General features: G+C 40.3%; 3 protein-coding genes across 4 annotated transcripts; all 3 read right to left on the reverse strand.

Moving 5' to 3' along the window:
- Window positions 1-22,687: 22,687 nt before the first annotated feature.
- SLC35E3 (solute carrier family 35 member E3) lies at window positions 22,688-29,063 on the reverse strand. Its single transcript, XM_065854871.2, has 5 exons — window positions 28,597-29,063; window positions 28,375-28,485; window positions 26,683-26,841; window positions 25,671-25,753; window positions 22,688-25,199 (listed from the first exon to the last, which is right to left on the reverse strand). Exons 1-5 carry the CDS (start codon window positions 28,984-28,986, stop codon window positions 25,013-25,015), a joined length of 930 nt encoding a protein of 309 aa, XP_065710943.1. The 5' UTR covers window positions 28,987-29,063; the 3' UTR covers window positions 22,688-25,012.
- A 1,309-nt stretch (window positions 29,064-30,372) lies between these two features.
- On the reverse strand, window positions 30,373-61,432 carry NUP107 (nucleoporin 107). Of its 2 annotated transcripts, XM_065859751.2 has the most exons (29): window positions 61,322-61,432; window positions 60,595-60,680; window positions 58,771-58,860; window positions 54,306-54,421; window positions 52,267-52,402; window positions 51,661-51,764; window positions 49,587-49,714; window positions 49,214-49,262; window positions 47,968-48,039; window positions 47,370-47,458; window positions 46,394-46,472; window positions 45,346-45,459; window positions 43,123-43,213; window positions 42,736-42,768; window positions 41,965-42,041; window positions 41,384-41,443; window positions 39,852-39,997; window positions 39,697-39,745; window positions 38,507-38,576; window positions 37,951-38,069; window positions 36,168-36,206; window positions 35,646-35,796; window positions 34,632-34,738; window positions 33,543-33,645; window positions 33,204-33,364; window positions 32,885-33,010; window positions 32,035-32,148; window positions 31,570-31,737; window positions 30,373-30,705 (listed from the first exon to the last, which is right to left on the reverse strand). In XM_065859751.2, exons 1-29 carry the CDS (start codon window positions 61,327-61,329, stop codon window positions 30,598-30,600), a joined length of 2,793 nt encoding a protein of 930 aa, XP_065715823.1. In that variant the 5' UTR covers window positions 61,330-61,432; the 3' UTR covers window positions 30,373-30,597. The 2 variants fall into 2 exon arrangements, with proteins under 2 accessions (XP_065715823.1, XP_065715831.1); XM_065859759.2 differs by lacking the exon at window positions 42,736-42,768.
- Window positions 61,433-67,837: 6,405 nt separating this feature from the next.
- Window positions 67,838-98,504, reverse strand: RAP1B (RAP1B, member of RAS oncogene family). The gene is made up of 8 exons (XM_065836675.2): window positions 98,358-98,504; window positions 79,936-80,020; window positions 78,467-78,535; window positions 75,593-75,649; window positions 74,256-74,396; window positions 72,348-72,491; window positions 70,463-70,578; window positions 67,838-69,082 (listed from the first exon to the last, which is right to left on the reverse strand). Exons 2-7 carry the CDS (start codon window positions 79,990-79,992, stop codon window positions 70,492-70,494), a joined length of 555 nt encoding a protein of 184 aa, XP_065692747.1. The 5' UTR covers window positions 79,993-80,020; window positions 98,358-98,504; the 3' UTR covers window positions 67,838-69,082; window positions 70,463-70,491.
- Window positions 98,505-144,179: the final 45,675 nt, after the last annotated feature.

The raw sequence follows: 144,179 nt of genomic DNA on the forward strand, positions 1-144,179 counted from the left end.
TGGGTACATGGCTTGAGCTCCTGCCAAGGAGCATAGAAATCCCTGCTCCCCTTTGGGCTTCCCAATGCTCCTTCTACAGTCTCTCCAAATTAGGTCACTCCCACCCAGCCTACAAGTAACAGCGGCCAACACCGGACCACCCAGGACAATGGGGAGGAAGCTAGCAAAGATGAAGTGAAACCACAGATGATATGATGCAAGGGGGGATTGGGCAATAGAAACATACACTCCAGTGGACAAGGGAAAACAAAAGGTCTTCATAGATGATGCTGAAATGTGATCTCCGAGCTGTGGTGCAGCCCAGGGTGGGAAGTCCTCCCAGCATGGTGCTCTGTGCAGGTACCCACCTCAGGCTGGTACATGGGGGTCCACCACCGGTCTCGCTGCACTTGCAGCGCAGTTAGTCCTCAGCAAGGGTGTTTTTCTGCTACCAGAGGGGGATTCACTTTGCCAAAGGCATTGCTTGGTTCTGCCCAGCTGAGAGAGCTGTCCCTGTGCTCAGCTCTCAGCAAGGATTCACCAGCAAGGAATGAAACATGGTATCACGGCCCCAGATTATTTCTTAGTTAAATACAGATAATCCCCCCAAACCTGTGAGCCATTTGGGATTTCACCTTCTCAGGACTGAACCAAGTTGATGTTCTGCTTCTCCACATCAGGAGAGCCACACAGCTTTTACCAGGGGGCTGGCTGCCTGAAACAGTGAAGAATAACAACAGGTCACTGAAATCCAGTTTCCCTCTTTCTTTCTGCTCTTTCCAGCTTCCCAGGCCACAGGGAAACTTACCAAGTATGTGCCAAATGAGAACCAGGCCTTTCGAGGGCGAAGAGTGATGCACTGGATGGTCTTACAGTTTCTCACAGGAATTCAGTTCACCTTTGAGTTTGCAAAGAGAGTCCATCCAACAGGCACAAGAATACCCTCAGGCTGGTTATTTCTCTTCCTCACTATAATTAGGAGAAGGCACCTACTTGATGGAGAAAAATCACTTTTGGTTCAGCTCGCAGAACTGAATGAAGCAGACTGTGCCCCCTCAAAGCCACTTACGCACCTCATGGCTCTAAGGAAAGGCACAGATTATTGTCGGACTCAGAAGAGGATCTATGTTTTTGAACAAATCACCTGCTGTTTTTAGCCCAGACACCATGGCATAAAAGTCCACTAAACGAAATAACAGATAAAACACACATGTGGAAACCAAGACAACCAAGAACTGATAGACTTCAAATTACAGAAATAACCCCAACAGATCAATACCAGACCAGGCAACCCAGAAAAACCTGCAGTCTCAAATAGTCTTCTGTTGCATTAAGAGCAGAAGCTACTTCAATTTCAGAAGTGATAGAGTCATTCACATGCCAGGTATAAAATATGAACACCAGACACTTGGCATTGTACAGCTACCTGACAAAGGCATTAAGTTGGTTGGACTGACTTGAAGCAGAGCCTTTTTATATTTTCAAAACACCAAGTTCCGTGCAAGTATTCAGGCTGCCATGGCAACATGGTACATTTGTTCCTGAGTGTCATTTTCCATCACAATTGGTTTGTTTTTTTTTTTTTTTTCAGAACTTTGCCTGACTTCAAAACTTTGGTTGCTGAGGCAACATGTCCCTTTAAAGGGAAGCAATTGGCTGTGCCCATCTGTGCCAAGGCAAGGGCTCTTCTCTGAAGACTGACATGCTACGGCAAAGGGGGAGGTGTTAGGGAGGCTAAAAAGATAGCCGGGGAAGCAGGGGGAGAGGAAGGAACTGTGCCGAGAAGAGGCTGTGGAGGGGCAACACACGCCTTCGCCTGAGGCAGGTGGGACCGACTCCGAGTGGGAGGCTCCAGGCTTAGAAGCGGTGAGCTAATGTGCCACATCACATCACTAGGGATATTAAAAGTGGTCTCAGCAAAAAAAAATTAAAAAATTAAAGCTTTGTATTCAATGCATCCTGTGAGGTTCTCGTGGAGGTGTGTGGGTCCTCATAAGACCTCTACAGGAAAGGAATTTGTCACTGGGCTTGTTTGATACAAGAAGCAACCAAAGCAGAGAGAGCTTGAATGAACTACCGAAGGTCACACAGTAAATTAGTGGCTGATATGGGAATAATTCCCCGGAGGTGTTGTGTTTCATTCGTAAGATCATCATTCCTCTGATATTTAACTTAGGCTTAAACAGAAACCCATTTACTTTCTGCAGAGAAGCACTGCAATCACTTTTTCTCTCACTAACATATTACAGTCCTCACCTCTGTTATTTGTCAATGTATTTTGGCTGAAATGCCCTGAAGCAGGGACTCCTTTCCTTCTGAGGTCCGGAGCCACGTTCTTCTTGAAATCCTGCTGCAATAAACATGTTAGTCACCAACAATCACAACAGCTCTGAGCAGCTCTTTAACTGGGGTCATTCCTCCTCCCTCTTGACTGGAAACACAGAAGGGGACACAGCACCACTTGGTTGCCTGCGGGCTCCAGCCAACTCAAAACCACAGCGAGCGGCTTTGGGAGGAGGACCCAGCAGGGTGGCTGAGTGAGTGTTGAACAGAAGCTGGTGGCTCTGAGGAAATGCACAATATGAGGCCATGTACACACCACAGGAATGGGCACAGGGCTAGGAGCACACAAGGCAGGATGAGAACAGGCAAGGGATGGAGAGGACAATACCATGGAGGTGAGCATGGCTCATCGCTGCTGCTAATGCAGGGACTGAGTGTGAAACCTGGGAAATCAGTACTGGGAAGACTATCCTGCCACAAATCAGCATGAGAGTGAAAATTAGCCTTCATTTCATTAAAGTCACTGAGGAGACATAATTGAAGCAACAGCAAATATAGATCAGCCAGGCAAAACGCTTCAGAGGGGATTTATTCACCATGTCACTGGCCTCTTGTGGAACAGAGGTGTTCCACATGGGGCTGTGATTCAGCCCAGGAGGAGAGGAAGGCTTGAGATGGAAGAAAGGTGGGAAAACAAGAGCTAATAACGGAAGGAGGGGGATATTACAGAGGTGAAAAGTCAGGGCTCACATTTCTCTGCCTCTTAAAGACCAGGGCAGAGTTCAGGAGGATCAAAAAATGCTGTGGATGTGGCATCTATAGGATGAAGGAAATTCCCATGAGCAGAGCCTGCGATTAAAGAAGCTGTATTTTATTTGTCCTCCTTTGCTGTTAAGTCTTGTGCACCTTGGGCTAAGACATGCTGTTTTCCTGTGTTCCAACTCTGCTCTCTGCAGGAAGGATGACCAGTTTTGTCTGCCACCAAAGGGTTTGAAATGATAGATGTGTTCCTGATTGCAAGGTGCCAACGCACTGCTGGGACTAGGAACGAGTTTAGGGCTGAGGAGTGAGGTTGCACAGGCATGTTTTACACAACATCTCCCCTCCTGCCTCTCAGCAGCCCTGTTAGCCTTGTATTTCCCTTGTCTCCACCAGCACCCATTGATATTCTAACATACACTGTCCAGGTAGGCTTCAACTGCACCAATAGCCCTTTGCTTTGTTGTCACCTTCACTTGAGGGAGCCCACAAAAGTGGCCAGAAAAATCAGAGAAGCTAGCTCATTTAGAGCAATTTGAGCTCTAAATTTGGGGCTGCACAGATTTCGCCTACCCCTTACTGCTCACTGAGTGATGCAGAACAGAGCCATTTACATGCTTTCTTATGTAATAAGCAGGTGGTTTACATGCTTAAAACAAATTACCACTTCAACAGGGGTTCTCCAAAGCCCTTCGGATATTGCAGTGCCTGTAAGCCAGCATCTTTCACAGCCTGGAGATGTGCACAATAGGTGCTACTGAAAAGCAAAGCCAATAAGCAGATACAGGGTTGGTACCAGCTATCACTTGACCAGAGGGCATGGCTGATTCATTAGGCTAGCTCCACATCTCCACTTTGCAGCCTGTGTTTCAGCGTCCCAGTTCCAGACTGATGGTGAGTCTGATGCCCATGTACAGGTCACTGGAGATAAGGCTTTGATTTCTTTCCATTTCAGCAATTTGTAGCTGACTGCATAAGCAGAAACAGACACAAACCCACTGCCTGGATCACCACCTGCCTGTTCCAAATCTGGGTCACTGTGGCATTTAAAAGCATGAACAGCCGATACAACCCTGCCAGGCAGAAGCAAAGAAGGAAACCAAACATAAGAAGTGCTCTTGATATCAAAAGAGAAAAATACAGACACAGGAGGCAACTGGATTTGTCTTTCTCCTGTATTTAATTGTCTTTGATAGTTCCTTCCCAAGGGCGTTAAATTTCAACTGCCTCTTCCCTGTTGACAGAGGAGTCTAAAAATGGCCTATGGTGATTGCACATCTGGCAGGGAACCCCTCAGGGGCTGCATCCTCTGCATCCTGGAACACTTTCTTCTGTCCGAGTGATCACAAAAGCAGCCCAAGGAGTGGTTCCCATGTTGAAAATACTTCCCTGGTGACTTCCAGGGATTGCCCATGTCGCCAGACTTCTCTTGCCTGGGCACTGACTACAGGGAGTTTTCCTCACTGGTCCTGGACGCCTCAGAGCTTTGGCAATGCCACTTGATGTCTGGCAGCATTTGCTGAGGTTATGAGACTGCAAGGCAGTGCGTTGCCTCCGCTCTCCCATGGGTGATGCAGAACATCCCTGGGGCACAGATGAACCAGGTGGAAAAGCTGAAGGAGGCCCTACAGCTCCTTGTATATTCCAGCACATGGCAGAGTTTGAAGAAGCCCTCAGGACCTCTTTCCTGTCTGCTGATTCTAGTGTGGGGGAAGTGAGTCCTCTCCCATGCTCAAGCATCTGAGAATTGCCTGGGAGTCTCTGACTCCCAAGGGCAGCTGCTGGATGGTTCAGCAAACAAATGAGCAACTGCAAACTATATCTGGACATCAGCCATATTAACCATGAGTGCTGCTCTCCCCTGTGGATACAACAGCTGCCCATTGGAATAAACAGGAAACCATTTTATCCTCGGAGGAGCAAGAAAGGTGAAGGGGTCATGACTGTAAATTGTGTGTCTCTGAGTTTGGGGCATGCAGCATGAGCCACAAACAAATAGGTCTTCTGTTTTTTCTCATAGAGCAGGGACTCAGATGCTGGGCTTTTCCTTCTGAGCTGGTTCTCTGACCTAATGTTACCCTTTTCTTCAGTACAAGAGACAAAACAGCAGAAGTCCTAGTTTCTCCCCTGAGGTTTCGGAAAACAGCCATATAGCATGGCAAGGGGAGGCACTGCGGCAATAAGCCTGCCAGGTTATATGAAATACAGACATGGATCTCTCTTGTCTGATTCTTTGTGATCACACTTGTCTGTTTTGTGTAGTCCTGGCTATGAATATGTGTGCTTCTGCACTTTGCCTTCCTACTAGTTGTTAGTGTCTGTCGGGGAAAACTTCAGGATCGACATTTCATGGCTATTTGAGAGTCCTTACTTTTCCAGCCTCTTGGAAAGCAAACCAATTTTACATCTTTGAGAATTTGCTTTTGCCCATGGAGTGCTTTGATTGCTGGGCTCCTTGGCCAGACCTCTAGGGCTTGTGTCATGCAGGAGGTCAGGTGAGCTGCGCTAAAACAGGCATTCTGGCCTCAACAACTCAAGCTTCTGCTCAACTCAAGACTGGGGAAGCTTCACCCTCTTTCCACCTGATGTGTCTATTACTGTAAGTTGCACCTGCTTGTTAATAGGATATAGTAGAGTGATGTTGGTGCAGCATGCCAGTAGTGATGTTACTGTGGAAACCAGGATATCTTAATTGCCTGGCTCAGAAGAAGTCAGGTAAATCAGACATTGTAGTTCCCCCATTGCAGCAACTGTGATGTCAAAAGATCTGGACTAAGCATCAGGTACACAAGGCTCTGCCACTGACCAGTTTGTGAGCACCATGTGGTACTGGGAAAGCTGTTCCCCTCTTTATGTCCTTTGGTTCTTCCCAACCCAGGCCCTCACCTTTCGCTTGCTGGACCCACATGGCCGACAAACTTCACAGACTGGTGACAGTCTCTGCACTCCTGGTCAGACCACCAAACACCTCCTCATTACAATACGCAAACTGAAGATAACTGATAATATTGAATGTGCACCATATTCTGGTGTGAGGGTCTAGGATAGTGATATTACCTGTAAGACAGATGACCTGTCAGCTGTCTCTCTAAAAACCTTATAAATATCTTGAGCACTGTGTGTTTAACTCTGTAGTCCTAGTGATATACCAACATTAATCTTCATGATCACTTGTGACAGAGTCTACAAAGTACCAGGTGCAGGCTGACACCTGACAGATCCCATCAGGTGAAGGCTTTCCAGAAAGAAAAGATGCCTACGTATCTATTTATAGGTGCCTATTTATACCACCAAGGTGCTGGATGCTGATGAGCACACAGCATGTGGCCAGCTGTGGATAGACCTGCTTTCCACTCAGCAAGCAGTTCATGGGTCCTTTGATCAAGGCAGGCAGGATAATGTTCCTGCTTTCTTTCTAAGGGTCCAAAAGTGTGTGGTGCAAAGAGCATATAAACCAGTGTTGCCTGGCTTTTCTGGCCAGATGTCTTGTGTGCTTTCTGGCCAAATTGCCCACAGAGGAGTCCACGAAAAGGGAAAAAAAGTATTAGGAACAAAAGAGGTAGTGAGATGAGGTAAAGATCAAGAACAGGGAGGAGAGGTGGGCCATCTTGGCTGGATGAAAGCTGAAGGGCAGGGAGAAGAGGAAGCAGTAGATGGTCCAGGGCATGTTCTCTGATGCATGTCCTTTGGTGTCCTATTCCTAATGAGCAGCCCTGAGAGCAGATCCAGCATGTTATACCCCTATGTCCTTCCTGCCCATGAAGCCAGCAGGCTTGAAAACAGAAGTGGGAGGCTTGTGCTGGGCACTCTGCAAGGTGGCCAAGAACTGACTGTGATGGCCAGGCAGGTGACTAAGAGGGGATGACCATGCATAGGAGGAGAGAGAGTAGGCATGGAGCATGCAGTGGAGTGGAGGAGGAGAAAATGGACTGGCTGGCATTGCTGGAAGAGACCTGGAGCAGGAGTGTGCAGGAAGGAGAGAAGGATGTTGCAAAAGGATGGGCAAAATAAGACAAAGAGCAGTAGCAGGCATTTGTACATTTCAGCTGTAGGAGAACGAGTGGTTTGGGATTTTGAAGGAACTTATCCCAGAATTAGGGAATACAGGCCATTAGTCAAACTTCCTGAAGGAACTGAAACTCAGCATGAGACATCCCCCCAGCAAACCAGGTCACAGGCACCCAGACTTGTGACACGTGTGCCATTCTGCAGGGTAATGTCATGGCAGCATGGCATTGCTGCACCACAGTCTCCCTCCCAGAGACTTCTACTTTTGTCTCCTAGTGTTTGCTGGCACCATCCAGAGCAAAGCACAGGAATTTCAGATCTTGGCCTGGGGAGGACTGGATAGTAACTAGAATGTGTTAATGTTATTTATGCCAGCAGGTAGACTCTGCCACTGAGAATGGTAAGAGGCGGTCTGTGCTTCAAAAAGGTTAATATTGAGGACAGGCAAGGAGATGAAGTCACTTGCTTAACTGGCCCAGTAAGTCAGTAGCAGAAAGGTGAAAGGAGCCCCAGTTTTCTTCATTTGAGGTCGGTGCTTGGTGGATCAGCTCAGATTGTTTCTCACATCGCCTATATTGGCATATTCCACTTGCCAGTGTTTGTCTCACATCCTTGAGCAATAGCCCTCAGGACTTTGTAGTTCAGTTTTGTTTTATTTTATGGAGGAAGTGACACTCTCAACACGCTCAGAGGTTATGTTGCTGCATTGCAACAGCTCTCATCCTACATGGAGATGGAAGAGATCTGAGCGGTGCAGATGTGATGACTCAGCTTTGCTGGATTTTACAGTAGTGAAGCTCCACTGACATTTCCACAGAGATATTCTTATCAGCTTGGTGTAAGAGGAAAGAGAATCAAACCTAGTGAAGCTGCCCCAAAATTAGCCACCCAAGGCAAGCCTTCACAAAAGCCCTTCTCCAATACAGCAGTGCAGCATATAGAGAGGAAGGACGTGCACATCTCCCCACTTTGAGATGCCTATGATGCAAACATACCTACCTGATCTAGTTGCCCTGACCTCCTTTTGTAGTCAACAGAGAGAAAACAAATGCAATTAGGGCACAGCTTCTCTGGTTTCTTTTAAACATTTATTTTGGATAAAAGAGCGTGCTGTCTAGATGTGCTCGCTGCCTTGCACTGACACAGAGAGTTCTTGCTCAGACACAGCTCTTGATGCCTGGCCAGATGAATCCCAACACGGCCCTCCCGTGGAGAACCAAAAAGGCTGGCAAGAGCCCAGTGTGATGGATCTGTTTGGAGTGAGAAACTCTCCTCCGCTCACACAGATTGAGACATCTCATGCAGAATGACATGTAATCTGCCAGTTCCTCATGGCTCTGACAGCAGCCCAAGCTTTAAATCAACAGCACCTGGGCATCCCTGGTGGCTGCTTGGTTTGGGGTGGTTACACGCATCCAACTGTACTTCCCAAGGAGACAAGCCAAAAGTGGGGAAGAAGCCTCCTGTGTCAGTGACATAGCAATGAGATAAGGAAGGGACAAGGTCAGGTCTTTAGGTCAGGTAAGAGAACTCTATGCTGCTCAGCTGTGAAGTGGCTAAGTCTGCCTGGTTTTACTCTCTCCCTTAGCATTGGACTCAACAGTATTTTTGATCATCTAAGGACACCTAGACAGGGACTCAGTCCCATGTCTCAACATGCCAGAACCTCAAGGATATCCAAAAAGACATCTTCACCAGGAAGTTGATCAAGTAGGTATCATTTGAGGGAAAATCTGGTCATCTTCACCAGGAGGACCCACTAATCCCTTATCAAGTAGATATCGCCTAGCTGAGAACTGCCATTCCTTACAAAATTTCCATCTGCAGTGCGATGTTCAAAATAAGCCATTACTAATCAGTGATCTCGAGTTCCAAGATAATATCAGAGTTATGCACATCCCAGCTTTGCTTCTTGTGAGAGAGCTGCATACATTAGTTGCTAAACAATGTTGTTTCAAGCCGTACGTACATTTACATAACCTCATACCATATAATCAACACATTTCACAGCACGAAGAGATCAATCATTCTGATCCTCTTCACAGAAATATACCTCTGCTCCCTATCATGTCATGGAAATAACAACAAAAAAATTAACAAAGAGAACTTCCAACCTCCGTACCTGCTAACGCCCAGCCTAGCTTGATGTACCTCGAGATGCTGACTCTTTTAAAACCTGTGAGCATCACATCACCACCACTGGCAGTCGGCAGCTGAAATCCACCCATGTGCTACTGCGCCAGCACAGAACAAGGATCACAGGCAAAGGCTGGGGGCAAGGTCTGCGGATGGAAGAAAAGAAGGAAAGGAGAAAAACAAGATGTATGATAGAAACAAAGCCCTTTGCACTGTGTTCCCCTCCCCAGTCCCCTTCCCAGGACACTCTCTCCCTACTCTGGCTTTCTCCATCACTGGGTCCTCTTTCCAAGCCTGGGAACAGAGGCTCACAGCCTCTTCCAGAGGTGGTACTAACAGCAAACTGTGGGTACCAATCCCATACTCATCTCTCCGTTTATCTTGCTCTTGCTGCACCTCTGGAAGAAGGACCATAGACTGTCAGCATCTCCAAAGCAAAGACAGAGGTACCATGGAAAGGTGGCAGGGACTGAGCGACCTGTAGGACCCATTACTACAGCACTAAGTGGGCCACAGCATGTGGAAGGAAAACAGCCATGACAACGTGTTGCAGCTTCAGGGCCATGTTGACCCTGTGCGCTGGTTTGACTAAAAGTGAATTAATTTTCTTCATGCAGTTAGAAACTTTTCTTCTTCACAGCTAGCACAGTCATTGCTTGGATTCAGTTTGAGAACAAGAAGATAACACCCAGGACAGAATTAATGTTTTTCTCCAAGTGACTTTCCAGTGGTTTTGAGTTGGAACAAAGAGAATGCAAGAACTTAGTGTTATCTTAGTTGCTGTCTGGGAGTCAAGGTCTTTCTGGGCTCTCTATCCACAGGTGTGAGGCAGGTGAGAAGGGCAGCAAGGACGGGGCAGACCCTGACTGTCATCTGGGCTGATCAGTGAGAGTATTCCATGTCATTAGCATCATGCTTCGTCTTTAAGGAGAGTCGGGTTTTACTGACTAGGGACCAGAGCCCATTCTGGTTCTGCTCCTTCCCAGTTGAGTTCCATTTGGGAGTTCCTTTAGTTCAGCCTTTTGCCATCCTACCATTTGCAGTGGCCTCTGGGCCTTTCTGTCCTTTTCCCTCTTCCTCTGGGATCGGCTGTTCGGGATCAGGCTGCTCTCTTCCTGGGACTGGCTGATCAGCACAGAGAGAGTTCATGAGGAATTGCATTGAGTATCTTATTTTCTATTCTGTTTTCGATTTAATATATAGCACTACTACTAGTACTGTATTAGTATTATTGTTATTTTATTAAACTGGTTTTATCTCAGTCCATGAGCTTCTCCCTTCCCTTTCAATTCTCTCCCGTTTGGGGTTGGGGAGTGGGGTGTGAGTGAGTGGTTATTGTGGCTTTGAATTGCTAGCTCGGGTTAAACCATGACAGCAAAACGGTGCCCAATGTGGGGTGAAAGGGGCTAAAATTCAGCACCAGAGAAGGGCTAAAAATTTCGAATTTTTAGTGGGTTTACTGCCATGATTCGAATTCAGTTTTCTTGGAAAGGTGCCAGATCATAGGTTTGAGATAACCGCAGATTTGTGTGTTTTGGACGTCATCTAGCGGTGTTAAAGCAGATTGCACCTATTATATGGGTTTAAAAATGCTGTGGCAAAAGTTGGATCCTCTGCTCTCTAAATTGTGTTCGGCGGTACCTTATTAGATCTGGGCATATTTTACCAATACTTTTGTGTGATCTGTCACCTCTGAAAATTGGTCTACAGTGATGGCTTTGCTGTGGCTTAGTACTGATTTACTTTAGCATATTTCATTTGACAGTGAATTTATATTCCTTATTGTTGTACCTTGAGAGAGGAAATTGCACCTATGTTTTTTTTTCAACTGGATGAGCCAACCTATAGAAAATCTATCTAACAACACCTTTCCTTTTCCATTAGGACAGATTTGATACAGGGAATTGACAATTAACACTTAAAAACTAACACTTGACACTTAAAGAACTAACCCTACCCCACATCACTAAAGCCATTTAGAGAGCTGACCCTTTAACCCACATCACTATTGCCCAGCCTTGCTTAAGTCTGTGTAACATTGTACGAAAAACAGGACTTCACTGACGCCTTGCAAAAATAATAATCCTTGGGTGCATCCTTGGGTGAACTAGATTATAGAAACTTGGGCACAGGACAGGAGATACGCCAGTTTTAACCAACTCAGCGGTCTGAGACCTAACCAACTCATCACACTGGACCAAAAGTGATTGTGCACAGAGAAAGAGGACCCGGGTTCACGATCACTGCGCAGCTGCAACCAGGAGGAGCCGGAGGTGGAGACTCTGGAAATGGCCTCCCGGAACTCATTGTAATAAGAACTGCCTTCTCGGGGACAGGTTATGAATATGTATAGGCATTCCTAAAACTTTCATGAATATGTAACACTTTACTGCATTTAACCAAGTTCACAGCTACTGTAATTTTACACACGCATTAGGTGAAATGATTCCCCGTGTGTCCGGTGTTGTAAATAAATGCATACCTTCCTTATAACTTCAAGGGTTGTAAGGTCATTCCGCACCTCAGATTAAATATGTTTTTTAGAATTTTTAATATCCTTAGGGAGTTGATTGTACCCTGTTGGTATTGTCAGATCTGCTGCATTGGTGTCATTTCTTGCTAGTGATAGGATTATTTAGGGAGATAAGGTTAATTAGGAGGACTGCAGCTACTCCAGCTCCTGCGACAGATGTTGCATCTGCTGGAGCCTCAGTAACACGCACAGCAGCTGCTGCAGCTCCCAAGGCAGCCACTGCAGCCACTCCAGACCTGGCAACAGGCACAGCAGCTACGCCAATTTCAGTGACAGTCACTTCAGCCACTCAAAGCCCTGCGATGCACTGTGACCACCCGGACTATGGCCATAAGTCAAGCAGATGACAATCCCATGTCAGAGTCGGTTGCCCCTGTAAAACAGTCACAAGAAAAACTCGTGCAACAGACAAGGACAAGGGGGCATTATCATCATCACAAGGTGGAGAGCAAGAGATAATCACTCGATCCTTCTCCCAAGGTGAGCTGCAAGATGTGTGAAAATACTTCAGTTGTCATGAAGGTTGAGAACATTGTAACATGGCTGCTCTGCTGCTGGAACAGTGGAGACAGTGGTCTGGAACTAGAGGGTAAGGAAGCCAGGCAGCTGGGATCTCTGTCGAGGATGTGGCCATCGACAGGGCAATTTCAAAAAGAATCCTGCAACCTCTGGAGGTGACCTCCGACAGTCATGAAGGCAAGGTATCCCTCCAACAACAATGTCTGTATCATCCAGGGAAGTGGAACGCTGTGGAGAGAGGTAACCAGTATCTGAGAGAATTAGCTGTGCAGAAGATCATTTATTTTGGCCCAAATAATCGGGAGGGGACAGGCCCGGAAGGAATCAATTGTAAACAACCTGTGTGGTGGAAGTTCGTACAAAGTGCACCACCAGAATAAGCTGGGTTGTTGGCAGGAATAAGCCGGACAAGTAAAGGTGTACAAAAAGTGAATGATGTGGCTGACCAGTTTCGTGACTTCAAGGACAATCTTGCTACCCCTCTACGGGCCTGTGTCTCAACTGTGGAGAAACTGTCTGAAAAATCCAAAGACCAGTCTGGAAAGCTGTTACTGGAAATCCAAGCACTCAGAGAGGACAGGTTTCAGTCATCATGTGTACAAAACCATATTTCAGATACTAGGAGTAGGTGTTCTCGATCTCATGAGAGAGGAGATTAAAAAGTATATGAAGTGAAGCACACCATGTTTTTTCCTGCGTTTTGTTGGCACTTGCGCCATCTGCTGGAGAAAAGGGTTTTTCTACAGCATGAAAGAGAAGCTCTTGGAAATTAAATAGAGAAAACTTGCATAAACCAATCAATGCCACTGGAAAAGCAGGACACAAACTAAACTCTGATTGCAGATGAAGAAGCTATGAAAAATATTGTTCTGTGCTTCGGTTGGTTCCATTGAAGTATTAATATCTTGTTTTTCTGTTGCTGTCAGAGAAAGCAAGCGCATGGACTTTTTGGCATTCCTTCATTCAGCTGATTTCACAAGACCTATCTTAGCACTCAATTTATATCACTTCTGTCATTTAAAAATAATATTTTTAGCTGTGGTAGTTCGATTTTGTGCATTTTTCTTGGCAGATTCTTCTGCCTTTCTTTTTCCATGGAGCAACATGTAGGCACTGGGCTTTGTCTTCCGATCTACATCACTTATCTCAACACCATGTTGCTCAGATATGAGCCAAGACCAGAGGGGACACAGAACGGTAGGACACTTCGAGAGAAATACAACATGATGGTGTTATTCACAAGGGAAGAATCCCAAATCCACGGCTGTGGGTCTGTAAGATATTGCTGCATCTTGGTTTGGCTGTCAGGAGACAGGCTGCAGTCTCCTCATACAAGCAAAACAAGCCTCACAAACACATATGCTGAAATGCTCTGCAGTGAGATATTTGGAAGCACAGGTCTTCTGGCTTTCCTCACCAAAACACAGATTTTCAAGAAGATTCATGAGAACACTTGTTTTCCCCAATATCTGCTGAAGAAGGTCTGGTAGAATCCAAACCCATCCCCTTTGGGAGATAATTGCCGATCCTGATCTTTAACTCATTTGATGCAGGAGATGCCACAAGATCTACTTTATTCTTTCTCACCAGGTGAGATGTAGGTAAAGCCACAGAGAATCATTAACTTGGGCCTGTCTTACCCTCTTCTTGTTCCCTAATCAGCCACATTACCTATTATATATGCTTTGTTCACAGAAACCTACCAGTTGTGGGGTTTCCCTAGCTGCGCAGCCACAATAAGACGGTTGGTTTTAACGGTGAGATAGTGAAGATTGAGCATGCACTTCTCTGGTCGACATGCTGCTTCACAGAGATCTGTTCCCATCCACCTCTTCCATCCTCTTGCTGCCTCTTCTGTTATACTGGCACATATATTTGTGCATCTGCAGCAGAAAGCGTACAAAGTGATGTGGCACACATGAGAAATATAGCATTTTTTCTTCTGAAGGCTTCTTTTCAGACAGATCTGTTCCCTGAGCTAATCCTGAGTAGCTGCATAGGAATGGTGGAATGGTGGTAGTGGGTAGGCAGGAGAAAAGGCAGGATCTGTCTCGGCTAGCTTCAAAAGGTGTCCCATTCCCCTCCTCATCTTGTCACTGCTGGCTCTAAGCTCTAATGGTGAGACTTTTTCTGGAAGCAGTGTGGTGTTGGAGTGACCCAGCCACCTTGCACGGTTAGGTGATGCAGCTGAGCCCATCAAATATCTAACTGAAAGAATGTCCTGAGCCCATCTAACGTCCTATTGAAACAGCAGCCTTCTCAGGAGCGGTGCATTCCCAGCCAAGTATTTCTTTGAGCTGGCTTTGGCTCATTTGACAACAGATTTAGCTGATTCAACAGCAGATACTTTTATCTGCTGCTAGTATGACAGCTTGCTTTATCATGCATTCACATAACACGAGACATCACAAGGAAAGCAGGAAGAATACACAGCTGGAAGCAGAGAACTGGCGATGGAAAAGGGGAAATAACCCCTTCTGAAGGCAAGGAACCATTCAGTGGTCTTTTATCATCTAACTGCACCTTGAATGTCCTACTGTTACCTGAGGTATCAGTCACTTGGGTGGCTAAACCCCTGCAGTATGTTCTGTGATAGAACTGGGATCCAAATTCACAGAAGTTTCTCTCAGGTGTCACTTGGGGAGAAGTAAACAGGACATGTTACCACTGATAATTACTTTAGCTAGTCCTAGCCAGCTTTTCCTGTTTGCAGATGAGTTGGGTTGATTGTACTATTGAAGACATTTCTGATGGTAATTTGCAAGCTGTTCTGTTTTATAGCTCATTTGCTGTGTTCTTTAAGCTGAACCTGTTCTCTTCTGTGAAAGCTTCTTTGGAAATGCACATCTTGATGTCTGCAGAGAGCATGTCTCAGCTGTGTATTTTGCATTCCACTTGTGCAGATAATCAAGGGAATTTCCTTCGTGACAGCAAATACTTTTTTTACTGTGGCAACTTTTTATTTTTGATAAACAACTGAGAAGTGAGACACTCTTTCATCTTATGGCTAATCTTTCCATCACTTTCAAAGCTTTTTCCCCACACAGTTCCAAAATTATGATCTTGATATTTCTTTGCCTACTAGCAGGCATAATTTGTTGTTGTTATGACAGCTTTGATCAATCAGCTCTAGCACATAAAGTTGCTGCAGCTCAAGACATCACTTCCCTCTGCTGTTGATGGTACTTTCTTTGCAAAAGTTACTGCCCTTGCAACACAATAAATTGGAGGGATTACAACCCACATCTTGGCAGTTTCAGTTCACAGTCCGGAATGTTAAACTGTTACTCTTATGATTGTATCCAGGGGAGATCACAGCATGGGCACACATTCCTCTTTGCAGACAAAGACGGGAAAGGACAATCATGTCTGGAGGATGAGAAGCTGCAAGTAGCTGGGGAGCAGTACTGTCCCACATCACTGTCAGTGTGTGCACATAGAATATGAGTCAAGAGTCAAGGAATCATAGAATCATTTTGGTAGGAAGAGACCTTCAACATCACCGAGTCCAACTGCTAACCTGGCACTGGCACTAAACAGTGTCCTGAAGAACCTCATCTACACATCTTGTAAACACCTCCAGGGATGGTGACTCAACCACTTCCCCAGGCAGCCTGTTCCAGTGCCTGGCAACCATTTCCATGAAGAATTTTTCCCTAATATCCAATCTAAACCTCCCCTGGCACAACTTGAGGCCATTTCCTCTCGTCCTATCACTTGCTACTTGGGAGAAAAAACTGATCCCCTCCATGCTACAATCTCCTTTCGGGTAGTTGTAGACAGCAATAAGGTCTCCCCTCAGCCTCCTTTTCTCCAGGCTGAACAGCCCCAGTTCCCTCAGCCACTCCTCATCAGACTTGTGCTCCAGACCCCTCACCAACTTCATTGCCCTTCTCTGAACTCTCCCCAGTACCTCAATGTCTTTCTTGTAGTGAGGGGTCCAAAACTGAACACAGGATTTGAGGTGCAGCCTCACCAACACCAAATACAGGGGGACGATCACTTCTCTAGTCCCGCTGGCCACACTATTCCTGATAGAAGAGTGTCTTTTTGGTCCATTCAGGGAGAGAATTGTTTTATGCAAGACAAAAGAGACGACTGTAGTAAAACTAAAGAATCTTTATGGTTTTATCTACGCTTTATATATGCATATCAGCTCTCCATTTTCAGTAAGTTTTGGTTCCAGGTTTCAATGCAAGAAATGCCCCTTTAGAGCCCAATGTCTCTGGCTTCTTCTGCTACAACACAACCCTGTCAAGCCATCTTCGCAGAAAATTCTTTCCAGGAGTTTGTTTCAGTCATTCCTAGTCCCAAAATGTTAAATCCCATTAGTCAAAAAGGATGTTATAACCTGAAATAATTTATTTAGATATCTCTGTATGCATTAATTTACATCAAATTTAAAAGGAAACTCAGGAGATCAGGGGACTGTTTATTTTTTATCCTCAATGAAAATACTAAGAATACTTAAATACAAGATATTTAAATCCTAGCTTGCTTAGGGACAAGTAACTGATTAGATAATTAACCACCCTTTAAACATAATATCCCAATGATTTCTGATTTGTATTGCACCCTGTGAATTATTATAGGCTCTCAAATGGGAAAAGCTGCTTTCATGGCAGCAGAAACAGCTGAGGCAGCAGAGAGTGGTTCATCTAAATGGGGCACACTGAAAAACACGACCAACATACAAACCTTCCAAAGATCTTCCCTTTATAGAGTGGACGAGGAGAATAGAGAATTGCCAGTCCACAGGAGGCTGCAGAGGTGGGCAACAAGCCACTGAGGCTCAGAGCCAACCAGTCTCCCAGAGGCTTCAAGACCACCAATAGGCACATACATACCTCGTGGAGCGCTTGAGAAGATCTGTGAGAGCTTCTGCCTGAGGGATTGGTAGCTGTGCATGAAAACAGGACCTTCTTACTGGTTTGTTTAGGTGTGAAGCCTTCTCTCTCAAAACCTGCCTCCCGAGGCAGGGCATGTGGACACTGTGACTGAAGGAGGTGCCTCCTCTCCACCCCACTCCCCTCAGCCCCATTCCTGGTTGTGTGGGGTTCCTCGTCCCCCTTGTCCCAGCACTGGAACTTGCCTGTCTGCACAGAAGCAAGTGCCCAAGCTGTGTCCATGGGGATAAGCAGATGTGCCTTTAAGCAGAAACATGCTGTTCCATTGACTCTACCATCTCATATAATGTATACTAAGAGTATGTCTTTCACTAAATCTGCCAGTTTTGCAACGTCTCTGATTTTCAAACTACCTCTATTTTAATTTCTCTCTTTGGCATCCAAGATGAGGTTTGAATGACATCCAAGTACAGCTGGTTCCATAATCTTGCATCTAGTTGTATTAAAACAACTGACTGTAGGTGCTGCACAACCCCAGCTCAGTGCCATCCTCCCATGTATCCATGTGTCTGCTGTTGGCTGGACCCCATTGAAACTGTAGGTTTAGGGCTACAGAATTAAGGTTTAGGTGTCCACCCCTGATAAAGACAAAGATACCCATAAATCAAAACAGCCTTCATGGGAAAGTTTCCCTTGGGCGTTCTTTGGGAAACAAATCTATCGCATCTCTCTCCCTCTTTTTTTTTTTTACCTGTAAGATTAAAGTCTCACGCAAACTCTGCCTGAACAAAAGCTGAAGAAGTGGTTTTCTGGGGAATGATACTATCTAAAAAGCATTGGCACATTATTAATATTGATCAGAAGAATCATTTTACCACTCAGAAGGGTGAGATTGTGTGTTTTCAGAAATGTATCATAATTGCTTGAAGGATGTATGACCACCGCTGTTGGTTTCTCCTCTCAACTGGATTAACAAATAGGAAACCAGGTTTTGACTAACCACGACTAGAAATGCATTTAGCAAGCAAATCACTTTGGATCCCTGAAGACGTTAATGTTGCCTTTCCACTCCTTGGAGCAAAGCGCTTCAATTCACAACAGTTGATGCTGTATAATAGCAGCGGCTTTTTCCATTCAGCTCAGAGACAGAAACATGAGTGGAATCAAAATGTATACATGTAGATAAATACGTAACGCCAGTGTATTGTAAAAAAAAACTATTCAGTCACTGTAGTTAGTTACACAACAGAAAAATAAAAGTGCGCAAATGGTTTCTTTTTCCCCAAAGAGTAAAGGGTAAGGAAGCAGAATGAGGATTCAGTTTCTTTGCTAAATAGCATACCTAATTTAGTTGGAGACCAAGAAAATGTCAAACTTGTCAACTATGCAGCTTCATTTCTGGAAATGCTGAGCACATGCCATTCTCCATTAAGTACAATTGAAAGGGAAGAAGTTCACTCTGACAAATCTGGCCCTGCTATTCAGATGCCTAATCATAGAGCTAAGCATCTAAACTTAGACGTTATATTCTAAAACCTGCCTAGATGTATACAGGCTGTATACACCTCTCGGTTGTCTCTGTATCACTTTTTTTCCCTTTTTCTTTCCTTTTTTTTTTTTTTTAATTACAGCCACCCCTGTTCTGTGGTCCCAGTAGCCATGATTATTCCATGTGCTTTGCCCAATCAGAATATATCTCCTTTAAACAAGTTTGCTCTCAGTCTCTGCTTTGCTAAGGAAGTAAAAAATACAACTGTTTTCTGTACCATAGTCATTAAAAATTACATCCTTGTGCTGTCCTTCAACCAGAGATCTCCTCCCTGTACTTCCTGGACGTGACACAGCCATCTACAGTTCTAAAAATAATCCTGCTGTTTTGTGACACACTGCTAGCCTGCATGTGCGTCCTGCATGTGCCACCTACCCACACGGTTGTGCTGGACTTCTTCGAGCTTATGAAAAATATAACCATGTGCCTTCAAATGAAAGGCTTGTGTTCATATTCCTGTGAAGCCACTAACAAATCATCACATATCTTTGCAATATTAATCCTCAAGCAACCTTTGGACCATGCCCATTACTTGTTTCTAAATATATAATTTACTTTCATAACATTGTGTTTAATCTGTTCACGTCTGTCCCTGCCTTTCCATTATAAAGGCACTATATTGCACCTATTATGTACTGAGCTGCAGCAGCTGGGAAGGCACATGGAACTCCTGAGCTGGCAAATTACCTCTTAATTCAGGTTAACCTGACTCCTTTATTTTAATTTTTTTTTTTTTTTTTCTGGATTATAAGGCAGTTAAGGGGCCTTCGGTAAAAGTAGCAATGCTGGGTGTGGTCAATACATTTATGTGAGCAGTGAGTACAATTTCTGTCTCAATTCCAGAAAATATAGTATAATTATACTTTATGTAGAAAGAGCAGACTTAAACAGGAAAGGGAGTTTTCTTGCCCACCTACTAAAGGGAAATGACAGATTAAAAACTGAAAGGATGAGTAACTGCTTTGCAACTAAACCAATGAAAATGGATTGCATTTCCCTTTTCTTTAGCTCTTATTGTACCACGGATTGCAACCACAAGTCTTTGGGCTGGGTTGGATTCGCTACAGTAGGGTGGACTGCAGTTACATGAGGTGATGCAGTGTGTTCTGCTCCCCAAGGTCCTTTGGAGCTACAGAAGACAGGAGCACCACCCAAATGAGTTAGATGAAAGCAGGAACAGTGACTTCAGCGAGACAGGCTCTGCAGGGAGAGGTAAAGTGTTTTCATTGGACCAACTGATACAGCTGAAAAAAAGCAGCCCAGCTTTCAGGAACACAAACCCTCCTTCACCAGCATCGCGGGGCAAAGGGGAGGCAGAACAATAGCTCCCTTCATTCAGGAAGGTTAACCGTTGCTGTGGGACGAGTCTGGGAAAGATTTTATACTGTCTGAATGTTTACATTAAAAGCTAGTTGAAACTAAATTTTTCGACTACTGCAGAACAGCAAGAATTCATGCAATTCAGCTCTTGCATCCTTTGCAATATCTGCCTGGAGATAAACCCGCACCTTTCCCTGCTGTTTAGCACAGATCTTTTTGGTAAGATGTCTCTGTGTCTTAGCCTCTGTGTCTTAGCATTTTTCATTACCCAAGTTTCTATAAGCTCCTGCTGATAGTTTTTTCACTTCATGTTCTTAACCAGTGCTCAGCTGACATCCCAATCACCTGTGCAGCAACTGAGCTGACAAATGAAAAGATGAGACTGTGACCCGAGAGCACCAGCAAGTCATGTGGAGCAGAAAGCTGGTGCTTTTGTGCATCTACTGGATTGTAACAGTAGAGAAACAAACAGAAAGAGTTGCATCTTTACAATTAGGAAGACTGAAATTATTGTGCAAATCAGAGCTTCGCTATACAGCCAGTCTACCTTTCATGTATTCAGCATTCCTTTCTTTTTTGTTTTCTCACCAAGCAGGGAAGTTGGGTTGTAAATGGCTAACACAGAAGTTGGCCTGCAAGTCTGCAATCCAAATTCTGCTTCTTTTCAAATCCAGGTAAGACACCAACTATGTAACTAGGAGCAAAACAGACATCTTGGGAGAAAAATCTTATTCTGAAAGGTGATTTGAGGCCTGCTCTCTGAATTCCCTTAAACCAAAAGCCTCATGCTTGTTACTAAAAGCAAGAAGATAAAAAGTGCTCTCACCTATCAGTGAGCCTTCTTTTTCCTTTCCTAAGCATGCTGGTGAATTTCACGCTAGATGTTTCTAAATCACCACTAAATCCAGGTGAACACTATGCCAGTGTTCAGGAGCAAGGCCCTTCTCAGCAGCCCAGCCCTGTAAATATGTACAGCCAGTTACAAAATCCATCATTACTCTTTGACAGATTTTGCAGAATATGTGGCAAACTAGACATGGGTTAGACATCAGCTGTACTCCAAAATGTTATGGAACACTCTTCTGAAGCTCCTATTATGTAAGACATTATAAAAATGAGATTTTTACCTTAATAATCAGGCAGCATTGACTACCACTAGTATTTTTTAAGAAGTTTAATAAAAACCATGGGTAGCCCCAAACAAGGCTTTAATGTTGCTTTAGCCCCAGGCCATCACTGAGCATTCATTTCATGAAATGAGACGGAAGATACACTCCTGCTGAATTGCAGCTCTGTCTTGAAGGTAGAATTCCTGCAAGACAAACCTCCTTTTCATACATCCAACAGCAGCAGCAAAACACTCCTTCAACCTGAAGCCTGAGAGGGCAGCTGTTCACCCAGCACCAGGAAAACTCCTCTGGCGCAGCTCCCCCCAAGCCTGCAAGAACTCAGCAAGTCCTACAAAACCAGCTGCAAAGTCTGCCAAATGAGTGCAGAGTTACACAAGCTAAAGGTAACACAAAGCTTTGAACTGAGTCTCTGTAAAGCATACTTATTCCTTTGGGGAAGATGAGAAAACCTCATATATGTTGTTCTAAAGTGTTTGCATGGCCAGCATTAGCAGAGATAACTTACCACCAGTCACTCATTGTAATCAGAATCATCTGGATCTGCTCTAACTTTTAAATGCCACCCTGGTACCTATGATAGCTTTTCCACTGGAACTACACTAATGGCAGCATTTTAAAGAATGCCAATATAAGCACTTGATGGCAGAAAAGGACTAAGATCCATCTTGTTACCACAGTTCAATCATATGTAGAAGATTAATTAAAAAAAAATTGAAAGTAAACACTGGGGTTTGTACACTTATGGTTCCAATTGCAATGTCACATACAGGGTGATGACTACATATTGTTGAAGATGCCAAGTCTCTGATTTCTCTGTGAGGAAAGCCAAAACTGAATTAAATACAAATAATTAGCAGGAAAACACATTGAAGTGATATAGTAAAAACTAGAATAAGCAAGTTTCCCATCAGGTAAGCATCAGTAATTTTTATAAGACTCCAATTTTACCTCAGAATTTAAAAGCTTGGCCAAGTACACTATCACAGCACTTGCAGTAAATCCATGCAAACCAAAAGTCTCTTATACCCTGGCCTTCTCTTTGTTGTTTTACAACCTGCTGAAGATTAAGTCCCCCTAACATATAACTCAACAGATACTTCTCTGTGAAGGAAGGAGTTGGCTGGTACTAGTTACTGTACTCAGTTAACTTTGTTTTGTTACTGCACTGTACCACTGGGCTGTACCATCAGGACTTCCCTGTCAAGGGTGGGGGTGAGCTCTGCCTTGGCACAGGGACAAAGCCAGACCAAGGAACCTTGCACTTGGGACCTCTGTGTGGGACAGAGAAGGAAACGGAGACCACAAAGAGGCTGGAGCATTCAGGGAGGACTCAGGCAGGGGAAAGATAATGGTGAAAAGCTCCCAGGTGGCTTTTCAGTGGGCAAGCACGTGTGTGTACACATGTGGGTGCCTGTATTCACCCAGGGAGGAGAGGCATACAGCCTCCCTGCTTTGTGTCATGAGTTCAGCCCCAAAACATGGAAACACCTTGAAATATTTATACAGACATAAATCCAAGTGGCATCATTTTGTTTTATACACACCAAGACCCACATAGTGTATGCAATTCAAACAGAAGATGGAAAAAAAATCAAGAACTGTTCTTCCTTGCAATAAGCAGATATCTGTCAAGTAATTAAAAATTTATTCCCACTCTACACATGGTATCCAGAGAAACAATACATACAAAGATCTATTTATCCCACAATTTCACAAGCCTCCTGGATTTAATATTTTGAACCATATGACCAAGTTCAAGATACTTTATTTATTTGATACAACAGCTAAATCTCAAAGGAGAGCTCTTGAACACATGAAAAAAATCATGTCACTTAAGTGACCTCCATGACTCACGCATTCCAGCAAGACTGTATTCATAATGCATTGTTTTACATGATACTGTTAACTTTCTCTTGCAGATCTGCTCCTCTCCTTAGGAGTCCTTCATATTTTCAGACATGCTTGTTTTGTTAATTCTACCACTTTATATTTACATCAGTTTCATCCCTAATATTGTTGTCATATAGGCTTCAAATTCATTTGTTGTTTTCTAACCGTAAGAGTCTTTGCAGTCTATCTACATTTTAGAAGAACTTGTGCACAGCACAAATTAATGCAAATGGCTTTCTCAGTGTACGTACTGAAGGATATGCAACCAGAGATTGTCCTGTCTGAACACATCTTTCAGTACTCCAGGCTGTATTTTTAAACTAATTAGACTTATAAAAATGTATACAAAAAATTATCCTTGGACCAGTACAATGTCTAAGACACAGTTGGTAAAGATGCAAAATGATTCAGGTATTTCTAATTCTGAAATTATATAGAGTATTATGGTGTAAACTTAGGTTACACAGAGAAATTACTTTTTCTTAAATCAAGAACTCTGTAACAGATAAATAATTCACAAACTTGAGAAGATCTGCATTGTTTCCTACACAAAGACTTGTTGCCTCTATTGTAAAAAAGCTTAGAGGAATTAAATATCATTTCTGTTGGTGGCTGTAAAACTTAGATAGCTAGTTTTGTTCATGTAATTCCCTCTTTAAATCTGCCAGAGGTAGATGAAGATAAATTAAACCCCAAAATGTAAAGATTAAGACCTGTAAATAAATTCTAATCCTGAAAATCTAGTGAACATATGTTCTCACCAGATTTACTGAAAGCAGTTATTTTTTCTTCCTTTTTAAAAATAGAAGAGTACTCAACTTCTCCTTCCTTCCATGTTGTCAAAATCAGAGCTTGATACCAGCATAAAATAATTTTCAAAGCCTTCCCAAATTAAAGCAGAAGCAGGTCCCACCTCACACTCTTCTCTCACTTCGGTATTTTCCAGTTGACCGACTGTTGAGGAAATGCTGCCATCCCAGCACTGCCCAGACAGCCCTCAGGCCTCCCCCCCAAAACACCAACAGGCAAATCTGCGGATCCCACTGAACGTAACTCTCGGGGAAAGGTGCAGGAGCAAGGGAGGTGTGGCTGAGGGCAGGAGAGAGAACCAGGAAACCTTCACATCCATCACAGATGGTGACCTTTCCAAAGATTTATCCGAGGAGATACTTAGCACAGGTGTCTGCGTGCATGAGCTGCAAAATATTTGGCTATTACCACAAAATCAGAGATATTGTTAGGCTCACTAGTATTTACAAAATGTCACATAAAGCCTTGGTTTTGGCACGGAGAAAATTATAAATCAGTAACAGAATTTTCTAAACCACAAATTACTTCATTCATGTCCTGATGGATCAAAAGAAAAATTTAAGATTAACTGTTTAGACCTGATTTCCTACTTTTTTTTAGCTTGGCCCATGGTTTCAGGTTTTTCAGTGTCTCCCTTCTAGTCTCTCTCCACCTGTAATTTTATCTACTTTGTTCAGCCAAAATCTAATCAATGTGTTGAAGTCAAACATACATAAGAAACCGTACAAGAAATAGGATTAAGCTTGGTGGCCCTTTTTAAAACTATTGAACAAAGTCCGTTTCCTCTTCATCATTCACCAGACAAAAAGGAGGAAGTGTCATTACATGCCAGAACATCTGCATAAAAGTGCCTCCAAGTTTCTTCACAACAGTAATACTGGCATGATCACAAAGACAAGATCCCTTTTCTTTCTCTCTCTGTATTATAACTGTAGCCATCATGATCTCATTTGGTATGCAAAAAAATATAATTACTCCAGTACAATTTCCACAGCAATTTGAAGTGTGCCTTTTTCTCTTTTAAGTTACCATTTAAATTTCATGAAAATGAGAGGATGGACTGAGATGGCAAAAATCCAGTATTTTACATAATTCAGTTCCTTCAGTTTAGTTACAGAATAACGATCCTGGCAGTTAAACTAAAACCATAGATATAAATGAATGAGGCAATTTTGTGCATTCTAGAATCAATGCATGTTTAAATACTTGCCTTCCTTCACAATATTATTAATCTCCAGAACCCCTTGCTTCATGGACGCTGAACCAATTTACTCTTATTGCTTTCCTGCTCGCTAAGCTTGAAGTGGGTGTAAGCTAAAATGCCAAACAATGTGCACAGAATCCCTAGGCCTTGATTAACAGACAGTGGATCCTTAAATAAGAGGCACCCTCCCAGGAGCGTGATGCAGAACTTGAAATGTCCAAACATGTTATACCTAGACACCTGTTAAGGATAATGGCAAATATCAGTATTGTTTGTTGTAAAAACACACATTTGGGAACTTCGTTAATTACACCCAAAGCATGCAGGGATGTGTCACATCAACTTCAACTCATGTGACTTTCCTACATCTCTGTGGCTATGAGAATTAAGCTCCATGCAGAGTCCTTCACCCACCACACATGACTAACTAACTGACATGACAACGCTTCCTGAAGGTAGCCAAAGCCTGGGTGAATACTCTTTGTAGGTTTGAAGGTCACATCAGTGAGTTAAATGCCATTATCTAGACAAACCCCAAACAAAGAAACAAACTACACTAAAAAATGAACATGCTTTTCCGGCTTCATCATTTAAGATAAACCAGGAAGGTTACCAAACAATTTTCCCACAGTGAAACAGCCCAAATTAATGCTAATATAATTCACCTGGAAACAGGAGAAACAACTGATGTTACAAAGGATACGTGACAGGTGATGTATTTCCAATGATCCAGTAAATGGACAAGTTTACCATAAAGGCTATTATTCCAGACAGCAGTACCATTATCTGCAGATTAACAGATACAGTCAATAACTTGACATGCTTTTGGTCATCTATAGATACATTTCAGGTTATTTAGTTAGCTTCCTTTACTTTAAAATGCAAAATATCAGGCAAGAAAAACATATGGAGAACAAAAATAGAAACAGCTTCAAATCAGTACAGGCACTGGTGATGTGTATAAGTAGCTCACGGTATCATGTCCATAAATATACACCGATATAACCACAAGCCTTTTCTCCTTTACTCTCAGCGAACATTTAAGAGTGATTTGGAAAATCTGGCCACTCATACCAAAGAGGTGATATTCTTTATCTTTGAGACAAAGTCTTACTTATGGTCACACAAAAACTATTTCGGAAAAATATCTGATTTCATTGTTGAGAATACTTGCTACCCCATTCATCAACTGCCAAGCTACGAGAAACGACCCATCACTAAGCAGCACGATCAGCAGTGGTAAGAATATGCCATTGGCTCTTTTTTGGACAGAAGGTTAAATAGAGAAATTATAGCCTTCTTGGTGAAAAAAAAACTAGCAATTCTAGAGAACAACCAACATTGGCATCCTTCCACAGAAAAGGAGAGTGTCAAAAGTGAGCATGCTTTTCTCTTTTCTGAGTGGACAGTAAGAGCTGGAACTAGGGCACTTACACATTTTTAATTTAATACACTAGGGGAAGCTTCTGGATTTTGTCAGATTTTCCTGTTGTTCAGGTGTCCTCTAAACAGAAAGAAGAATAAGGAGGTAAATCGATTGACAGACTCCTCTGGGAGGAAGTTGGGCAGACACAAGGGCTTCTTTTCTCTTGCACGTGCCCCTCTCATCATAGTCAAGGACTGTACAAAAATCTGTTCACAAAGAAACAGATCCTACTCTCAAATTTAACAACGTCAATGATTATTTATTTAAATAAAGACAATAAAAGCCTTACCACAGCAGAAAGCGTCCAGGGCCCAAATATTCCCCCTTCTCCAAAGACCGGTTCAAAAAAGGGTATGATGAACAACAACATAGCTGAGGACATTGGTGCCTGATAGTACAGCAACTGCATAGAGTTTACCTGCAACTCATGCTGCTTGGCTCCTACCCACTAAAAACAAAAGAGAAAGCTGTTAAACATGAGGAAAAAAAAATAAAATTGAAAACTTGAGCAAAAGCAACCTGGCTACTAACACAGCCTTGTGGACAATAGTGCATAAACAGACTGCTGAGCATCACCTTTTACTTTTGCGTAACTGGAGGCCCATGTGTTTGCCTCTTGTGAGCACACAAGCCACATGAGGAGAAAATCATATGCAGGGGCAGCGAAAAACCCTTGAGTGCCTAAAGCTGCCTTTTCCTAGAGCCTGGAGAACAAAAAGTAGCAGAGCTGGGAAGAAATGCCAGCTCCCTTTTATTCTAAGGACAAATTCCAGATCCTGTCTATGATGGGGCTGAGCACATTTGCCTAAGCAGAGATCTGCTTTTTCTCTTTCTCATTTTCCTCCATGCACAAACTAATAAAACCAGTAAATGTTTGGCTTTCTTTTGCCAGTTTATTCCTAATTTACTGGATTTCATTTCAATATTGACTATAATTGACTCTAACTTGGATTTTCAATGTAGCGTGCTTTAAGAGACAACATTAGTTATCTGTGGTTATGAAGACAGATGTTACAGGCAAAAAGATGCATCTTGTATTGAAGAATGACATTTAGTGTAATACTTCATAAATTACATTAATTGGTTTCACGGATTCCAGCATACAAACCTGCTATTTTTTTTTTTTAATTACAGAATAATGTCACTCACTTTCACTATCATTTCTCATGTACAAACATCATCACTTAAAGTTATGATGCAACATCTCTGTCCTCCTCCTGCCCCAAAACAGGTCAAGAGACCATTATTTATCATCTGGCACACTACAGATCAAAAAAACTTCTTTTGGACACACAGTACACTTGTTACAAGGAAGTTCATATTTAAATTGATTATGACTATCACATCAACACGACAGGGGACTCTAATCAGGGAGGCTTTTATAGTCAAGGCCAATAATTAACTGGTCATGAGCTGTTAGTACGTTACAGCAGAGAAGGCTAAGGCAGTCCTTGGACGTATCTATTTTTTCAACCATCATCATCCAGAAAGGTTATATTGCACATACATATATATTAATGCATTCTCAACAAAAACATCTTAAGACTGTGTACAGTCAAAATTGAAGAATGATGGTAAAATGTAAATAGCTCAAGGATAAACCATGGGATTAACTGAAGGACTGGAAAATAGGAAAGGGCTAAAACACAAGGCACTTGCTTCAGCAAGGAGAAAATCTGTGATCTCTACAAAAAAGGAGTTTTACCATGAAAGCGATCCTCACCCATGGAAAATATGCTCAAGATCACGTTAAAAATGACACCCCAACTTTTAGCAGCAAGGACAACCAAGTGCTTAAACAGCTTACCAGGGGTTATAGTGTATTATCACATTTTTAAAGTGTTTTTAAAATAAATAATGGAGTACAGAAGGCTTCCTGAAAGACAGGGGTGCTGTTCCAAGCCCATTCTAACCGAGGAGCAGCAGCTTGGAGACCAACCACCACAACACTCCCACCCACCTTCACCCTCGCCAAACCCACCACTTGGTAGAGGGAGGTCACCAGGACACCCAGAGTGGCAAACGCCATCCCGAGGACGCTGAACTTCACGTCGTAGTAGGAGTTGAGGAAAACGCCGAGCGTGATGGGGACCTGTGGAACAGAGAGGGGGGTTTAGGCCGGGCCGCTGCCCTCGGGCGTCGCCTCAGGGTGGGCGGGCGGGAACCCCCGCGCCCCCCCTTTCCCGCCCCGCCGCCTCCTCACCAGGGTGAGCTTGATACGGAGTGGGAAGGTCTTCCCGTAAGCCAGGCTCTGGATGACCACGATGACCGGCGTGGTCATGGCTTTGGCCAGCTGGTAGGTACCGATGGTGTTACTCTGCAGGGAGAGGTTGGTGAAGACGACGAAGCCGCAGAAGCTGAGGGCCAAGGGCAGCACCTGCGCGGGCTGCAGGCTCTTGGGGGAGAAGGCACCGAGCGCCTGGCACAGGTAGAGGCCCAGCCAGGTGATGGCGAAGTGCACCAGGGTGAGGCTGAGGTTGGGGAAGCCCAGCCGCACGTACAGCCACTTGTTCAGGAAGACGATGCAGATGGAGGCGGCCAAGTTCACCAGCAGCCCCGCCGCCAGCCGCCCCTGCGCCGGCAGCCAGCCCATGGCGTCCCGCGGCGCCGGGCAGCAGCGGCTCAGGCAGCCACGCCGGCCGCCAGCGAACCGGCCGGGCCGCCCCCGCCTGCCGCTGCCGCTGCCACCGCCCCCGCCGGGACACGTGGGCTGGCGCCTTCCGGTGGCCCCGCCCGCCCCGGCCCCGCGGGCGGAGCTGCGACGCCGGGCGGCGCTGCCGGGGAAGCGGGAGCTGCAGCCGCCCCGGCGGGCGCCCGGACGCGCAGCAGAAGGCGGTCCCTGGGGCCCCGAGGACAGCCCCGCAAAGGTACAGGTCCCCGCCCCTCCCGAGTGCCATAGAGTCATCGAATCGTTTCGGTTGGAAGAGACCCCCGGGATCATCGAGTCCAACCATAACCTAGCTCTAGCACTAAACCATGTGCCTAAGAACCTCGTCTAAACGCCTTTTAAACACCTCCAGGTACCCCCCCCCCCCCCGCAGGCAGACCCCCACCTGCTGCCCTGCTGTCCAACAGCCCAGCGACTGGCAGGAACGCACCCTCTCCCCAGGCTGCAAGTACCTTTCAGAACGGTAATGTGTATTTCTACACACACAGAGGAAAATACATATACATAGATAGATACAGCACATATTACAGAAAGCTCTTTGTAAAGTGTCAGAAGACACTGACAGGGTGAAGGCACCAAAGCTCTTGGGTACTCAGCACTACAGCTTTGGCCTCTGCACTCTTCAGTTTAAGGAAAAGCAGCTGAATGTGTTTTTACACACATAAACAGGGCCAAAACAAGGTTTCTAAATAAATTGCAAAATCTCAAACTTGGGAGTTTCAAGTTATGATCACCTTTCCTCAAGTTCAGGATTACATTAGCTTCCTCTTTCAGTGATGCTCAATAACGGTGAGGGGCAACGGGCACAGACTGAAGCACAGGAGGTTCCATCTGAATATGAGGAGAAACTTCTTTCCTTTGAGGGTACCAGAGCACTGGAACAGGCTGCCCAGAGAGGTTGTGGAGTTTCCTTCTCTAGAGACATTCAGGATGCACCTGGACACATTCCTGTGCCATCTGCTCTGGGTGAACCTGCTTTAGCAGGTGGGTTGGACTGGATGATCTCTAGAGGTCCCTTCCAACCCCAACCATTCTGTGACTCTGAGATTTACCAACTACACAATGTAGGTGAGAGCAGTACAAGCCCTTTTCTTCTGACAGGCTGGTGGTAGCCCTTCACTGGCTCTCTTCCTTTCCTCCAGCCCTCTGTATCTGCTGCCTTCTGCTCTGCTTTCCACTTACATCCTCCTCTGGACTCATTCTCCTCTCCACCGTATACTTGCACATTCTTTTCCTGAGTATGTTGCCAGTCTGCAGGCAGGAATTTGGCCCATAGCAAAGAGATTAAGGCCATTCACATGATCATAAACATTTTCTGTTTGTGAAGCACTTTTATTAGAAAAAAAAACTGTGAAAAAGGTTGTATAACAAATATTATCTCTGAAGTTGGTCAGAATGTTTCAAGTTCAAATTGAAATCTGAGGGCTAGGTTTTTTTCCCCAGCAATCAGAACAGCTTATCCGAGTCATGGTTGGGTTCTTTTTTATAACCAGAATGTCCATGTTCAGAAGTTTTTGCAAGTATCTACATCAAATCCTAGGACTGAATTTCATATCCCAACGGGTCAAGATCCTGGTCCAGAAGCATCAGAGAAGATTCCCGCAGCTTCTGTAGAAGCTTTTGAAGTTCTTCTTTTGAAAATACCTAAGAATAATAATTTTTAAAAAAGCATAATGAAGTTATATTTATTCACAATAAATAGCATGATATAAAAGTAAATAATGGTGGTTAATTTACTAATTTTTTTTCTATTTAAGACAGTGTGAACATCAGACATTTCAGAATGGCCTTTAGTAAAGGACTGGAAACCAGCAGTAGTGGTATCCAAAACCTGAAGGTAGTCTCAAGATAGTTCTGTCTTGTAACTACTACAGAGATTACTGGGAAACAGCCAAATTTAATTTTCCTGGTTTTGCTGGCAGAAACCTTAAGCCAATCCAGGTGAATGCATCACAGTGTTTTTCTTAGCCTTGATGTTTCTTTTCAGATTTCTAATCCTTGTTTTTTTTGGGGGGGCGGGGTGGGAGAGAGAGAGTGTTGTGGTTTAGTTGTTTTTTTTTTTTTTTTGTTAAGTGATAAGGTTTTTCAGGGTTGTTTTTCAGGCTTTTGCAGGGAGAGTTGGTTAGGTAAATCAAGTGCCCCAAAACAAAACCTGCTTGCTCAGTGTTCTGAAATGTAAGTGGAAAAAAAAAAAAATCTATTACAATTCTACAGTTCAACCTCTTTCAATTCAATAGCCCCCCATCCAAAAATTAGTAACTGCACTACCCTGAAGAACTGCTTGTCAAAACATTGTCATAATCTTCAGTGTTTCAAAGTTGAATCTTTGATTCCTTAAGTCAGCATACAAGGAAACCCTTTACTACTGCAGTGAATGGGAAGAGATGAAGAAACTTATGCTGTTAAGGAACATATGGCATCTTCCTCTCTCTATAGAAGCTTTTTCCACAGTCAACCCACAGATCTTTTACATGGCAGCTAAGCTGTCTGCAGCTCTCAGTAACTCACCGTATAAAGCTTGTGTCGCTCAGAAGCGACCATGTCAGCCAGTCGCAGGCACTCCTGGTATTGTCCAGTACTATGTAACACCGTGTGCAGTAAAAAACACATCATGGGCAGGCACAGCTTTCGCAGCAAAATCATCTGGTGTGTTCGTTCTGGGTCATCCTCGGCATCCTTACCACAGCGAAATAATGTATTAGTATTATGAAAATCTATCTTTAAAAGGCAACTCAGCATAACCACATAACTAGTAGCGCCAGAGGCAAAAAACTGGACTAACCAGCCTAGACTGGACTGCCAGATCCGATTTATGTGGTAACTGAAGGAGAAGCAATTTGTAACTGGTCACAGCAAGGCCAGAGTGAATTATACTGGAGTAAACAGAAACACATCAAACTAAAGATGACAAGGGTACAACTGGGTGAAATCTACACTTTGTGGCCTATGCCATGATATAAAAATTAATTTTACCTCTCTAACATCAACCATCCATCCTCCATCAACAAACAGCAAGACATTGTACATTTTCTCTTTCACATCAGCTGTAAGAGCGTCCAAGAGGCCTTTCCAAATACCATAGTCCATCTGGCAAAGAAATGAAAAATAAACTACTGCAGAACAGGATAATTTCCAAGGCTATTTTAACACAGATTCTGTACCTAGCATGCAGCAGCCAGTGAAGCTCTAATTCAAATTAGAGTCTTTAGCCAAATGCCAAAACCTAAAAGCCTGCTGCTAACAGCTATTTCCATCCTTGCTTAATTCCCTGTCCAGAAAGTCTGACAGGTTGTTCAGAAGTACTAGAAGCCACTACACTACAGAAAGATAATTTTAAAGAACTTATTCTGCCATGCTTATATAACAAATATATTATAAACTGAATACAGTGTGTTCACACTGGGCAGACAGGCAAAAATAACTTTTGGCAGAACAAAGAGAACTGCAGCACCTTTTAGAGGAGAAAATGTGACAAATGCAAGAACACAGGATAGCCTTCATCCTCCATCTCCAGGGAAAAGTTAACAGCAAAATCAAGTACTCAGATTTATTAACAACACTGACAATCAACACATTCTAATCAATATTTACTATTACAGTATAAAATACTATATGTAAAACTGAGTCATATAAGAAAAAGTTTATTGTGCAGTGGCATTACTATTCTCATACTCCCTTTTCAACATAAAAATAGAATAATTTATAAAAGAGTTCTCAAGCAGTATGAATTAGCAGTCTTTTACTCTGTTTCATTAAGCTAAGATTGCCTGCTAAGCAAGAATATAAATGTTTATAGTAAACAACAACTTGAACTTTGACCTACCTCGTACTTCTTTTGCTTATGTTCATGGGCCACCTTTTCAGTGAAACTTGCTTGTGGTAACAAAGAAGGCTTCTGTGGAGCTGAGTTCATGTGTTTAAACCATTCATTAAAGGTTTCGTGGGCTTCCTGGATTGCATTGGAAACAGTATTTGGACATTTTTGATGCATATAATTATAAGAATATCATTAATTGCACAGCTATAGTGCATCCAGGAATCAAAAGTTAAATCAAATTAATAAAGCTTAAAGTTTCACCACCAAGGCAAAGCCAGCATTATTTATCAGTAATACCTTGGAATATAGCATGTCTGAAACTCACCAAATACGCCCGAATACATAAATGTTCCCGTATGGCATTGTCATCTTCAGCTGGAAGCGGAGTATCCATTCCCTGTTCTTCCCATTGGTTATATATTTCTGCTATAGAGTCTTGGGGAATCTTCACAAACACATGTTTTGCAGCTTCATGTTTCTTGGATGCTGTGAGAATGCAAGCTGAGTATCAACAGCTTTGCAATTTCCATACTTCGTTTTTATAAACTGACAAACTCATGCTTTTTAATAGACTAGATTCGAAGCTATATGAAAAGTAGTCCCAAAAGTCAATGAGAATAAAACCAACATTTTAAATCTCTACAATATTTGTGAAGTTTAGTACCCAAGAATTTCCTCATGATTGCATTGCTTTGCTTAAGTGCTTCTGCCCTCTGTGCAGGATCAAATACGAGCCAGTCAATCACATCTATTTTCAGCTGATCTGCCTGTAAAAAACAACATATAGTTTCACTAACATTTCAAGCATGCAGCTGATGTTAGACACATCAAATCTGATCAATGAAATACACAAGTTTCTAGAGATCTTTGGATAGCATTATGACATACTAACAAGGATTGCTTTATTCACAACTTTAGCATCAAAAGCTTAGAAAACACTCTGCAATCTATAATAATTCAAAAATTAATTTCTAAATATTCCCAAGATAGACCAATGGATGAGCGCCAGCTCTCAAAAAAGCTTCATGGATTACCATCCATCTTCCTCAAACTTTAATAAGAATACACTGTACAAACATCGTTTATGGAGCCCTTGCTACAACCTTCAGAGGTGCCATCAGCCTGCAATCACCATCTTCCAACTCTTGTGTTAGATAAACTACCTATTTGGCTTAGAGAGTCTAAACTTTGTACCGAACAGCAAAATAATTCCCACAAGTTTCCAAACTATGAGTTGCTTTCTAAACACTACTTTGCACGCAAGCTATCAGCAGTATCTCACTGTCGCTGAAGTACTGAGTTGGATCCAACCAACACTCAATAGCGACAGCAAGGAAACTGTCGTGAAGGCAATGTCTGTTATAGCTGGAATATGACACTTGAGCAAGTCACAGCTTACATCTGTGATCCAAAGTGTTAATCCTCATAATTCTGAGGAGCTCCAATAATATCCTACTCTCAGCTACAATGTATTTTTTTATAGTCTTTTCAAGGGCTTTATCTCCACTTATTGTTTGCATACAGACCTGCTGCTGAGCAACACGCACCACAGCCCAGAAAAATCAAGATGTAGAAACAGAAGTTATGAATTTGTGCAATTACTCCTCACTTGGGCACATGGAAAGTGCATTTCCCTCACAGGCTTTTTCAAGGCAATTTCCACAATCATTGAATGAGAAATATGGATCATATGGGGTAAAAGACTCTGTATTCGATCGCGAACTGGAGTATCTGCGCTACAAAGTATACTCACCTCAGTTGTGCCTGTATCTAACATTTGGTCATGGTGACTGAATTCACCAGCATCCTTCTTGCGGATGTTTTCAACAACAGTTTTTGTTATGGTTGCAACATCCAGACCTAGGGTAAGAGAGAACTGTGTAAGAGTGACCATGAATTCAAACACCACAAAATGCTCCAGCTGTTGCTCTTGTTCCTTACTACTAGTAATTTTTATCAGTCTGCTCACACTCACATTGTCAGAATAAATTATAAGCTTTTGAGATATGTGATTTATTGCAGGTATTTTAGAAGAACGATATTTGAGGTAACAGAAAATATCAAACATGGGAAAAAGAATAACAGAAGTACCAAATTTTTTGGTCTGTGCTGGGGATCAGCATGCAGTTATATTTGCTGAGACCACTGATTCCTACAATTCTGATGGCAAGACTATGATTTGACAGGAACATACCAGGAAAAGCTCAGAATAGTTCTTTCAGAGATTGTGAAGCAGAATGTATTATTTTTGAAACCTTCACCAAGTTTTTAAAATAAAATGACTAAAAAATGATTGCAGAAAAGTTAGACACTGAAGTCTGCAGTAAATCTATTTCTTTGTGACTTTCGAGTGGCACAGAAGCATTGTCAAACAATGGACAGTGTGCTGCTTCACTGTAATCCCTTTACTTTGATGTATAGGCTTGGAAGGAATTTTACAATTATTGCAAGCAACCCACCACAGCTAGGAAAGAGCACTATTAATAGGACAAAAACATTAAGATACTCATAACCTTCCTAAATCCATAAACAGGTACATATTTTAATTAGTTTTCTGAAATAATATGATCATGTCAAGCTCCAAAGTATGTATTTGATATATACCTACTTGAAGAAGTGATCAGCAAATAATTTTATTTAACAGAAAAATGAAGAGACACAGGAAGGAAATAACATCATCTTCATAGCTAGGCCTTGCATTAAAAACTACTGAAAGACAAAACAACCCAGGGTATAAAATGATAATTCAAATATTGGCATATCCCACCTGCATCTTTTGCTAATTCAAGGCAGTGGTGGCGCTGATCACTTTCAGTAACATCTTCGAGAAATAAAGCATACTGAGCAACAGCCAGCTCTGGGGGCAAGTGGCTAACATAGAATGCTATTAAATCCGTGTGCTTCTCAGATATCATGCGCTGCAGAGTAAGAAGCAAATATTTAAAAAAAACATACTATATTCCTCTGTGTAAACGTATAAGTATGTTACTTACATTTACTTACGTAAAAAAGATGTTTCATTTAAAAACATAAATGTGTAACAAATATTTATTTTGGTCTGATATAGTAAGATTCCACTCCTCAGCTTCTAAAGAAGGATCAATAAAACCGTCTCTTATTTAAGCACTGCAAACAGAAACTCTGCTTATTAGGCAAGCTTCCCATGCATCTCTTGATAAGAGAGCATTAACTGCATCATAGCTCTTTCTTTCTGTAACCGTAAGTCTCCTTTTCTTCCTCCTTTATGTCTAAATTACATCAGAGAAAGCAAACTATTTTTTAAGCTTACCTGAATGTATGTTTTCAGGATTTCAACAGAAACTTCCTCCTTATTGCAAACAAATACAAATTCAATTTTAAATCAGATAACACAGAAAAAACCAACCAAACACCACCACTACCACCCCCCCACAATCTTTACAGGCTACCATTTTTACACAGACACAAGGTTATTTGCTTATCCCCCCCACCTTCAGTAATCTACACATTCAAACAGGCTCAACTGGAAGAACTGTTTCTATTGGAGAGCGATTAAAAACAGTACACCTTGTGATTCAAAGATTTAGTGTTCCAAGGATTTTCTCTTTCAGCAACTGCATCATAAAGTTTTTGGTCTAACTGGAAAGCTATTTTAAAAATTGGTTTTGTATGAGGAACAGCTGAGGGAACTGGGGCTGTTCAGCCTAGAGGAAATGAGGCTGAGGGGAGACCTTATTGCTGTCTACGACTACCTGAAAGGAGGTTGTAGCATGGAGGGTGTTGGTGTCTTCTCCCAAGTAAGAAGAGATAGGACAAGAGGAAATGGCCTCAGGTTGCACCAGGGGAAGTTAATATTGGATATTGGGAAAAATTTATTCACGGGCAGGCTTGTTCGGCACTGGAACAGGCTGCCCAGGGAAGTGGTGGAGTCACCATCCCTGGAGGTGTTTAAAAGATATATAAATGCGGCACTTTGGGACATGGTTTAGTGGTGGATTTGGCAGTCCTAGGTTAGTAGTTGGACTCTATGATCTTAAAGGTCTTTTCCAACCAAAATGATTCTGCAATCAAATAATCAATATCACACAAGCTTGCACTACTGCCTCTTCCCTCTGAGGTCTGCTGAGGGTTGGATCAAGCAATCATTAATTCACCTACTCCAAAACTGTAGAAACAGTCATCAACTCACAATCTCACAATGGAATTTATGTAGGAAATTGCACCTTTTTTGTCCCCTCTGTTAAACATACGCTCATGACCAAGCAAAACAATTCTATGGTTCTATTTTATGTTCTACCGTACTTTTGTTTAAAGACCTACTCTATCAAATTTTCAGTCTTGGTAAAAAAATGTATGTGTATACACACACAAGTTCCCCTTAATTAGCTAAATGTTAACCGACTTCAAAATAAATTTCAACAAGGGAATGAAGCAGTGATTAGAGGCATGGAGAAACGTAATAACTCAGAGCTGTATTTAAATAATCTAATGCAAAACCAGATTTGTCTTTTGCCAAAACAGGTTACATTCAGGAACTCATTCGATATGTAAGTGCGAGCTTCTAATCCTTGTGATTGCCTCAGAAAAGACTAATTGAAGCCTATGCAAGCAATCTGTCTATTTAGCACAAACAGGCTAGGCAGCTAGTAGGCTACACTTAGTGCATATTTGGAGAAAATACTAAAGTTTCAGCTAGTACCAGTTACCTAAAGCAAACACGTTTATGAGTTTAGAGCAATAGGTACAATTTCAAGGACTGTGTATAAGATCAGGTTATATTCGAAGCATCTTTGCTGCTATGAATAAGCCTGACATTGAAGTTTGAGTCACGTCCTTCTCAATAAGGGGCTTCTGAGTAGATCCTCAAAAATAATTTTCAAGCTGAACTAGAGGTGAGGAGGATGCTCTTTTCTAATTTTCACTGTTGTACTTATGCTCCAAGATCAACAAATACACTATTTAAGCGTGCAGCTCCTCATCAGCCTGGTAATAATTTACCATCATTGCATGTAGTTGATATATTTACACGTAACCCTTTCTACCTGACAGACTAGCTATTGCTATGACACCAAATCAAATAGAAGCGAGCTCACCTTAGTCTGCAGACCCAAAGTGCGGAAAAACAGAATAAGATGCGTCATGAAACGAAGGAGGTGTCCTGGGAGCACACTTCTGTCTTTGGAAAGCCACCTGCTGAATTCTTCCATCAAGCCTATAGTCACAAAGGAAATGTCAATATTAGCCATATCGCAGGGAAAAAAACACCTAATAAATATTTCAAAATTATGCATTTATTTAACAAATATAATTTAGCCTCAAAAGCCCAACAAAACAGAACAGCAATAGTTTGGAAAGATTTAGTTGTTTGGCTTAAATATCTGCTGTAGGTATTTTGCAATTTCTCAGAAAACACTGTAGTCTCACACATATTCTGACATGTTTACATGATTTCAAAACTTCTTTGAAAACCACCTTGTACGTAAAACTGCAGAAAGTCCCTACAGTTCTTGACTAATGAAGTGGCTTAGCTTTTAGGTGGAGTTTACCTACTGTGTGCTTCTAAAATCCATTCACATATAAGTTCCTGGAAAGGTCACTAGAAATAATGTAGTCAGTTGACATTTAAAAATCACTTAGAGAGAAGCTCACCATCCACATCTCCCAGTATAATGAATTTCTGAATCACATGATAATGTTCTTGATTCTCCTCTATAACCCTCTGGGGACAGAAAAAGAGAGTTCAAACTTTGAGTAAAATCTTATAGCATAATGTATAAAGAAATCAAACTTATAAATAAAGCAAAAGTTCCTTTGGGAAAAAAAAAATCTATCCTATTTCAAAGGATATTCTGCACAAAAAGCAGGAGAAAAGGCACTTGGTATCTCAGTGTCAAATTACAAGAATATTGACAAACTGAAAGAAATAACCAGAATATAGATCTGTGGAGTTAATACTTTCATGGAAGACATCCAAGACCAAGGACTTTTTTCTCTAAAGAGGAGAATAAATAGCAATGTTACAGAGAAGAGATTCTGCAGTCACAGAAGAAACAACAATATGTTTAAATCCTTACACAAAGGGCCTAAAGAAACTTACTTGAGGAGGAAGAGATTTTGTTTTTTTTGTTAGAGGAGCTAATGCATGAAATACAATTCAAATGCACCTGTAAAGTTGCTCTATGGTGAGGGTTGCACTAGAAAGGCAAAGGCAGCTGGGTATATGTGGCTGACTGCACCAATCTGTAAGCTGTCTTTCAACATGTCTTTGTCTTAGCAATATAAGAAACACGTCTATTCCATCAAATAAAAATAAGTGTAGTTTCAATTTAATCTTTACAAAATTAACATATAAGTTATGTATTCCATCTTAAATTAAACAGGTATCCTGGGTGTTAAAAGTAACAAAGAAATACAGTCTAAGCACGTACGCTTTTAAATTTTGAAAGGCCCATTTTGGAATATGCACACAAACTTCCAATAAAAAAAAATGGCATGTAATCAATCTTTGCACATTTTATCAAAGTATTAAATAGTTGATTTAGTCTGTCTGCTTTGTATGTCTGACACCACTTGACAGTCAGCTGTTCCTGTATCACACCCAGCTAGTTTGGCAGATATGGGGCAAGACAGAACCTGTAACTTTTTCATCATTAAAAGGTGGCAGCATATAGAAAAATCTATTGGAATTGAGAAATTACACATCACAAAGGTAGAAAACCTGAAATAAATCAGTAACTGTGCATATTTGAGCATTTTGTTTAATAGTGGAGTAAAAGTACATTCTAGTGAATTGTTTAAAATGGTAAACAGTGAGGAGAAACATTGCAGTTAAGATGTACCTTTTTGTCTGTTGCCTGAAGTTCTTCAAAAACTTTTTCTGAAGTCCAGCTTCAAAGTAGGAGAGAAAAGGCAAAAAATGTTACCTTGAATATTCCAAATAGATCATACAAGATCCTTGGTTGAGTGCAGAAGCATAATTTTACCTAAAACTTACTTGGTTTCTAAATAATCCTTAGGGAGCTCTTCCATCTCCTCTGCAGTTATTACTGAGGTCCGTATTTCCTGCTCAACAAGAGTGTCCACCATGACCCTGAAATATGCCCAAACAGTATCTTCCCACGTATCGCAAACTGGAAGAAGCTACATATTAAAAAACAAGACAAAACAAACAAAAAAAAAAAAACAGAACAAAAATTATCTGAGATGGAGAACTATCAAAATCCGAACAAAGCAACTGTAATTTAGGATCATATTTCTGGGCACCAAAGCAGACTAATAATCATCTTAAACAACAGCCTTTCCCTCAAAGCAGGACACAAAAAATCGTTTTGCTGAATATTGCTCTAGTTCCCTGATTATCTTGTATCAAAGACAGCCAAAATAAATGGTCCTGTTCTCCTCCCAGAGGCAGCACCACTCTGACACCATTCCCTGTCTTGTGTACCGCCACGTCAGAAAAGGAATCCAGATGAAGACCATCCATGTTTCTGTCCCATCATTTCTCAGCAGAATCACTTTGCCTTACTGATTTATGTCAAAGCTGCACAAGTCTCAGTGCAGCAGCGAGCACTGGAAGGTAGGAGGAAGGGAGTGCTGCCCCTATGGTGATTTAAAGAACTTTATATCCAGTTCTCTGAATCACGCTAGGCTCTTTCAGCCAAGTGAAACCCTGGGACAAGTTCCAGAGAAAACATTGCATTTCATTAAACGCTTCTCTCTTACAGTAATTTAAAAACTACTGAAATTTAATTTCATTAAATGTCTTCTTGCTCTGTCACAAGAAGGTAAATATCTTCTGTTCTATAAGTTTGTATAATTTTGCAATGCCTTTTTTCATGTAAAAGAATTAATTTTAAATTCCAATGAATAAAAACTGAAAACAATCTTCATTCCCCCTCTTTTATTTTCTGAATTATCTTTACTACATCCTACAAAGATTGGGGGTGTGGGGCTCAAATCAAGCTCCTCAAATAGGAGCTTACCACCAAATACTAAAACAACAAGGAATCTTCTACAATAGCCTGCAATGTTCCTCATTGCTCTTAAAAATACTAAAAAAAAAAATCACTAGTTAGGAGTGGGAAATCACAAAAAACATCTGGAGGATTAAAACTAATAAAAACAGAGAAGTACTTAAAAGTGAGCCTCATACATAGTATAAAATGTACCAATAATGAAATTCAGGTACAGAATAATGTTTGGATGCTCCAACTCATCTACAAGAATGGTGACATCATATAAGTTCTTAAATAATACTAAACTAGAACTAAAACAACATTAGAACTGTTTGTACTGTAAGTTAGCATATACTAGGAAAAGTCTATCAAGGATATTTAATTAAGGCATGTCAAACCTATAAAGAACACGTCTACTGAAGCAGCAATATTTGCTACTGTCTACTGTCCTGTTTACTAGATCTTTAAAAGTACAATAACTACTAATTGCAGTATTTCTGATATCACTGTCACATATGAGAAAGAAAGTGCACAACTACCAAACACCATTTAACTAGGAGGTTTGACATACCTGTTTGAGGTTTCCACTGAGTGCTGCGTAGATTGCTCTCTCATATCTATTAAACTGCTCCTAAAATAAACAGAAAAAAATAGAACTTTTAATTAGAAAGCATATATGTTTTCTGGTCATCTTACATGTTGAGATTAATCCATCACAAAATGTTCTGTCTCACAGTTTACAAGAAGAGCTGGAAAAGCACAGGACATGTCAGGAGGCAAAATAAGAACAGCAAGTGACTTCCCCTTCACTGGTATCCCTGTGTAACTTATTTGAAAAATTTATATTGACCTGGAAAGATAGCAATGTTTTTCCTTTTCCATTCAAATACGTCAAGATGAAAGTATAAGTTAATGTAAGCAGTTTCAACCAAATAAAACAAATCAGGCATTTCCTAAACCGGAAAAAACTGGTTCTGTAGATTTCTCACTACAAGACGCAAATATGTTATTTCATAAGATCTCTTAGAAACATTAATTGCAAATCCTATAAGCAGTAAACATAAAGTGGATAGGTTTACTTACAATCATGCTACAGATTTCAGAAAAGTTCAAATTTCTATGCTATTATCAAGTACATCAGCATTATCTTACCTCTTCAGCCATACGCCAACAACTTATTTTCCAAATGCACCTGTATGGATTCCCTTGAACAGGCTCCAGCTCTTTTCCTATATGCAAAAGATAAAAAAATAAAAAGAAAAAGGTGCTATTAAAAGAAGAGAAACCAATAACAAGGTAAAGCCAATTTTCTGTTATTAACCCAATTTAAATCCCTTTGGAACTCTTCCCAAAGCACTTTGATGTGTTCAACTGGAGCAGAAGGTGGCTTTTCTGGAAGCTTCGTACACGCTTATCTTGTTTATAGTATTTGGAAAGCTTAGCTGCTATCTAACTTCGAAGAAAATAGTGGTTTTGACCATAGCATATCTACAATGTTTACATTTGGAAAACACAAGGAGAAAAGGAATTTTTATATCTTAAGGAATACAAACTTCTAAAAAATGTCACTGCTTCAGTGCTGGTATTCTGCATTCACTTGCACGAGGGCATGCACCACGGAATTAAAACCCATGTGACAGCAAGGCAGGTAGGTACACTCAAAACAAGGACAGAACATCGGTGAAACATTCAGACAAAAGTAACAAGGTTTGAAAAAGCAGGAAAGTGTTGCACCTTCCAGACCCAGATACACACACCACTTAGAAATGCTCTTAAATTCTTTGCTAAATCCTGCAATGTCCTGAATGTAAAGAGAAGCAAGGAACCCCAGAAACAAGAAAAAAGGTAATTTAACAATTTTCAAATATTTTAAAAGCATATTTTTCCTACATTTATATTTGTTGAACTGTAGTTCTGCTATACCTTTCTGAAGCTGGATACAGAGTCCAACTGGGTCTGTAAGAAACAACATGTTTGCTTGGTGGCACAAGTCAGATGTTGAGAAAATAGAGACTGAAATATTGTACAGACGTGGAGAAAATCTGTCCAGAACTCTGAGACATGATTTCCTAATTATTATGCTCAATTTTCAAAAAGAAAGTAACTTTAGCATGTTAAATGGATCCAGTGAACCTTTCAACTAAAATAATTTCATTAGTTTTCACATGTTCAACAGACAAGGTAACATATTTTAGATATAGAAAAGGCTCGTAAGGTAAAAAGAGCTATTTCTCTTTGTCACAGACAGTTAAAGAAAACACTCTCTGTCCTATTTTTACATCTGTCTCAAATGCCCTTCAAAGTAGATACCTCCATTTATGTTAGGATCATGATACAACTTCCATCCTTCCAAAGTTGCAGCTCTCCAGGCCTGACCACATCGTTTGCACAACCGCTGTGCCTGAAAAATAATGGATTTTCTCAGCAACACACTTCAAGGTAGGAAAACAACCAGCTCCTCCTTTAAGAATCTTAACATTAATAAAATAGGTAATTTGTATAGAGGTACTACTATGCAAAAAATAAGCACAAAAAATCTTAAATTCAAAATAACTGAAATATTTTGAAGCAAATAAAATGTCAGCTTTTTCCCACTAAACATTTTAGGTTTTCAGTCAGTATTTATGGCAATGAGAGAAATATGCTACAGTTTCATCTTTGCTTGCTTAAACAGCTGTTACGTATCCTTCTGAGAAGTTTAGTTTAAGGTGTCACTTTGTTGCTTAGATGTATGATCCATCTCTTCATGCAGTTATGTACTTTTCCAGCTGACTCAGCCTTCCAAACCTCTCATGCGCTTCTAAAAATAGCAATCTCACCTTTCCCATAATTATATTCTACAATCTATGCACTAGCACAAACAGGTTTAATTCAAAGCTATTTTGAATAGCATGGAAGGTAGAACAGAAACTGTGCAAAAAAAGCCTGCCTACAATTCTTCTAATCCTACACCCTGTAAAAAAAGTCAGCTAAAGATTACCTAATTAGTCTGACTGGTACTGTTCCAGAACAAAACAGTATGAACAGTGAGGGAAACTGCAATATGCAGTCTTAGTTTGTTTAGCCAAATTCTGTTGTTTTCACACTGGAAGGCTGCTGACATTCAGGCATTTTGGGAATGGGGACAAACAGTAAATTTAAAGAATAGACAAGCAAGTTGTTCTAGCTTACCTTCTGTGTATTACCTATTGTATAGTAAATAAACAGGGGTTCATTCTTAATTCAGAGTAAACTCAAAGTATTTTAACTCTTTCGGTAGTGAATAAGCCACTTCAGGCTTAGACAGTAGGGACACGACTGTAGCAACTGCAGAAGAACTGGTGGTACAAATTCATACTCATATTGCCCAGCAGTAACATGCTCATGTGCCCATAGTTTCAGAAAATGAACAGATGTGCACCATATTGGACCAGAATACTAGCAAGTAACCATATTGCTATGTCTAAGGCCTTGGGCACAAGAATCTCGAGTCCCTTTTTTTTGCCCCATTACTTGAAGGCTATCATATATACACAGAGCCTAGCGTAAGGGAATCAGTTTCCAGCTGAGGCCTTTAAACAACATCACAATACAAGTATTTACATGATTAAACCATGAAAGTCACTTCACAACTGGGAATCATTATTCAGAACAGCTTTAAGACTGCAATTGCCTGGATTTTACTCAACTAAGGATTAATACAAGGTACACATCATATATTCTCTAAGGTAGGGGAACAAGCAGACTTACAGTGAAAGGGCAAATGGAGGATAACAACATGCTTTCTAGATAAAGTCTATCAGAGTTTTCACTGCTGAAGACCCCTGCCAAACAATAAAGGTAAGAAAACTAAAGGTAGACAGCAAAAAAAGAAGTTATTTTAACTAATAACAGTAACCGCCATAAATTAGTAGGTTTCTTCTATGGCAGTATTAGCCTATGGAGTTTGTGCGCTGGTCCCCAGTTCTCAGTCCTGGGACACAGCTCCAAAATGTGCAGTTGCAACTGTTCATACAAAGTGATAAAAACGAGCCTGACTCTTCCTCATCTCCACTCAGATCACATACCCAAGGGAACATTAGAGGAGTAGAGCAAGAAAAGTGTGCTTAATTTAATACTATTTCTAATAAAAACACATATTAAACCGATATATATGTTCCACACTAATATATGGAGAAGGACACCTGCATGATAATCCACTGATTATTAGAGATGCAGTTAGAAATTCTTTGAAATATCCTGTGTGTTTGTCTGGCTGTATTTAGTATCAAGCCAGTAAATGAAAAAAATATTGTCAAACAACCAAAAAAACCCGAAGATACGTTTTTTCCTTAATATCTATTCTACACTCAAAATTACTTAACTAAAGGCAAGATTTTATTAAAATACTGATTTAGCAGTCCGTCATTGTCAGTATTGATAATATATTGGAAATTAAATAACTATAAGTCAAACAGACATTTAAGTACACAGCTTTCCATTAGCTTTAACAGTAAAATTTAAAATAAGTTACCCTAGTTAGCCAAGAAGATACTGTAACTTTCTGCAGCTTACCTCATCTGTCATTCCTGCTCTGATGAGAGTGAAGAGATATTTCAGTAACCGCGCATCATCTTCTCGATCCAAATCATCAAGTGGCAGTTTCTGTCTTATAGGGGCATCTGGATCCTGGAAGGCAAAAAGTCACCATCCATCCACACAATTCCTATATGCCTCTTCTGATTATTTCCTGCCCTGTTTTATAATTTGGAGTCATTTTTTCATGTTGGCACAACAATCTATACAACCCATGTAATACCTAGCATGATACTTCCCTGTTTTCCTCTCTCATTTCTTTTACACCTCTTCTGTCACCGTTCCTATCAGAAGGAGCTGTTGAAATTTCCTATTTACTCCAGCACCTTGTTTTTTGCCCCAAACTTCTCATCTTCCAGCTCTTCTCACTCACCCTCAAACATACTTTCCCCTTCTGCCTCTCTACCTACCAGACTTTTTCTTCCTCCACCTTCTGACCAAGAAGGCATTTCATAACAGCTGTACTCGCTTCTATTTAATCCAAACGATTTTTTCTCAAGCCAATCAATACCTCATTTCAGTCCCCAATTGAATTAATCTGCTAAGCTTCACTGTCACTGAGACAGTTCATTACCTCCTTCTGCTGGACAGTGCTTTCCTTGACTTCCTTCCTATTAGCTTTTACTATAGTAGCTCTCAAGGAATCTCATCAGGACTTGGTTTCATTTTGCTAGTTACTGTACAAAACCAGCACACCCTTATCTGCAAGGCCTTCCAGTTTTATAAGCTTTTCTGGTTAGAAACATGAGTTTGTTTCAGATGTAAAAAGTACTAATAAAGCCATTTACTTCACCAAATACTTGTGATGAGGGGTGGGGTTATGGAAGTGACTGCTGAAAGAAGTCCACATATCCCAAAAGGAACTCCAGAGGTGCCATGCCTCACAATTTTTGTACGAAATTTTTAGATAGTACAACTACTTTTGGATAGTACAACTATCTAAAAATTGGTGGAAGCCTGTGAAAATAGCATAAATGCTCTCTCCAACCTACTCTGAAACCAAAACTTCTTTTTAAATAATACTTACTAATTCTGTTACCAGAGCTCGAGAACTTCCGATGTATGTACTTAACTGTCGCTGCTTCAGGATATGTAATGTGTTCTCCCTGAAAGTAGTGAAACAGTCTTCAGAAAAATGAAAAATTTTTTTTCTAGCAAGCATCTTTTAATAAGACACAAATATTGAAAATTATTTTTTGTTACATGGAATATGGTTACAGAAGGGACACACTTGGTTTTGTTGGTTTGTCAATGGACTGCATTACTGTTGTAAAAATAGAACATTTCACAAGAGATACAATATTAGAATCAATTCACATATATTTATCTCAAAAGCATCATTTCAATCATTAATCTATTAAATATGAATAGATTTCTGCTTGAGCAAAATTTCCCATTAGCATTCATTCTAAAGCTAGTCTAGGACAGAAATTCAAGTTAGGATGAACACATGATTCCAAAAGCCTGTATTCACTGACAGGAGTATTCTAGGCATCTAGCATCAAAGATAGTCTTTGGTCTTTTCTGCCATAAAATCCATCACTGGTAATACAGACAACAATAATGGCTTCTGGTGAAGGGTCAATGACACGAAGTGATGACAAGAACTTAAAACAGGCAAAAATTAGAGCCAAAGAAGTGATCAGAGAAACACATAATAAAAATTGTTTCATCCAGTATAAATAACAGGCTGATCAGCAGCTGACCATCTCTTATGGTGCATTATTATGAAAAAAAATCAAATCTGCATCCAAGCTAAGATTAAATTAAATGGCTTTGATAGTTTTCCTTCCATCTTTGCCTCCCAAAAGCAGTAGCTGACTTTTGAGAAGATATACTTCAGCGAATGGGTAGGAAGCCTCAATTTTTACATCTAAGAATTTAAAGAAAAGAAGTAAATTAACTGAACAACTTTTAAAAATTCACTTATTTATAAGAGGGATTCTCTGTCTGTGCATCTTATACTTCATGGGAGCATGTATACAATCAAAGTCTGAACTCACCAATATACAGATTTTGCATAAAACTCAATATTATCGGAGAAGTCCCCAATTTCATCCTTGGCAATGCTCTCTAGCCAATCTACCACCAGCTGGAATAAAATTAAGCCATATTTTTAAAACAAACACATAACAAATAATATTTTAACCACCTTCCCCTCATCTCTAGATCTACTTACTAATTGTCTACATGGTAACCAAAGATGTATACACATCCTGAAGACTATTCCACTCTCATTTTAAGTATCCAGTATGAAGGTTCTTTAGGCACTTGATCTATATTTCTCACTAGATGCTGCAGTTACTACAGTGCTACTGAATAGTTTATTAATCACCAGTGACATGTAACAGATGCTCCAAATGTGAATAGCTCTCAGCCAGCCTCTCCAAGCCAGCCTGAGAAACATTTCTGATCTTTAGAGGCTAAGAAGCACTACTTTTACACATACAGAGAATAACTCACTTCAGTGAGTATATATATATTAAAAAAAAAAAAAAAGTATTAGAAAGAGCTTATAAAGTGCATAAAGCATTAGTGTTATAAACATTTAGGTGTCTGTTGAGCTATTTCCATTCTCATCTTAAAAACATTCCATCATACCTGGCTTTGGCGAACAAGTGAATCTTTCTGAAACAAGTTGTCTACAGTCGTCTTTTCACTAGCAGTTAAAACCTATTTAAGAAAAAGCTGATCATTGCCTCATAGAAAAATTGCCAGAAAACCACAAATACTAAACTGAGCACATACTAACTCATAAACTTTCTACAAGTTCAGTATGCTACCTCTTCTCTACTACTCTTTTAAGAGCAGACAACACTATACATGCGTTTTATTCGGATGATCTTTTATATCCACTCACATTAAAAACTGTAAAAATTAGGTTCAGAATATAATTCCCAAGCATATGAACACAAAGATTCTACATAGTAGAACCACTGATTCCACTGGCTTCACTCATATTATCCTAAGTCTGATTTATTACTGTACACAGAAAAATATTACATTTTCCAAGACCATATGCACACTTAACATGAACAAATAAAAAAGAACTCAAAACCCAAAAAACCCAACCCCAGAACCCTGATCTTTCTATCTGCTCTCCTGCATTAATTTAGTTTCATTAGACTTGCAACAAAGAGAACAGAAGATGCATTTTCCTAAGAAACACAGGTAAAAGGAGATTGGTTTTTGTCACAACAGTATTTAATTTAACAGTGACAACTTCGCAGTAGGAATCCTAGAGGAAGCTATTTTATGATTGAGAAAAGAGCAACTGTGATAATAAATTTTGCAAAGGCAGAGTCACTTTTGTCTTCATAAGCATATTCTGGCAGCAAAGGCCAGAATTACTGTATTGACATAGACAACTACAGCTGAAACAAGAATGCTAAAAAAATTGGATTTCTCTTGAGATAAATTGGAATCAGGATCGTGAAGGCTAGACAGCTTAAGACCACATGTTCTTCTGTTAGGCAAAGCAAAACTGCCTCTGACCTATGGGAACATTACCACTACTGATGCAACTTTTTAAACTAAATAAGTTAGTTATGTCTAGTGAATCTTCCAAGTGTATGTGGAATAATTCAGGAAATAAAACAAACTATAGTTTATAATATTTTTACACTAACATTTTCTCTTCACAACTGAATATTTAAATTTAGTTTTCACAATACATGAAATAATATATTTGTCATGATAAAAAGAAAATCAATCTCTTTTTTTTATTTTTACATTTTTTCATCTTTTAATTTTGAGTGGCTGCAATATTGGCACCGTAAAAATAAAATACAAGCAGTTAGCTTATCATATTGCTTAAAAAACCCAAAACCCAAGAGTCTAAGCTTACTGTGATATCAAATGCAGTTTCATCTTCCAGTGCAGACTGTATTCTGTCTCTAGAAATAAAAGTGCAAAAGGTTAATGATTAAAATAAAGCTGAGAAAATTCAGCAGAATGCATAATAAGTGAAAGCATTTAAATATACCTTTAGAAAAATGTTCTTTTAAAAAAATACTAGAAGTTGCAAAGGTAAAAAGAATATGCATGTTTACAACTTCCATTTCCGTAAATAGATAAGGCATATGTATCAGCACCTAGTTTCATAGGCAGATTGTTAAACGGTACTTAATCGCTTTACTACATATTTAGATACTCATAAAAAATACATCCAAGAAAGTAAGCTCAGTGCAACAACATAACGTGCTTTTCAGATGAATTACCTATAAAGCGAGGACAACAGTCTCCAAGTTACCATCTCCTGTTTGAGAAGCCACAAGACACTGGCAGTTTTTGAAAACTTTTGTTGTCCAGGTGTTGCCCGATAAACTATTTTCCCTAGTATATTCACCTGAGGTAAATAAATGGATACACAGTTAGTATTCCCCATCATTGTAGCTTTTTCCTAAGCCATTACAGCAATCTTTTCATTATCCTGAACGCTTTCAACAACAAGTTTGATTACCATCTCTTCAAAATATGTAGATGATACTCCACACCATAAATTCCCCTAACTTACTAATAATAATAATACTAACACAGCCTAGAGGCCATAAACCAAGAGAACAGCTTTGTTTTGCAAGGTACTGTACAAATCCAGGATAAAAATAACTTATGTTGATCAATTAAAAGGCACCAAAAGACTGTGAGGAAGCGAAGGCAACCACTGGAAAACAAACAAAACAAACATAAACCAAAACACTAAAATACCCAACTTTCTTCCACGTACATTAATATCTCCTTCTCTGGAGACATTCAAAACCCGCCTGGATGCCCTCCTGTGTAACCTCATTTAGGTGTTCCTGCTGTGGCAGGGGGACTGGACTACATAATCTTTTGAGGTCCCTTCCAATCTCTAACATCCTGTGATTCTGAGAAGGAAACTAAATGTGAACTTGATCGTTCTGTGAGATGGTGGAACTTCAGAGCTGAAATGGAAAAGTCAGTCTCTCACCAAATCAAGACAGACCACTCGTCTGCTTCCCACTTGGGCACATAATTGTGGGACACACCTCATTAAAGATTTCGGCATTGTCCAACTCAGCCCCAACAACAAATCTGCACAAAACAGGGCTAGCAACCCTCTACCAAAAATGTATTTTGTTAACAGACACAGGTATGAAGTCTCTTAAAAAATAATCTGCCCACCCCCCTCTGTTGTGATCAACACATATTGACAGAAGAATCACAATCTCTTCCTTTCAAATTGCCAATCAAATAACAACTGTCTAAAAGAAGAGACACCTTAGATATAACATTGAGTCCTCTACTGCCAGCTTGTTAGTAATGTAGCTGAAAGCTCCTAAAACATCATAATATAATGATTTTATTTACTTATACCCAAGAGAAATAAGTGCTTTTAAATCCAATTTATTATCATTAACAAAAAATCTATACATCTGCTCATGTTTATTGCCTCTTGACACTTGCAGTGGAATGGCATCCAGCTGACATTTTTAGCATTCAGCAAGCTACACAATGGCTATTCTTGTGCCAAAGTAGTGTATGAGAAGAGAGATGCTATTCAATGCCAGTGTTCAGTGACTCTTAAGACTGCAATCAGCTGGAAGATTTAAATTATCTATGTTAAGCATTGTGACTTCTCAGCTTAAAGAAAAATAGCTATAGTACTTAGGGAAGAGACTGTAAAACAGTTTAGGCCAACAACATCCTGGCTTGTATCAATAATGGTGTGGCCAGCAGAACTACAGAAGTGATTGTCCCACTGTACTCAGCGCTGGTGAGGCTGCACCTTGAATCCTGTGTTCAGTTTTGGGTTCCTCATCATAAGAGGGACATTGAAATACTAGAGAGAGTGCAGAGGAGGGTGATGAAGCTGGTGAAGGGCCTGGGGCAACAAAGTCTCATGAGGAGCAGCTGAGGGAACTGGTGCTGTTTAGCCTGGAGAAAAGGAGGCTGAGGGGAGACCTTATTACTGTCTACAACTACCTGAAAGGAGGTTGTAGCATGGAGGGGGTTGTCTCTTCTCTCAAGTAGCAAGTGATAGGACAAGAGGAAATGGTCTCAAGTTGTGCCAGGGGAGGTTGAGATCGGATATTAGGAAAAAATTCTTCACGGAAAGGGTTGTCAGACATTGGAACAGGCTGCCCGGGGAAGTGGTGGAGCCACCATCCCTGGGGGTGTTTAAAAGACACTTAGACAACATTCTTAGGGACACGGTTTAGTGCTAGAGTTAGGTTAGGTTATGGTTGGACTCAATTCTGAGGGTCTCTTCCAACTAAAATGATTCTATGATTCTATTCTAAAATAAATTAAAAAAACAAGCAAACTACTTACCTGGCTGCTACAAATACTTTCATACTCATCCACAAGATCGAAAATGGTAGTTGACGTATGTTTCAGGAAGGAATGCAGAAAATCTGAGTACATGCTCATAGTAGCTAGAACAGATTAAAGAACAAACAGACACATTAGTCAGACACAACTTGGTAAAAAAAGCCCCAATATGCTACAAAAAAAGCCCTTCTGATAAGAAGGCATCTTGTCTTTCATAAATCTAAATGAGGACAATGATGATACGAACTATTTATATCCCGTAAGTCAGAAGAACTTATCAGCTAAGACAGTAAGATACACAAAAGCTATGAGGTAAGTCAAATAATTCTAACTTTTGCTGTAAACCTGTCATCTGAGAAAGTTTTAACAACAAACTCATTTGTGTATCTCCACAAAATTAATCTAGTTTGTGTCCTACATCACCAAAGCATCCTATTTGTGCCATCAGGTTCCACAGAAGACACAAACTCTCAAAACACCAAAAACTGGAAGAGATTAACTTTCTGAACTTTTTAACACAGAAAAAAAACCCCAAAGCAACCATATATGGATATCCCACAAATACAAGATACAGTCAATTATTATGAAAACTTCATATTGTCTCACCAGCTTCCCCAGGATCATCCTCACGCAACAGTACAGCACTCATTGTGACATCTTCTGTCATATTGGACATGTCTAGATTTGCAAACATTCCTGTCTGCTGAGGCGACAATGCCATTGTCCAGCTACTTTCATCCAACTAAAATCATAATAACGACATAAGGAAAATAAATAGCAATCTCAGACTATTATAAGCCTAGCTCCAAGATTTTCATTCTCTATGAATCCTATAAACAGAGCAATTCTAAAAATTTATGGTGAAATAACTGCCATTAGGTAAGGTGCAACTATGCATTTAAGAAATGGCTCTGAAAAGATATAACCTGGAAAAAATAAATTCTGAATGTTTTTTTCAGGAAACGACTAAAGTGGAAGCTAATCTAATAAGATGACCTACTTCAGAACACTATCATTTTTCATATTAAAACAAATAATTACTCTAAACTTTCATCTCTATTTAGCATAAAGCATAATGTTGACTAGGTATTCTGCCATTCAAAGTAAAAAGAGACAGAATAACATTGACTAGGTTGTAAAGCAGCTGTCAAAAGTTAAACAAAATAGTTAAAATTTGGATCAGAAACATTTACCAGCCTTTCAACCTTTTTTGTGCATTGCCCCAAACCATTTGATCGAATGAAACAATATATTTTTAAAATAACAGCAAGTATCAGAAGATTAAAGGGGGAAATAAAGACATACCTGTATCTTTCTGGGGCTATTTCAGGGGAGGTATCTGATATTAGACATCAGAGCAGCAAAATGGCCAAAACAGAAGATAGACTGTACATATATTGCACTGCCAGAACAGTCTCCTATAGCTGTTTCCATGACAGCAATTCCTTTCTCAGCAGTAATTAATATTACACAGAGACGTACTACTGGTTGATTCTTTTTCCAGACTCTTAAAATGGTCCCATTCAAACAAGTATGAACAGGGAACCCAATGACAATGCTGCAGAGGTTTCTTAAGCACATCCAAAAACTGCGAACATATGCCTGTTAGTCTTCCTTTCACACCCCTGTTTCTACTCACAGTGTTCCTCTCTGCCATTATTACCCTCTATCCAACTGTAACAGAATGCTACAGCATTCCGATGGTAGAGTAAAAATAATGAGAAACTCGGTTCCAGTAAAATCATGTCAGGTCTCTGAGGAAAATACGAGAAGGGCTGATGAGTGTTCTTATCTACCAGCAAGTATATTTCCACGAGACACAATTTTAAGTCCTTTTTCCATCACCCTCCTGTGAAAGTCTTTATCTAGTCTCAAGTTTCCCTCTCCTAATCTAAACTGGATTCAAGTCAGCACTAAATGCTAACCTAAAAGGTACTCCACTCACAAAACACCCGTTACAGAATGGCAAGAGGCTCTGAAGGAATGGAAAAATGCCACTGCCAAGAGCTGTATACATGTTGATCAGCTAGGCCCCAGAACCTGATTAATTTAAAGAAACAACCAGAAGGGAGAAGGAATTAAAATGCACACACAGAAAGACATCTTAACTTGTTTTGAGTTAACTTAAAAATAAATGGCGACAAAATATTTCAGACATCCCTACTGATAACTTCGCTCATCAGTGTTTTTCTAAAGACATCATAGCAGAAGATGTCATCTGAATAGTCATCAGAAGATTTTGTTCTTTGAAGTCCAAATTTTAACAACCAAGTGAAGCCTAACACTGGAGAGTGCTAAAATAAGAAAAATTCTGAAGATTTAACTTGCTGACATCAAACAATTGTCTTTGAAGAATTTGTAAACAAGGAAAGTCAAGAATTTTGTAGTCACAAGCTGACGTTATAAGGACTAGCTTAACACATATGTTGTATTTAACAAGTTCTTAAATGCCTTTATTATTCCTCACTGCCACATCTCACCACAGTAATAAGTAATACTAGTAGCAAGCACCAATAGCAGTACTAGCAAGCTTGTACCATCCACAGTTTGTCCTTAGTGCAAACAACACTAAAACACTGTAAACTTGTAGTTTCTTATCAGTTTCACAGGAACAACAGGAAAAAAAGGTGCTCTAACCACCTTACCATTGACAGATTGCCATAAAGTCCAGGAGATGGTAGAAGCAGAGGCAATTTCCCTCCTGTTCCCAGGATGGCAGACATATCTGATGACTTCATGGAGCTTCGAGTTAGTGTAGTACCTGAAAGAGAGAGCGCCTTTTCTGAAAAGAAAAAGTAAAGCCACTATGCTTTATCAAGGAGCTCCAAAGGAACTCTTACAACAGATATTGAAGTATTCATGAAATCCTGCTCAGTCATAGAAGAAATGGACAAAACAACCTGATAGAGAAGTAACTTGCTCCTGTCCATCTTCATTTTCCTTTCATCAAAAGGCTTGTACCAAACCCACAAATGCCAATTATAAAAGAAAAACAAGTCTTAGGCCAAACAACACTTAGAAATAAGGAGGGTAATTACCAATAATGGAACTTCATAATCTTCACATCTGATTACGCTCAAGTTATATAAACACCCTACTGACCAAGTCTGGAGCATACTCAAGCCCTAGTCTCTCAAGCAGAGCATGTATAAATATAAAGACAAAGCCTATCGTCATTTCAATTCCTCCTCAAGACCAGCAGCATTCCTGATAGAAGTATGAAACCAGGCTGAAGCTGAGTGTGTATGTGCACCAAATACGTGACACACCTTCACTAGAGTTCACTGGTAAACACACACCATGACCACAAACAGCAATACATCTTCATTTGCTCTTTTTTGGAAATTGGTCTCCAAACCCTTGAAGTAAAAGGCAACCACAAGTCTGCTCTACCAGACACTACATCTGCTCCGGATACTCCTGCACATTGGTGGCTAGCGTTCCCAGGAATATTTGACTCATGTTAAAAACAGTGACATTGCTTTGCAAGACAATAAATGCCATATCTTATGACAACAGGGAGCCCCACCACAACAGACCTTCAGACAGCCCAAACACTGCAGAATTTGCATCAAGACAGTGGCTGCTTTGGTCCCCTTATCAAAAATAAACAGCTTGTGAAGCCATCTAAAAACATTGGTTGCATCAAGACTGTGACAGCCAAACCAGGAGCTTTGTCAACAGTGGTAAAGAGGGAATGACACATAGTCCCAAGGTTTTGTTTACAAATTTGGAGAGTGAAGGGGTTGTATAACCCTCAGCAGCAGCTCTTGATAACAAGACAGCTTCAGTCAGCATTGAGATAATTTATTTTTCCTATTGGACTTGAGGACTGCTAGAATCAGAGGCAAAGATTTCTACCTACAATAGCATATACGACCACAAACTACAGAGCATGTCCAGGATGCCAGACACTATCCAGGTCGGAAGAAGATCAAATGCCTATGGTACTTTTTTTTCAGTGACTGAGGTAAACAGAACTCTCTTGGAATTCCCCCGGTCCTGAAAATCACCAGTAGTGTATCTCATCAGATCTCTGACACCTTCAAATTAGAAAGGGGCAAGATCATTGCAAACAGGCACATAAAAAGTGGAAGGCTTCATATCAATAGGTAGATTTGGTTTTCCATGCATAACTTTTACACAGATGGAGAAAGCTGAAGAACTAAAGGTTTCTGTCCTTGTATTAGCACATATCTTGAATCACCACAAATTTTCCCTAAACTCTTGAGATGTGAAAGTCAGGCATATGGAAGATCAAAGAGATAAATCAATTTCCAATCTGTAGAGACAGAATTATGGCTACTAACATTAACAGTCTGACTCTGAAGTTGTAGATCAAAGCATTTAAATGTTAATAGGTCATCCTTCCCCTCTCCCTGGCACCAGAAAGTAACTGCTATAACCCCCCCCACATATATGACACAACACACTCCAGGATTAGGAATTTGTGGGATGGCAGAAAATCACTACGTTCTATAATCCTCAAATACAGTTTCTAATATCCCCAAATCCACAGTTAGGAGCAAAAAACCTCATTCTCAAGAAGGGAGATAATGGATGCAGTTCATCTGAACACTTCAAATGTTCCACTGTAGGAATAGGACTGTACAAGAGGAACAGAAACAGAAGTGAAAACACCAATGCATTGTTTGTTGCATAATATTCAGACAGTTCGAAAGAGGAGCAGCTCTAGCCTATGTAGCAGATGACACTTATGACTCAGAAAATCTGTACAAAACAGCGGCAGAGGTAAAACAGAAGCAAGCCAGGAAGCCAAGGAGAAATGCAGGGTTGTAAGGAAGAAGCGCAACAGTCTTTGGACATGCAGGCACGTCAAACAGTAAACCTTTTGAAAGGAGTGCCTGCCCACTCCTAATGCTGCTTGAATGAAGTGTATCACAAATCATAGCCACACATGTGGATAATTGTCAGCTGTGTTTAGGGAAGCTTGCAGAGAGAATAATTATTAAGAAATGAAGTCTGTCAAAAAACAGATGGTAGGTTTACAGAATATATGCTGTCTAGTAACATCTCCTGATGTAACATCTCTATGATGACCAAGTCATGCAAATGAACAGAACTGCTCAACATTAAACCTTCTTGATCAGAGTATTTTGCATCTGTGACCTCTACTTTCAACTGACTCTGTATTTTCGGGGGCAGCTGCTGTACAAGCAAACTGTATGCTACCTCTTACTGGAATTTTGTACTGCTGAACCTTCTGAAAATGGATAGAAACTTCACAGTGACAAAATCATGGCAAGCTGCTGGATCAACATTCTAATGGAAATAAAGATCTTCACTGATGAGAGATAATGGTCAAGATAGTATGAACATGTTCCAATTTGAAGATAAAAGTGAGAAAAAAGCTACTTGATTTTGAAGTGCTCTCTGACCATCACAGTATGACACACAACGCTTCTCTCTTAAAAAAAACTAACACATCACCCATCTACAAGCGGTCCTGAAAGGAGGATGTGGAGCAGCAGAAGGTACAACTATCCTCTTGGAGCTTGCTGGAAAGCACACTGACTAAATGACAATGAAAAACAGGAATCCCTTATATAACTGTCTGAACGACAACAAAATAGAGACTACAAGAAGAGACTGACAGAGGAAAGGGGGGTAAACCCTGGTGATGACATGGAAATGTGAGGAATGGACGTTTCCTCACTTCAGCCACAACTAGTGACGGTGGCTCTAAGAGGATTACAGACCTTTTCACAGTATGTTTAGTGTCAAGTCAACACTAAGAACAACTTGCTGGTTCATTGTGAGAGCTGTCAGTGCTGACACACGAGTAGCTCATGCTGGAGAAGAAGGCTGATGCTATCAGCATTTATCTTTGCTGCTGGCTGCAAAAAGAGAAGCCACTAGATATTACCCTAAATGAGATGAACCAGAGGCTACACAGAACTTGCCAGGAACCCTCTCTGGAACATGGTATCTTTGCACCAGTGCCAGTTTGGGAATAACCCCCAACACACCCCTAGTACAGGTCAGATGATGGAAAATACAGGGGCTGAGATTGGAATGTTTCAGGGCAGCCTGCCCCTAGCCACCATGTGTGGTTCCACAGCCCTTCTGCGAGATGTACTGTCTAATTTCTCCTGCTAGCAGAGAGGGAAATAATTTACTGAGGCAAATAATAAATACACCTGGTAGAAAGGTCAGCATCAGATTTAACCTGCCACAAAGAAAAAGGATGGAAAAAATACCTGAAGAGACTTTACATGACAGACACTATACAACAGACAATCTTGAAGAATTAAAACCTCCTGCAAAACCCAAGGAAGGCTGCAGAAAAGAAGGAAACAACAACCTAGACTGCTGACTAGTAAGGCAAGAATCAGTTTCAACATGGTACATCAGAGAAACTGAAATGATATTGGACATACTCTTGTGCCAAACAAAGAAAATGAAGCTCTAGCACCCTCTAAAAAACTGAAAGGCAAAAATCCATTGACATTCAGCAACAGCATACATATATAACATAAGAACATATATATTGACTGCTACTAGATTTTTTTTCATATTTATAAATGTATTTAACTTCAGAATCACAGAATCACCAAGTAATTGAGGTTGGAAGGAATCTCTGGACGATCACCTGTTCCAACCCACCCTGCCCAAACTAGTGCCAACTAGAAAAGGTTGCTCGGGACCTCATCCAGTCAGCTTTGGTTATCTCCAAGGACAAAGACTCCACAGACCATGCGGGCAATCAGATCTAGTATTCAACCACCCTTACAGTAAAATAAGTTTTTTATTATGTTTAAACAGAATTCCATGTATATCCTGTTCTGCCTGTGTCTTTTCACTGGGCACCACCAAGAAGAGCCTGGCCATATTTTCACTCTCTCTCATCAGGTATTTATATATACATTGACAAGATCCCCTCAAGCCTTCTCTTTCCCAGACTAAACACAATCCCAGCTCTTCTCAGTCTTCCCTCATATGTCAAATGCTCCAATCCCCTCATCAACTTTCTTGCCCTTTATTGGACCCACTAAAGTGCATCCATGTCTTTCTCCTTATGAATTGTTATAAATTATGAAGTCCGAGCATAATATTCCTTTAACTAAATACTACAGAAAATAGTCTTACCTGGCTGGCGAAGTAATGAATTAGGAGTTCGGGAAATCAACTGTCCTCTGGGCGTTATGTTTCCAATAGTGTCATCCAGAGATGTAAGAACTGATTAATAACAAGTTAAGAAACAGTCTCCTAAACATGCTTTCGGGTCTATGCAAAATGATTGTGAATACTTGGAAAGGGAAAACAATTTGCTGTAGCTCAAATATTATGAAGATTACACATCTTGTCTTTCAGACTAAAGCAGAAAGTCCCATTCATAAATCTGAATTACGTCACAAAACGTTTCACCAAAAGCTTAAAAGCTAGAGGGCTAAAAGGGATGCTGCAAAGTTCAGAAATATGAGCACAACAGGTCTGGGACTCCTCATTGCTCATAACTGCTCAGATCAAAGAGAATACTTCTGCCCACGAGGAGCTTCCTTACACTACATAAACCATAAAAAGAAAATCTGAGGCTGAATCCTCTCTCAGTTCCAGGATGCTGATGGCTTTAACAAAAGCCTCTGTTTCTCTGCTTTGCTTCTTCCTGGCAGCTACTAGGGTCAGTGCTCTAGGTATGGTTTACTAAGAAGCAGTGGTGTAAAAGTTTCGATATCCTACTTTATGTCAGTATCCTATGTTATGTCAGTGTCCAAGATCACGACTCTTAGGGGCAATATAATCAGGGCAAATATCTCCCTAGTCTTATTCTGCTTGCAAAAAGCAACAGGACAAGCAAATGTACTGGATTCCTTTGCTATCATAACCAGAAAATACCATTGTATTAGCTGTCAAATTACACACTATTCTTTTCTTATTGTAACTAAGTGGTGAGAAAAAAATCTGTAGAAATACGAATATATGTCTGTGCACTCCTCTTGCTATTACTGTGGACGGAAAGTTAAGACACACTGAACAATCACAATACTCTGGATAACATAATACATGCAAAAGAGCATAAAACCATAAAATGGAGTGAATAAAACTTCTATTTTGCAAAAACTCAGAGATGGAGTTAGCTATGGCTGATACAGTTCTCTGAGCTGATGTCAACCTGAGTTCATAAGACCATAAAAACTGTCAAAAACCCCACACTACACAAATGTGACGGCACAAGTTTAGGACGTAGGCAATGCAACATCCCTGCAAATATATTTAGCCCACAATCAAAATAATCAATCTAATTGTACTCAAGAACTGATCAAAAAAGCATTTCAACAATCTCTTACTTCCCCTGAAGTCCAATGAATAACCTGTTCTGAACCATCACTAGAACAGCTTTGACATGTTTTGAGACAACAATGGGGGGAAAAGGATCGGGGGAGAAAACTCCATTTAGAGGAAATACTATTCTGTGAAAAGGCAAAGAATTGCATCTTTTGGCTCACTCCTAAGTTCTGCTGTAAAGGCCAAGTAATGTACAATGCTGCTGAACACAGAGTATTTTTCTAAATTAAACTCATCCAGATTTCCTAGTCATATTTTCAGTCATTCATTAATAGCCCTCTCTACTAATTTTTAGATATTGCAATCACAACTTTGTTTTTGAGCTTTTCTCCTTCTTAATGCATGAAAATAGCACACAGAATACAGGCTACAGAAGGGGAAAATATGACAGTTCAATAGGAGAATTTTGACTGCAGAATACCTCACAAATCAGATAAGAATTTCACATTGTATTCACACATTCCTCACTTTAAACAGGTATAAAACAAAGAGTAACTTACTGTATATCTGAAAACCATTCTCAACATGCTCAAAATCAAAGCATTGGTAAAACTACACACACACCTCATGAGCACACCAAGCAATGATTAAAGAGAAAATAAAAAAACCTTTACAGAAAAAGGATACTAGAAACTCTTTTCTGAGAGCTTTGCTTCCATCCAGGTCTGGCCATCTCTGCATCATGGGGGGGTGACATGTCTTCAAAAACATTTCTAGAGAACAGCAACATAGAAACAATGTAAGCAAGTGAATCCAAGGAGAACATAAAAGGTTTTTTTTTGTTGCTTCAAGTAACTCCACAACTGGGAAACTTATTAAAAAAAAAAAAAAAAAAGAAAAGCTAGTAAGAGATGCAACAGTACGAAATTCAATTGTGAACTGAAAAATTCAACTGAAAGAATGCCATGGTTTCACGATTTTCTTTTTCTTCAGATACACAAAATAACCACAGACTGAGAAACTTCACCTGTCTCGCATAAAAGGAAAATACAGTTACCGATCACTAAAAGGCAAAGGACGAGCCACAGGTGGCCTGTGAAGGCCGCAGCTGTGCCTGCCCCAGCAGGTCCGTCTGCAGAGCACCCTGCAGAGGCCCGGCTCAATGAGTCCTGCGTAATTAACAACGTCAGTTTAATCTACAGGTGTATTCCAGAAGAGATCAAGCAGAGTTAAAGCTCCCGGTGACAGAAAAGCCCGCGATACCCCTCAGAAACTCCTCAGGCATCGCTGCGGTTTCCAGCCCGCAGTGCGAGCGCAGCACCAGGGCTGCGCCGGGTCGGGTCGGGTCAGCTCAGCGCACACCACACCCGCGGGGACCCGGGGCGCCCCGCCGGCCGATCCCCCACCCTCTCACCGCTCCATGGCTGCCTCCGACCCGGGCTCCGGGCTTCAGCCTTCCGGGCTCCAGCCTTCCCGCCTCCGCTTGCGCCGGCCCGGAAGGAGACGGGCCAGCTTCCGCCCGCGCCGGGCGAGGCCCCGCACTGCGCCTGCGCCGCTGCGGGCGCCGCGCTCCCGCAGCCGGGGATGCGCAGGGGCGGGCAGCTGTGAGTGGGCACGGCCGGTAGCCCGGGCCTGGGGAACGGCGGCCGGGGAGCCGTGTCAGGCAGCCGGGAAGGCAGAGCCGGCCCGCGGGGGAGGTGAGGGGGTGGCAGGCAGAGCTGCCTTCGCTGTCCGGGAAAATGTCGCTCTGCTTTGTCAGTTCCCGGGCCCTTGGCTTTGTCGAAACGAGGCTGTTCTCTCTGCTTCACAGACTCGTTCCTGTTTCTCTTCCCGTTCCTCCCAGTGTAACGCAGATCCTGGCGCCAAGAGGTGAAGTTGTAACCGCCATGTGGGGCCACTCGGCCCTTCTCTGGCTGGACAAAGTAACAAAGTTCCCAAACTGCTGCTCCCATTCCTCCCCCAAATGGATCCTTTGCTTTTTCAACCACAGGAAAATACCATTACTGCTGCAGCAGTGGAAGTGAGTGGGTGCTACTTCCAGTTCATTTACTTGCACCCTGTGCAATGAAAACGGCCCAAACTGCATTTTCAGCGGACTGACAAGTTCCGAAAAACTTGCGAGTACTCAGGTGTATTTGGGGCTACAGGAGGTACTTTGTGTGTATTAAGCATTTAAATTTGTCATACAGAAGGATGCATCTGGAAAAAAAAAATAAAAGCAAAAAAAGCTAAGACAATAATACAAAGTCCTATAGGCTGCTTAAGATGCCCATGAAATGCCATGGCACCCAGGCTGGGTGTCCCAGTGAAGCTGCTGGAGAGCCTGACCTCAGGTGGCTTCACCAGAAGAAGAAAGCTGAGGAGCCTGATGAAGGCTGGGTGTGCAAGACCCTTAGAGAGTAGATTAGTCACCCAGGAAATCTAGTTTTGGATTAAAATAAAAAATAAAAAAATTAAGTTAGTCTACCTGATAGAAGGACATAATGAACACACCAATGAAGGCAACAACCTTCATTATAGCAGAAAACTAAAAGAAGGTTGAAAGGACTATTCTAATTCAGTACTACGTATTTAATAGACTCTACCTGTCAACACATCCTTACAAAACAGTGTAGCGTTATTGTCCCTGTAGTGCAGTGGGAAATTCAAACAGAGTAATGCACAAATTAGTATCTGGTTCAATTCTTTGCCAACAGCTCAAGTTCTCAGGGTGGCCTTTTCTCATGGCAGAGAAGTGTTAACAAATGAGAGATGCAATGACAGAGAAAATGCTTCCTTTGCATTTATTCAAAGCAATGACATGAAAAGAAAGCAAAAGAAATAAAGCTGAGGAGAAATTAAAAGCATAACATACTGGTTTGGGTTTTTTTGTTTGTATGTTGATTGGGGGCTTTGTGGTTTTTGTTTGTGGTTTGAAGTTTTTTGTGTATGTGTTGTGTTTTTCTTTGTGTTTTGTATTTTTTTTTTCTAATTAAAAACTCAAACAAACAAACTGTAAAATAAAAAATATTTGAGCCTCGTGAGAGAACTTCTTGTATTAACCACTTAAACGCAGGCTGGGAGAGCACCTTAGAGGCTTCAAGCTGGCTCCAGTAATGGTGCAAGAGAGGGAAACGGTGTTTTCTGGCAGTATTTTTTGACTGGCATCCTACTTCATGTTTATCCAACAGGAGGGAAAGAGGAGGGAAAAAAGAGAAAAACAGAACTGGAAGTCTCATGCAAGCATCTTGCATTTCCAAGAAACAAGAGGGAATGCAATTTTTCTTTACCATGACATAAGGGACTCTGAATTTAAATTAAAAACTCATCTTAAGTTTCACATGTTTGCATCAGCACCGACCTAAACCACAGCGATTTTGTCAGAATCTCACAAGTGGTGGTAACGCTCTGTACTTAGAGGCAGGACAAGCAAAGACAACCCAGCTGGTAGCACAACTAACACAAACATGCAGGTTTATCGCCGATGCCCAGGATTCTTCTGCTGCTTACTACCTCAGGGTTTACAGGATGTGCTAGGTTAACGTTCAGGATATACTAGATTAAAATTAAGCAGATTAACTCAAATTACCCTTACAAAATATGTTTAAATATAGACAGCTCACAAATTAAATGAATTCCCCATATGCATTGTGAAGCTGCAAACACGACACCTGCGTATACAAAATTCTAGTCTTAATTCAGAACTATTGAAAGCAAGAGGATGGCCAAGTTCCTGGGTAAAGTGTGACAGCAGCACAACTGCATTCAGTACCAAAAAAAAAAAAAAAAATGGAACCTGAACTATGCGTTGCCTTTTTGTAAGAGAAGGAACAAAGCTCATGTTTTAGCCCATCTTCTCTTTGTTGAAACACATTCCTGGAAGAGTGTGATATTTCACTTTATAAAGTTTAAATGTAAGGATTTTTTTTTTTTTTTTTTTAACCAAGCTCAATAATTTCACTGAAGTGTTTCTGTGCTTGCTTAGTATTAAAACACCTGTGTTGACTCGCAAATTAACATCTTCTGGTGCTCCTACCCTGAACAAATTGATCCCCATGCATACTCCTATTGAGGAAGCTCAGCTAAACCCTTCTTATTAAAAAGGAAAAATAAAGAGATGAATTTGTAACTGTAATTTTATTTGTGTCTGAAAATCATGACCGTAATGCCAAGGGGTCTTTGTTGCATTGAGGACATCACAAGCAGTAAACCCAATTTATGAGAGCTGGTATTTCACAAATAGATTTTTGTACTTCGTGCAGGAGTGAAGTTACTGACTCCTCCCTGCTAGATTTAGAAGGTAAAAATGCCACAGAATATGAAAAAGCAAAGTATGCTGATCAAAGAAGGGACTATAACCACCACTATAATTTAACTCTGTATCCAGTATTGCAGACATGCCCCCTCCCTGCAAGTTTATGTTAGCCAAAAGAAATTACATTAATTAATTAGAAATTACAGTGTCTTTCAAATGAAGTAGCTCAGCCCAGCCACAACCTCAAAGAAAAAAATAAAATCCTGGTGGCAGTGAACTTTTTTGAAACAATGAACCTGTAGAGCTTGTTGGTCCGCAGGAGTAATATTTCTCGAGGCTGAAATGAGTACAGTGGAATTATGAAGACATTCCTTTCCCCATTCACTAATCTCTCCCTAAAGAATATCTCATTGAAAACAGGAAGCAGCCACCCTCTTGATGATTCAAAATTCTGAAAATAAACGGTTTTGGAGGGTATTCAAAAAGTAAAAGAAAAAAAACAAGAAAAGCTACATTTATCTGTTGTTTGAACCTCTGATATTGCAACACGGGGAACAAAATCAAGACTACAAAACAGCTTTGCTTATAGTTCTACATAACTATAGTTCTCTGCTTATAGTACTACAAATGTAACAAGTTTGTAACAAATTTAAGTATCATTCCAAAGTTTTACTTTCTACGACAGATAAGTTAAATTCCGGGTTTTAAGAATCTTTAAACTGTTCATAAACCTTCCAAAGAAAAATATAAGGTGTTCGAGACTCAGAAATAAGAACCTAATTTAAGTGCTCTGCTTCTCTAATGCAAGAACTAGATAAAACTGCATTTTGTTACGTATTTGAGCAACTTTTTCTTTGTTTCTATTTTCCTCCCCATACATGGGCAAAAATAAAAGCTATAAATTGAAGTACAACCTAATGCTGTTGGGACAGCAGTTTAACACTGGGCAAAAAGCTTTCTGTCTATGCAAATGCTTGGCTATATCTTCGTATTACAATTCAAAAAGTAAGTGTTGCAGACAACTGTATATTAACCACTATTTTGGACCATTCACATCTAGAAATAACTTTCTATTGTTGATATGTCTAAACTGAAGTCTATCTAGAATTAGTACAGTATCATGGCAAAATTTCTCCCCATCTAAGTTTTCCCCAAACTGGCAAAGATTAGAAAACTTTGGAAAAAAAACCCATCAAGTTTGATTCATCCGTAGTTTAGCATTTTACAAGAAGAAAATCCTCATCTTCTGCATTCACCCACAAGGAAACAGTAACTCTCGTTACACCAGAAAAGGAGAAAAAATGCACAGTTTAATCCAAATTCCAGCAGGATTCTTCTCCCACCTCCACTTTCTAGCGTCACAGCATCAGTACATATTATGAAACAAATTCTACAATACTTTTCCAGAAGTTACGTTCTCTTATGCAGAAGAGCAATACTACTTTGAGTTTACAGTGCATTTGTTTGGGCATCTGAAAACATCTTGCAAAAACTCAAAATATTTTTGTAAGTTATGCAAGTAGACATTCATTTCACGGAATAACTTGAGAATGAAATAGGGCATTAGTAACAAAGTAAGGTCTAAGAAAAATTTATACTGCAAGGAAAGAAGAATCCTAATAGGAAGAGTGCAATTCCATTAAATACTACTTCTATATTTCAGGACATAAACATTACTTTTTCCGTAGAAAGCTCAGACATTTAAATACTGACATATACCAATTTCAGATTAGGGTGGAAATAGAGCAGTCACAGCCCTTGTGTGCACTGTAAGCATAAGCTAACTTTACAAGCAGTAATACATGGGTATTAACACTGAATTTGGAAAGTTACTGCATTAGTTCTCAAAATTTCAATTATGCATGTTTCCATCTGAAGCTTTATGAGAAGTGTTCTGTTCCTGTACAAGTAGTTCAAGCGTGAACTTTTAAGCACCGGTACACAAAGCATTTATCATGAAGATATGTAAAAGTTTGTTCAAAAATTTCAGCAGACAGGATTCTTTTCTAGAAGTGGTGACTGCTTACATAGTTTCAGTTCCTGTGGGGAACTGGATGCTCACTTCCTCAGTGGGAACAGCTCCTTATGCCGCAATTACTTGGATATGAAGAAAATTCTTTCATGTGTTTTTCCTTAGGCTTCATGTTCATCACTTCCTCAGCATTATTTTGTCATGCATCTTCCCTCTAACAACTGGGACGGGACACTGCTCCCTTGAAGCCTGCCTAAGTTTTCAAGGAGAAAAAGACTTTTTTAGGTATTACCTGGGTGATGTGTTGATTTTACAAATCTGCCCTAAGTTCCAACTATAAGGGTGCAAAAGTGTATTTCACTTTTTTAGCACAATCTTTAGATGTTAAAACCAGGAGTTCCTAAAAATTTTATGTTCCTGGGGCTTGACTAAACCGACTACCTCCAGTGCTGAGAAACTGTGCATTTGCTATTCCACAGAGCAACCAAGAATGCTTCAGTACAGAGCTGTCAGGACACAGCCTGATGTTCCCTGTCAGCAATACTCCTTGGCTGGACATGGAGACCAGACCAGGGCCCCCACTCTGTCATTATCAAAGAGTTTTCTTTCCCTCCTACCCAGTGCCATCTGTACGGCTGCCTGGAAAAAGAAACACATTAAGAACAACACAGAAAAGGACAATTGGGACATAAGACCCAAATAAGCAGATCTTGAACAGAATGAAAAATACTGATTAGCTCATCAAGGATGAAGGTATCTAGTGAAAAAGGAACTAGAGCATCCAGTGCTCCAGTCTCATCTTCTCTGTGGACCAATTGGGATGCAGAAAGTGCCAAACGAGATGCTTACAGGGATCATCAACCACATGCTCTGTTTTCTAATGATAAATGAAAAGGAACTTCAGCCTTAACTCTGACTCTGCACAGTGAAAGAGTGTATTACCCTCTATTAAACCATGGTGATGACTGATGAAATTACCAGTAGGAAGGATCAGCTGGGCTCCTTAATTCACTCTGGGCAACATAAACCATCTCCAAGCTTACTGGTATTAGCTAACCTTCTCTGATTGAATTTGCAGGAATGGAATAGAACAAGCTCTGATAATTCTGTGCCAGAGAAACAGGAGGTACCAAGTTATTTGGGTGCAACATTAATTTTTGGGAGCACAGCCAAGATCAGGAAATCATCTGCAGTCCATGCATTCCACTTTACAGTCCAACAGTGTTAAACAGATATTTAGTCTGCAAAACTCTATACTCAAGAGTGCTCTTCTGCAGATTTCCTTGAAACCAAACAAATATGGTTTAATCATGCAAAAAAATTGTATTTTCTCCCGAGATTTTTTTTTTTCAGCTACACTAAGTCAATTTGAACAATTAATTCTTCCTGGAAAGAAGGAAAATAGCAGGCAACATTGTTTTAAGTTTCCAAAACAGCCACTGATAGTCTGACCTTCGAAGAGATATTTTTCTGTTAGACTCTCCCTTACATTAGAACTTGGAATATTCCAAATCCAAAACTGGAAGTGGAATTTCATTCAGTCAGAAATTTACCCACCCTAACACATGGGATGCTATTAGAAGAGATGTTTATGGTATGTATTTGTCAGAAGACAAAATCATAATGGTTCCTTTTTGTCCTAAGATGTATGAATCTGCACAGTGTAAGAGATGTAAAAATCAATATTTACCAGCACTACTAAAACACAAAGCATTCAAGTAGTATTTAACTGTAATGCAAGCCCTTGCATGGCAATCCAAATTTATTGAACTACTGATGCTAAGTCATACAAAATTGCACCACTTTAATTAAGGCTTTTAGTTTACATTTGGCCACCTCAAAGCAGTTGTAACATTAGGTTGGTCAATTTAAATACTGTGGCTCCCTGTTGGATATACACACAATCTTTACACCCAAACGTTAATGCATACAAAGCAACAAGGCATTGTTAAATAAATCAGCAAAAGTTAATTACTGCAACTTAGGCCCTGTGACCAATTACACATGATTAAAATTACTTCCCACATTCACATCCACAGTACTCTTCCACCATTTAACATCTCAACCAAAACGTTACACATGTAAAACAATCACTAACAGGCAAAAGTACTAAACCTGTATATTTGGTATTGCAAATACATTTATGCATGAGCAAGCAAGGGAATTCACAGTGAGAATCTACAGCTGCAGAAGCCCGAAAATGATTTACAAAAAATTGTTAAATCATTAAAAAATCGTTTTAAAATATACACTTCTTGTTGTAGACCCCCACTGTACACACAACTATAAACATTGTTCCCTATGTAAACAAGGAAAAGGAAACATACAATAAAAGGTTGAAAAGTCTGGACATTTCCTTCCCAACAGATATTAAAGGCCATGTCTTTAGTCAGACGTTATACTGAAAGGACTCTTAAAGACTAGGTCACTGTCTCCACAGGTTTTTCCTAAAATTAAAAAACTATATAGCTGTTGTGTTAATCAAAGCGCTTTTGTACAATACGATGATGATGATCCTGTATTTCTTTAAAAAAGTTACAATAAGCTACAAATACCGATGAAGCAAAGTTATCTGGAGTAGTCTATATAGGAGCTCTTTGGACTTTCTTTTATTATGCTAAAATAGTGGTGCTTTTAGGATTTACATTATTGTACTCTCCAATAGAAAGTGGGGATTGTTGAAGTATACAGTACACAGTTTTCATACATGTACAACATTGGAGGATGAACAATGTCTCTTATCAGTAATACTGGATGTAGGCTCTGGTTTTACCAGTTGCATACACTTAGAATATTTATAAGTAAAAATCTCTCGTGACACTGGAAAGTGATTAGAATGTGCAAACTGATGTAGTAGCTTTCATCCATTTCTTAAAGGGTACCACCACAGGAAAGTCCATTTAAGATGTTGGTAGGTTTAATAAAGTTGGAATGCTGGCACTGTTGAATTGGGCAACAGTTCTTCAGACCTGTAACAACAAAACAAGAGGTTAGTATTAATAACTATTTGTCATTGCTCTTTAGTTAAAAGAACTAAAGCAGAAATTAGCACAGTTCTTTGCAAACAGAACATAACCGTAGCACTTCTTTTTAGTAGATACGATTTCTACTGTACACACAAATAACAGACTATCTCAATTAGTAAAACTGAATTAGGATACATATGGTAATCCCAGCTGAACTGTGGAAGTAAGTATTTGATGGGTGGGACTAGTTCTGCTTACACTATGACAGTTCCAGCAACTTCAAAAACAAAAACACATTTGGAGGATCAAAGCTCCTGAATCAACAGCCCTGATGAGGAACTGCAGCAGCCACTTCTGCCATCCTCAGTTAGTGCTTTTGGAGCCCTCTAAGTTTAACTTCGAACTGATACAAATGAAGAAAGTTTTAAAAAGAGTTGAACATGGCACTATCTACATATTAATAAAAGCCTGCAATTTATGGTTCTACCAGGATCCTCCAGTATATCAAACAGGTCTATCAGATGACAAAATAATGGATCATAGTACTGAAGTACCTGAACCACCACAGGCCCAGTAAAATTGAAGGGAATTGAGAAAAACAGACAACTTGCCTGATGTCAGGTCAATCAAGATAAACCTTTGCCATCCTAAGGCTCAGAGGTAGAAAGGGGGAAACAACCTGCCCAGGAACAAGTTGCAGAAGAATTCATGCCTGCTGACTGCCTTCTGAAAAGGCTTGCTAAGGAGCAGGCCGCAGCTTGCTTGAGCCTTCAGCATCATTTTTAATGCATGGATTTAGTCATGCAGAACATTAGCCAACTGCCAATGAGTAAAAAAAATTGATCTAATAACCAATAGCTCCAGGTCAAATATTTGGAGTGTTACAATGATCACTTCACCGTTCTCTTCCAAATGTACTAATTACAATGTAGCCTATAAAATATCCATGTATTCCAAAGAAAGCAAGCCACATTCCTATGACATCATCCTCCTATGCAGGAGTTCAAAGCAAGAAGTGACATTTTAACATGCAATCTGCGATACTTTACAGTGTGCATTCCTGATAATTGAGCTCTTGCTCAGTTTATCAGATTTAAAAAAAAACCAAACCCTCTTGTTTCCAAAAGCTCAAGTTTTGAAGTATCAGAACAAACATCCTTAATTTGAGCACTACCAACACCTTGAAGCTTGAAAGAAAATTGATACTAGTGTGAACAGTATATCTTGCATACATTTATAGTTCTGACTTTGGAATAGCAAAATAAAGACCATAAAAATTTCTGTGATAATGTAAATCAAGAATTTTCAATGCTGTTCTGCATCAACAGCTACTACAGTTGTTTAGGTTTTTTTTGTTGTTCGTTTTCTAGAGAAAAGGTTTACCTGGCTCAGAGCTACAGTACAGCTATGTATTAAAGTAGCTGACATGATGACTTTTTGCGTGCTTTTCCAGGCACTGGAGTTTTTCTGTTAATTTGTCGCACAAGGTCATAAAAGATCTGCGAATATAGAAATCAGTTAGTTATTGGAATTAAGAGACTTCTCTCATAACCCTTGAATCTTCATACTTGCATACTCCAGAACCCCTGTAAATATTTAGTTATCACAAAGCCAGAAAGTTAAATTGTACACTTAATACCCATTTATTTTCTGTTTAAGATAATTGCCTGTCAAGCCTTTTCTACTTTCAATGAAGCAAACTGGAAAGACATCTATAATCTGCAGCTGTTAAGTCTCTGGGTCAAGTTTATCTGAACATGCATGATGTATGTCACAATGATCAACTACTATATGCTATTACTTTGCAATTTAGCACCAAGTTCAAGAAATAGGCCACAGCTTTCTCCCAACTCCAATCACTCCAAAGGTATTCTTTTAAAGAAAGCTTTAGTAAGTTTTTACTCCACATTTTCATGTTAACTCAAGCACACTGCACGATCTTTCGTATTCAAATGAGATCATGCTTTTCCAGATACTTTAAAAGTACTAAAGTCTAGAAAATTAATTCAGCAGCTTCTCTAGTACTACAGCATGACATAAGCGTAACGTTTCCTAGAAAAGTAATTCACGTAGGAGACTCACTCACACTTTGCATCTCCTAGACTTGTAATTGGAACATGATTTGGTTGAAAGGCTAATTTAAGACAACTCTACACACCACAATTAAACAGCATCTGTTTCATGCATAACTGACATTGTTCCAATTATTTCTGCATCTCCTAAATCCAGGAAGTCTTCATACTAAAGCCATTCTAACAGCTTCCTAAGCACTGGCTGCAAAGCAGCAAACATTCTAACGAAGGCTTTTAGCATTTGATGAAAGTTCTAGTTTATTAAACAGATGACTTTTATACAGTTAGGCTGATTAATCTGTATTTAAGAAAAACCGAATAGTTTCCAGAAATTCCCAACTAATTAAACACACACCACTCATTTTTAAAATCAGCTGTGCTTAAACCCACCATACGCATTTGATTACATGCAAGTCTTGCTCAGAGGCCCTTCCAACTTGACTGATGTTGCCAGCAATGTTTTCCAGAAGACACAATAAATTGCAGGGTTTATCATAATATTCAAGCTGTTCCAGAAATGTAAACACTAACACAACTTCTTTTTCTAAAAATTTTCGCATCCATTTCTTTATGCTGGCACCCCTACTGGATAAGGCTGCACATGCTATGGCAAGTCCCAAAAACACATGTGTTTTTGATCAGTCACCTAGCTCCTGCTAAATAAATAAGTAGCTAGATAGAGAGGCTTTTGCCTCCCTTTTTCTTTACAGAGTACCTATTTAGGTCTCTTCTCTAATCAACTAATTTGGACAAAACCCTTAAGAGTTTTTGTCCTTACCACCTCAAATAAATTAATACCAAATAACTTGAATCCATCAGTTTTAAGGAGTTCACTCTCTTAAAGGTATTTTTTAAAAAATAAAAGTAGTCTAGCAGTGCATTCTCAGTGGATAGAGATTATATCAACTAGAGAATGTAACATGAAAAAAGTATTTATACCAAATTCATCTTAATACAATTTGAAAACTAATTATACTAAAATTAATATAATTTTTAAAGTCCTACATCAAAGCTAATTACATCCATTAGTAGAAGCATCTCACAAGTTCTCACAATAGTTTTGTCCATTATAGTGAATGCTATTAATAATTTTGTTTTTTTTTTTTTTCTTGATGGACTGTAATGTTTGGTTAACAGAATATAGTGTCCCATCCTCCTCTCCCTGCACCCTCCCCTACATGGGTAGTGTGCCTTACCTCGTTAACATTTATCTTTGATTTTGCAGAAGACTCTAGGAATGCACAGTTATTCCATTGCCTTGCTAGGTTCTGACCTTGTTCCTTTCCCACAACTCTTTCATCTTCCAAATCACACTTATTGCCAACCAGAATCATAGGCACCTAAAAACAATTCAATACCAGCAAAGAATTCATTAAAATTTTTGGAAGGCACAATGTAAACACACAAAAACCCTACCCGAATCCTTAGAGGATCCTGACCTTCTGGAATAATCAACCTCTGGTGTAACAGAGACTTAAGGTTACAGTTGTGTGAGACTTTAATCTTCAAAGCAAAGTGACTGCATTTTTGCCTGCTGTTTGGCAGGGCCGTGGGAGGAATGGTTTGAGGATTCAGTACACTGCCAACTGAGAAAATTTCACATCTTCTAGAAGACCTAATGAGATTTCATTTTTAGATGTTTAAGGCATCAAGAAGTCTACTGAAGAATCTGCTACAAGATCCTTACAATGTTCAGCAATCCTAGAAAAAGTGGGCTGTACTGGGCAGCATGATGAAGGACACTAAAGCTCCTTTCACCATTCCTCTGCTTCCAGCCTATCTGCACTCCTTTCAGCAACAGTTTGCCCAAAGTTCTTATTAGTAAGCTGATGCACACAGAGGAAAGAAACATGATAGGTTATCAAAATAACCACAGAAAACACTGAATTGACCCTTATGGCAAAAAAAAAGGCAATCATACAAAGCATAGCTTTTTTTTTTCTTCCCTCCTCCTCTCCTTTTTACTACTCAAAGGACATAGCTAAGTTTCTCCCAAGCTGAAGTGCTCAAAAAAAGGCTTACAATATTTTGATTGTTTAATTTCCTCCCACTGAGAAAGCAAGTCATGCCTAAGCTTTGGCACAGGAAAAACTTTATTACTTAGATACTATTTTTTTCAGATACATTTGTGATAATGGGTAACAAATCACTTCTAGAAGAAATCTGCTGAACATAGGCAAGACTTACAAACGCTTACACTTAAGAAAGTGCAAGGTAGTTTGTATCACAAGAGTCACAACAAACTTCCCTGAAACTGAAACATTCAATACATTCTGTCTCTGTTGGCAGCAGCAGCGTATGTGGATACATGCAGTAAGGAAGGGATCAAAGTTTCCGTGAGCACAGTTTAAATGACATGAGCACACTTAAACTGTTCATCCCTTACATTACTTTTTCAAGGAAGATTTTCCAACAGCTACAACCTACAAGGTCTTCCTGTTAAAACACATCACACTTTTACTGCTGTTTCACATCTAAAATACTTTTCTTTCTTTTATTAACAGACTAAATACTTCCTACAAACGCAGTAAGGTTTCTTTTAATCAATTATAAACTGGAATGTTTTAGCCTCTATAGCTTTAATCATGCTAAAAGGTACATAATGAAATTTTGTGGAAACAGTATGACTAAATTTACTTTCAAGCACACACACAATATAAAAGCTACATAACATGCAAGTTTAAAGCTTACAGTAATGTCCTCTACAAGAACTTAGAATTTTGTGCTTTTAAAGTACCATCAACAGTAGGTATACCAAAGAGAAAATTTGAACTGTATTTTTTTTAACCTTCATTGATAGCAACTGAGGTGAGAATAGAGTTACTTCAGAAATGTCTTCTGCAGTACTAGTGAATAAGGCTATATACAGCTTCAAATAGAGTATCTTAAAGGATGAGATGAAAAAGAGAATTCTCTTTATATACCACATGACAACTTCTAATTTTTTCAGTTTGCCTTAAGAGTTGCACTTCAGTACTACGCATATACTGGTTGATTTGTCTTTTAATTTAAAGCTTGGAAGCTATCCGATCACAGCGTATACATTACAGTATCTGTAATGAAAACTGTAAATATATGAACGAAGCATTTTTAGAGATGCTTACATCATCAGTGTCTTTGACTCGAAGAATCTGTTCTCTTAGATCCTGTAAATCATTAAACGTGGACTGTGCTGTGATGGAATATACTAATGCAAAACCTTGTCCATTTTTCATGTATAGGTCTCTCATTGCTGTAAACTGTTCCTGTAATTAAAAAAAAAAAAAAAAAAGATGTTGCATTCAGTTTGCACGTTCCTTAAGAAAAAAAAAAAAGCCATATACTTCAGGATACAAATGGATCAAAAGTACAATGCATTTGTGCCCTCCCTGCTCCCTTCTTACATACCAACTCTTTCCCATCTCCTGACCTTTAAAACACATCATGAAGTAAATGCATCCCTTTTCAGTCTCGATTTTGTAGTCTGGGCACTTTTCTATGTTAAATTCTACTTTCATTTTCAAGGAGATTGACTAGAGGATGGAGACATGCAATAGGCTTGTCACATTTCTTAGACTTCCGTGACAACTATGATATTGCATATGAAGACTTGCAGGTGCACTGTTCTGCAGCATTAGGACTTCTCCTCTCTCTGTTTGAAAACTCTCACCAGCGTGACTCTGGAAGAGCATTTGCCTTTCTCACATTGGTGACTCTGCTGTTTTGGGACTGATCAATCACTGAGCAAATCCCTTGCTGTATGTCAGATGAAAAACGCAATTTATTTTGAGACAACAGCCACTCCATCTTTCTGTTGTCTTACATGGCCCTACTTTGATATGGAATTCAAATAAATTATTATTGGACCAGATTACTACTGTAGTTCAGAGAACACATACTCCAAGGGTCTTGAGCCTGTGCTCACTGGAATCAATGAAGGAAATGACTGCTTTCAGTAGGTTTTAGAACAAGTCAGAGTAAAACCTGACCAGTATGAAAAAGGTCAGCATAAACCCTGCACTTTGAGTTCACATAAGCTGACTAAAGCAAGACTATTTTTATCCCAATGTCAGAGTACATCTCACACACACAAGAAAAAGGAGAGGAGAAGAAATCACATGTTCTCTACAGCAACAGAAATCAAACACAAGAAATCATTGGGCCTAAGTTTTCCTCTGGGCAATATGAACTTAAAACAGCACATCAACCTCTTAAAATTCTTGGTCTCATGTTTCCACTATTACAGAAGATGACCTCACAGGAAACTTGCAACTCATTTTCTGCTGCAAAACTCAACTTTTGTTTGAATACTAGTATGTTAAAGAATATCCCTTAATCCAATGCACTGACCACAGTTACTCTTTAGAGAGTGAGGAAGGAAATGTGTCATCATTTACACCCCTATAGCTTTTAATAGTTTCAACACTGCACATCAGTATTTAAGAAAGTTTGTTTTACATACCGTTCCTGCGGTATCTAAGATTTCAAGCATACACTGTTGTGCATCTACTTCAACTTGCTGTGAAGAGAGAAAGATGTGGTTAGAATTCTTCCTCTTTCAAGTCTCCCCTCCAAAGACAACAGGAATTGTGTGATTTTATAAGCAAATTCATAATGCATAAAGCAACGTAATGGCTTAAAAAGTTTATGTGGATATGCACTTCAAAAACAGCAGGAAGAAGCCTTTCAAAGAGCCCTACTGACATTTTCAAAAGAAGCGTCAGCAGCCAAGTACCACTTTGCAAAGTGATTAGGGATTTTTGATTATTAAGAAGGAGGCTGCTAAATTTGTAATGATGGTTATCAGCAACTAGCACAATTAATTTCTACTTGTTTCAGGGATCATTCACAGACTGAAAGAACAGTACAGGTGAAAGCTAGAAACTTGGATTGGCATACTAATGTTCATTTAATAGCAGTTTAGATCAACAGGAGAATAAATAGTACACAACAAGCAATAAAACAAGCAAACCACTAAGAGTGGTGTCCTCAAAAACAGCCCTTACTGACACTAATTAGGAAACTGATCCAGCTTAGAAAAATTTGCAAAAAATAGGTTTAAGAAGCTGGATCAGTTTCTGTATCTATTTCAGAGTTCCTCTGTCTAGTTTCTACCTCAAAAAAAAGCACAAACCCACAACCCAAATGGCCTTGAGCGCATCGAAGGACACAGACATGCTCTCAAGCACTTTCAACCAGGCCACCCATGTGGGGGTTTTTTGTTTGTCTGTGCTTTTTTGTTGTTGTTGTTGTTTTTCGTTTGTTTGGTTTGTGGTTTGTTTTTATTTTTTTTCCTTCCAAGCTATTAGTATACTTCCCTTTTCCCCTTTCCATGTTAAATCCCCAGTTGGCAGATCGGCACTCAGAGAAAACTTTGTGTCCCCTACTCCGATTTGAGCTTTTCTTTTGTAACGGGATTGGAGCTTGGCGGGGGTGGGGAAGGGGAGTATTTCCATGCTTCTCAAAGCTCCCCCATGTTCCCTAGGGATGGAGATTCCTTCAATAGCCACTATTTTAGCATGCATTGCTGACAAAGTTATTCAGCTAATTAAGCAGCATCTATTCTCTTTATGAAGAAATATTTGGCGAGTAAACTAAGGCATCAAGTTTCAAGACTTCATGCCCAAATTGTTTAGTTCCAGACAAACAAAATATTTCAAGCCACATCCTTTCAACTTCAAATATTATAAAATTAAGATCTAAGATGAACAGTACAGAATTGCAACTGCCAAACTAATACATTTTAAAGTCACCCAAGTCAAGCAGCAAGTTAGAATTGTAATGAGCAGTAAAGGGAAGAAAATTACTGCATAAAGTATTGTCCAGACTTAAGCAAGACTTCAGCAATCTGGCTGAGTTGAGAAGATGGATACGCAGAGATATTCCTAGTAATTTCAGGACAAAACCTGAAAGGAACATAAGGTCTTCACCAAAAAAATTAATTAGCAAAAGGCAAAATTTCTTGAGCTCCATGGAAACAGTCTTTGGAATAATTCATCCAGCAAACATCATGCATCTAGTATGACCTGAAGAACATAAACATGTAACAAAGGAAATGTTTCACTTTAGTACAGCTTGTGAATTTTTGAAGTCATTTATTGGGCCTGACCCAGCAAAGGCCTGCACCAAACATTGGGATAGGATCCCAAATTCCTGCTCCTCTATCACAGAAAAAGTAAGTGGCTTTATAGATTTTTTGATTTTGCTGTTGCCTCTTTAATAAGAATTCTAGCTTTGGCTGGAAGCACACATACTTAAGAAAGACTGATTTTTTCCAGCATATAGATTTCTATGAGGTCAAAGAAAACAAGTGTGAAATTATCGTTTTGCTCTCACTAATTCCTCTCCTGTTCAGAAGAGATTCTGGTAATACAGTCTCTTTATTTCAATATAAGTGTAGCCAAGTGCTGAAAGAGGAAGTCCTGCACTTTCTGCCAACTCCCTAGGGTTTGTACATCTTGCCTCCCTTGTATAGACACTGGCATTTTTTGTGGCCACGCAGTGAGCTATGTCAGAGTATCAATGCAAATGAAAAGTAATTCAGCCACAAAAAGAAATATTAAGAAAATGACATAGCTGAAAACTAATCTGTTTCAGCAAATGATTAACTCTTCTGGTAGCAGTTCAGATGTAAACTGTCTTAGCCTGGAATATTAATCATGGTCTCAGCTGAAACTGAAGAGTGAGCAATATGGAGATTCAAGGTGATGCAAGCAGAGTCAGACCTTTTCAGCCTGTCATGCTGAAGAGAGGAAGAGAAACTAACAGGCTACTGTTAAGTGTTTGTTCATTTATGATAGGTTTGTGTTAACCTATTAATAAAACAATAACCCATGTAATGGAAGTGTATCAAGCTATCAGTTAAATCGTCAGGAATGCAGTATGATGCCTCTAGTGTTCTGAAGGTGAGTGCAAAGTTGTTCTTAGCATTTTCCTAGTAGCAAAAAAAGCTTAGAACCTCCAACACACAAGTCCAAATCTACCTGCAGATACTAACACACATGCAAACTAATAATAAATATTATGAAAAATAAAAAAGTGATAGTGTACTTTATTTAAAAAAAAAAAAAAAAAATCAATGTTTCCAATTCTGACAATGAAATTACCATTTTTTCCTGACTAGCTAGTAATATATCATGCTTAACCATTAAAAAGCTAGTCTGCATTATTCCTGTAGACAGATTTTAAGAGCACCTTTGGATTTCAAACTTGTTAGGTTACCTGGTATTATGTCACATGACCAGTCATACCCTTTTTCAAGCAATGACTCAAATATATGACAGTATGTACTTCAGTTTTAAGTTTCTGTAACCCTAGAGAGGTCTTTTGCATGTACCTTTCTGTAGGAGTCTTCTATCGTAGGATCGTATTTTTCAACAAATATTCCTTGAACAAACTGTACAGTCTGCAATACAAAAGTTCCTGTAAGATTTTTCTTGCATAGTGAAATTTGTCAACATTGTACACAAATTACTGTTCTAGGTGTATACTCAGTTAACCATTACATTTTTGAAGGCAAATTAAGTGATTGACATAACTATAAGAAACAACAGGAAGTTAGACATATATGCCTGTTTAACTAAGTACTGTTAGATAAAGCAATGCTACACCCTCCTTTATCCACTCTCACTTGGAGTGTAAGAATTAAAGCATGCATTGATTTAAGGTTTGTCTAAATGTTGGAAACATTATTAGTTTCTAGTTGAATAGGATACTGTACAGCTGCATGGCTTTTACATTTGCATTTAGAACTACTGCATCTTCTGCTACTTACTGCCAGCACAGGAATTAGTTTAAAAAAAGGCTGCCAGCATTTACTAGTCTTAACTAGACTCAGTAGGATATTCCAGTGTACCTAGCATGTACGATGTTTTTAGCACAAGCGGAACTTTAAGACTCAATGGCCAAGTCAGAGCAGACAGGTTCAAATCCAGAAATGCTGCAGTAAGATAAAGAATTCAGAGGTAAAGGAAGAAGTTCTTTCACAATCTAAGATGAGTTGTCAAGTTTTTCTTTAGGAACTAGTTTGTAAGATAATCCTTATCTGATAGAATAGACCTCTAGGCCTTACTTTACAGTAAGGTACACAATTAAACTGAAAAATGTAAAGTTCTTAGGTGGGCTGGGAGCATCCCATTCTGTGGACTTTTTTTACTGCTAGTCTAGGTCAGATTAAACTTTTCTGTAACCATTTAACTAAAATGCATGAGTTCTTTGATTTACAAACATCCACCTGCTGCAGCTATACACGTGTTCACAGGGAAAGATGTAGAAAACATGCTAAACTTCCTACAAACATGCAAAAATATGTTTGTATTTGCATTTAAAAAACGCTTTAGAGGCTGCTATCAAATATTAAGCAACCAGCACTCTGAAGACCTTTCCAGAGACATGAGTTACCAAGGCCAGACACAGGCAAATCAGTTCATTGTGTGAGTTTCATGACACAGCTTGATGTTTCACAGACCTGCGGCTGGGTTACCCAGCGAAGCCAGAGACCTTCATAACACTGTGCCTATGCACTTCGCTGTGTAAGACAGGCAAAGATCTGACCATCACCCCACACTATACAAAAATACTAGCATGCAAGAGCGCACCAACGGATGTGGATATACCCAGGGAAGAAGGTACCTATTCTAGCCAGGAACCCTCAGCAGTCATTACTTATATTTATGTTTATTTGTGCACGCTTACATAAACAAATTATGTGTTAGTAAAGAGCGTATTAGAGGGGGGGAAAAGAAAAAAAAAAAAGACATGAGAAACCTAAGAAAATGTATTTGAACTACCTCACAGAGAACTTACCAGAGCAGACTTTCCAACACCTCCAGAACCAAGAACCACTAGCTTGTATTCACGCATGATGCAGGAGATAAATCACCCTCAATACCTAAAACACAATAAATTATTCACCATTTTGATCAACGGGACAACTATTTCAGCATTACTACAGCCACTGCAAGATTGCATATATAACACGACATGAACAATTGATATCAACTGATAAATGCAGGAGATACATTATTATAATCAGGCAGAACCTAGGCAGGATGCCACTTTAACAGAAACTATGGACATTTATTCAAGACGCAGTAACTGCTGAACAATGCTACTTTTTCTTCTAGCACAAATAAAGTACCTCCAAGCTTTTCTTGTTACCAGGATTTTAACACTTAAAGAACCATCATTATTCATGTGTTATCTAGCCTAATTTCACAGTCAAGATAGTACAGACTTGGAAAGTTTTTAAAATGGAGATTTTTATATCCCATGAAACAGTAATTTAGAGAAGAGGCAAGAATCGATTTAAGACTCCCTGTAATAAAGACCTCAGTATCCCAATCTTGCCAAAATATCACGTGTTTCAAAGAAAGTGCACAAGTGTACTGAAGAACTGCTCAAACCCATGTGCACACATCACTTCCTCAGAGGCCTCTGGATGGATTCTTCTCCTTTATTTACAGCAAGGAGGTATCAGGCATAGAAACTGATTTACTTCATTGATAGGCAAATTACTTGGATTATGGCATACCATCCAGTGAGGCGAGTTCACCTCATAACATTTTCCAGAAACATACCAAATCTCTTCTAGCCATGCAACCAAGTCCACAGCACCTCTCAGCTATAGTCACAGCAAGCATTAAGGTATTTCACAGGTTTCTCAAGATCTCTCGTTCACTCCTGAGAAGTTGCTGGGACTATATATTTTGCAACAACAGACCAAAACCAATATTCCCAAGAGCCACACAGATGCCTGGAGAGCTTGCAGTTTTACAAACACTACATTCACAGTACCGAATAGGTTTATTGGGTAAACAGCTGCTAATGTTTGCTACCAATGGTACTGATACAGTAATTTCAAAAACATGTCTCAGATTTCACAGCTACTACATCTTCTCCTCATCCATCCCCCAAACTTATTTCATATCACACAAGTTTTTGTAATTTCGTATACATACACAGAGGTGTAAATTATTTTGTTCATGAGCTGACATGCATGAAATGTCTCCAGTCTCTTCTGAAGAACTGAAAGCATCAGTATGCTGACAAAAAAAAAAAAAAATGGGAAACTTCTCCAGGCAACAGCATCTCTCTATTTCTATTTTAATTTACTTGAAATAACATCCAAAGTTTGTATCTACTGACTCAAACTTTGATCTATATGCAGCAAGTACAATCATGACACCACAATCCAGTTCACTAAGCAGGGTTTGATAAAACGGCTTAGCTAAGTTTTGTTTGGTTTGTGGGTTTGTTTTTTTTTTTTTTTAAATACAGTGGCTGTTTTTTAAATATCAGCTCCTAATGCAGCTACAATCAAATGCTGCAAACCATCAGATATGGTATTTCCTCTACCTCACTACTGTTGTCCCATAAAGAAATATTGAACAAATCCTACTATAGTAAAGCTAACAGTTACTACTGATAAGAAACAATTATCCAAGAGGAGATAGCATGCATTTTCTCATTCTGAAACACTTACACGCTAAACAGTCACAGACAAAGACTTGCAGAAGAATATTAAATCAACCTCTTCCCACCAAACATTTCTCAAAAAGAACAGCAGGATCTCAGAAGCCAATTTAAAAAAAAAAAAAAAAATCCCTGCTTATGTGTGAAAGTTGATTAGTCTTTCGCTAGACATATAACCACAGTTATAATGACTGTAGTTTCATGAGCAACTAGAGGCAACTAAAATATTCTTTTGAGACCATTTCTCTCCTAGAAACTAGATCTGCTCCCCAGCCACTGCCTGCAGCAGCCAAGCAGATCTGCTGGCTCATCTTTGTCGAAAACTAACTGAGCAAAAACAAAACAAGGTCACACATTTTGGGACAAGTCTTTGGGTCATACTGTTCAAGAAAACACACCTCTTGCAGTCCTTCTAGCAACTGAGCTAACAGGACTGCTACTGCTGCCCTGGGAGCTCTCAGCTCCTTTCCCGCACTGCCTCCAGCACTTATCAGATTGAGTTACCTGCTTTTTCCACTCTCTGCCCTCTCAGAAAGATTAAACCTGCCTCAGCTGACAAATAATTTGGGGTTTGGGGAAGACAGAAAGTGCAGGGAATCCAACACAGGTGCTCGCACAAACAGCAGAAACAAGGTAAGAAAGACCTCTCTCATTAGCAGTAATCTCACAGCATCTCTGGGAGTCACACCATCTGTTAGGTGTTCAGCACAAAATGGTAAAGTGATTTACATAGAAATTAGAACACCTCCATGTTAGTGTCCATCTTTGCTGTCACTGATTAACTCCACATTGTCAGAAGACTTGAGAAGCAAACAGGCCAGGTCCTATTTAATTTTTCTCTTGCAAACACATAATAAGCAGCTTTTCAACTTACCCAAGCCATTTCTTGCACCTTAAGAAGCAACAAGAGTGCAAGGAGAATGCCATAAGGAAATATTGTCCTGATGGCCAGTAAAGCAAGTCTCTACACAGGTTTTCATTACTGATAAATTTTGAGACACTTCAGTGATTTTCACACCTAATAGAACATCTTTTCACTCCTGACTTTATAAAAATATGTTTCCTTCCCTATATGGATTTTTTTTGCAAATGTGGACCACCAGAACCATGCACAACACAAGTTCAATCTATTTGGCACCACTATAAATGTTAAATTAGATCCATAAACCTGTAAGTTGTCCAGCTTTCCTACAAACAATAGGAAAAAGGATTGTCTCTAACTGTACAAGTTAAGCCTATAACATTACCTGTTGTTTCTTAAAGGTATAACTGAATGTTTGTTTTAATTTTTTGAAAGGTGTCACTAGAATGACATAAATGTAGTGGGTGTAGGGGAAATCCCAGTACTGTAATCTGAGCGAACTGCAGCAATTTCACTGTCTTGAAAAGAACAGTTTAAGCCGAATTTTTCAGTCTTCAGTCTGAAGTTAGCAACTAAATATGGACATGTTAATAATGAAGCTTGACAGTAATTTAGAAGTAACAGAACTTAAGCAGCAGCTACCAGCTTTACCTAGTGGTTTGAGTAATTTGTGACTTTTTCTTACTGAATGATCTACAATTTCTTTAAGAAAATTCCAAATCCTGAAATAAGAAGCTAACAGCTTGGTTTTAGTGAGAGACTAGCAATTCCATTTTGGCTCTTAAACAGGGATTCAGGAATTTAACACAAGGCAAAGCTTCTTTCAGCATCCAGATTTGGAAGTTCAGCCCTCAATATCCAACTGCTGTACCACACGCTGGAGCCAATTTCGCTACCTTAAGTGGTGGCACGTAACTAAAGCATATATATACCTCTTGGCTGGCCAATCTTAATCTCTGAAAGACCTATGCAAAAAGTTTTTTTAAGATCTTTGAGGACATGACAAAGCCAGACTGCAGTACATTCTAGCATTTTTCTGATCTTTGGGCGATGAGCAAAGTAAGTACTCACTTCCTTTTTCGCCATGACAACTGTTGTCATTTGTACAGTTACTCCTTAAGTCACAGATAGCACACAGTAACCCTCTATACATACACTCACCTATACAGCATAGAGGTAGCCTGGTATCTCTGCGCTTGTCTATTATCAGGCAGTCTGGCCATGACGTCTTGGAAAGAAACAGAAACAAATGTATTCTCCAAAACACTTTAAGAAAGCTAACTCAGACATCTGTAACACAGCATGTGGCAGAAGCACCATCTATCATCTACTCTCACTTAGACCTATTACCTCACTGGCTTTGAATGGCAGTCCTGATGTCACTTCACCTTCCTCTTACTGTTTTCTAACAAAAATAAAACCACAATTCCTACCTAAGAGAACTTTCCTAAGAAAACTTCCCTGGTTACAGGTCTTAGCCTCCTCCTCAACTAAGAAACCACCAGCCCATGAAGCTGGTAGACACTACAGTTAGTCATGCTATTTGGAATACAAGCCTAGCAAGCACTTTTTCACTGATCAGTATGTCCATCAGCTGCAAGTGTGCCCCAGACTGAGTTAGGGCTCTAATCCTGCCTGAACTTGACTTCCCAGTGATTCCCAACTAGCCCAACCTGACTCTGCTCTAGCTCAAACCTATTTTTCCATATGACATGTTGTACAGACCGCTTTCATCCGAAACCTCAACCTTGCTCTTACTTTACTGTTCAGATTGACACAATGCTTGACTCTGGAACTAATATTGTTTTCAGCTCCATCCACTGCCAACACAATTTCCTTTTGACTCACTGATGACAAACCAGTGGGGGGAAGCGAAGGAAGAGGACAAAGTATAAAAGAGGAGGTTTAAGCCATAAAGAACCTTGTCTTTCAGTTACCATGTAGCACTTGAAACAACACCAGCCATTAACCTCCAAGCAAGATATTAAAGTGAAAAGTTCAACTGTTTAAAGAGATGCAAACTATAAAACCAGAGATGGAAACCCAAACTTCTGGTGGATTTCCTTTTCTGTTTATATATATATTTAAAAAACAAGAAAAAACACCCCCAAATCCACTTCTCTAGCCATTCTAACACAGATACTGGACTTAGTGCATGGAATATCTCTTTATAAAGTCTGTGCCTTGCATTTCACATATTGTCATCCCCTCTCACATCTGAGAAAAAAAAAAGTTACCGGAAGAACTTTTGAAAGAATACGTAATTATGAAACCATTTGTACAGTCAAGACAGAGTTCAATGTAGCACCTTAAGAATAATTTCCAGCAGTCTGCACTAACCAGTGATTTCAGTGATAACCTTCAGTTCTAAAGCTATCAGAAAGCAATTGTATTAACTGGAAAGGAGGAAAAAGGCTCATTAGATCACATGATCGCAGCCATTCAAATAAGGAGACAGGTTTAGATCCTTCCTCATCTAAAACTTAGCACCCTAAAGCTACAGCTATATCACAGCATGGTCAGCATTTCTAGACTAGGATAGGCTCAAGTTCAACAACAGTATTTGTCTATACTCCCCAGAACACCCAGTCTCATGGTTGGAAAACAGAAATACTCAAAGGTGCAAACCAGAAATTCAGAGACTACAATAACTGGTAACATATAAGTAAAACCTCCTGAGATTTATTGGACAGTTGATGAGAAGCACCCACTGAATCACCCAAAAATCAGATTAAATAAGTTTAAACTAACTTCTACCAAATAAACTGTATCCCTCTTCATTCAGTGGAGCCTATTTTAAGAGACAAATTTTGCTTTGAAGGCTGGCTACCTTTATGGTGACAGACCTGCAAGGAGGAAGAGCAATACCAGCTTCCTTTCCTTTTTCATTTTTCTGCTCCTCCACCTTTAGGCAGGAAAGTATTGTCAACTGTGGTCTCTATGCAGGCACTAAAGAACAAGAAGACAGGAAGCACCAAAAAAGTAAAGCTTTTTTCATCTTAACTGGACCATGTACTGGCTTTAAACAGCTGAACCAAGTATTTTTATGCACAGATACTTGACATCACTGTGAACTCTGGAGATGTCTAATGCAAGATTAGACTAGAAAAACGAGGGAAGCTACTCTTCTTCAAGAAATTAAGTTTTCACATAAACCAGATTCCACTGCTGCTTCAAGTACACAGTCTCTCAGAAGTAAAGAGCTCACTTTCAGGTTGCCTTGCAGACTTCCTGAAATGGAACAGTCCCTAAAACCATCACAGCTGTGCAGCATCTGCTCAGTTTGTTCATATTACTTTTTCTAATTTATGCATATATTAATGCATTAGTGTAGTGTATTGAAGTAACTGCTTAATTCTACTTTTGAATGGCACACTTAAAGCTAGAGGAGCAAGAGCTTTCTATGCACATGGACAGTTTTTCCAATATTCTCTTTGAAGGATGAGCAGATCTTTGAATAAACACCATTGAAGAGAAGGAAGACAGGTTAATCAAGACAACACATCAGAAGTATATTTTATAAGCTTCGTATCTGTCAAAGATCGTGAATGTGGAACTTGCTTTCAGTTTTTGCCCTTATCAGACAAACCAGGGGAGAGTGTCTTCTGGACATTTCATTAAATAATTTCTTGAAGTATGTCTCCAGAAAAAGGCAAACCAAAGTGACGATGCTAAGAAAGTTGAGGAATAAGAAACTCAACTCAACACTGAATAAAGAAACTGCACACTTAGTGCTTGTAAAGCTTTCTTAAAAAGCAACCACACAACGAAGAATTCATCAAGGTTCAAATACCATTGGCAGTTGGGCTTGAAACTATATTTATAAAGGGATTTTTTGTTTGTTTGTGGATCTCCTCGTCTTTCCGCCCTTTTTTAATTTACTCTGTTACTTTTCTTTCAATTCCTTCAGCTTCAAATTTTGGTTTCTGATTCAACTTTGTTACCTGTGTGAGGAATAGTAAGGCTAATCCAGTCTTTCCAAGTGACACTAAATCAAATGAAGCTGTAAGTGGAGCTCAGCCTCAGGCTAAAGACATGAACTAAATACAGTTACTACAGATATCCCCAAGACTTTCTTATGTGAACTAGTTGTTCAGGTCTGGAATTAAACTAATAGTTCCTCCCAGAAGCATTATCATTTGCAGAAGGGATCATGATTATTCAGCACTTTACAGACACCATGATTCTTGTTCAGACCCTGACATTCTGGTTGTATTGTGAAGTTGCAGCATGTTCACTAAAATTTTCATAATGCTTCTGCTCCAGCACATTTACCTTTCTGTAAGAGACAGTTTGTTAGAACCACCTTGAGAACAGACTCCTAAATGAGTCTCAACTTTTTGCATGCGGGAAAAAAAACCCCAAACATTAGAATGACAGATGAAGCAAATTAAGCAACTGGTTTACCTGCTTACAATAGCAATGGAGGTAAAAAAAGCCAAGGAAGAAAAACTGCTTCTCAGAGAGGGGATACTGCCCCAAGATGGAACAAAACGATGGTCACACATTCAGAAAAATAACTCTAGTTCAGTCACAGGACTAACCAAGGTCAGAGGATTAAGTCTCCCTAGACAAGATGTTTCCCACTTCTGGTACTAGAGCGGTCTCAGACAGCCACATCTAAATCTTCCTAATTGTCTGTACCATCCTGATTCCACCAAGTTTTGAGTCTCTTGATTTAGGACCCTTTATCCAGGGAAGCAACTAATTACAGAGAATTTGTGCTGTTTTTAATATTCCCCAAATACTTGTATGCAAAGGGAAGTCCTAAATTCTTATCCCTCAACTCCAAGGAGTTTTATGGTGTTTTGTTCTCTGTCTAATTTTATTCCCCAGTATAATTTCAGTGCATAAGCAGCACCTTGACAATATAACCCAAAGTGGAAGCTGTTCATTTTCACCAACTTTTAGATGCTTCAGGAATTAAAGCAACTCAGATAATCCTTACTCAACACGGTAAGCGGTATCTCTTATAAAAGAGAAATTAAAATGCTACAGAACTGATTTTCACACTTATTTATAGAAAACATTATTCAGAAATCAATTCTGAAGACAAGATACACTGAAAAGCTGATCGGGTCTAATTAAAGGCTTTTATACTCCAGGCTCCTAGAAGTAGAGCTATTTCATTACTAATGCATGCTCTTGGAAGAAAGTCAACTGTTCAGTAAACAAAGCAAGAAGCTATTTTTATTTCTAGTTTTTACCTGATTTTGATAGCTTCTTGTCTTGATAAATGAGTATTTTGTCAGTTGGACAGCTAGCTCTTCTGGGCACTAATAGAGTAATTTTTCTTGGACAAAAATATTTCTTCAGTTATGTTCAAATATTTTAAATGATTCCAGAGAATCTTGAGAAGCCTTTCAAAAAGAAAGTTGTCTGATTAATACTAACCACCCGAGAAAAAGGCAGAGACATGAGAACAAGGTACTGCAACACAAACAGGGCACCGAGGTTTAAGTTGCTCCTTGAACTGCCCACAGGGACACCTACCAGAGAAAGCTCAACTAAGTTTTCCTTCTTGCACTGAAGGGAGCTACCTTGATTAATACTGCATGTAGAGAGAATTTCTGTAAAGCACCTAACACAAGCTTACCTTGTGAAACTAGTTCCACTGTCTATAATTAGTATAGCTCAATGGAATCTTCCCCCCCAAGTCAATGTCAGCTCCCAGCCAGATCTTAAATCTGAACACAAAATTAATGCATGTTCTAAAGATGAAAACTTATCTGCTTGAAGCCACTGCTATCTCAAGATTAAAGCTTCCTAGTGTGAGAGACTAACAAGCATATGCAACTTGCAGTAGTTTCACACAAGGTATAAAAAGTAATTTCAAAGCAAGTGGTGTAATGAACATTAAGCTATTAAAACTATAGTATGTTCCAACACTTACAGAGTTCAACTTTCAATGTTGTGCAAAAATTCAAATATGTGAATTCAAATTTGGAGTCCCTTATGAAACCTAAGCTATGGAGTCTATTTAAGGCTCAGCTGGAGTTTGTAACATTATTATTTTTGGTGACTGTTTGCCATGGTTTTGCATTTTCTCTCTGTTTCTGTAAAACAGTCACTATCCCCCATTAAAGTTGTTTGTGCATGTTCTACCAGCCAGACTTGCAGCTAATATGATGACCTCAGAATTCATGAAGAAACTGAAGTGTAAATGGTTTTTATGCTTGCAGAGAAAATCCAGGCAGACAATAAACAGAAAGAACACTCAGATTTTTAGAAAGTATAGTAAATTCAGAGAATGTATAATTACCACATTATGATATCTTGCTAAGCATAAGCTAAGTATTCAACCATACAGCAAGTTTTGGGAACTAAGCAACTTACTGCTGTGAATTTGGCTGTACAGTCATTGCATAGTACCACTGCATCAGTACCTAACTCTAAAACTTTCATCTGTTAATGGATTGCCACATTATGGTATACCCAACATGCTTTACCTGATATGCATCCTTCTGATTAAAAGCAGATATGATTATTTGTTTCTCTGCACAATTGTAATGGTAAATTTCATCTTTCAAGCTACAAAAACAGTTAAAAACAGCAGGACTACAAGCAAAGCATGGAATTTTTCGGAGTCAAGATACTTTCCTTGTCAAAATGCACTCATGCAGTTTTAAAGATACTTCAAGAATAAACTTGCCAGTTGGCTTAAGTCACTTGTCTTTGGAAACAGAAAGCTTAATTTCTGTTGCAGAAACAAGACTTAACATCCAATACCATGTGTTATCTGCTTAACATCTGGCAATCCTAGCTCTACTGTGATTGTGCCACTGGCTGCTGAACCAGTAAAGCCCTGTATCAGGTTTCCTTCTACAGACACAAAGCAATGCTCAGTTCAACTGAAATTCCAATAACACCTGAATTTTTGTCCATCCTGCCTACTTTTCTGTATAACCCACACATCATTTACATCCCCGGCAACGCCAGAACTTACATACCAAGGTATCATAACTTGCGCTGTCTTCATTATTAGAAGTTCGGTTTGTATTTGGGTTTGTTTAGATTGCTAACACATAGTCAAGGCACACTTCATTATATTTATCTTTTGTTACTGGCCATTTAAAACTGGCTGATGCAGGCCCTTTACATACAAAGCATCCTTCCATAGTATGATTTACAGTAATTCTATTACAAATCAGGTTGGTGGCCTGAGAGCTGTCTTACAAATTCCCATACGTCATTTTAATTAAGATTAGAAGTTTTATCTGTTGAAAGGACACTGATTCTATGCAAATTGAGAATACTAACTACTAGCATTCATTAACAGGGATAAAATTAGTTCTTCCAGGATAAATGAACCATACTAGCCAAGTCCCAAGTAATTCTAACTCATGTCTGTTTTGACCTCTCAATCAATACTTCCAGAATAGAAACATCGTATTTAAACGTGAGCAGCAAACCTCACTCAAACTCACCAAAATGATACGTAATTTTACAAACAGTTATTTTGTTAAAGCTTGCGACATATGTTCTGAGGTTCAGTTTAAAAAAAAAAAAATCACACACCAGCACCCAGCAATAACTACCATCTTCTGTCACATGGTTTTGCTGCCTCTGCAATAACAGAGGTGCAATCTTGACTGTCTCTTTTCACAGTTTATTAGCTGAATCCACTGATCAAGGTGGGTTTGTAAAAGGTCTGAAATGCTGAAGTGGCTGAAATTTGGGCAGAACATCCTGTTCTGTTTCTGGCAGCAAAGCAGTTGCATCTTGAACCTAGGAATGGTAGCTCCTCAGGGAACACCTAACTCAAAAACATCCCTTGACTAGATGATGACAACCCAAATTAATTTGAATCACAATCATCTCCACATCACTTTCTATTACATGGACTAGATATTTAGTAGAGAGTGAGGGTCACACCTGTTTAATCAAGCCTCCACAAGAGTTTATCTGAATCTTCTTAAGATCACTCCAGTTCTTGTTTAGACCATGCTTTGTGGTTCCTCTGTATCTTCAAAGCTTGCCATTTTCTGGAGAAACTCATCGTACCTCAACACTCACTTTGTTGTGAAGTCCAATCAAACACATACTTTAATAAGGCAGCAGCAGATGTCCAAAGGATACTGAAATTTAAAATTGGCTCCAGAGGTTTAGATGGGAAGACCTTTCTAAATACAAGTCGGCATGTCTGGTGTTCTAGGAATTATTTGTTATTTAGACTACGACAATCACCACAGCATTTGAACAAGTGTTAATACTGCATCCTTAATATTTTACTGAAGAAGAGTTTTACTTCCAGCAAAGCCTCAGTGAAAAAATGACTTTTCAGTCCACCTTGACTGTTCCAGTAAAGCAAGTTTATAATTCATTAAATCACAGTCTTCTACTCTGACATTGCTCAGGGTGCACCTAGTTCATCCAATGCATCCTCTGTTTAGATTCTTGGGATCTATGACTTCAGCCTTCAATAGATAAGACTCTGAACGGTTCCTTATTTTCACTTCTACCATCACAGCAGATTCAGCATTCAGCTTGGAGAAGAGGCTTCAGCTTCCCTCTGTGACACTTACAGCACCAAATTTCATTTAAGCAGTCCATAATAAGATTAAGTAATGGAAGAACTACGTTACCTGAAGATACAAATATTTTCAAGGTGATATATTTGTCTTTGAAAAAAAAAGTATTTGCAAACTATATTTCAAGATCTTGCCTCTGGCTAGAAGCAGGATGGTCCTTCAGTTAGTCAGACCGCACATTGTTCAAAATATTGGTTACTATAAGTAAGTCTAATGTTGCTTCTTCATCAGTTTCCTGGCTAGATAGGACACAGACTTTCAGTAGAAAAGGCAGAGATAGCATCAGGACTTCTTTCTTCATCAAGAATAAAACTGTACAACCTACTTGATCTTTGATTCTGGGCTTCACATTAAATATTCTTATTTCCTCACTCTAACTCCTACTCACATAGATACAGCACCTTTCTTCTGAGATTACTCTTAAGAGTTTGACATCTTTTTAATGTGTGTGTTGCTTTTCATCAAAGATTAGCACATGCCATAGTGTAAAGCACTTAATTGTAAAACCTTGGTTTTAGCTACTCAGTTTTTGCAGAACGTCAGCTATCATATTTAAGTTTTCTATGCGAGATGTCTGGCTGAACCTCAATTTAGCTTGTGGTGTTTCTTGAAATAAAAGGTCTAGGGAGATTAGGAGGAAAAAAAAAAGTGTCATTGAAAAAAATGGACTTGCTTGAGCATAAAGGTGAAAAGGTAACACTGTAAGAACATACAATCAGCAGAAATAGGCATCATTCAGAAATGCTAGTTTCTCTCTAGTATTCAAATATAAAAAGCAAGCAGAAAATTGTAAACCAAAAGTAAGAACATTTGAAGTCCAAGCATCCAGTTAAAAAATGGGTTATGAATGTCTGCTTATTATAGTATCACAGACATCTCTGCTTCCAAACTTACTCAATGCACAGGATGATCTATATCAAGTAACAGGGTGTCTCTGCTTTGGTGAGGCTACACCAAATCTTAAGGGGAGGGAAAAAAGAGGGAAAAAAAAAAAAAAAAATCAGAAAAATGGAAGAGTTATCCTCCAGCATGACAGTCAGCTACTCTTGCATGTTTCAGTGCTCCCTGATGCCACAGGACTACTACACAGTCTCTTATGTTTCACCAAGTGCTAAAATGACCATGTGACATCAATTTCTAGAAGCATGGCGTATTCTCAAATAACTAATGTCAGCAGAAGTTGGATTTGGAGCACAGCATTTTGCAGCACACTAAGAACACAAGTCCAAGGCATCTCGAATTGTAAACCTATATTCAGTGAATACTGTGGATATAAAACTACCTTGGAAATTCATCTACGGACTGATATAATATGTGCAAGAACTCTGAAAGTTAAGTCACACTTGCCAAGAACTCATTTCTGATGCAGCTCATCATGAAATCCATGAAAGCACCCAGCATCTTTTGTACACTTGCACCAATATAAACAATAGGCAGTAAATAACAAGAGGACCGTTCCTTGAATGGCTATAAAACCACCACACTCACGGCATGCCTATTGCCCATCAATTCCCCTTTTTATACAAGTTAGAAAGGTCACAGAAGACAGCAAGATATATACTTATATATACTAACTATATAACTCCAGAAGCTTTAGAGTCAAGATTCTGCATGCAGTGTCAATTTATACACTTTCCCAACCCCAAGAAAATCTTTCAACAATATTGTGAGCAAAAAGCAATCGCACAAAGTCAAGTAGGCTATGCTTATGGGTCATCTTGTATATCAAGCTTTCAGAATGTTATCTTGCCAGCAGCTTCACAATGAAAGATGAGAGGAGAGTTACTGACTGCATCTTACAACATCTGACAATTCACCTCAACCACTTCACATTTCCAAGACTAATAAAAAAGGCTCCTGCACTGTATGTTGCTGGGCTGCCCCCACACTTAACTAACAACATAAGCCTGGACACACAGCCATGTGCAGCTCAGTCTCAACTGTAAATGTCATATTATAAACCAATGATCTAGTCCTCAATACTGTATTGAGGAGAATAAGATTCTTAGATAATTTCAATTTTATAATTACTTCTATTCCACATTCCAGTTTACTCTTCTCCACATTCAGAAAAAAAACACATTGCAACTTTCTAATGAATTACTTTCATGGGAAATATCAGATGAGATGTTACAGAAGTTTGATTAACTGCAAGCAAGGATTGTACAACTGCACAACTTAACTATTGGTATTGTCTGGGTTCTGATGCAGCTCAAGCACTGTTCAGCATATTAGCTTCATCTTAAATGGACCATACATCAAACCTTTAGAAAAAAACACAAGTAGCTGGTCTGGCCCTACAACTACCAAAAGCACTTTGACTTCAGCAGTGCTGAAGCGCCACACCTAGCAACAGACAGATCCTCCTCCCATCTCCTCTACCTCCCCTCTCCAACTCCACACAGGTAACTCACATACATCTGCAGTTCACCTTTAACACAGGTGTGGTAGTATTATTTTTGCTTCCTCTTGATATATGAAGAATGCTTTTAAGAAATTTCCCTTCATTGGAAACACAAAAAAAATGAAGGCACAACTGGTTAGGTTGCAGAAACTGAGAGTATGAGCAGAAAAAATAGGACAAGACTTCAAAAGCAAAGACAACTAATACAGAGAAACAAAAGGAAACAGTTGCAGGGACTATCTGTGTTCACAAGGTATTTTAGATTAAGTGAAGAGGGGGCTGCCTAACAGGCAGTATTTGAGATATAGATAGCAAATTCATTTGAGAAAAAACTTTCACCATCTAATTTCACATAAAGCTATAAATTAAGCCACACTAAAGGACATATTGTTAAACTACATCTTTCCTTTCAATCCATTTTACCTACTGAAATCAAGACTTTGAAACTGTTCTAATTAATGCAAGTATGAGTAACGTGTACTTCAATGTCAACAAATTTTGATGCAAAGAGCACATTCTCAGAGTTTCTACAAAAAAAAAGGCAAGAATTATAACCACAGATCCTTGCTTTAAGTTTTTATTCAGTTATGAAAATAAACTGTTCTCTTGATTCAGTTCTTCAATATTGTCCAAAAAATTAATGATATAAAGTTTTTCAATATGACTCTAATCGTAGAGCTATGAGAATTATTTCACAAACGAGTAACAGTGGCACACAATATCATTTTTGCAGAAGACCTGGTCAAGTCATTCAGAGTTAGGACACCTTCCTGTGTTGCAACAGCTGCAGGAATGATATGAAGTGATCTAAGAAACCAGGGGTTCCCTGAAGAGAATCTCAGGATGGAGAGAAACCTGAGATGCTGCTTCTCCACCACAGGATGCAAACACCAGTCCATTAGAGCTGGGCTGTTCCACTCCTGCACGATGGTCTGGCCTTCCTCTCTTGGCCAGGAATGAACAAAACATGTGTACTGTAATTGTCAGTCTCTTTTCATAGTTGCATAGCAGGGATTAACTCCAACTAACATCAAGTCCTTAGATTAACAACTAGAAAACTGAGTGGGACAGTATACAAGATATTATTGAACACCTCTTCTTCTTCCTGGTTCAATTCTAAAAATGTTCCTTTAACTCATCTATACATATTTCTGTGTGTTCTTACAGTAACTTTCATTTACTGCTTCAGTAGTAAAAAATACGATTAAAATACTGCTCTTGAAAACAAGAGCATCCTGATAGCTAGAGGGCCCCCAAATCACTTTATATTTCAAAAGTTGCCTAATAGGCAAATTTCCAACCTGGTGTTTAGAGCCTTCCTCCCTTTCCTTGCTGCTAGAGGACAAGAACACACAGTATGTTAGGAGCTCACAACAGCATAAATAAACAGGCACACACAATAATAAAACCTTTTCATTTTCAGTTGTCCAGTGTTTCTTTAGGCTTTCTAAAGCTTGAGAGATGAGAGCTTCAAGTCAGAACCTACTGTCACTTTTGAAGGTAGCCTCATTCAACTGTTCCATGAAGAAACAAGTTTGTGCCAGCAGCCAAGGTCTTTGACTTTCTCCAAATAGTGCTTGTCTACTACAAGCAAATTGTCGGAGCTTCATCAGAATATTGCTTCTACTATGTCTGTCCCACCATTTTCTCATGGTTGACAGGCCCTAAGGAGAGAGCAATACTTTAGATGCTTTAAGTACGATGCTAAAGCTCTGCTGCAACCAACTGCTGAACAACTTTGAAAATTCAATCAACTTGAAAACAGGTCCCCATTAATGGCATTCCAGTAACAGAAAACCTTTCTTTTCCCCATCTTATACAAAAAGCACAGAAACAGACCATCTTAGCCACATCTGACTGGGAAAACAAAGTTTGCCTTCAAATATGAAGGTGCAGTTACTGTAGACACTCCTTCAATTTCTCCGAAGAAGGAGGTTGTCTAAAATATCCCTCTACCTGACCTAGATGCAACAGAGCACAGCAGAAGCCTGCCCCAACTCAGCAGGGATTCTACGCACTGACATACACAGTGCACTTCAGTCTGCGTTTGTATTTGTTCTGTGGCAAAAGAGTGGCAGTACTGGCAGCTACAAGCTAAACATGAACTTCTCTTGCACAAGGTATGCTTAGCGATCTGTTTACTAAGAGAGCAGTTTTGATTCAAACTCTCAACAACCGGAGCTTACGCTGAAGGATATTCTCAAACATCAGTTAAGCATGTGAAACTCATCTAAGTGTTAATCAGACCGGTCAATTCATAAAGGACCCACCTACCCTCTTACCACTCAAAGACAACAGAGTGCTTGTTTTTATCCGCAAGATATTCTTACAGTTAAAAGCACCTCTTCATACCTAACTCCAAGCAGCTAGCAGAGCTCTGCAGATGACAGGATTGGCACTATAGCACTAAGCATCAAGTACTCAAGTACTTCTGTGACTCTTGCACTTCCCAGATCCCAGATGATAGGTGGACAACTGTTTATTTTAGTTCCCAGTCACATTTACTGTTAGATCACAAGCCAGAGTGTAGTCTTCAGCACATTTCCTTCCTCAGTCATACAAGTTATTTCTTTCTCTTTTTGTAGGCCCTCACCTAGATTCCCATCTGTTTGCCTCTGCTCCAGAAAGGCGCTCAATTAAAAAGACAGTCAGTTTTACTCTGCAAAACTGGCACAGCACGAAGATAACTGTCATGGTTCACTTCAGATTTATTTTTTATGAACTGTCCTACAGCAGAGCTTCAGAACAAAACAGCACAATTTTAATTCCACTCAGGAAACTTAGCTGGTTCATGTATGTAGTAACAGAAGCAAGACACATAGTTAAAGACAGTAAAAAGACTATTGGGTTTTTTTTGCCCCCATATACAAGTTCTGTTTTTACACTTATAGTCTTTCAACTCTGTTTTACATATTATTTCACCCCCAGGCAGACAGGTGCTCCAAGTATGATCAGCTTTGCTGCAAAAAAGATATATGACATTTCTACTATACAGCACAACTCAAAACTCAGTTATTTAGCTACAGATAACCATAAAGCTTTACACTACAGTTGCAAGTTGAAGTAGTTCATACCATAGAAGCAGCATCCCTGAAAATATGCAGATACCAAGGAGTAAAACTCTACATTTAATTAGTTAGAAAGTTTATTTGCAAAGTTTTTGATGTGAACAGCTAAGGTAACCTCCACTATTCACGTTGCTCATTTTTAGCTAGAATGAAGTCTACAAGTTAGACTTCGAGCAAAAGCAAAAAAAGATGCAATGAATAAAAAAAGCGAAAACACTTGACTGGAGCAAGTTGTTTTCTTTGTGTGGATTTCCCTCCCACCTCTCCCAAAAAAGCTTGTGATTTCAACACAGAGGCAAGACATCCAAAAGATAATAATTTGATTCATTTTGCAAGTTTTCCATAGAGAAGAAAATAATCTCTTTTCAAAAGGAAATACATTTGGTATTGAATGGTTACTATACAAGACAATATGATCGCTTCTTTGCCTTTTAATTGTAATTTATGACAAAGAAGAGTGTTTCCTGTCTTTTTTTAGAAGAGTAATTTCAATGTATATTCTACCATGAATGAGTACTGAAAAGTTTTGTCATACACTATCTACACATTTCACATTGGGGTAAGATGTAGCTGTTATATGCTGGAAATCACAAATTAAACTAATCAAAACATCTACATGCAAGAACACATACAGGAGCTGGGCAATTTTCAAGCTGAGCACCTCTGAAATACCCTCTGTCTTGGAGCTGTACTACCTTACTATCATTCCCCCCAAAAGGAGTATAGAAAATACTGTTTCTCTATAAACCCTGAAAAAGGTAACCCATCTCTTTAAGATGGAAAAGGGGGTAAAAGCAGACTTCTTTTTTTCCTGCAGGAAATCTTGGGTTTTTTTGTTTTTTGTTTTTTTTTTGGTTTTTTTTTTTGTTTTTTTGTTTTTTTTTTTTTTTTTTGTAATCCAAGGCTAATGCAAAACCACTCAGATTTGGTTTTATTCGACCCTTTGCAAACTTTGCTTTCCTTCCACCGCTTCTTCACCACCACACACAGAAGGACATGAGGTATCTCGGGGTTATTAGACCGGTTTGGTGCAGGAAGCGTCAGTCAAATCCTTCCATTTGCTTTGATACGGCTGTGGGGGTTGTTTAGGCGAGATGAACATCCCTGTCATCCCCTTTTCCTTTTTATTTTGTGACAAGCAGGAGGGGAACTCGCTGGCCACGGCGCTGCCTGCTTGTCCCACTCCGTGGCCACCCCAGGCACCAGACCCGGCGGTGGGCGGGCTGCCCGCCCGCTCTCGGGGTGTTGCCGCTGCAGACCGGCCAGGCGATCCGCCGGCCGCACCCGACCTGCCCCCCCCCCGCCTCGCCCCCACACACCGGCCGGAAAGAGCGAGCAGCTTCTCTCCGACGACCGGACTAGGTGGGGCTCCGGCTCGGACTTCCCGCTGACAACGACGACGACGGCAGCCGGGGACCGTCCCCTTCCCCGCCCGCGGCGGGGCCGAGCCGGGCGTCACCCGCCCCTCCCCGCACCCGGCCGGGCCCCACGTCGCGGCTCCGAGCCGCGGGGTTACAACTTTCCGCTTCCGCTCCAACTTCTGCTCCGGGGACCAGCGGGAGGGAGGTGGCGGCGAAGGGCACGGCCGAGCCTTTGGCCCGGCTGGCAGCGGCTGCCCCTCAGCGCCCCGCTCTCTCCCTCACCCCCCCGCCGTGTCCCCCCGCGCCTGAGGCCGGACGAGGCGGCGGCTCCCAGTTCCTCCTCCGCCATGTTTCAGGCTCGTGCCCCTTCCCTCACAGAGCGCCGCTCCCGCCGCCGCCGCTCCCTCCCCCGCCGCCGCCGCCGCCCCCACCGGCCCGTCCCCGCCCCGCCGCGCCACCTGTACCAGACACGCCGCTCCCCACCCCACCGCCGCGGCAGCCCGGCCCGCGCTCCCCGCCGCGACCTACCGGACAGCGCCTCCGCTCCCCGCCGACCGCCGCCTCGCCGGCCGAGCCCGTTGCGCTCCGCCCGCCGCCCGCTCCGCTCCCTCTCGCTGCCTGTGCCGGGGCGCGGCTTGGGGCCGTCGCCGTGACGCCGCACGCCCAGCCTCGCTCTGGCGCGGCGGGGGCGGTGCGGAGGGGAGGGGTGACCTCGCCGCTCCGCTCTCTCTGCGCAGGCGCCCGACGCCGCGAGGCCACCCCTCCCCCAACCTCTACCCGGCTGCCCGCAGGGCCCCATGGCGGGGCAGCCTGGTCTCTGACGGGGCGCTGACACCGTCCCCCGCGCACACAGCCCCGGTGCGGTGGGGAGGGCTGATAGGAAGGGGTGGCCCACGTTCTGGCGGCGCTGCCGCGACTGGAAACCCCGCTGGGGCGGGCCGGGCCGCGCCGCCTGCTGTGCGGCTCTGCGGCCTCCCCGGGCTCCCGCCACCGCCCGTGGTGGCAGCGAGGGAGGGAGGGAGGCCGCGGGGTGGGTGTTGGGTACTGGCGGGCTGGACGCGTTGTTGTCGTCACGCTGCTGCTCTTGGACTTGAGGTGGGCATGGACTGTGAGCAAAATGTGCTGTTCCAGCAGCCAGGGGCTGGAGAAGTGTGTTAAAGCTGGGGACCAGAGCCCAGAGTTGCCCTGCAGTGCCAGAGTTGCCCTGCAGTGCCAGAGTTGCCCTGCAGTGCCAGGCCTTTGATCTGTGTCCCAGTGCCAGCCCTGCCAGACAGTCCGCAAGATGCCCTGTGCTCCACAGCAGTGTCCATTGGGATAACGCCATTCTCCTCTCCTTAGGTTCTCTGTGGGATAACATGGTCATCTTTCCCCAAGATCTTGTAAGCCCCAAGTAGAAGCCATGGCCTAGTTAGACCTCAAAAGCAGGTTAAAAGCCCATCATGGTTGCTTTAAGTTAATTTAGAACATCAAGAGCTGAGACATAAATGCCAGGGCAGTATCTCTTAAATTTCTAAAAGGATTTTGAGATCCATCGGTGAACAGTGTTTTAGAAATGCAACGCACCACTGTTTTTATGTAGATTATTACGGCTCTGGATGCAAACAGCCTATTATTAGCCCTGCTGATATAGAGCAGGATGCCCGTTGCCTGTAAATAATTAGGATATTTCTTTCTGTTATTTTAGTCTGAAATAATATAAGTAACTTTTTTTTTTTTCCTGAGTGTCAGTAATATTTTCCAGTTACAAAGGGTTTAACTGATGAAGGTTAAAATTAAATGAGCATTTATGTTTCTAGGAAACACTTAGTAAGCAAATAGTTAACATGGTACGTTCAGATAAAAGTTTTTCTGGGAGGAAGTGCACAGCAGTGTGTAAAACTGACAGGAAGTTGCAGTGAGGCTTTTGGCAAGGAGAGTGGGTGTGGAGGAAGCACAGGCTTTCTGTTTGTAGCACAGAGATAGAAAAGGAATTAAAAAAAAAAAAAAGATATTACATTTCGCCAAGTTGTATGATGGAGAGTTCCTTGCTAGAAATGTTGGGAGACCATACAGCTTCAAATGAATATGTGGGAGATGACAGAGCTCAAATAATGACCAACGAAATTAACTGCCCTTGGTAAAAGAAGCTTCATCTAGATTCAAGGCATTCAAAAAATGCTGCATTTAAAACATATTTTTCTTCTAGAGTGTTGCTCCCAAATGTCATATAAAATCTCTTCTGAAGTCCAGACACATCTCTTGGTGTTTTACAGCTTAAACCCTTGTGCAGTACTTTGATAATGAATCCCTGTAAATGATGGATAATGCGAGAGAGCTCAGGTTGTGAAAAATCAAGTACATAGAAACCAGTCCTTTCTCAGTAAGGTGTTCTATGTGGGGCAAAAATAATGAGAGATGTCAAAATCGATAAAATACAGTCTCTCAAGTAAAAATCATAAGAGTGTCTCATGCAATTATTAGCTGTATAGTGTGTTTACTCACCATATTAAAAAAGACTCATTTCTTTAGTCGTTTCTGTCAGTAGACATTGTCATTAGCTCCCAGGAATTTTCATTGTACAGAGGAAAAGAAGAAACAGAAAGATATATCCTCTCCTCTCTCAACTTTCTTCAGTGAACTAGATTAATCACAAATAACAAACAGTGTTCTGGGAACAGATATGTGTCATTACTGTAGCACTATTTTACAATGTGCCTTTAACTGCCCTGTGTTTTATAGGCAGTGGGGTAAATACTGCTCTTCGGTAAATGACAAGAAACAGGAAGGGGCCTTTGGGAGTCTGAGTGAATCTCCCATGAGCAGACCTTCGTGCTTTGAGGTTCATACAGGGGAATCTGAAACTCAGTATTTTAAAAGAAGTATGTATACACATACACACACATATGGTTTACTTAATATAGACGTGCTTGGAGATTGATCACTGTAACTAGAAGAAATAGGCAATTAGGATCCATTCTGAGCAAGAGACAGACTGTTGCCTTCTCAACTCTCTTAACCACATACTTTGAATGTAAATCGGGCCTTTAAGTTTGGATTTTCCTATGAATCATCTAGCTAATCCTCAACACAATTCTTAAACCGGCTTTGCTCATATCAGTGTGACTGGCGAATAGAAATCGGTGTGCTTGTTAAGTGTACTTACCCGGTACTCCACACAGCTTGTTCTGTTCAGCTTGTTATGTGTCGCACGTGCGCCTGAGCCACTCGCTGATGGTCACTCAAGCAACTGTGCCAGTGCGGAGGTGCCCCTTTAACAGAGCAACTCCTCAGAGAACTGAGAATATTGAAGAAATGGGGGAGATAGGGATGAAGAGCTGTTGTATTTCATAGGAGCAACACAGATGCATCAGCATTTCTTAGCAGGCCTGCCTGTGCCCAGCATCGCTCTGGAGTTCTTAAAGAAGGAGGTCGAATACCCAGCCGCCTGCTCACCAAACAAAAACACAGAAGAGACCTGCTTATGCCCATAAACTTTAATGACAAGTATACCTTTCCAAGGCACAGTACCACTTGTCCTTTGAGCTGTAACTTCTGTATCCTGATTTACCAGTTGCCTGCCTGTACTTCAGAAACCTCTTCTTTCAATGACTAATGCTTAGCTGGAGCTAATTCAGCCTGCTCATTGCTATCACAGGGAGCTGTCTGATAAAGTCATGGCTGTTGTGAGGAACAGCTACAAAGGGGCGCAGAAGATCCTGTCTGGTGGATGGAGGAAAATACTGACAGTACTTGTTAGAAAGTTCTGTGGAATTATTGGGTGGGGGGTGGAGGGGTGAGGAGTTGATAGATTATTTGGAAGAAACAAAGGAATATTTTTTAAAATGATGTTTTAATAAAAGCTTGACAGGGTGACCTTTGGTCACCTCCATGTAATTTTTCTAACTTTGCCTGCATTGTTTTCACTGGGGCTGCATGGGTGTTGGAGTGAAGAATGTGGCTCTATGTGTATTGCAGTTTCATTACTGCTGAAATACAGCCATCTCTGGGACAGAATGCAGAGCTGGCTTGTGCCAGCAAACTCAGAAGTTTAATGGGCCTGTGGTGCCAGGGAATGTTGTGCTGGCTGCGTGCCAGCTGGCTGTGAACTTTCTAGAAATTTGTCCTGAAGGGAAAAGAAATGTCATTTGGTTCATCTAGGAGGGTGCTTTGCTTTCAGAGAGGAAGCAAAGTTCTCATATTTTCTGGTGAATGGACTGAAAGGGGTCGCTTCTTAGCTCAGAGACTTGGTTGTTCCAGCAACAGAGTGTTTACTAGATCAGAATGTGCTTTGGATCATGAGAGCAATAAGGAGGAAACATCTCCGACACTTAAGAAAAATGTCTGTTATATTTGAGACAAAGATGCATGAGATATCTTTATCATCCTTTATCCTTCAACATGATTTTCGTTTGATATTTCTCAATACTCAGAAGATTTAGTCACGTAGAGTGGGAATACCTGCCTGCCTAAGTAGCTCCTTGAGATGTTTCAGAGATGTGTCTTCCCCTGCAGTTTGATGCAGTTTCTCTGTGTCTTCATGTCTGCTGATATGGCTTCAGCCTGAGGTTTTTACACTGATAATTATCAGTACTACCAGTTCATAAGCTTAATTTCTGACATAGCTTCCATTGCAGTTCTATATCTTAAACTCTCTTTATTGCATCTTCTTGATGTGTTGCCATTTACTAATCAAAGTTGTTTAAACAGGGGTTTAATCACAAGCTTGACTGAAAGATTTTTTTCCCCAAGTCTTTTTCACTTTCCACGTTTACCTCACTGTTGAGGAAAATCCTCAGTCACTTCTCTGCTTCTCTTCCTCCTACAAACTATCTTGAATTAATGCCTTTTCCTATCTCTTAGGGATGTTCCATGACTCTTCCAATTTATCTACCAATATCTTTTACTGGGCTAAGCATTTTCCCTCCCATCGGCACAAATCCTACTATTTGTTCATGAAGTATAGCCCTCCCTTTATCTTGTGATTTTTCTCCTTCCCCACCCCATGATAACTTCTTTGAGGAACAAAATTTGCCATTGTTTTTCTAAGCTGGGGAAGAACAGGCAATGAACACTACTGCAATCTGAATTGTAAATGTCAATATTTACTTGCAGGGGTCTTATTTTTTTTTAATCTATTTTCTCCTTTTTATATTACTGCGGTTACTTCAGATAAAGCAAGGAATAGCTGTTTCACAACATGACTGTTGTGAAAGCACTGTAATCTGAATTGCAGAGAGATTCAAGAAAATGCCCTGACCTCTAGAATGTACAGTCTTAAAAATAAGGATTAATTTGGTAAAAGGAAAAGGCTACTTTATTTTATCCTGTGTTGAAAATACCTTTCAAATTGCATTGGACAACTAGCTGATCAGATAAGGAACAAGACTGTCACAATAACGTAAGTGTTTTAAGAGTAAATGAAGAATAATGTATCCAATCGGAACTAGAGAAGGAATGTAATTACCTGGAGCAGAATCTGTCCAGGATATGGGCAAATGCTTCTCTTGAGAAAAAGTCACACATTTTAACAATTTCAAAGCTTCAGAAGTCTTATTTCCCTTCTTTTCCACTTTTAACAGCATGTGATGTAAAAAGAAGGTTAGTACCTTCTGAATCACCAGCCCTGGTGATACCTGGATAGTTCTTCAAAGTCTTTCGTGAAAGGACTGGATGCAGGGCAGTTAACTGGTGATGACTGACACATTCACAAGACAGATACCACGGCAGTAGAAAGTTCTAAACTAACACTTAGTTTCCCTCATTTCTAATTCTGCACTGTTCCTGAGAATGTCCTTCTTCACCCTGTTACCAAATATTTTAGAATAACGCGTTGAGTGAAGCAGAATAGCCTGAGCACAGACAGCAGTGGGACCTTGGTGGCAGTTCCAATCAAGCACATGGGAAGTGGGTACTTCTGACTCCGCTTTACCAGAACATGAGAGTACAGAATTTTAACTTGGGAAAAGAGTGTTTATAACTGAATGTCAATACCAGCATTTTAACTATCACCTTTCTTTGGTTCTTTGATTTTTTTTCTTTTTCATTGTTACACTTTTTTTTAAGGATACTCATTTATATCCAGATTCAGACACTGCTGGAGACGGAGGAAAGTTACTGTTAATTTTAATGAGCTTTATACTGGGACGTAAATTCAACCCTTGAGGGATGTGCAACATTTAGCAGTACTTGCATTTAACATATATATTCACTTCTGGTTTATGTCAATATTAAAACAGGACCGAGTATATTTAATGATGACAGGTCTAAAAATACTTGGTGTTTTTTATCCTGCTTCCCCCAGCAGCAGAATTATATCCCAATTAACATAGCAATTTACACTGAAATATAGACATGATTTTTCTTTGCTTCCTTTCATTTTTGTCCACTTCAGAATCAAGCCTTAATTAACACAATGGGCCAAAAGCATTTATAGGGAAATCATTAGTTACATTAACAATTCATTAGTTTTGGTACTCAGTTTGGTTAGAAGAACAAAATGTACAGCACAGAAAGTAGAATTTACTTCTTAACGTTATTAGCTAATTTTCTCCTTAGCTTTCTTAGTAGATACGGCCTTGTTCTGCCATATCTTTCCTCTGGCCATGGAAGCTGTTGCTGACAATACAATCAGCAGAGAGGTCTTAATGAGGATTGTTAAAATCTACACCAAGGAATACACATATTTCTTGCCTTTTAAAACTAGCCAAAAAAGTAGGGTAGGTTTTTTCCATTATTTTATTTTCCCCCAAAAAGAGTGTATCCTGGGTTTTTTTAGCTGATAAACATGTCTTTGTTTTGGTTCTCTCTTAACAAGTCCATAAATGGCAAACTGCCGTTTCATTGAAGTGTTTATCACTAATCTGACTCTATATTTTAGCGGGCAGGTAATATTTTAGTGAAGCTTTGTATCCCCCAAATAACCAATGTGAAGAACAGGAAAATGTTGACAAGCATGCAGATTTTGCTTGAGTACATATATTCAAACCATCTCCAAATAAGTTGCTACATCTGCCACAGGCTGTGGCTCACAGTCTGGTCTGGAAAAGTTTTGACTTTTTTTTTGGGTCGTATGGGTGCTCTGATAATGGCATCGGAGCTGTGCAGAGATGTGCTGATGCCCTGCTCTGCCTTCTCTTGCCCCCTCTCACCACACTCTTTACACTCACTTCGTTTGTTCTAGCCCATCATTCAGAGTGGTTTATCAGCTGGTAGGACCTGCAACCTATTTGCTGCTTTCTGCTGTCACATTCAGAAGGACTCAGGGGTCAAATCCCTTCTTGTTCCTTAACTGGCCTGGGGTTCTGAGTAGATTATTTGTGTAACAGATTTATCTCATGACCCCTTTCATTTTACTGCTGCTATACTATGCAGTTCTGCTGAACTTCAAATTCAAGATTTCATAATATCCTATTCCCATGAGATGTCTATGTTGCTATATTCCATTTTTATCAATAAGAATATGCATTTAAAATGAAAATGCTGTCCTCTTCAAACCTTTCTTATGAATTCAGAACTGCTTTAAGGTCCCAAACCTTTTAACTGCCTCTCCACTACCCACAATCTTCTATTACAACTTTGTGCAGCATAAAATGTATTCTAATTTGAGCTCTAGACAGGATTTTAACATTCAGAGGAAGTTTGAGTGAGGAGGAGCTAGGGACGGAATGGAAGCTGTTGCCCTGGTGTTGCATTTCCTTGCATGAAGGTGATACTCCCGTTGCCCTGGTGCTGTGTTTCACATGCTAAGGTGATACTCCACTGGCCGTGCTGGTTGTGCAGACTGTTTGTATGTGCCATGAGGCATTTCCCAATTTGGTTCAAGTGAAAGAAGACACAGGGCCATGATTTTAATGACATAACATAAAATAAAAATTCTAGGTATTTGAGTTTTTTTGGTGTTCTGTTTGTTTGTTTATTTTTAAATGGCATTGCTGCTTGTGTTGTCAGTTTTGTTCCCTGCTTTTTTCCTAACTCGTTTTCTACATTTTCCCTTTTCCTTAAAAAATGAAAAAAATTATGAGAATTTCAGACTCCAGTGAGGACGCAGTGAATTGCAGTAATGGATTCCATACTGTCTTTCTCTAACTCACACAATTTCAACTAAGCTTTAATATATATCATTCGGTTATTTTATAAAATAACCCCTTCCCCTCCCCCCTTCTCCTTCTCTTTATCTTTTATCTTGTCTCCCTTTTTGCTTTAACACAGCAGTTTAAAGATTGCAAGTTAGTTATGGGGTGGGGTTGTGTGATACAATCAACTTCAAGATAGTCTTTACATTTCCTTTCATCCATTAATATACTGAAATTTATGCTCAGAGATCAGGATTTACTTTATTTCTCTATGCTGCTTCAATGACATAAGAAGAGAGGACTGTAGCATTTTTTTTTTCCATGAAAACACTCTTAGATTAGCACCATGTTATTTAACAATTTTGGTACATAACAATGGATTCAGTGGAAGAGCAGCACCTTGGAGATAACAGTCATTTTATAGCCAGTTTGGGCAAATAGCATTTTATCATTTAAGTGAATTGTTTTGTCTGTCTTTGAGCATTCAGTAATGGAGGAAAAGCCCTCAGGATGGAATCTTTCCTTTTATAGAAGAAGTTATGAGGTGCTCCGGGCTTTCCCAGGTTGCCCCATGTCCTGCTCTCCCTGCGTCTGCCCTGTTCCAGGCATTACATCATATTTTAGTTCCCAGGAACATTCCGTGCATGGTTTAGGCCATTCGTGAAGGCTGCATGTGTGGGGATTGCAATATATGGGCACATGGACTCCAGAAAGTGAACAGAGCTGCCCTTATTATTTAATGTACAGAGAACACCAAGTATCATCAGTTCACTGGGTCAGTAATTCTCATCATTTTCCACACTCAGGATTCCTGCTCATCTGCCCAGAGTGTGATTAGATGTCTCTCTCAGACTCTGGGGAGAACAGTCAGTCATGACTCCTTGCCATGCTGATGCATTCATGACACCCATGTTGGTAAGCTGTGTGTCTACTTGTCCAGGTTACACTCTGTAGATGTATGTTTTAAGTGCTCTGTAATAAGCTACCTATTTACAACAGAGTGATGAACCACTCTGTCATATAGATGCCCATCAGCTCATTACAGCTCATTTCAGGTTTGTTAGTATATTTCCAGCGTGCCTTGGCCCATAATTAGGAATCCTAAACACCACTAATAAATCTCAGCCCCATTTTCTTTCAGAGTATATCAGTGGTGAAAATCTCGCTAGCTGAACCTGTATCAAAATGGCCATTTCTCTAAACAACAGTTAAAACCATGTCATATATCCAGTCTCCTGTGGTTTTGATATCAGTGTCACATACGATAGATTCCATGTAGTTACATGGAATTTGTAAGATGGACAGATCAAACTTAATTCCACCCTCCTATATATGCAATCTTATAATATATAAACAAATTACAAAATTAATCAAAGAATATTGATAAATACATGTCCAAAGTGAAATTGATTTAATTGGTGATTTGGTTACCCATGCACCTCATAAACATACATGGAGGCAAATAAACACGTAAGCAATCTTTGAGACATCAGTTTCCTAATAATTTGTCCACATTGAGTTGAGTGAGTGACAGAAGTAATAATATTTGGGAAAATGCACTGTACCTATATACACATAAACAGGCAGTTAGGGTTGCTCTGGGAATCAGAGCAATTTTTGAATTTCCATACTTCTTTGCAAAGAGATGTTTGACCTTCATGATGTATTAACATACAGATTTTTTTTTTTTTAATTTAATATACCGATGAAATTGGGGCAGAGAACACAGATGACTGCCTCTGAGCCCTCAGGCTCCTGATTATCTCAGGATAACTGTGCTTTCCTGGAGTTGCTCAACTGCTGCATTAACAGTCTTTACTGTGAAGAAAGCAGTGTTAGATAAACATCATTCAGAAGGGTATCTCTAATTGTTTGAGCCTACAGAAATAATTTGCTGCAAGCATCAGCAGTAGATAGGTGCGGTTTCTAGATCATCAAGAAATATCTTTGGCTGGTATCAACTCAATGCTGTGTCATCCTCATGTTTTAATTGACACTGAGTGTATCACTTACTCATTCTAACGTATTTACAAATCTTGATTAAGTCACAATTGTTAAATGTCAATATATTCATAGCGGTTTTATAGGCTAGGGGGTTACCTGCCTTCCTTTGTGTTTGAATACCGCATGCAGAGACAGTAAAGGTCGTTTATTTATGCCTGGGTGTTGGGTCGTGCCAGCAACAGCTGCCAGCAGCTCAGGGTGGTGCTGGGAAGATGCAGCGCTCAACAGTGGCATCCTTGTAGGTATCTTCGCTCCCCAATTAAGCACCTTTTTGATCAAACTGCTAGTGCTTGCAGTCATTACAGATCTACGGAGTGAGGAGCTTCCAAGCCTCACAGGGCCACCACACAGATTCAAAATTGGCCAACAACTCCACTGGAGCTGGAGACCTTGCAATTGTCCTCTCTGTGTGTTGTTGACAAGAGGCATTTTGAAGATGACCCTCTTTGCCTCTCAGCTTTTTTTTTTTTGCACATGCACCATTTTGCCCTCCTGCGTATGCCACCCAAATCTGTGTGTAAGTGTTGTGCAGTTTCCCCCCCTGCTCAAGTGCAGAGGCTGCGTGCCCCGTGTCATGATGCCCAGAGTTCACAGCTCGTCTGACTGCCAGCACAGAAAATGTACATATATAACCTATAGGAAGCTTGGCAAAGGAGAAGTGTTGGTTTTCTTGGAAACTCCAGCTGGAAGGTCTGTCCCACACATGTGAGGCCACTGTTCCAGTAAATGACATCTATTTCTGCTGCATAAAACTAGGGAAAGATTGGTTTCCTGGGACCTTACCGTATTTCCAGATAAATTACATCCAAATGAAATAGAAAGTGCTGATATTATACTGGCAATATCAGATGTTCCTCTTTCATTTACTAAATTACAAGTTCCATTCTGTTCTGTGTCCCCATGAATAACAAATGGTCTGGTGGCAGTTCCTGGATGTTGGCATCTATTTGAATACAGTAAAAATCAAAGTCATTCTGTAAGGGAAAGAAAATATAGTTTGATTGTTTACTTTTTTTTTTTTTTTTTACTTCTTTGGTAGTTTTGTGTTAATTTGTCCTCAAAAATAGTTTATCGTTAATAATTTGGATACTGATAGAATATCTATAGCACTGACTTGCCATGAGAATGTATGGCTAGCCTATGTTTTATACAGTACTTTCATTTAGACCTTTTCTCTTGTTTTCTCTCCAGGGAATTTAATTTGAACTAACATAGTTCCTTTTTTAAAAAAAATTTCTCAAATTTTTACTTGTATGTGATTCAAAATATGATACCCCGTGTCAAAGTATCCATGACTCACTTGTGCATTATGTATCCAAGCACATACATATACACTAATATATTTATACATTTATTTATGCAACACACGTTATCTTAATGCCATAACACATATACTCACACATACTTATAGCATATATAGTGATTATATAGGACTATGTAATGATAATAATTATAATTGTGTATAGAAGTATGTGATGAGAAATATCGTAAGAGGATTGTAACAACATGCTAGCTATTACTAGTGGTACATGTTTGCAGAGAAAAAAATAACCAAAATAACTGTAGCAGATTACATGTGCCTGAAAAAGTAGCTGTCTTGGAACTATTGTTATAATTAAAATTCATACCTTACTTTAATCCAGAGAAATGTTACGAGGTACAGAAACCCCATTGTTATTAGTAATAGATTCCCCACAAGTTGAGATATACATTTTGTGAGCATTCATCTGCAGGCAGAAGTTACTGTACTTTACAAAGACAATGCATTGCCACAGAAAGGCGTTAACGCTTCTCTAACATTGTGATTTGTGAACACTGGCGGCTTCGGAAGCCTCTCATCTTTCCAGAGCGAACACTCACCAGTCTGTGGTAGGAAGAGATAAATAGCTAGATTTCAAGCCCAGCCTGCTCCCACTCCTCTGAACGGCTCATTCAGAAGCACTTGGCTTTACAGACATTTTATCCTGAGGCTTTTATCACTGAAAGGAAGTGGGGACGCGGCTTCTCTGTTCCCACTGCCGGCTCCCCAGGTTGTGCAGAGATCCGCTGCCACAAGAGCCTGTGGTCCTGTTTCAGCAGCAAACACGGAAAAGGCCATAGCTACGACCAACAGAGAAAGAGGAATAATAAGAAAAACCTCAGCTGTTCTCAAGCTGAGGTAGATCCATGTATGGTATTTTGGTTGCAAGATGATGATATGTGAACTTGTTTAAATGATACAAAGGAACCATTATATTTATACTGATTAAAATAAGAAGAATGGCAGACTGAGCACTTTTGCATCACAGATATTGGCTGTGAGGTTTTAAGGTCTGAAAATCATTTGTTCAGTCTTTTAAAAATGTTTCTACCAGTGCAAAGTTTAGCAGTTTAACAATACCTGCATTCTGTTCAACACATATTCCTCCACTGAAACAAGTCAGGGGTCTGATCTCGTATTTACGACCAAGCTAAAACTTTCAGAACTCTAAGTGCACAAGGAATGCATAATCAGATTTTAAGAGACTCACATCTTCAGCTCACAGCTGCCTTGAATATCCCTTAACAACATCTATTCCTAAGGCTTCCTCCCAGCTTGGAGGGAGAGGAAAAGATATTAATTAAGGGTGCTATGCCAGTTCGAACTAGTCAGAAATACAACCTTATAGTTATAGTCCACAATAGAAAGAAGAGTCTTGATGGAGATCTCCAGGATACATATGCTAATTATCCTGAAGATAATTACTGGGTGCAATGGTAAGAGATGATGAGTACTCGTTACTCACACTAGAACCTGTGGGCCAAGCATAAAATGGTCGCTCCTTTCCTGCTGGCTGATAAAGTATTAACATGAGAATCAAAGATACTCAGCAATTCTAAGGAAAAAGCCCTATATGAAAACTGCATATATATTAACCAGCAGTTATTCTGAGCAGAGCAGGAATTTTCAGATTTTTATTGATAGCCAAAAGGGGTGCAAGGACCTGGCTATTGAATTTCAAGTAATAAAAACTTTAGCCCTTTTTCTTGTCCTGTCACAATAATCTAATATTTCTTCTGGGTTTCTCCAGTCCATGTGTTCTGTATTGTGCTCATGAGGTTTTCCAAGATGTTGATCTGCTGAAAGGATTCCTCTGGACCAGAAGACAACTTGGCAATGTGTCCCATTGTGGCCATCCTGCCAATCTTTCATCCAAGCATGACAGAAGCTTTCCTGAATGCCCTCAGTACTTTTATAGCATAGGGCACTACAGCAGAGAGAGTGGGGTTGTGAGCTTAAATTTAAGTTTACTCTGTCATCTAATACAACATTTTCTGAAAGGATTTAAGAGCACAAGCAGACAAGAAAGGCCCTATGGGGTCAGACCATCCATCTGTCTGGTCCTGTATTCTGCCTTTGACACAGATGGGAGACATCATACAAGTAGAAGAGCAAGGGTGTCCTGACACCCTTTGTGGTCCATTCCTTCCGTATACCCCCAGCACCCAGAATGGTTGTACTGGGGGTATACTGTACCTACTGCTTTTGATACTCATTTATGGGCCTGTTGTCTGTGCATGTGTTGGAAGTTGTTGAACTGTTGTTCAGCTGACATCTGACTACATGTCTGAAAACGCTTGAAAGCTCAGAGTAAGGTTTACCACTAAGGCTGTGCACTAAGTAATTGCAGTTTTATCAGAATGAAGACAAGTCGCAGGAAAAGACAAAGAAGTCAGTTTCTCTCTGTTGCTTCTTGGATTATGTATTTTCCCTTTAAATTACTTGGTTCCATCTCTTACTTGTAGCACTTCATTATATTACTGTTGCTGTTTGAGTCCTGCAAGATTCCAAATCTACCTCTTTGTATGTATTTATTTCTTTCCAATTCCTGAGTGTTTTTTGCATATTAGATTTTCACTCTTCTGTTCTTTTCCAGTTCTTGAACTCATGTTTCATTTCATACTGCATATCCATCTTGTAAAGCAAACAGCTTAGTGTCATCTACCTCATTGAGTTATACTGCATTTATTTCACAAAAATTTTCCAGAGTAGATCCCAGAAAATAAATCTGTGGCCCTTTGTGTTTAAACCGTGTATCATATGTAGCTTTCTATGTGGTTTCTCCACTGAAAGACATGAGAAAGCTTTTGTGAACAAACTGTGGTGGCATGGAGAGTTGAGATAGGTGCCTGCATTTCTGTCACAGTTGTCAGTAGAAACACCACGTAAGATACAGAGTTTTGGGGAGAGGCAAAGCCAAAATTTTGAGGCAATCTACTGATCCCCATCTGACACTGTGGTCTCTTTTGGACCTTTAAATGTTAGTAAGTCTCAGTGGCCAAGTAAGGAGGCACCAGAACAGGTGCCTGAAATGGTCCCAGAATTTAGTGCCACACATCCATACCTCACTTGTAGACTAATTGTGCTCACAATGAGATCAGGCTGGTGAGAGCCTCGTCCCTGCTGCCCTGCTAGAGATCATACCAGGACCTCTGTAGGGAGGACAGGGGCAATGTGTGGGGTGTGTGTCCAGAGACATTGCAGTGAGGGCCATGAGGCCATAGAGGTCCATCTGGTTGCCTTTCTCAGTGCCCAGGGAAGTGCAAGGCACAGCGGGTGGGTTTCTTGGGCTGGGCTCCCAAAGCCAGGTTCAAGGGCGTGAGCCAGCTGGGGTAGCCCAACCAGATCAGAGCCAGCAGCTACACAGTATGCTGTGCAACAGCATGTCCTTCTGTCTGGCCTTGTGGTTGTGCTGCTCTGCTGCTGAGATACAGAAAGTAGTTTTAAAGCTGCTTTAAAGCTGGCTTAGTGATTGTGAGGAGTGGGGGCCACAGCGCTCTAACTTCAGTCCCCGTCAAGTTTGCCACTAAGTAGAGGCTGGCCATCTCTACAGCTTAACAGTCCATCGTAATGAATATCCATGTAAATCAGAACCTCAATTTATTAACCGAGCCACAGAAAATCTATTTCCTTCTTTACCATGCACATTTAAAGAGCTCTGCCAATAAATTAAAAATGCCTCCAAAATGCTTTTCATTCTGCAGGGATCATACAGCATGTTTAAAGTCTGTCTTATTGTCATTCTCCCAGTCTGTTTTCACTGCTCTTGAACAGAGCTCATACCTAGCAGCAGCTCTTCCAGAGTGCTATATGTCAACTATAGGTCCTGCTAGGCCTGGTGCCTGCTGTTCTGTTTGTCTTGAACTTAGTTCTCCAGGGACCAAAGCAGATTTGTCATTAAGAAGTAGATGGAGTATAAGGTAGTATCAGCATAACTGCAGGAATTTTTAAAATAAATACATCTGCATTGTATAAGAAATTAAGCTCTTAGTTATTCAGAATTCATTATTGCTTTAGACAGTATAGCTTTGTGATTCATTTAAAGCTTCATTTTATTTTGACTTTTTTTCCAACTTTGTACAGTTATATTAACCTTCCCTATATGCCTTTCAACCTCACAGTCTGCAAGCAGACTCCACCCTGCAGACACAGTTTTAGGGAAAGCCACAATCCTTTTTTGAGCTAGATATTATTGAAAGGTAAGGCTACAGCTTGAGCACAATTCTTCCCTAGCTTGGCTACATGGGAGAAATAAGCAGGTGGTCTAAACTTTTCAGTATCATCTCTTCCAGAGCAGAGGGAAGTTAGACCTGAGCCCTTGTTTTCTTCCCAGTGAAGGAGCAGACCTGCTGCTTCATGCAGCAAAAAGAAATACTCCCTATACAAGACCTTCCTTTAATTTTTTACTAGAGTATCATGGGAAGGTCGGATGAAATCTGTCCCTAGAGCATTTAATCTGACTAATTTTTTTGTACAGCTTCTTTCATGTAAACAGTACAGTGAAGCACTTTGCAGAACAAAGGAGTATTTGAGAAGCCTGCTAAAGATGTTTGGTTCGTTAGACTCACATAAGGCCGAATTCTGTCCTTCAGGACACACTTTTCATTAGATCATGCATCTGGGGATTGGAAATTATTCTTTAATGCAGTTGTACCAAAGAGATTCCACTTGACAGTTTTCTCATTTCTTTCTGCAATTAGAACTACTAGCAAAAGCCCTAGAACAATAGTTAGTTTTACCTTTGATTTATTCCATGTCTCAGGCTTGTTGTTTATTTATTTTTTTTTTTTTTAATTCTGTATGACCAAGGAGAGCCTTGATTGGATCCCATCCCTTGGCAGCTTGCAAATGGCTAACTTTCCTCTCTTGCCTTTGCTCTCCCACAGAAAACAACTCTTCAGTTTCAAACTATTTCTTGGCCCCTGCAGAATGGGAAGGGAGATGTTCTTCCAGGAAGGGACCCACATGTTGCAATTTATAGTTCAAGGTCTGTCTCTCTGAGTCAGCTGGGTCTTCCTTGTGAAGGCATGGATGGAGACTAGAAAGGCTGTGTTGTGTTACACAAGTGATAGGGGAGGTTGGAGAGGCAGACGGTATCAGCAGGACAAAAAGAGATGAGGCAAATTTGCAGGTAAAAAGTCGTGCTAACAGCACGAGGCAGCAATGCACCATCTAACAGTCCTCAAGCAAGCAATTCTGCTCGTTGGGAGATGGAGAAGAATGGGCTGCAGGACAGGTCCAGACTCATGTGCTCTCCATGGACATCTTCCACTGCCCGCACTGAAGATAGAATACTGGATGAGATGGATCATTAGGTGGACTTAGTGTGACATTGCTGCTGCTCTTAATTAGGGCCTGATATTTGAAATTACTATTGCTTTTCAGTGAAATTTTCACTTGGATCATAATAGCAATCATGAATCAAATTAAATAAGCAGAAGTCATGTTTGTCCTAGTTTTCATTGCCATAGGATGTGTTTCTATCTTGTAGGTGTTCTTCTTTGTTGTCTGCTTGCAGCATGTCATAACTACTGGTGTTTCAGTCTGTATTTCTGAGGGGGTGCATCTGAAAGCCACTACCTGAAGGCAGAGAGGAAGGAGAGTGAGTGAGCTAGAAACAGATACTGTACCAGATGTGGGCTTGTTCTTTTAAAATCCAAAATTTTTGTTCCTTTTTTTTTTTTCAAAGTAGGTTTTATTCCAGGTAGGAGGGTGATCTAATCTGACATGGTGAGTTTTTTCAGACTCATATTCTGTTATCAATCTGATTTACCTCGCTTAATCCCTTTGGAAATTGTATCTGACCTAATTTTTTTCAGCAGTGACTCTTACGGCAAGAACAAATAATAGGGGTGACCCTGTGCATTCCTGCCATATCTCTTTCTCTGTAATATGTATTATTCTAGTTTCAGTCCACATTTGTCTATGAAGAGACAAAGTCAAAGATCAGTTCAAAACAGCCAATATATTCCTGCAAATTCACATTTGGCAGCACTGTAAGTGGGTAAATATTGCCAACATGTATTGATTGCTTTTTCTGCTTCAGCCAACAGACCCAAAGTTATCTGCCAAATATTCGTTTGTGTTTTTTTTTTTAAAAGTCATCTCATATTGCCTGATGTTGCATGAGCTGCATCAATTCACCACAAGCCTCAGCCTGCTCTGAGAGTCTTAGTGGCTCTACACAGGATTCTGCTCTTTCCAACAACAGATTTTGTGATTCCCCCTTACATCCAAATTTAGGAGAGGAACAAACTGCAAATAGTGAGACTTCCAGTTATGGCCATTTGCCACATTTCAGGGAGTTGTCTATCTCCTAGCTTTCTGTGGCACTGCGAGGTGGAAACCTTATAAATTACCTTTATCTCTCTTGGGCCATTATTATTTCTCTGTTTGTGCATGTGTGTGCTTGTGTGTTAGGGCATGCATGCTTGTGTGTTAGGGCATGCATACTTGTGTGTATGTGTGTAACCTGATAAGATGCCTTTTGGTCCATTCTGTTAATATGCCTTCTGTGTTGCTGCTGCTGCAGCCAGCAGCCGAGCTGCCCTCACCGCTTGTGGTGGGTGATGGACAATGCTCAGAATTCAACAAGTGTCCGCTGGCTCAGCTGGTTCTTTATCCCATACAAAGGCCGTCCTGCAGTGCGGAGGAAAGCACGCTCTACTGAGAGCAGCAATATTCTGGGTTACTAGTGGTCTTGACAGAGACACTGTTTCAGATTTGATGACAGATGATAGGAAAAAAAAAGTTTCCCCGAAGAAGTTATTTCCCTTTACTACAAACAGACCTGTTTTACGAAAGAGCTACGGAGGTGGACGCTGTTGCATTGTCTAGATATGGAAGTTGAGAGAAGGAAATATTTTATTGAGTTATATTGTTCCTACAAAGATTATAAAGTAATTACTTCTTCTACTGTGAGGTCTAATAGGTCCAATATTGATGTCCTAAGCATTACAGAAACGTGGCAGAGACATACCCTGCTTTAAGAAAGACATAGGTGATTTCAAGATGTGGAAATCCATTACTGCTGCTTTTGCCATGGCATTGGTGGCTATTGTGAAAACCTGTATGAATAAACAAAATCAATAACGCAAGATGAATACATCCCTTTAACAGCAAACACTGCATGAAGTAGTTTGTTTAAGAATCTGTTGCCGGACTGGAAGGTATGCAGTGACCTATAACTAGTTCTTTTTCTGCTGTTGCCTTTAATCAACTCAAAGTTTCATTAGGTTGCTTTTATGAAGAAAATCATGGCTCTTGTATTGCACAGCTGCAGTGTGATGGGGAAACATCAGGCCCTTCCTTCTCTCAGCTGACTCTTCCTCAGTGCATCTGTGTAGTGGCAGCAAAGGAAATAAGCTTGATAACTCCCGGCCTAGCGGGTGTTACCTCCATTAGCTGTTGGTGCTGAGAACAGCCCACCTGGCAGAGCAGCTGAAAAAGGCTTGAACACCATCCTTTCACCTCACCACACCTCACAGTTTTTCTGTTCCTCATTCCCAAAAATGGGCTTAAACTAGCAGTGATTTAACGCCATAATGAGATTCATATTGATTGGATCCATCCCTCAAATAGAAGGAATATAATCTTTAGTTTCGAAGTACTTGTGCTGCTAAAAGGCTCTGGTTATTTATATATTTATCTAGCTATTTATTTATTTTTAAATGAAGGGAAACCGAGGTAGAAAGGAACAGCAATGACAGAGACAAAATTTCAAGGTTTCAGCAGAGTAGTCTCTTCCTCCCTTTTTATGCAGCGGGATATGGAGGTCCCTGTGTGGGATCCTTGTGACAGGATGGATGGTGCAAGCTGCTGATGAACTGTTTTGAACAAGCTTAGAGCTCTGCAGTCGGAGAGCTAATGGGTAAGGACTCATTACCTGCTCTTAGATCTCAATTATGCAATCTTTGTCTCTGGTCTTCTGTGAAACAAGAAAATTGAAGCAGAAATGAAATTTATTAGCAGGACAAGCTGCATTATGAATGTGGTAAATGCTGATGTCTTATTGCAAATGAGGTATTTGCTAAATAGAAGTGCTTTTAAAACAGTATAATCCTTCACTGTCCCTCCAGGACAAACAACTGGAGAGCAGTGATTGCAGAAATCATTTAGGTCATGCAAATCAAGCTCCAGCAGCAGTGTTTTATACAGTGAAAAGGGAAGGCTAGAACATCCTATTAAGTAGTCTTGCAGTGATAAAACATGATTAAAATGACTTAGAAGAAATTACCAAGCAGGGGTCAAGAAGGGCTAAGAAGGACAAGCTGATCATGGAAATGTGTTTTTAAGTGGACTAATTCCAAGGGAGTATGTTTATCATAGTCACTTATAAATGGCTGAACAATAATCACACCAAAATTATGTGAAAATTATAGCCCTTACAGGATCTGAGGGTAGTTCGGTAGCTTTTTATATACAGAGCTGATTTATATCAAGTGATATAGGGGTCTAAAATTCTCACGTAATGTTTTCACAAAAGATGACGATCAGCTTTCTTCTGGACTTAAATTTAAATGTCACTTGGAGAAATATCAAGTTTCCCAATATTGTACAGTGTAAGCAGAATCTAACAAAAGGTACTGGAGCTAATGCTGCTGCAGTAAGCTGTATTGTACAAGGCAGCCAGCTCTGTCATTTGCAGATCCTGGAGATGAATTTCCTTTACAGTGGCGCTGGCCTGCCAGTCCAGCTGAATGAGGACGGTGTAATTGCTTTCTTTAATGGAGCTAAACAATCTGGGATATTTTTTATGTGTAGCAATACCCGGAGGAAACGTATCAAATGCACTGTTTGGTTACAGCAGGCTGTGCATAGGCCCTTCACAACTTGGAGAGCGTTGACTCTTCGGCGTTATTGCACAGCAGAGCTGAGAAGTACCTCTTCGTAAGCTAATGGTTATAAACCAGATTGAACAGCAAGCTGTCTCTTGGCAAACACTGAGGAGCGTGTCTGTTCCTCCTCCCCCCTCCTTCCCAGCCACTCCTTGCTTCAGTTCGCAGAATTATTTCTATTTCCATCTTTCAGAGGTTTTGGTGCTGAGGGCCTAAGGGTGGTTTTGGTGGACGCAACTCCCCAAAGTCAGTGACACCAGCCTAAAATCACATGCTCACAAGACTGCTGGAGCTTGGCTTTGGATTTCCCAGCTCCAAATTAAGTTTTAAGGAATGCAGATTTTTTATGAGCTACCAAAGTAGGAATCTGGCTGGCTCTGGTGCTACATCAGCTGCTTCCCAGCCTTCCTCGCCAAAGGCATGTGGATGGTGAGGGTGAAGAAAGGTTCAGGAGGACAATGCTGATGGATAGTACAAAAAAGAAGGGACAACTGAGGCTGAGAGGCCAATTAGATCTCTACCTGGCAGTATGACAAAGAGCACAGGAGCTAATTATGTACGAGGTGTTACTGTGGCAGCCCACAAGGCAGCAGCGCACTGAAAACAAAGTATGGAAATGTAAAGCTGAAACCAGAGGAGAAAGAAGAGAGACAGTAAAAAACATGAAAGAAAGGGGAAAAGAAGTAAAACAGAAGCAAGAGTAAATGAAAAGGTAAAAATACAATTTGAAAGGATGAGGAAAAAAAAAAAAGAGTACATAGTGAGAGAGCACCAAGATAAATGTATAATTGGAAATTAAGCATTTGATAGCCTGTTTAGCAAACAAGATACCGGGATGTGGTGCTTTCACATCAAAGACCCGAAGATGTTTTGGGTGGGTTTTTTATTCTGACTTTAACCATCTCAAAGTTAGGTGTTCAGCCTGAGGAGGTCTTCTAGGTTCTGACAGTAGTTAGCAGAAAGAGACAAGTACCAGGGGAGGCTCAGTTGTTCTGCAGTCAGTGTAGATATGGTGGCTCCACAGATGTTTCCTGTGCTGTCAGTGATGGCTTTAATTGAATTGCAGCCCTTTTTGTCTCCTTCCCTTCTTGCTCCTCTGCAGTGTCATATGATTCGTGCTGGTGAAGCTGTTGTTGGGGAGCACAGTGAATTCTGTCGGGAAATCCAGGAGAACTTTTGTTGGTCCACATTAGTCATTTGATCTGGTGGTCACAGAGTGGCCACACAGAGTTTTGCAGACCTGCTGCATGACCAAATGGGTGGCTAAAAGAAATGGTGAGACCTGGTGAAGCTATCACAGACAGTGGAAAAGCTGCCTGTTTGCTATGCTGGTGGTTGGTAACTTGTTCATTGGAGGTGTCTCAGTGGAGAGATGGCAAGCCTAGCCCAGAAAACTCACTTCTTCCTGGCCTTACTCCTTGCGACTAGCATTTCATGTCAACTAGTCATTTCAGCCTAAGCTGTATCTGGGCTGCTACATGCACGGCAGCAGAGTTGCCTTCATGACAGAGAGGTCCAGGAGAACACGGGGAGCTGCTCCCGAGGAGTGTTGGTTGGTCATGTTGGGCCACAGCTTTATGTGGCTGGGGGGGTGCTGTGTGCCACATGATTGATGCACAGCTCTGAGGCCTTTCATTATATCAAATGACATTTCATATGGCAGGAGTTCACTTCTGTAAGATCTCCCATATTCTCTGCTACACTCATTTTCCCACGGAGCTAATGGCTTTGGCAGTGCAAACAGCACCAGTGTCAGCTACCTTTCGTATTTAAAAACTGTTCATATAAACAAATTTGCAATAACTAATTACAGGAAAGAAACTCTGAGGCAGTGGCTGTCAGAGGGCAGTAAAAATTAATAGAAACCATTTCAATGAAAACAGCCTTCATCTGAAAAAGCTAAAATGCATGGTTCATTTAAGTATCTGGCCAGCTTGGATTAAGTAATCTGTGCTGGGTGCAGACCTCCAGCAGTCACTGCACTGCTAATGAGTGAAACAATTCTATTATAAAACCATTATCCGTCAACAAAATGAGCTCAAACTACAAAATAGGAACAAAGTTCAGATATCTAAGAATTATAGTTTAGCACCGTCACTGAAAATGTCAGGAAATTACAAGGAACTCTATGTAAATCACAACACAGTGGAACCCAATGCACATAACCAATCTGCAAGTGCCATGGCAACACCCATAGGCTCTTCTGAAACAGAATGCTGTTTCTAAGGTGAAGGAATGAGGCCTTAATCTTTGCTCCCAGTTCTCCTTGCCCACCTTCATCCCACGAGTATGGTTCACACAGCTGATCATCATCTAGCAGGATGCAGGCAGGGAAGACAGAGGTGAACACTTGGCTTGAAGAAAAAAATGAGCAATGTGAAACATATCTAAATTAGGCTAGAAAGACATACAATAAGAAAAAACAGTGAGCTAACCAGGCAGGCACATTTCCCTTTGAAGGGTCCATACTGTTGCTATACACCACCTGGGCTTGTGCAGAGCTGTCTTAGGAGTTACCAAGTGCAGGCTGGATAATCATTGACAGCCAGTTGACAGCTGACTGTTGCTGAAGTTGACAGTGAAACTAACTGATGAGTTTTCTCAACAAAGCTTATATCAGAGGAAGAGTTTGTTATATTACACCTGTCATTTGGGTGGTGTCTGCTCCTCAGGTCTTGGCTCATCTGATGTTTACTCAGCACATTCTTTCCCTTTGATTTGTTCAAAGAAAAGAGGTCGCTTTTAGGTGGCTTCAGCAGCTCCACACTGGGACTCAGCTGGTCCTAGTTTCCAAGCTGGTCCTTGGGCAGCCCCGTTCTGCCTCCTGCATCCATGGCTTTCTGCCTGAAGAACTGCAAACAGGATCTCCAACACCCTACTTCCTTTTGTGGTAGTTGGAGGAGGAGTCACTTAATGCAATGAATTTGCTCCTAGAGGGCTTGAAAAAGGGCAGATTCAGACAGGTCATGGTAGGGCAGGAAAAGAGGAAACAAAGTGTTGGAGAGAAGAGGCTGGAGAAGGTAAAATATTTTATGTAAAAAGGCACCACCTGTTTTTTCTTAGACAAATTGTATGCCCTATCTGCAGAATCACCGCATAAGTGTGGTCTTCTGGAATATGAATAGGCTGTTTATTGTGCTAAATTCAAACTGTTTACTGCCTCAGGAAGAAGTTACTGCACTGGTTGATGATGCTATCACAGTTTCAAGGTTGCCTTTATGATCATACAGGAGAGGAACAGATCCTGTGGCAATTCAGGTTCTAGACCAGAGTCCTGAGGAAAGTGAATCCTTGCAAATTCTAGAGCATGACATCAGAAAATATTGAAAATAATTTAAAAACCCACAAAAAGTGTATAAACTACTACTAAAAAGATAGCAAATCTAAGAATCATAGAATATAGAAAGATTTAAGACACAGCAGTAGAGTTACTTAGGATAATAGTACTCAGCTGTGTCACGCAACTCTTTTATTTGTAAATCTTAAAATTCTTTATAGAAATTAAGGAAATATACTTTTGTTTTGCATATTACAAATATAAAGAAGAATGAATCACAAAGAAGCCTAATGACTAAGGCATGGACAAACACTGGGTCATTGTCCATCTGCGTCTAGCCTGGACCTTTTTGTATGCCAAAAATTATCTTAATCTGTAGGTTTTGTTGGAAACTGATTCATATCAGAGTCTCCTGTAAGAAACCTTTGGGTCTCTGACACAATGCCAAGGCTATATAATTTCAGACCTAACATATTTAGGATACCTCACAAATGGGCTAACCTTGTAATATATGCTTACAAACTCTGTAACTAAGCAATTAAAAAAAGAAAAAAAACCCACAACTTCATGGTGGTTATCAAATTTGTCTTAGGAAATGCTTGTCCTCCTATGGACCTTAAACCAAGATACAATGTTGCAACAGAATTACATTTTCTCTTAAATTACATTGTCTCATAACTCATTCAAATGTATTGTCCTAGTTTTACTCTGAACTACCAGTCTGCATCATACTTTCCTCATTAGAGGGGCAAAATGCTCATTTTTATAGGATTTTACCTCTTGTCATTAAATAATTCTGTTATCTAAATAGTGAAGCATACTGGCCTAAGTACACACATTTTATTTCACTGCATCTGGCTTCTTTGTTGTTAATTAATAACTAAAGGAGGAAGCATAGCTCTGGGCTTTTTCTGTTCCTCCTGATCTGTTCCAGTTTGTAGATCCCAAGAGCCATCTGGATTTACTGGTTTGAATATCCACGGAAATGCAAGGATCACTTTGTGGTGACCGCAGTGCTTGTCAGAAAGGTTCTACATTTGCTTCCACCAGACAAGCCAACCCCTAGTTACTACTCATTCTGCTGAGTCCCAGTGAACTTCAAGGAGCTTCCATGAAGCAGGTGTTGTGATGCATTGCAGTGGATAAGCTTCTGCAGAACAGTAAAGAAATTATAAACCAGATTTCTTACAGATCTTTGGCAAGACACAAAGTAGTAAGGTACCCTAACGGACACTGTGTATCCTAATATTAAGAAATAATAATGTATTTGTAGATGTGGCTGTATGCTGCTGTCAGAACAATGCCTTTGAGGACTGTACAGAAAAGTTATGCCCGAAGTATAATTAAATACTCTGAACTGGGACGAAGGTGATAAAGGCCATAAATGTCATGATTATCTGACATAGTAGATTATCAATTTTGATGGTACCTATAAAGCTTCTCAAAAAAAAAAAAAAGTGACAAATATAGGGAAGACACACTCTTTCTGAATATTGTCAGGAAATGCAGCATCTTTTACACAGACTCATCTGTTTCTGCAGAGGGTTCAAATGCTTCCTTGGGGAACAGTGATTCCTAGGCAGACGTGCCAGTGTGAAATGCTCTGTGCGACTGGAACCAGGAAGAAAAATCAGGCCTTTCATTCTGGATGTATCTGAAGTCATCTGTGAACAGTTCAGGAATCTGTATGTCTTTCCAGGAGGAGATTAATGGTTGCCTGTTTTCCAATCATCTGTTCATAGCAGCCTGGCTGTGTGGAACAACTCCTGTGCACTGCATCCTGAAAAGTTTGATATTTGCAAAACATTTTACCATTTCCCACTTCAGAAGCATCTAAATTTAGTGATGGTACATAGCTCTGCCTCCCTGGGGACCTCCAGTTCAAAAGTCCAGTTCTATTTTGAATGTAAGCTTACAGCAAACAGCACAGCATGACTTAGAAGTGACTGATGAACACCCTACATCTGTTCCTCAGGGCAAAATCTTTATCTGCTCAATCTGAGGTTACAGAAGGGATGCTTGGGCATATGGCAGTTGAAGGGATTTTCTCTCCTTTCAGTGTGGACTTCACAGAGACAGGGGATGTTCTGGTTCTCCCTCCAGATGGCTGTGGCCCCATGGCTACTTGCAGCTCCCACCTTGTGTTGCCTTGCTGAGAAGCAGTCAGTCAACTGAATGACAGCTCTGTGGTCTAGTTGACCACTTTTCCTGTGCAAAACCCCACTTGCTAGACCATAGTAATCTATGGAGCCATCCCGTCCCTTCTGCTTACACCACTGCTGTTCACCATCCCACTGCTTCTAGGGCCTTGGTATTCTCACTGGGAAGCTGAAAGCAGATCCTGCCCTCCCTGAACTGTAAATGCAGAATTTATTCACCACTGCAGCAAACAGCAATACACTGGAAAGAGAGACTTTTCTATAGGGGAAGATACTTGCACATATTAGAATAAAAAATATGAGTTTTTGACCCTTTCATATATTATTGTATTTCTTGATCCATGTCTTCAGAGATGGCATTTTGGAGTTTATAAAGCATAATGGTTTCCTTTCCAATCACTTTCTGTTCCTAGTTAGTCTTGTGCTGGGTCATATCATACAATAATTTCTCTTTCTGTTCCTTCCAGCTCCTCTTCTAGCATTTCTGTTGGAGCTCTTCCTTTGCCTCTTCAAGATTTCTGTACAGATCCTATGGGCAAATTCTCCCTGGTCTTCCCTTTTCCCTGTCCACCTTCAGCCCACACAATCACATCCACCTACACAAAATGAGGTGACCTATTCTTGTGGGTATCTTGAACTTTCGCCTCCCTGCCAGAGCTTTCTGTCCAAATCTCAGCACCTTGCTCTGTGGCAGTTTCCAGCTCATGTCAGTTCAAGCCAGGTGTGCCAGCACGGTGCAGCGGCTATTGCTGGCCAAAGTCATCTCACTGCTTTAGTGTTTCCCCTCTTTCTGTCTGTATCAATATAATACAGAATCCTAGATGATTTAGTGTTATAAAATTTTTTTTTTTCCTTCTTAGTAGCACTAGTAACAACAATAAAACAATTTAACTAGGAACAAATTCTTAAGTTATGAACTCTAGATTTGAACAAGGAGCATTTATATTGTGTGGAAAAGAGAAGGCCTTTGTTTGAATCAAAAACCAGGCGTGAAGAAAATACAGAAGTATGCTTGGCCAAATTTTTCAGCTTCATTTTCTGTCAATAAGCTAATGGTAACAGAACACAATTTTTCTTGCTGAGCTTAATGTCTGTGCTGTATTGTTTTAGATATGCTCCATTACCTTATGGCACAAAGGGTCTGTTTTTTCTCAGTATACAATAGATTTCACGCTTCTGTTGTGAATTCCTTTGAATGTTATGAGTAATTGCTCAGGGAACTGTCTTCTTTGGCAAGAAGGAATCGTGGAAAACAGAAGATGCTGCTTATGAAACTCCATGGGATGGAGTCTGTCTAGCCACACAGCAGCATAAATTCAGTACAGTGCTTCTCAAAAAGCAATACAACTGCACAGTTCCACTGTGCAGCCAAGTTTAGGTTACTTCTTGAGAACTTTTCTAGTGGATTGAACGTGAAGGCTTGCACCTGAAACCAGACTCAGCTACTTTCACTATGTAAAAACACATGCTACTGTTGTGCTAAATTGTGAGGCTTTTTGTTTGCTTAAAGGCAGACGTATTCTTGTCTGATCTTCTGAAGGAGAATCACATCTCCTTTCTTCATCTCAAGGTCAAAGATCAATGCTAGTTTGTCAGTTCTTGAAAAAATTTCTGAAATATCTTCTTCAAATATCCATGAATGCTGAAGATCTGACTCCCCTCACCACAAAATGCTGTAGATGAGTAAAATTAGCATGGGTTCCAGAGTGACTAGACAGCTTAATGAAAGATGAATCCATTGGGGGCTACTAAATGCAAAATCACCACATCTAGTTCAGGAATCCTCTGAACCACAAATTGCTGTGTGCTCAATAGATATTCTGGGAACAACATCATGCACTTGCCCTGTTCCTAAATTCTTTTCTAGGCATTTACTGCTGCCCCCTGTTAGAGATGGGATACTGGGCTGTGCTGATGTTCCCTGATTTGGTGTCCCTGTTTCTATGTTTTGAAAGATTTATGTGGGTTATTTCACATTTCTTCATAGGAAAAGTTGGAGGATGAGAGGAATCAAATGATAATTCATAGAAGAACGTGAATAGAAGTCACCAAGAGGAAAATTGAGAGGAAAGTTCCAAATATTGTAATTTCTTTATGTATTTTCTCACTCTCCTTCTATAACATATTTATGATGTGAGGAGAGGCTAAGCCACTTTTGGATGCACTTTGTGTAACCTGATGAATCTTAGAAGAGTGAAGAGTTTGTTGCAAGTTCTGAGCCTCTTCAGTCCAAACATTCTGCCTCAGAGTCAAAAGAAAACAATGTGGTCAAACTGTCTTGGTCTCTTCACATCCTTAGTGCTGCTAAATGGGTAATTTAAAAAGGCACATGTAATTCTAGTCAGTCATGCCTTAGGTAATCCATTTGGGTGCACAGTACCTGTCCCCTGCTTTTCAACTTCCAAATAGCTTTGTTTTCTTGATCATTTTTGTGGTATCCCTGTGTGGTCATAAAAGCTGAATATTTCAGTCCCCGTTAACTCAGTCCTATTATTTCCACTTTCCATATGCTGAATGATCAGTTTTGCAGTTTCCATTTCACAAGTTAGGAGTTCCTCACCCTGCCATTTCCTGCAGCTGGGGAAGGTAAGGACAGAGACTCCAGCCTGGTTTTCACAAAGTAGCCTGGACTAAGACCTGAAGATTGGAAAATGGTTGCGATAGTTTGCAGCTATGGACTTCTTACTGACTTACTTTTGTCTTTTGTGCATCTCAGATGATCTGTCTTTAAAGCAGTCCATTCTCAGTGACCTGTGGTTTCAGGCTAAATTATATTATGATTACAGAGGCAGTTTGGATCTGACCAGGCTCAGTAGTTTAGACAGTGTTGCATAGACAGGCATATCATATCTAGCATAAGTTCATCTCTGAGGAAACTCAGCCAATTTTGTACATTTTGTACACTGAACTATTTAATCCCACCAGACTGAAGCTTGCTCTGCACAGAGGCAACTTGGGTGTCCAAGCACCCCATGGCTCAAGGTGGCTTTGCACGAAGCCAGCCTCTGTTCAGCAAGTCTGGCACTAAACTTGAGGTATTGAGTCCAGCTGGACCTGAGCTAACTCCTGCAGAGCCTCGAACACAACTGCACTGTGCTCCTCAGCCAGCCCTGAGCATCCCTGCAATGTGGAGCATGGACAAAAGGCCGCACTTGTGTGGTCCTGAAGGAATCAGCGTGCTCCAGAAGAGCATATTAACACTAATGTGGCACCAACCATCCTGGCTGACTTCACAGCAAACCATTCAAATGCCTTGGCACCAAGTTGCTCAGTACCATATTGCCTGCAATTTTCCATTAGCCAGGTTATTTCAGGCCTTTATTCCTCTCCTCCTCTCCCATAGCTCTGGGTAATAGCAAGTTGGCCACAGCACAAAAGCAATGATTTTGCCATAGCCGTATATATTATCAGATCCTGTGACTTTTATGGTTATTTAATGTAGTCTTTCAGTTTTTGTCCACCCTTTTTTGGCTAGGCAGCCTGCATTTCAGGATCCTAGCCACGGAGCACAATGAAATTACCGGGTTAACTTGTCCCTGTAATAAGCTGCACTTAGTGTCTTGTCTGTGGGATATGCGGAAGGGATGGGCCAGAGAGCTGGAAATAGGACTTTGTTGCATACAAAGAACCACAACAGCAAGTACAACGTCACTGTTTAGGCAGTTAAACTTGGTAGCATGCACACAGAAGAAAAGCCAGAAGTCGCCATTCTTGATAAAGCTGGTTCCTACCAGAAGATGCAGTGAATTATCTGTGTTGTTTTTTTTTTTTTTCAAAAAAGGAATACCAAGGATAAACATGAAAGTATTTTCAGATAAAAGATGTAATTGTGAAGTATTACATTAAAAATAAAATCAGTGAAAAGAGCAAAGAGGACTTTGAAAATTTGTTTTCCTTTGTCTATTCTCAATCACATTTGAAAAGTTTCCAGCACTCTGTTCTTCCTTTTAGATGGTGCAGTACCTTGGCAGCATTTCCTGAAGGCTTTTCACAACCTCCTACCATAATTGCTTTGAAACCTACAGCAATCTCTGTAGAGTCTTCTTAAAAGAATATTACAAAAGTTAGTAATGCAACTATTTTCCCCTAGACTTAAAAATGCAAGCATCATGTTTTCTAGTGTTTTTAAGTGTCAAAGATCTGCTTTCTAAGATTTACTATATTTTTTCTCTGCGTTTTTTAAAAAACTTAATTCTTACTTAAAAATATAATAGGTGCACCAAATTGCACAACTATATCAATATTTCAAAAGCTACCAAATCTTACACATGCAAAAAAGGAAACTTAACAATCTTTGCTAATCTCTAATGCAAGATGTATCCATTATTAATGAAGGCAGCAGACAAAGGGGAACTGCTCTTGAATGGAATCCTAAATACTACACAAGAGAAGCCCTGGGCAGCTACACAGCACAAGGTTTCTTGTCTTATTAAAGTTACTGACCAGTCTCTTGGGAGATTAACTCTGAAAGTTAGTCTCCAGCAAACTTTATACTAATTGAGTGTGAACCAGATTGAGTTTTGCAAAAGAAGGAAAGAATGAAGATATGATCCTACTATCCAAGCATCATTTTGTACCAACACTGATTGAGTTGCAGCAGGTCAGCACTATCTCCTTCTCATTGCAGATTTTCTGCATCTCTTTTTTTTTTTTCCATGTGTCAGGAAGGCAAATGACCTTTAGTAGAGAGATGCTGTGGTGGATGGCCTTACATGGCAGTTAGGTGAACTCTACATCTGGATCCAACAGCACCTATAACTTTCCTTCCTCTGGATGCATATTCACTTATACTAGTGTATGTCATACTAGCCATAATGCCTATTAATGCTTGCAAATGACACAATGAAGCCAAATTGCAATTTCCTGAAAGTGCAGCTTAATAGATCCTTAAATACTATTTGTTTCTTTTGTGGCAGATGAAGCTTTTCCATATTGATATTCCATACTGAGATGCAGAGGTGGGGCCTGACAAGAATGAGATCTTTTTCTCATCCATACAGAATCAATTTTTGGATATCCCACTTCAGAAGAGGAGGGGGACTAATGACAAAGTTTCATGAGAAAACCAACAAGAATGATCAGAGCTCAAGAAATAATCATGAGGGCATAGACTCTGAAGAAAGGCAGGAGGAACCGAGGTTATTTTCTGTGGAGAAATGAAGAGAGAGGAGTGACATGATGTCAGCCTTCAAACATGCTTTTTCAGACACATCAAGACCTGCCAGGGAGAGGACAGGAAACTCTCTGACCTCTGTGTTCATGTCAGATAAGACCAGCAAAAATGTGCTAAGGGGGATAATGCAAGTGCAGTTTGGGTGGTAGTGTAGATTTTTAATGGTGAGGATAGTGAAGGACTAGAGTATATGTCCTAGTAAGCAGATCTCTAAGTTCTACAGATCTTTAAGAGGAAAGTGGAGAAGCATCTGTGAGAAGTGGCATAGGTAGGGTCCATGCTACTGTGGATAAGGGGATGGACTAGAGGACCTCTCAAGGTCCCTTCCTGCCTGCTATTTGAGAGTCTATTGCTATATATAAAGTTTTCCAGGGTATTTCAGATGAAAATATGTTTTAAAAAATCTGGGATGTAACTGAAACTACTCTTCTTAGCTGTTTTTTTTTTTGATGCTAAATTTTCTTCCATAATCAACACATCAGGCACAAAACACCTACAAAGCCCTGAAACAGACGAATGAGGGCCCAATGAAAATAGTGGGAAACCTTTCAAAACTTTGTGAGAAGGAAATGGCTGGTGTCAGCCAAAGCAAGAGCTGGTTTATGGATCTGGATTATCTGTTTCTTTCTTTCTTTCTCACTGTGCTACATTCTGTAAAAAACAAGCAACAAAAAAAACCCAAACCAAACCAATCAAACAGAAACGAATGAACAAACAAACCCTCAAAACACCACAATCCCCCAAAACAAATAAAAAAACCAAGCCAAACAAACAAAACCAAAACCAAAACAAAGCAAAAGCACAAATGTAATAGAAAATGCTTTCATGTCCCCAAGGTTTTGATATGTTCAAACTTCTTAAGAACAGGGGAATCGTTTTCCCCCTTGTCTCATTTACTAAAAAACACAGTGCTTTGAACTTTAAAGGAATCACACAGAAATGATGGTTTTATGAACGTGATAAGGAGAATGGTGTCCAACATTTTTTTCCTTGAGAAGTATGTTCAGGTTTTCTTGTTGTGAATTCAGGCTTGCTAAATTCTCAATTTGTTGTTTTAATCACATACAGAAAATGCTGCCTTTATATGTTACATTAACATAAATTATAAGCCTGTTCCTTGTGATCCCAGCAGAATCACTCTGTGTCAAGTGCTTTAAGAGGTGTTTAACTTCAGGAGATCAAGGTCTTGAAGGTGAACTATGAAGCGCAGAGAAATCACACTTTTGTGCCCTGTAGTGAGCTAAAAGGGGAATGATGGGATGTTGACTGTATTCTGTGGGGCACCTAGGAAGCAGTAGGGTAATTTTTCAAGGCTTCGTTTCTTCCTTCCTCCATCCTCTACTTTTTTTCTCCTCCTCCTCCTCTATGCTTTCTTCCCATTCTGTAACCCCCATGAAGGGTGTAACACTGGGTCTGTGCAACTGCTGCATGGTTGGGCTGGGGTTTTTACCCCCAATAGAGCATTTCACCTTCAAACAATTCTTGAAAGCGAGTTTCAAATGGCCTTGGGCATTTTGGCTTTAAATTTAGAATACCTTTTGGAAAAAAAATGAGTATATTAGCTTCATTGCTAAACTCAATTATATTTTCAAGTACACTGGACTTTCCTTCAGGGTTACTTTTGTTGCTGTTTGTAATTTGCATATCTCTGTCTTTACCTTTAGATTAGAAGACTAAAAATGCCATGAAAGCTTAGAATCAAAAAGCACCTGAAGATGTTGTTTGGTACATTTCCTTTTTTTCTTTTTTTTTTTTTTCCCACCTTAGGTTGATAGCACTACATTGACTTAATGTCTTACTTATTGTTGTGAGAAAAATTAAAATTAAAGAAATCAGACAGCTGTAAATTGCTGGTATATGTAGTAGTAAATTAAAGAGCAGGCATCAACAGAATTAAAAGCCTGAAATGAATTGGAGTTCTGAGGATGCACTGGGAAACTGAAGAAAGACATCAAAGCCAGCAGAAAAAAAAAATTAACAACTTAGCAAGGAAAACTGGCTTTTAAGAAAACGACATTGGATTCAGCAAAGTGATGCAGGGCCCATAGAGGATAAAAATAATGAAGAATAACAGCAGGAACCACAATAAAATGGTTAGAAATGAATACACCATGGAAAGTATTTGGTATAGTCTTTGCTAACAAAACTTGTGGCAATTGAACAATAATACATACTCAGGAATTGTCTGAAGATGAAATGATTTGCTGTTCAATGTTGTTATAATGTTGCTTACATGTCAGGGAACAACCAGCATTTTAAGCTAGTCAGATCACAAGATTCATAAACCACCTTTTAAAGCTAAATCACAAGGAATCCCCTGGTAGTTTTTAATACTTAGTTATATGACAGCCTAGAGAGCTGGAAAAAAATGATTGTAAGGCATTAGTAAAATTATGTCAGGGATTATCTTGTAACCCTTACTTATGCTTTTAGTGCCATTACCATTATGGGATGCAAGTATCAAGTGTGTGTTTGAGAGTGTCTCACGCATCATATGCTAAAAGCAAAGCCTGTTTCCCAGGCTGTAGATCGTTTTGCCACATATTCTTCCATGTGGATTTGAACTCATGTTCAATTCTGGACATTTCAATTCAAACTGTTATTGTGACTGTGATGGTGACGAATTAGGTGAGGGTTAATTCCAAAATACATGTACCACCAGCAGCACATACAACGCCCTTGCACAAGTTCGTGAGCCTGATTCTGATCTCAGTCTGGTTTTATTCCAGTAAACTTCAGCAGAGTGACTCCTGGTTTGCTGCCATATAAGGGAGATCAAACCCAATATGACTCAGCCTGTCTCTTGCCAGTCTATTCTAAGGCAGACTAAAATAAGAACTTCCACAAAGGAAGCTTATTTTGCTAATATGCAAAAAAGAAAAAAGAGTAGGAAAAGTGCATCTTTATAGACATTTGTTCCACTTTTTTTTGGCTTTTGAACTGGATATGTCTACACAGGCTATAAATATTTTCTCAAGGCAGATTTGACATAACTATGAGGTACATGTGTTAGTTTTAGTATACTTCACACTGGTAACAGCAGCAGTAAAGGTATAACGGCGCAGGATAGCAACTGGAGTACAAGCAGCCTGGGCACACCTGGTAGTCACTTGGCCATGCCACCACTTCTTGTCATGTGTACTAACTAGCTTAACACTAGTCTGGATCTGCTTAATCCTTTTAAAAACATTTTGTCTGAAGAGGAACACAGGAAAAAAGAAATACACCTGAGGAGTATGCAATTGTCTGGTTGTTGGAATCACTGAAAACTGGTTGTTTCTGAATGGGCCCATAAGCAGGAGAAAGAATGACTTTGTGCTTGAGGAAAGAACTCCCAGCACATGATTATTCTCAGATTATTCTTGTTACCCCAAATTTGATAGCAAAACCAGTGTCTGTAGTATTTTATTATTGGAAAAGTTTATTTATTCTGTTGGAAAAATAGGCTAGAAAACAACTTCCACAGTGGCTGCAGCTATGAGGCTATACCCAGCAAATGCCTTAGGCATCCAGCTTTACCCATATGGGACACGTTTGCTCATGTGACTGTTGATATTGCACGCATTTCACAGCAGTACGCCCGGTAACTGGATTGTGCTCTACAAGGTCATGCTATTTGCCTTGCACACTGCTTTTAGCACATAACCACTTTGAATGTTAGAGGATGCTCAGCAATTCATGTAAGAAGTTGTTCTAAAAGCAATACGTTATGCTGCAGAATATTAATCAGGTTACATGTATGTATATTTTCTCTTCTGAGAAGATTATTTCAGCTATTGCCTTAAGGAGTCACTAAGGCCACTGTTCTGTTTGCTCATATACCTCATTGAAACTTAGGCCTCTTAGGAGGCCAGTAAGAAACCAGTCTATGCATAACAGGCAGGTGAAAGAGATTTGGGGAATACATACAGGACCAGCCATCTACATAAATCATGAGCTTATACGTCTTTGCTTTTCCTCTATTGCTTCCCTTTTTTGAGCTAAGGGACTATGAGTAAAACATTGGCTTCACTGAATAAAGAATTAAAAGCAATTTTAAAAAGATGTGGGCAGTTTCAACTGGATCTTTTTGGTCAGCCATAGGAAATATGGCAAATGAACTGTGATGATGACTTAAGACTTGGACGAGAAAGTCATGCACTTCTAGCACTGGGCTGCCCAAACTTTGAGCCATAGGTCAAATGAAAGCTACAGTTTTATATTTTTGCCTTTTGAAGGCCTCATTTATGCTGCCCTTCTGTGGCTTTTTAATATGCTTTGTGGACAAGGAAAAATTTCAGCATTATTTTCTGCTCATTCAGCATCTGCAGTCTCTGGTCTGATTTTGCTTAAGTTCTTCCTTTGGGTGTTTCACCATAGGGTCTCGGGGTCAGATTCCTGGGGTGAAAGTATAAAAGCTTACTCCATTCTTAATTCCTTCTCCAGGACTTCCAGGTTCTTCCCTAGACAAAATGTAGAACTGAGAACTTGCCCGAGTTCCCTCATCCAGTGCCAAAGGGTCTTCCATGTGTGGCTCCATCATCTGGTACCTGCTCCTCAGAGCAGCAGTGGCAATAATTGTTGTGATGACTCTGGCAGGGAGATGGTGGATGGGAGGAAGTGTGCAAAGCAGCAGAAGTGTGAGGAGTTTGTGAAGAACAGGGAGTGACCCTGAAGGTTGGTGATGAGGCTTTACTTGAGTCACCTCCCTGGACTGATGGTGAAGTTACTGGAGACCCTGAATGGCACATCATGATTAGCCAAGTTCATTGTATAACCATGTCTGGAAAACAGTAATTCAGAGTTTACCAACAGAGTGTACGGAGGTATGCAGTAGGTTTGGGTAGAGGCCTCTCTAAGTCCAGCACTATTCAATGCATTTGTTAACATTGTGGATGATGAAATAGCTTACTAAATTTGCAGAAAACACCAATTGAGGACAGACTGTTGGTACACTGAGGGAGAGGATGAGAATTTAAAAATAACCTTGAGATATTGGAGATATGGGAAAAAGAAAAAACAAGATTTTTTTTAAAGAAGGTAAGTGTAAATTATGCCAGTTAGACAAGAAGAAATGGGCTTCAATTGCAGGAAGAAGGATGTTTTTCTTGGTCAGATATTTGAAAACACTTCTAATGATGACACCCTTTCACATACAGCAAGTGCTGGCTGCTGGCCAAAGCCCTAAAGAAACAGAGAAGAAGACTTCAGGAGCACTATTGAAGTAGCTGGCTTAGCTCGCTGATTTCTCAGGCTCTTCCTCTTTCCTCCATACCCTTTTTGAGGATGCAGCCAGGCAGTGTCACAAACAATGTTAGTCACCCATGCCCCAGAGAGCCCTGCCCCGAGCTTTGCTACATCCTAGAGAAAGGCTCAAAGAGGGAGAAAATTCCTGGTATGAATTTGCCAAATGTAGGGGTTTTAAGACATAAACAAAATTTAAGAACTATGCTTTAAGATTTTGTCCCTTCTTCTGCTGTCCTTGAATTTAGCGGGTTTGGGAGTTGAAGCTCAACTATAGTTTATAGTGTTCAACACAGATATTCCTGCAAGAAAGGTCTTTGCAGAGCTCCATGGCCTGTCTCCAAAGCCAGCTAGCCAATAGATCCAGTCCTGTGATGGCTATGAGACTGCAGGAAGCTGGGCATGGACTTACAGGCCATGGGAAAGCGGAATAGTTTCTTTTCCCTCGATCTTTCCCATTGAATGGTGGATTGTCATGTATTACACTAAGCAAGTGTGCTGCCTGAGTAGCCTAAGCAAGTCACCCTGCATCTTGATTTAAGGGCTTTTCTGAAAAGAGGGAGTGGGGTTTGTGTCTTCTGTGATGAGGCTCAATTGTTTTAGGGTCTAATGCTCTTGACATGGTGGCCAAAAAAAATAATTATGTAGAAGTCCAGGCCTGAGTGAAGAGCAAAAAATAGGAACAATAATGTTATTGGACTGTTCATGACTATAACATGAGTCATTTGATATCATGGTCCCCTGGTAAAAATCTTTCTCCTAGATTGCTCTTCCTGGACCTTACCACACATGTATACACACACCCACACTCAGAGTGCACAGTGCAAGAAATGTCTCTCTCATCCTGTCTGGCTTTTGCCCTGTCTTTGGGTGCCCTGACTCTGTTGTTCCTGGTTTAGCCCTGAGCACACACAGGAGAGAAGATGGGGAGAAGTGCTTTGGGCCCTGGCAGGCCCTGGGGAGGCGAGGCTTCACCTTCCAGGTAGTGTCATGGACAGCCCTATGCAGGAGGAGGCAAGGAGGCAGTGGAAAAGCAAGAGGGATGTGCACCAATAGGTTTCAGTCATCAACCTGAAAGGGTGCCAGGAGAGGTGAGGTTCCTGAAGCTCTAAGTAGACCTGGAGGTGTCAGGGTCTATGGTGTGGTTGTGGGGTTGGAGCTGCTTGCAGCAGCCTACCAGAGCACTGCCCCTTGTCCTGTTCACGTGTCTCCAGCTATTCCTGAGTGAAATAAAAATAGCATTTGTGTCATCTAACATTATGGTATTTATATTTCAGGAGGTAGAGCTTAATTTCTTCATTAACCTGAGTAAATAATTAAAATTGTCCCCAACGCTTCAAGGGAAAAAGCATTAAAAAATTAACTTAGTTTATGGGAACAAGATTAAGACAAAAAATATGAAACTACTTATGTGCATCACCATTTGTTGCTGTTGCTGTCTTGTCTGTCCCTTGTTTACTGAAAGGAACATTTTCCCTTCTTTTAAGTCTATATCATGTTATGTTTCTTACGTCTTATCACCTTGTGACACATCCAGCTAGAGTTGCTAGAATTGGATGTTGATATTACTAATTACTTGTCTGAGCTGAATGAAAGTGCTAATGAAGTCAAAGCCCCTTCGGGGGTAGGGTCTGGGCTTCCATTCCTATGCAGGCATAGCTGAATTTTTGGGAAGTAAGCTACAACTATCTCCACAAAAACACTTCACTCGAGTGATAATACACCATATCATCTCCCTTAGCAAATAGTAACAAGTGCTACAAAGCAGCAAGCAATTTGTGAAACACTGAGGAAGAAAAATAAAATTGCTACAAACTACCCAAAGGCTATGGAGCTTAACTCAGCATGTGGCTGAACTGAAGGCAGAGCTATTTTAAATAATGGATAGTACTGTAAATGTACATGATGCGGTACAGGAAGAGGTCAGCGCCTAACACGCTGCCCTGAAGGGTTTATGGTCCAACAGTGCAAATGGAGGGAAGCCCTAGGACCTCATTAGAGGAAGGGGCCGCAGACGGTCGCATGGCCTTTGGAGCACAGATGTCTCAAGGAGCGTGGGGGTGCAAATTCAGAGATGAGGCCTGTAGCTAGAAACAAGTGAGCGGGATTGGCAGAAGGTCAGATGCAGTTTGGAGGAGGCAACCAGACAATTCAGAGCTGTGCCATTTTAAGCAGGCTGACTAAGACACATCAGTGATTCAGCGGCGATGCTGGTGTGCCAGCAGAGCTTTGGGAGCTCGTGTGAAACAAGACTGGGTACTCTGAACCCAAGGTCTGGCTTGATGGGTGCAGACGGAGGATTCTGTGGCTGAGATTTCCTCAGCTCAGATGTAGGGAGTTTAAGGGAGTGGGTGGAAGGCTCTGAAGATGACACTAGTTATCTGAAGTATTAGGATGTAGGGAATATTACACCACATGAGCAAGCAGCTTTGTTGAGATTTCCTACCACACTACTCCTGAATGCAGCTCAGTGTGACTTGTGTGACTTACTCCAGAGTGACAGAGTGACACTACAAAAGCTTCTGTAAAATCACCTCATCCTTCCGGAGCTGTGTAGACCCAGTCCCTGTTATTGCCACTGCCCTACACGTGGATTGCCCTTGGGCAGTACCACAGGTCTGGCGACTCAACTTCTGTACCCTAAGGGCAAGAATTTGTCCCAAAGTGTGTTGAATCTGTACCAGAGAGACATTTTTCCTCCTGATGCTCTCTCCTGCTTCTGATCTCTCTTCTGACGGCTCTCACAGTGTGGGACACCTACTGACTGTATCGAAGCCTCAGGGGGCAGGGAGACTGGTGCCAGTGAGACGGCTGGTTGCCATTACATTATTTGCTCCTTACCTTGGAACATAAAAGTGATAACGAACTGAATGTTACTTGAAAGATTGAGAAAACAGCAAGCAAAGAAAATCTTTTTAGACCTGACAGGTTCAACTCTAACGTATTTGTATCTTAAACATCTGCCTATGTATAAAGAATTTTCATGCATTTAGACACATTAACTAAATCCTCCATGCAAATCTCAACAGCTGCCATAAATGTTTTCTGGTACAACTAGCTCATAGTATGTTAAGTAATTTATCAATATTTTAAAAAGAGATACTTTTGGTAAAAAAAATTAAAAATTTTTGCCAATTTAGCAGAAATTTTTGAGGATAGCTCTTAACATTAATTTTTAAACAGAATTCCTCATTGCTCTCCATAGCATCTCAGTTCTGAAAAGTGCCGTGATACTACCATATGTTTTCTTCTTAAAAATGTTGTATTTAACCAAGCAACAAGAAGTCAATTTCGTGGTACAGAAAAAATGTAAAGACATATGGTGAGTAGACCTGCCTGGGGAACACCAAACTTTCTGGTTTATGGAACAAAAATGTCTCCGTATTTTCACTGCCTACTCCAGACTCTGCTTCCAAGAGAGCCTGTAAAATCAGGAAGACATATGAGGCAGAATTCATCTCACCTAACTGGAGTAATCTACAATTCAAACATCTACGTCTGAGCTAGGCATCTTGGGCTATCTTTACCATCAACAGATAGAAAGGCACTTTAAATGAGCTCAATTTATTATGTCTATTTTATTATGTCTAGTTTAGATGTCTAGATAAGATTAACCACTCTTTTTTTTTTTTTTTTTTTCTTATTTAGAAGGGTCTCTTTCTCCCATTGGAACTGGCTATGCAGAAAGCTTACAAGACTAACTCAGATGAAAACATCCACAATGTAGACAGGTGTGTTTGTTCAGAAGAAGAACCCCAGACACAGGTAAGGATTCTGGACATAGAAGATGCTGAGAGTGTGCCAAAGTACAGGTTTGAAGGTTTCATTCTTGTGGAAAAAAAATGCCCCGATCATAAAAAAAAATTCTGAGAAACCAATTATTTCATTGATTTTTATTTGTTTATCACATATTCCTTTCTCTTTTTAAAAAATACACAAGAAAGGGGTGAAGTTGGAGCAGTTTTGCAGTGTTTGATAGAACTTGGTCCTCTGATGGAATATAGTCCCCTGCAGGTTTATCTAACACTCTGTACTTCGCAATGTCAGGCGTGGTGTTTTCAGGAACATTAATATCGTAATAGTTCTTGAACTTTACAAGATATCCGAATGACAAGATGAAGTATGTGTAGCACGAGCTGATTTTGAGAAAGCTTGAGAAATGTATTTACTAAGTATGTATGTTACATCTTTGCCAGTATAGCATTTTATGACATAAAAGCAGTTGCTGAATTAGAAACTCTTTATTCTGCTAAAATGTCACAACAATTTCTATCATTCATCTTCATTCTTTGGAGCACACGCAGACTCGCACATTGTTTTGCTGCTCTTCTTCTTGTGATGGTGACGGAAGTCTAGCATTCTTGGTAAAGAGGAATGAGGGACTTGTCTGGAGCCAAAAATAACTAATGAGGAAGCAAGGAAGAGCTTGATAGTACCTTCCTGCTGCAGGGAACTATCACAGGCACAACAGTGGCTTAAGCTGATGTCCTTTGCTTTGTAACACTGCTTAGCTCTACCCCTTGGCCTCTCTTCTTTAAGGTCCAGCAACTTAGATGCTACTTTTTCAGACAGTGAGGGAACATTAGGTACTCTGTACCTTCCTCCACCCAAGCAGCGATGTTCTCTGTGTCTCTGAAATTCTATTTCAGCATATCAGGGCGGAAGAAGCCACGATATTGATTTGGAAAACTGCATTACGTTAATGGCAGCTCCTCTCTTTTTGGTTTAATTATAAAAAGCAGTCATGAATGCAGATCTGTTCTTGTGCCTGTTGAAAACTGAGACTTCACAGAAAGCAGAATTAAAGCCTGGATTGCTTAGGCAGTCAATGGAATATCCATTTAAAACTATATTTCTTGTACCAAGAGTAAGGAATTTTATAAAATAAATGCAAATACAAAATATTACACTTTTGAATAGGATATGTATCAACAAATATTATTAGTTCAATACAAAAATTTCAGGGAGGCAAAGGCATCTGCCACTGGGAAAACAGAGCTGTTGTACAGAAGGCACAAAGATAAGGGCCACACCTGCTAGATATCACTGCACAGGAGTTTCCCGCTGCCTCAGCAAGATTTTGGCATGAGGACTGTGCCTGAGGTGTTTAGATTATGTGAGTGTTCCCCAAACTGTACTTTCTTGCAGCTAACTTTATATAAATGGATTATGCAGTTTACTTTTCTGCTTTCATGGGATCACTCTGAGCATCCAGAAACTCACGACATTAAGAGTGGTTTGTCTAATGATTTTTGTGTTCACTTGGAGTCAGAAGAATGAAAGCGTGTGCTGTTTAGTATCAGTAGTATCTCTTTCCCATTTAAAGTAAATTTAGTATTCCCTTTTAAATTCTAGCTGAAACTTTAGAGTTTTGAAGGCAGGAAAACAATCCACAGTCTGTCTACCCACCGCATATACTAACACAAACTAAAGCAACATAAGGAAATGACAAAGCAGGAGCCCTTCAACACATGGGCAGATTGATTATCTAGGAGGTTATTTTTATGTATGAAAAACCATTATCTGTCCTGAAAGTGCCCAGTTGTTTAGAGGCATGCTTTCTGATGCTGCCAGCTTTCTTCTGATGCTGTCTGCCCTTTCTTCCAGACAACCCATCTGACATTCAGAAATGTATACTCATTGTCCACTGCCTTTTATTTTGATACTGGGGAGAAGGGTGGAGCATCTTACTCCCATTGCTGCCTTCTCACAAGTGCAGCATTAGGGATTGGTTCCGTCTGAACACTTGGCAGTGTGAGTTTAATGGTTGGACTTGATGATCTTAAAGGTCTTTTCCAACCAAAACGATTCTATGACTAATTGAGTTGCCTGCTAACTACTTCTGACACACACAATTCTTCAACATAACAAATTCAGCAATAAAAGCATAGCAAAGCAAGTAAGAATCACACAGTGAACTCTTTAGCCTCAAATATGAATCATTCAGGTTTACTTGGGAAAAGAACCTGTTTAATTGTTTCCCATAGAATCAACCACAAATAAAACACAAATATAAGTATTTATTTGAAAAGCGGTGGCTCTGCTAGCAGCTAAATCAAGGTACTCCCAAATGCGGGGCAAATTTTGATCTCCTTTTGCAGCAAGATTATTGCTGAAGTCAGTGGGAATACCGCAGGGGAAAAAAAGGGCCTTTTGCTGTATTAAACAAGTGTTGTGCTGCACCCCAATGAAGCTGGAGGAGTAACAGAGAACTTAAAAAACAGGAGTTTCTACAAATGAAAAAAAAAGTCAGATCTTTACCTACAAGTAAGGCCCATATAAAGACAGTCTGAACCTACTGGATGAAACTTTTGGAAGCAAAATATGAAATATTTTTGACAGATGGAAGTAATCATGACCCTCTTCCAGCCTGGCAACAAATGGACAAACAAACAAACAAACAAACAAAACCCAAACACCAAAGGACGAGGCTTGAACAAACCCTGAGAAGAGCCTAGTACAAAAAGCTGGTTTTTGACCCACAGGCAGCAGAATGGTGATTTGTTTGTAAATCTCTAGGCATGGAAATGTGTCTTTTTAAGGTGTTTGAAAGTAAACAGAGGTCTAGGACCTCTCTTGTCAGGCTTCTTGTCAAATCAGCAAAGAAGACATCTGACTGTGGGTAACGACTGAGTTCGAGAAGTCATAAGAAGAATCAATCAGATCACTGCTTAATATTTCAGTGAAGATAGCCGCAGACCGCATGGGCCAGTAATAATGCAATGCATGCTCAGAGATCCTGTCATCCAAGTATCTAAATGACTTTCTTAGAAATGATATAAGCTTCTCAGCAGATGAGTATTATTATTTAAAAGATGGACATAACAATGGGCATGTATGTTAAGAGAATTATGCAATTAAACAGCCCTTGTAAAGACAGAGCCAGGATATAACCCAGCCTTCCTGACTTCCCATACCCTGTTGATACCAGCTGGAACATTTTCTTTCTCATCCTTTCTAACAATTCAGCTGTTTGTCAATATTATATAGCAGTGTCTTGCAAAATTTGCAGGTAAAATTCTGTGCTGCATCTCCAGCAGATGCGATATAAATATCATAGGCCTGGGAGAACTCTCCTTATTGTACACCATCGGTGGTGTGTATTGGACTTTTCAAAGGTATTGCAGCTCAAAGCCAATGACCACAACACAACCGAGAGCCACCCTTGCACCTGGTGCTTTCCAGCTCCTTGCTGGTCCCCTTCCAAGCATTCCCCTACGGCACTAACGGCACAAGCATCCAGGTTTTACTACTGTCTTCAGCAGTGCTTTAACCAAAGAAATATTTGCTGCTGCAAATTTTGTGGACCTCTTTTGTTTTGCTGTCAATGCTGTATTTTGTATAAAGGGACTGAAATGTGTTGAAGGAACTTGCCGTCACCTACTTTTGAATCCTGAGTTTTCTCATTTGCATATTTGCAGGTTATACATAAAGTGTAATCAATAGGTCAAAAAAACAGAGTGACTAAGCTGTTTTTCAATACTACCATTTGAAATGTTCTCTCTCCTGTAGTTAAAGCAATGTCATCTAAATATAAGTACCTAGACACAGAGGAGTGAGAGTGGCCGCCTTTATGAGCCTTTGGGTGTACAGGTCCCAGTGAGTTCATACAACCCACTTATGGTGAACTAATGGGATAGAGCTTGTAGTGGCCAACCTCCTGACCTACCACACTGCCCCAGCCTTCTGATGGTCATGTCACCATAATTATAGAACAGGAAACAAAAAAGGGAACTGTGGTACCTTTATCTACATAATTTTTAGTAGAGGACAAATACACGGTTGATGTAGGTGACTTATAGCAAGTACTTGCATGTGGTTGACCCAAATGACACAATTTCAGATTGTGACTGAAATGTACTCAGCTGCATGTTTCTGGCCCATCACTGTAGTTTACAATTGCTAAAAATATCCATGCACTGCACAGATGGTAGAGATCAGTTAGTTCAAAAAAGTCACAAAGGAATGAGTTTTAATGATAATTTGGGATTTTTTTCCTTGCATGTTCCAACAGTTTTTTAAGGTGATTATAGCAAACAGAAGAATGAAGAGAAAAAAGGGCAAGCAATCTTTGTGTGGAAGGTAACAGTGCTGTAGACAGGACAGCTGTCATCTTTTTAGATCCATCTGTGTCTGAACTTCAACACAACTTTTTTCAGGATAGCATCCATCCCGAGTCTCTCCCCCACACAGCACCTCCTCAGAGCGAGAACAGGCCTTGGCAATGTCAGGTAGAAGATTACTTCTGTTTCTGTGAGAGCGGTGGAAGTATGTACAGAACGCTGTGTCCGTCGTGTGACAGGGTAAGGTTGTCTCTTCCTTGCAACTCTAGTTCCCTCCTACTTGCACTTCTAATGATCTGGGCTATGCTTTAACCTGGATGTCTGGCAAGGACACTCATACCCAGACTAGCATTGTCAAATCCAGGCATCTGTCTGGTCTTACTTTAGGGTTATTTCTGGAGCTGGAAGAATGCAGAATAGTGATGACTCTGGCACAAGTTTTCCTTTATAAAGGACAATAGAGATAATAATCAGAACAGTTATGCGAAACTCACTAAAACTTTCAGGAATTTACAAGTAGGTACTGGTAAATATTCAAGTAGCAATTCGTGGGATTGCAAGTGCAAGTCCTTCTTTTTTAATCCAAACAAAGCAGTGAGCAAACACCAAGAGACCACGAGAAAAGTGGTAACACTGATATAAAAAAGTGCAGCTGAAGCAAGAAGTGGTTGCTGAATGTTAGCAAACACAAACAGTGTGGTAAGGAAGATCTACGAAAATAAGTACAAACAAGCCAAAAGATAAGTGGGGGAAAAAGGCTTTACTCTCATTTTGTAGATAACTCTTTACTAACATCAGAAGGTTACCTCTGGTATCTTCTTATTGAATTGTAAGCAGAGAAAAAGCTATTTGAAAAACAGTAAAAAACACTGTGTGAATGTTTATGCTGATTTTATGAAGTTCTTTTCTTCAGAAGTTTTCAGTTTATCTGTTTCCATTTCAGCTGCTTAGTTATATTTGACTCATGTAAGGTCAAAAAGAAGGGAGGCTTTCTGTTTGTTGACAGTGTTTGTAAAGCTCTAAGGGGGTGCCTTCCCTCTGTGCCTGACTGGGGATGGGGGGAAGCAGGATGGCTTATCCTCATCTTACCTACCATCTCCTTCAGGGCTGACCAACAGAATCTTGTCTTTGACCAGCCCACTGTATCAATGCCCATTGCCTCCTGCTAGCTTTTTGAACACATGCCGCCATGCATGTGTTCATGCTGTCTCATGCTGTCCCCAATACTCAGGAGCAGCTCTCCGTAAACATCTGCAGAACTGCCTCATAAATTTTTGTCAGTCCTCCCTTAAAACTCTCCTCATGCCACATTGTCTCCATGAGTTTGCATGAGACCTGCTACAGTCACAAGTATTTGTTTCATTGTTTCCTTAGGTTTATTCTCCCCTCCACTTTTCTGCCTGTCTGCTGCACCTTTTCCTAACTTCGTACTGTAAGTTTTGGAGGCCAGGACTGTCTTTTCATGTGCTATTTTAAAAAGACCTCATACAAAGACTCCCATTCCTGGTATGGACACCTCTTGGCTCTTCAGTGCAATACAAATCAGCTGTGGCAGTTGTTAATATATTAAATTCAATTTTTGCTGGATTTAGATCTACCCCTAGAAACATCCTTATGATCAAGACCAACGTCTTAACAAGGGCTACTGAGGTCCAGAGAGAAGGGATGAACCACGGTTTGATGTAACAGCTGCATGATGCAGGAGGTATGCCTTTCTTGCACGGAATTCTGCTCATCAGCTCCACACCCAGCTTCAGGAATAATGAATTTAGTGGCAAACCCATGCCATGCATCCCTGTGGGTAGGCCATCATCTGAGAAGAAGCAGCTAAGGACTAGACCCTAAATGGCACTTAGGCTCCTAACTCCCATTTAAGTGACCAATATACCCCAACTTCAATAGGAGGGGAGGCTTCCAAATATGAGTTATTTTTAAAAAACTGCTACTCCCTGGTCTCTCAGGCATAGTACAGTCAGACAGTAATGTGAAGATTTGTATCACTTCCATTAATGGATCGTACACAGCTTTCCTAAAAGACCAAGAAAATTCATAGTTACTTTACAGCCCTTGTCCTAAAAGGCCACACCTCCTTTTCTTCTCAAGGGTGCATTAGAAGATGTCTCTGGAAGAAACCAAAACATTGGCTGTGGTTGTCTTGCCAGTTCTTCTGCATCTCAGCTTTGCATTTGAAAAAGCATTTGAGTCATTAAAGTCAATAGTTACAGAAACTGTGGTGCCTTGTGGGAAGAAGACAACAGTGAAA

The sequence above is a fragment of the Patagioenas fasciata genome, chromosome 1, assembly GCF_037038585.1.
Source record: "Patagioenas fasciata isolate bPatFas1 chromosome 1, bPatFas1.hap1, whole genome shotgun sequence".
Taxonomy (NCBI): domain Eukaryota; kingdom Metazoa; phylum Chordata; class Aves; order Columbiformes; family Columbidae; genus Patagioenas; species Patagioenas fasciata.

What these genes read in the sequence shown, in the direction of transcription:
- NUP107 (XM_065859751.2), bottom strand. An exon ending in CTGTATCCAGCTTCAGAAAG is followed by an intron (nt 42,042 to 42,735) that starts GTATAGCAGAAC and finishes TTTTGCATATAG; the next exon opens with GAAAAGAGCTGGAGCCTGTT. An exon ending in GGATGGTTGATGTTAGAGAG is followed by an intron (nt 31,738 to 32,034) that starts GTAAAATTAATT and finishes CGCTGTGGTAAG; the next exon opens with GATGCCGAGGATGACCCAGA.
- RAP1B (XM_065836675.2), bottom strand. Translation starts at nt 79,992, where the DNA reads ATGCGTGAATACAAGCTAGTGGTTCTTGGTTCTGGAGGTGTTGGAAAG. An exon ending in GTGTTGGAAAGTCTGCTCTG is followed by an intron (nt 78,536 to 79,935) that starts GTAAGTTCTCTG and finishes TTTGTATTGCAG; the next exon opens with ACTGTACAGTTTGTTCAAGG. An exon ending in TAGAAGACTCCTACAGAAAG is followed by an intron (nt 75,650 to 78,466) that starts GTACATGCAAAA and finishes CTCTCTTCACAG; the next exon opens with CAAGTTGAAGTAGATGCACA.
- SLC35E3 (XM_065854871.2), bottom strand. Translation starts at nt 28,986, where the DNA reads ATGGGCTGGCTGCCGGCGCAGGGGCGGCTGGCGGCGGGGCTGCTGGTG. An exon ending in TCCGTATCAAGCTCACCCTG is followed by an intron (nt 28,486 to 28,596) that starts GTGAGGAGGCGG and finishes TCTGTTCCACAG; the next exon opens with GTCCCCATCACGCTCGGCGT. An exon ending in TGACCTCCCTCTACCAAGTG is followed by an intron (nt 26,842 to 28,374) that starts GTGGGTTTGGCG and finishes TTTTGTTTTTAG; the next exon opens with TGGGTAGGAGCCAAGCAGCA.